The sequence below is a fragment of the Paramisgurnus dabryanus genome, chromosome 14 (assembly GCF_030506205.2).
Source record: "Paramisgurnus dabryanus chromosome 14, PD_genome_1.1, whole genome shotgun sequence".
Classification (NCBI taxonomy): domain Eukaryota; kingdom Metazoa; phylum Chordata; class Actinopteri; order Cypriniformes; family Cobitidae; genus Paramisgurnus; species Paramisgurnus dabryanus.
In genome coordinates, this window is record NC_133350.1 from 14,845,036 (window position 1) to 14,981,818 (window position 136,783).

At 39.4% G+C, this 136,783-nt stretch overlaps 2 protein-coding genes and 1 long non-coding RNA gene across 3 annotated transcripts; 1 reads left to right on the forward strand and 2 right to left on the reverse strand.

Moving 5' to 3' along the window:
• Positions 1-312: 312 nt before the first annotated feature.
• gli2b (GLI family zinc finger 2b) lies at positions 313-67,625 on the reverse strand. Its single transcript, XM_065259266.1, has 14 exons — positions 67,414-67,625; positions 58,082-58,201; positions 28,277-28,382; positions 21,106-21,302; positions 17,305-17,478; positions 13,732-13,933; positions 13,450-13,639; positions 12,024-12,134; positions 10,924-11,058; positions 7,186-7,335; positions 6,862-7,026; positions 5,760-6,029; positions 3,226-3,544; positions 313-3,138 (listed from the first exon to the last, which is right to left on the reverse strand). The coding sequence occupies exons 2-14, from the start codon at positions 58,188-58,190 to the stop codon at positions 1,058-1,060; spliced, it is 4,209 nt and encodes a 1,402-aa protein (XP_065115338.1). The 5' UTR covers positions 58,191-58,201; positions 67,414-67,625; the 3' UTR covers positions 313-1,057.
• Positions 67,626-72,256: 4,631 nt separating this feature from the next.
• On the reverse strand, positions 72,257-76,015 carry LOC135740658 (uncharacterized). Its single transcript, XR_010529232.1, has 3 exons — positions 75,772-76,015; positions 73,128-73,219; positions 72,257-72,319 (listed from the first exon to the last, which is right to left on the reverse strand). It is a non-coding gene; the product is annotated as an uncharacterized lncRNA (long non-coding RNA).
• A 55,984-nt stretch (positions 76,016-131,999) lies between these two features.
• On the forward strand, positions 132,000-133,897 carry LOC141280713 (uncharacterized). The gene is made up of 2 exons (XM_073811784.1): positions 132,000-133,438; positions 133,711-133,897. The coding sequence occupies exon 1, from the start codon at positions 132,013-132,015 to the stop codon at positions 132,757-132,759; it is 747 nt and encodes a 248-aa protein (XP_073667885.1). The 5' UTR covers positions 132,000-132,012; the 3' UTR covers positions 132,760-133,438; positions 133,711-133,897.
• The last annotated feature ends 2,886 nt before the right edge of the window (positions 133,898-136,783 follow it).

A 136,783-nucleotide genomic window follows, 5' to 3' on the forward strand; every position in this document is an offset into this window, starting at 1 on the left:
TTTCAAATATTTTTTCTCTTTCATTTTTTTTTTTTTAAAATATTTTCCCTCTTTCAAAATGTTTTTCTCTACCTATTTTTTCCCTTTTCAAAATTTTTCCCCTCTTTTAAATTTTTTCTCTTTCTATTTTTTTGCTTTCAAATTTTTTTCTTTCAGTTTTTTCTCTTTTAATTTAAAAAAAAAAAATAGAACAAAACATTTGAAGAGAAGACAAGAGAAAAAATCTTAGGACTTAGTCTTAGGAAGGAAGAACTTTTTTTGGTGCATTTTTTTGTGTTGTGCTTCCATACTGATGAGAGTCTGTGTGTGTGGAAAAATAAATCAAACAACACTGCAGTAGAAAAACAACAATACTGTATTTCAGTCAAATTTACAAATATTTACACAATTTCCATCTTAGAAATTAAGTCTGTGTAGAACAAGACAGTCTTGACATATTTCGGTGTAGCCTATTTTAAAAGTCCAGGAGTCTCAGTTCGGATGTTTGTCTTCAGGTTCTGTAATTTTAGCTCTTCAATAAAACAAAAGGAAGCTTTTATTACAAACCGCACCTTCCTTAAACTAAAAAAGTTTGAGGTTTCATCAGTGTATTATCTTTTAACATCTGTTCTGTTTAGTACAAACATGGATAAGAAGAAGAATATTACATTTCATTTACAGAATATACAAAAATCTCTTTGTATCCACTGAAGAGGACAGAAAGATAAAAGTCCTTTTCTGTTATTATAATGGATTTCCTCCATATGCTTATGCACAGCGAGGCACTTGATCCCACACTCATTTTTACTTCAAAAGTCATAAAAAAATACACAACTGTCTCATCAAATTCTCTGTCTGTCTGTATATATATTTATATATGTACCGTACATAAACTTGTCTAAGGCAAAGTATGGCTTCTTCAACAAAAACATACTGTAAGACACTACCAATCTAATATTATACAGAATAATACATCTTCAAAACCTATTTAAGAAATCTTTATGCAAAATTCGGTTCAAATGTTACAGCTCAGTTGCACAAAGTTGCGCAGGTATTGCGCTTGTTCTTTCTGTTTGTCCTATGACATCATGTTAAGGATCTTGCTCTCCTCTGCGAGTGTGGTAAGCATGGAGCTCATGTCTCCTATGGCCATGTTGCCAATTCCCGCTGGCACCGGGGGTAAAGTCACTGAGTTTCGGGGTGTGGTTAGGCGAGAGGAATTCTGGGATAGGCTGCGGAGGAGGGTGGGGCTTAAAGTTCCCGATATGAGACTGGAGTGATCGCCGTCATCCAGCATGACATCAAAGTCGATCTGTGGATGTTCTGCCCCATTCAAATTCACCGTGCTGGAGACGTGATTCGTTTCAGGAGAGCCCACCGCAGCCAAGGCTGTCATCGTAAGACTGCTGGAATCAAACATATGAATCTGTCCGGTGTACAACATGGCGCCGGTATCGCTGCCGTTAACACCCACGCTGGATGCTTTTTTTGGGCTGGGCTCTGAACTGCCATACGCTGGATTGAAGTTGGATTGTGGGTAACCGAGTTTCTGTGTTGGCCGGCTGTAAGGTTTGGGTTCTGTGGGCGGACGTGGCTGCAGAAGTCCAGGATTTCCATTCAGCCTGGGATTTTGCATCTGAATGCCATAGGTTTCCTGGTTGATATTCATTTGGAAATAAGTGTCACGATTATTCCGAAGTGCATGAGTCTGAACTTGGACACTGGCAGACTGTCCCGTCAGAGGTTTACTCGACATGTTTCTATGAGAGGGCTGTTGGTTGTTGATGTCATGCGAGTCCTGATGATAGCTGTGCTGGAAGTTCACTTGTTCTGTGTTAGCCTGATGCAGCGCTTGCCTTTGGGAATTAAACTCACTGTTTTGTATGTGGTTCTGCTGGGCGGTATGAGCGAGGTTCTGACTCATTAAACCGATCTGTTGGTTGGAGTTGAGGTTGTGAAAAGGGCTGAGGTTTTGTTTTTGTTGGAGTGCACTGAAGTTTTCCCGCCCTGTTCCTTGCTTGGCTTGGCTGGGAGACGAATCCACCGTCCCTGAACTGACCTCATTCCACTGGACGGGCATCTGGCTCTTCGGGGAACCCGTTAACGTCTGCTGAGAGCCGGGACTTATTTGACAGGATGCTGCTGTCGGTCGTGTTGCGTCACTCACGTTGACCCCCATCAACATCAGTCTTCTTTGGTAAGGACACTGCTGTTGCTGCGGGGAACCAAAGCCATGGGTGGCCTGTGTGGGATGACGGTGATATACTGCATCCTGGGCGGATCCTCCGTTCTGAGATGTGAGGTATTGAACGATATCATCCGGTAACATCACAGCGTCGTCCAGACCGTTCTGATTGACCATGTCACTCGCCACGGTTTCCATAGCGACATTCTCAGAGATGCTAGGAGGCCGAGGTGGATACAGGTGGCGGTTTACGTTACTCTCAGACTGGTTACGGGTCTGGAGCGCAAAGTGCCGGTTGGCTGCTGAAGGAAACGTACTGAGGTTCATGTTAGTCATGCTGTTGAAACGCTGGCCTAGAGAACGCTGTTCACCCACTCGTCTCACCGGGTCACTTGCCCTCCGTGGGATGTTACCTGGCACCTCATGGGGCAAAACACTGCGGTTAACGTAGCCGGTGTCACTACATCTTCTGGGAACTGAGGGGGGGTGGACCGGCAGCGAGGTCATTTCATGGGAATCCCCCAATAGAGCCATTCGAGTCTTGGGGCTCACGAGATCCATGTTGGGTAGAGGGGTGGGTGGAGCTCCGCCTGTAGCAGCGGCGTACTTAGCTTTGAGTCTGTAGTGTTGGGCAGGGGTGAGACTGAGCAGACTGGGGAGTTCTCCACAATGACTGGCTTCACTGGAGCGTCTGGACATGTCAGTGGAGATGGGATCGTAGGAGTCCGCAGAGCTGATGTTATTCAGACGCCCGCCAGGCTGTGAGGCCTGACTGGACCGCCGGCTGGAATAACAAGGAGAGATTCCTGAAGAACGGCGACTGAGAGTGTAGGCCGAACTAACGGTGCTGGCCAGACTGTCCCGACGCTCCACCAACTGACTCAGAACCGTCGTCTCACCGGGACAAAGATCACCCAGACGAGGACCGGAGATGTGAAGCCCTGAATCGCACAGACCGTTTTCCAATAGGGAACCTATGACAGAGAGAAGATGAATTTAGGCAACATCATTCTCACAAAACCTACAAATTGAGTATTGAGTCATGCAGTAGATTCACTCACTTGTATTAATGGGTGGTAGTTTGGTGCTGGGGGCAGAAGGAGTCGAGTTTGTCCATGAGCAGCAGTCTCTCACTGACTTCAGTTTCTCCTGTTTCAGATGTGAGAGTCTGTGAGCAGGACTCTTGCGCAGGTGAAGTCCCAGCACTCCTGTGGAGACGGTGGAATCAACTAGAGGCGCTTCATCCAAACCGCTCAGATCTCCCATACTGCCCCCGCCGTATCCCGTCGGCTCTACTCCACTGTCATAGTGGGCGGCACAGCCAAGTGGTGACGGTTCGCTGCTACATGATGACTGACCACCAGGGCTGGACTGATACATCTGAGAAATACACAAACGACATTTCGATTACCCATGATGCACCACTAAAAACACCAATGGTGAGGATGAGCCAACAAAACAGCCCGTAGAATCACTTTCAGTAGCATAATTGCAAATAATGAGCATACTGAGTCCCTCCCTTCCTCCTTCTCAAGACACATTTCATGTCTACCCCCCCCTTTAGATAGCTGGGTTAAGTGTTTGACAAATTGTTATTTCCTATGGCAACGTCTTTGTGCATTATGCATGTGGTCTGAAGTGAATGCACAAAGGGAAATCTCGCAACATAAATAAGGTCTTTGTTTCTATGTCGACTGACAGTTGATCCCTGAATGAGGCAAATGTATTCTGTCCTCACATGAACCACAGAACAGTTCTTGATCACAGCTTGAGCACTGACGCTATTTGTTCAGCACACAAAAACAGTCCCACTGATATAATATTAATCCACTAATGGCTTTTATCCTTGAGTGGCGCGCGGGTGTTAGATCTCAGTGATGGGGGATTGGGTTGGATTGTTAGGGGGGAAGCCCATGGGAAATTAAAGGCCCTTTGCACACCAACACATCTAAGACAATTACACAATATGGGGGTCCAAATCTTTGATGAAGTCATTTTTTACTTTAAGTTTTCGATACCCAACCAGCTTGATGAAGCAAAAATATATGAGAAATTATCTGGCTGTAAGCTTTTATGATATGAACTCTCAACACAGAAGAAAATGTACAAAAATGTGTGTGACTTTTACAGCACGCAGTTAAGAAACAAAACAAGATACATATGTTAGCATGCATTGAATGCACTTTATCATGCAGAAATGTGAAGTTGATATGACATGAACATTTACTGTCTTCAGAGTGAATTTTTTTTTCATGGCTACATTTTTGTCCATTAAGAAATAATTATCTTTTTAAATTATATTTATTTTTTGCTAACACATACATTAAGGTCTTATTTGTTAACATTACTTAACCACATTAATTGAACTCAATGTTAATTTCAATATTTCTAATACATTTTTAAAATCAAAAGTATCTGTTAGCATTAGTTAATACACAATGAACCAACATGAACAAAAAATAAACAATTGTATTGATATTAACTCACAAATTCTGTAAAAACATATTGCGCAGTTATTTAATGTTAGCTAATGCATTAACTTATGGTAACAAATACTGTACAATCATTTTGTAAAATGTTACTATTTCTTTTTAGAAATTTGAAGTAGTGATATTGCACTGGCCAATTTTTGGCTTTTTTAATGATTGGCATCTGCCGATAAATATGTCTGGTAAATATTTTTCGGTGACATAAAAAGCATTTATTTATAATATTATGCTTTTTTATTATGCTATTTTAGATTTGTCTCTGATTTACTGTAATTATATTTGTGTTATATCAGCCTCACATTACTTTCTCAATATTAGTAAAAAAATAAATGTAAGTAGCACCATAAAACAAAATAATAACATGATAACATAATAATAAACCTGTTTTGACAAAATTGTTAACAACGGATTTAACTCGTTTTGCAACAAAACTCTTCATATATATAATTTTAAGTTAACAACTGATATTGCCATGTAATTTGCCTTTATGAGTTGTGAAATACACAAAAAATGTTTTTCGAGAAATTTTTCATGTCCATGTCATTGTCACCCAAAAATAACATTGAGAAGAATGAAAAATAGAGATATTAGACCAAGATTTCCACGCTCACCTTAGTAACGTCTGTCCTTAATGAAAGTGTAGAGAAGAGAAATAGGACAGAGATGTAGGAAGAAGTTAAAAGACTCAAACAGACACATGCATTGTTAGGATGTTTGGATTAGCATAACATCTGATAGAAAGAAACAATTTCATCTTTATTTCATTAGCATTCAAATATATTTATATTTTATTCATAACTTTTTTATGCATTTCTAAACATTGTCTCAAATAGTTTTTTAGGTGAGAAACACAGCACTATACAGCACTTAAACCACTGTGTGTTAATCTGGTGTTAGTAGACCTCCAAACTCTAGGGGGCGATAGAGTTTCCTTCAAATGTCTGTATGCGTTATAATTCAGATAGAATTAAACATATAAACTCTGTAATTAAATCTTTTTATACGGCTCATATCTACTAATGTAACTCACTCAAGGTTACGTATAAAGTACGTATAAGTTATGTATTTTACATTTCAGGCCTTGTGTACACTCCACTGAATCTTACCATCGAGTTCTCCGTCTTTATAGATTTGACCTGCAGGTAGTCCTCCACGCTTCTGTTTGTGCCGTTGCCTTCAAGTTTCTCCTCTGCATGTTTAGTCCCCGCCTCATTCTCTCCGTTTTCCTTCGGCGGGTGCGGTCGTGACGGCAGGTCGCCGCGTTGTTTCTTGGTGACGTGAGCTTCCGGTCCGTGGACGGTTTTCACGTGTTTGCGGAGCGAGCTGGGATCCGTGTAACGCTTCGTGCAGCCTGGGATCTTACACACGTAGGGTTTCTGCGGAGATAAATATCAGTCGGTTTCACGCGGCCTTCAAATGTACGACTTTGAATTAGAGTTTTATCTTTTCCCGTTAAATCAGATTATCTTCAAATGCTTGGGACGAATACACAATTAGAGGAATAAATTACAGAGCGAGAGGCTGACACGCTGATGGCACGGATGCTAAGTATTCGTGATGCATTGCTGTTTACTAATAAAGTAGTGATAAACCCATCTTTCTCTCTCTCCTTTAGCTCATTACGGATCAGCCCGAAATGGAAAAGGAGGCAGGTTTCATTTTCTATCCGTGATCTGCAGGTGGTCTCCCCCTCCGTTGGGGACGGCCTTGATTCTCACTAATGTATGGTGGGTTGCTGTACTCATTAGCTTCAATGCTCATTATTCACATACAAACGCATTTGCTTGTAGGGCTTGTTAATGGGACAGCGTTGGGCGTCTAGGAAAGATCACTGCACATGATGAGGGAGCGCGCAAACAAATCTAATTTTGGCTTAAATTTGTTACCGTATGCTGAAAATGGCACATTTACATAGAATTAGGCGGTTAGCAGTTGCTTAAAAGGACGCTGAAGTAAACGATCTGATCCTCAATCTGTGTGAAGGCCGCTGTAGGAGAGACACACGCATACTGAGAGCATCTCCTGCACGCTGTGCTGTTTACAGATCTAATGCCAAAATCATAATCAAATACATGGACAAATATTATCATTTTGACCGTTTTTGAGCCGCTGGTCATTGTCTACTTTTGAACGGTTTGAACTTTCCACTTAAAAATTCCGACACTGATGAAGTGTATTTATTGGGAAGTGTGAATGCAGGATTTTTACCTCATTGGAGTGAGTACGGTTCTGGTGTTTGGCTCGGTCCGATGCGTTGGAGAAAGCTTTATTACAGCCCTCGTGCTCACATACATACGGTTTCTCTCCAGTATGTGAACGCAGGTGGGTTTTTAGATTTTCCAGACGTGAATAAGCCTTCGAACAGCCCTCGAACTGAAACACAGACACACACATCATCAGAAAAATATACACTCATCATAACAAGAAACTTAAAGGTGCCAAAGAATGCATTGTAATAATCTGTTAAATTGTTCTCTGATATCTACACAGAAGGTTTTGTAGATGTTGTGTGTTATATTCAGAGTAACTTACTGTACACTTGTGTGGTTTCTCTCCCGTATGTCTGCGCATATGAACCACCAGCATGTACTGGGCTTTAAAGGGCTTCTGTTCACGCGAGCATTCGTCCCAGCGGCACACAAACTCTTTCTTCTCACCGTGGATGTGTTCATTATTAATGTGCTGCAAACACACAAACATTCAGTTTCATTACACACAGAGATCTCCCGTCTTTAGAAGTCTCCGATGCCACCGGCGTCTCTAAGATTTAATTGTCATCTGTCACGCAAAAAACATCACACATCTGACGTCATGTGAACGCACGGCTGCATCTAACAAGTGTTTGAGAAAATAAACCGATTTAACTAAGAGCAAAGTGATCCATCACACATCTCTGTGTTCACTACATCTGTCAGAGGAGAAGAAGATGTGATGGTGTGTGAATCTGAGAGGATTTGTGTTTTTAAAACTGTCTGTGATGATAGACAATAATCACCTGACACATGTACTCAGATTCACATACTGTATATTCAAGTTATATTTGATCTATAGTGGCCTCAGAAAAATACTTTCAAATGTCAGACTGTAATGGCATTAGATAAAACAATATTACAGAGTCAATATTACAGATCATCCCAAGTGATGAAGAAGTACACTTCTCTAATGTACTTAAAGTGCTTTATTTTTGCACACTAATTTTGTACTTAATGTACTAAAAATCTTTTTAAGATAATCTTATCAGTTTCATTTTGAGACACCATGAATATAAACTAAAATTTGCTAAAAAAAATAATAAAAAAAATGTATTTAGGTACCACTTGGAGTACACTCTTTGTATAAAAAATGGGTTCAAGTTTACTACAAGTTGTAACTAAATAGATTTTTAATGCAAAGATAGTATGTTAAAAGTACACTTAGATGTTTTTTTTAGATTATCTTAAGAAGTAAAGTGTTGGGGATAACCCATTACAAGACACATGCATTACATAATAATTTACTTTTCTGAAGTAACAAGTAATGTAACGCATTACTTCTTAATTGTACACATTAATATTTTAGTTACTTTTTCAACAAAGTAATGCAAGTTACTTTTTAATTTGAATTAATTCGATTAAAAAAATTATCTACAGAATTAAACTAAATGTAATCACATTATTTACTCTATGCATACATGCCTGTGTGGGAACAGTTTGAGTCAGAAACTGAAATGGCAGACCAGAGCTCAACATTTTTGTGATAAAATATGCAATTTCTGAATGCAGAACTTTTCAGTCATAAAAACAGCTGCAAGGCCTGAAAGAGATCAAGCCTCAGCCAAGAAAAAGTAACGCAAAAGTAACTAAAATGTAACGTAAGCATTACTTTCCATGAAAAGTAACTAAGTAACGCAATAAGTTACTTTTTTGGGAGTAACTTCATTTTGTAATGCATTACTTTTAAAAGTAACTTTCCCCAACATTGAAGAAGTTGCAAAGAAGAATTTTAACTATATTAAGTACAAAATTAGTATGTGAAAATAGAGCACTTCATTATGGAGGTGTACTACAATTTTGACAAACACACAATACTTAATGTGAAATGGATTGTGTTATTAGTTTAGAACTTATTTTATGAAATGTTGGCTTGAAAAGTGTTCTTGTGTTGTCTTCATTATAATGACTTGCTTTGACATTTTATTATGTTCTGTCAGAATATGAGCTACTTCAAATACTGAGTGAATCAGTTCAACTGAATCACAGAGAAAACTCAGCCTAATCATACACGCACGCAAACACACACACACACACACAGACAGACGAATGCAGGCACACACAAACATGCATGCACACACACACACACACACACGCGCACGCACGCACGCACGCACACACACACAGAATGTGACCCTCTCTCTTTCTCTCAGTCTCTCTCTCTCTCTCTCTCTCTCTCTTTGCTTCACTGACTGTCTGGAATGCCACAGAAAGTTGTGTCACCCTACACAGAAGTGGTGCATGCTGGGATAGATCCACCCAACATATCAGACCATCTAACAGAAACCAGTCTGTTGAACGCACCCCCCAAGAAATATACAATGCAATAAGTAAGGGATAATCCACGGCCAGCCATGGATTAAGTAAGGGATAATGTAGAGGCAGCCGGTAGTTATCGGGAAATAAGCCCCGACAGTGTGATCAGGACCCGACGCGAAGCGGAGGGTCTTGTATCACACTGAAGGGGCTTATTTCCCGATAACTACCGGCTGACTCTACATTATCCCGCTTATTACACGGCTACTTGTCACATAAGAATAAAAACTGGACATGAATATGAATTTGAAACATTTTATTGGCATATTTGTTTTAAATTAACATTTTTATCCTTCCGCGAAACTTTGCACAGATGCATAAAATGATCGTAATACCTTATTAAGATCCTCTGCTTCATACTTGTCTGTCTCCATTTTTTCTCTTTTAGCCAGTCTTTGAGAAGTTTTAATGCCCATTCTGTATTTTTTTGTGTGTTGGCTTCGTAGCTGTCATGCTCTATTTTGTCAAGTTCAGTCTCAGTAAGCTGTCTGTGTCTTGTCGTGGTTGTCCAGTGTTTGTCACAAGATGGCACCAAACAGACAGTAATCTTTATTGATCTTTATTGGCGCGGAGCGATCTTACTCGTAAAAGTAGTACCGGCTATGCGTTATTATTTTGGAGCGGTTATTATTCGAAAAGAACGAACCTGCAAATGTCTCAACTGACCAATCAGAATCAAGCATTCCAGAGAGCCGTGTAATAAAGGGTTTTAATGCACGACGTAGAGGCGAAGAACCAAGTTTTGCCAAGTTAAAGCTGTAATTAATGTTTACAGTGTAATTTTAACCGACAGGAAAAAAATGACGGTCATCTTCTTAAGTTAAGGCTCGCACTCCGTCCGCTTTAAATAAAGTAGTGCCATTGTATTGCATTTATTTAAATTAATTATCATATTTATTTAAACTCATTAAATAATTTATGAATGACAGCCAACACTGACAGTGACAAGGCAATCTTTATTTGAACTAATCATTTATTTAAATGAATTATGTAAAGTGTGAAATAAAACCGACGTCTCTAACCACGATTACTATATAAGGACACATTACATTTATTGAAATGGATTAAATTAAATGAAAACAAAAATCAAACAGTTGGAAATCTCTCTCTCGCTCTCTCTGCAAGTGTAACTGTGTTACTATGGTTACCAATGTTTATAGTAGTGGATTAATTTCTAACTTTAATCAAACTGACTGGAACTACCTGTGCGTTAAACGGTTTTAATGCACACCTTCCAGCCAATCAGAATCGACTATTTAAACAGACCATGGTATAAAATAAAATACAGTTGGTGTCTGCCTATGATTTTTTTATTCTCTTTATACTGATTTTATATATGAGAAAAATATCCTAAATTCAATACATTCAGATCATGTGGCAGGACAGATTTGTGCTGTGCTCTTTAGGTCAAAGGTCAAGTCTTTCAGGACAGGTCAGAGGTCAGTGAGCCTGATTGAAACTGAGCCGGAAGATTTGGGTGCAGTGTTTTTACCTCAAATGTTACGTCTACACAACAGCTTCCCTATAATGTGTTACAGTGCATGTGCTTCATCAATTTAAGATCCTTCTGGATTCATGAACACCAGTGGGTCTCTAACAAACACAAACTGCTTGTATTTACTGATGTCTCGACCCTCACATTCACCTGTGTTACGTTCACCCCCCGGCCGTCTGTCAGGATATCCCATAACACAAACACACTTACGTGTACCAGCTGTTCTTGTGTGTCGTACTCTTTACTGCACCCGTCCCAGTGGCAGTTGGTCTCGTACACAACATCCGTCTCTTGTTTGCAGTCCTCCAGGTCTTCCTTCAGGTCCACTGCACTGCTCAGATGGTCCTGAGGGAAAACCGCAAAGTTACGGCATAATCGTTCTCTGGCGGTCCGGTGTTAGTAAACAAGGAAACGCTTCATTAGTTTTAACATCACCAGATCATTAAATCAGTACTACTTTGTTGAAAAATTATATAAATGCTTTGATTAAAAAGTGCCGGCGGTGGATGTAATATAATTTAGTAAATGTGTGTGTGTGTGTGTGTGTGGGTAGACGTGTGTGGTGTGTTAAGAGTTATCAGAGCGCTGTGGGTAACTCGCCGCAAACACACACACGAGCTCATCCACACGCGTGCAGGTTGCTGACTGCAGCATGTTTATCTGTGCCCTGTGAGCTATCTTCATCAATTCTGTTGGCCCCAAGACGACGGCAGTCTCCTTATTCCCCATGCATCAAGAGCCAACCTGCCTCACCGCCAAGAGCAGGCGCAGATTTGTCAAAAGATGAGCGGCGAGCGAGCGAGAAAATGTGGGGGGAAAAACTCTCAGGTGACAATAACGGCCGGCCAATATTTCATTAAAATGAAGTGCTCTGGCACAGTTTACACGGGCGAGAGAGAAACGCGGCGAGTGAACGCTCGTAAAGCTCTTATCAGCTGGAGTTTTTCTGTCGGTGTGCGTGTGAGAAGGGGGTCAGGGGACCGCGGATGCTCCCGAGGGCCGACCGGCCCGTCATTGATCAGGAGCCAGAGTTTCCCAGGGTTTTTTTCAGAATAACGGGACGCACGGGCGATTTAACTCTGCTGTTGTTGTAGAGCAGAATAGTTTTGTGTTGTACAGCTTCTTTGGTTTGTTTAATTGGGGAGGGCATAGGCAGCATTTGTTTTGTAATACTTCACATGCACTTAATATCCAGTGTAAGATGAATATTCTAAACTAATTATTTCGTAATATAAAAACATCTACATATTTTATACTTCATACTCAGTAGAGAGGAACACTATATGTTTTGGTGTGTTGTGATGTCTTACTGGAGAGCATGGTGACAGAGGTCTTGGCCCGTCCAACTCAGTCTTGACCTTTGACCTCTTGATGTTCAGAGGATTTACTGTGCTGCTGACTGCTGAGTCTCCACTGATGTTCTGAAGAGAGAGAGAGAAAGAGTTGTGTCATTGTGTGGTTTGTATTCACTGTGTGCTTCTGATGACTCAATGTGACAGCGGTGCACCACAGACGAACATGTTTCTGCTCTTATATGAGGTCAGATGGCTTTGGGTTTTGTGTGTTTGTTTGTGCTAGTATGTTGTTGTGTGTTAGTGTTGGTCTGTTTGGTTGTGTTGGTGTTAGTTGTTTAGGCTGTTCTGGTGTGTGATCTTGTGTTAGTGTGTGTTAATGGTCTTTGCGTTTGTTAGTTGTGTTGTTTTTGTGTGTGTTAATTGTATTGATGTGTGTGTCAGTTGTTTTGTTTTTGTGTTTGTTAATTGTGTTGATGTGTGTGTCAGTTGTGTTGTTTTCATGTGTGTTAATTGTGTCGATGTTTGTGTCAGTTCGTGTTGTTTTTGTGTATGTTAATTTTGTCGATGTGTGTGTCAGTTGTGTTGTTTTTGTGTGTGTTAATTGTATTGATGTGTGTGTCAGTTGTGTTGTTTTGTGTGTGTTAATTGTGTTAATGTCTGTGTTAGTTGTGTTGTTTTTTGTGTGTGTTAATTGTGTTGATGTATGTGTCAGTTGTGTTGTTTTTGTGTGTGTTAATGTCTGTGTTAGTTGTGTTGTTTTTGTGTGTGTTAATGTCTGTGTTAGTTGTGTTGTTTTTGTGTGTGTTAATGTCTGTGTTAGTTGTGTTGTTTTTGTGTGTGTTAATGTCTGTGTTAGTTGTGTTGTTTTTGTGTGTGTTAATTGTGTTGATGTATGTGTCAGTTGTGTTGTTTTTGTGTGTGTTAATATCTGTGTTAGTTGTGTTGTTTTTGTGTGTGTTAATGTCTGTGTTAGTTGTGTTGTTTTTTGTGTGTGTTAATTGTGTTGATGTATGTGTCAGTTGTGTTGTTTTTGTGTGTGTTAATGTCTGTGTTAGTTGTGTTGTTTTTGTGTGTGTTAATGTCTGTGTTAGTTGTGTTGTTTTTGTGTGTGTTAATTGTGTTAATGTCTGTGTTAGTTGTGTTGTTTTTTGTGTGTGTTAATTGTGTTGATGTCTGTGTTAGTTGTGTTTTTTTGTGTGTTAATTGTGTTGATGTCTGTGTTAGTTGTGTTGTTTTTGTGTGTGGTTGTTTTGTTGATGTGTATGTTAGTTGTGTTGTTTTTGTTTGTTGTGTTGATGTGTGTGTTAGTTGTGTTTGTGTGGATGTGTGTTTAGGTGTATTAGTTGTGTTGATGTGTGTGTTAGTTGTGTTGTTTTTGTGTGTTATTTGTGTTGATTTTAGTTGTGTTAGTTGTTTTGACTTTGGTAAGGTGTTGTGTTACCTTGGCGTCAGTGTCACCGGTGGTGGGCGTGGTCAGGGCGGAGAGTGTCAGTGGGTGTGGTCTGCTGGTGAAGGTGGGTGATGGTTGTATCAGTGGAGGTGTGTGACCGAACGCACTGAGTCCTCTCTGCTGAGACAACAGCTGCTGATACGCCACAGGATTAATGGAGTGAGGGAATGGAAACGATGGACTGAAAGAGAGAGAGAGAGGGAGAGACGGATGAAGAACACATCAAGTTAAATGATGATGATGATTAAAGCAGTGCTTGTATGTGAACAGTACCTGATACCGCTGACAGACAGATGACCGTAAGAGCTGCTGGCGGCTGAACTGGAGCGAGAGTTGTTGATGTAAGCCACCAGAGAGTTGGGTGAAGTGCGGATCATAGTCTGCAGGTCGATGCTGGCATCTGACAGTGGAGAAATCGACAACGCTCGCTTACGACTCAATCGAGGCGTCAGACGAGGACTGGGGAATCTTGAGACTGTAAACACACAAACACAACCGGCTTTATAAGACAGATCAAGAAATAATAAAGTTCTGCCCACCCCTTACGAAACAATATTATATGTAAATATATTAAATAAAATAATACGTTTTCATTTTGAAAATCTAGTGCTTATATTTTCTTATATTCATGAACCATGTATGGTCATATATTGATACATAATGTATAAAAATTTATTTAGCAATAGAGATCATTTTAAGAACTTACTGTGGGTTCACACCAAATGTGAGTTCAACGATTTGCGCGATTAGATTACATACAAAGTCAATGCAAAGACGCGATCAGACGCGGCCTCACGTAGGGCAATGCGAAGGACGCAATATGAGCGGTGCGTTTGCCGCAAAAACATGCGCTATTCGCCTCAAACGCGCCTTCGCGCAAGTTGAAAATATTCAACTCAAGTGAAAAATTCGCATGACACAAAGTTAAATCACGCGAGTAATCTAGAGCAAGTAACGCGCTGCTACGTGTTTGGTTTGATCATGCTAGCAGTTTTAAAGATATTAATAAAAGCAGTTTAAATGCTAAATCAAAACATTGCATAAACCATTAGACAAAACCTAGCATGTTACACTTGTGATGCCATGTAACAAGTTTGGTGTGAAATACGTTAAACAACCTTATGACGTATTTCATGTGAGTATATGTGCACCATACTGTATATGTTAACATATATTCCCCACTGTATGGGAAGTGGCAATTCCTTATGTATTATTCAGTATATTGTTATATATTATCACTGTATTATCATATTATCAATGTATTATTCTATATAATTACCAATATACTGAAACTTCTTCAATATATTGACCCTTCATATATAACAAAATAAGAGTTTCGTTACAAAACGAGATAACTCAATTTTAATAATTTTTTCAGAAATCTCGTTTTTTGTTGTGCATTTCAATTAATATCAACAAAACAAAATAATAACATGATAGCATAATAATAAACATGTTTTGATAAAAATGTTTTGTAACGAAACTCTTCATATATTTTCTTTCTGTAAAGGACTACCCAAACAAGTGCCAAACAGCACCATTTTCTGTCTTCCATCTTGTCAGAATGAGGTATTTACAAGACAAGCGCACAACAACAGAAACTACGATGTCATTCTTCCCATGAGAAAACACTGGATTTGATTCAGTCTATGACTTTCTGAAATAAACCAATTAAAGAATCATGCCGAAAAGTTTGGTAGTCTGGACATCATCTAAGCAATGTAATTATTTAAATCTCTGCTGTACCTCTGGGTCCTCCCAGCCACGCCCACCTCTGTTCCATTATAGCCACGCCCACCTCTGTTCTAATATAGCCCCACCCACCTCTGAGCTATTTCAGGTACCTTACACATGTGTGTGTGTGTGTGTGTGTGTGTGTGTGTGTTTGTATGATGGATGCTCTCACACGCGGTCTATGACACACAGCTCCACAGGACAGAGCTGAGCTTCATCAATAAAACTGAAGATTTATTCCTATCTACAGAAAACCTCATCTACTGAATCTGGATCAGTGTAACTTCACACAGAGATATACTACACATATAAATATATAGTGATATTTAAATTAAGGTGCTTTAGTAAATGATACACTGGTTATGTGAATTGTGTTAATCACCTTGAACTCATTGTGATCTGATATGAGATTATTCATATTTGTCAATAACTTACTGCAATTACACAAATAACAATAGCAATGCTTATTTAATGATGCTTATTTACACAACACACTTGGAATCTGATGGAAATGTGTTTGTATAATGTTGTGCGTGTGTGTGTGTATACTGTATGTATTAATGATGTGTCTGTCTTGTGCATGAGCGTGTAAGAATGTGTATGTGTGAATTGTGTGTTTGTGTGTTGTGCATGAGTGCGTAAAGAGAAAGCTAAAGATCTCTGCCGTCTTGTTATCATGAATGTGGATCACAATAATTTTAAGAAAATTTAAATCGGCTTTGTTTCTACACAACTCTACAGATGGTTGTGTTGTGTGTGTTTGCTTTCACATGAGAATTCTTGACACAACTGCAGTTAACTCAACAGGTGTTGAGCATTAGTGCCGCTGCTAATAGACCCTGTATGTGTGTGTTTGTGTGAGAATGTGTGTGTGTGATCAGGAGTCGAATCCAGAGGCTCTGGCAACCGGACGTTCATAATGATTTCATCACGTGCAATGCCAACACAAGCAGGATTACACAAATGGTGTGTATTGTGTTCCCAACAGACCACAGTACTAATAAATAACATCTCAGTTTTTCCGGCGTGAGGATCATTACTTCTAGTATGAGCTAATGGTTTGCTGTGATCTTCAGGCATTCATTGAGACCTCTAACACATCACACCAGAGAGAGAGAGACGATGCTAAAGAAATGAAAACAAACATAAAAACTCAAGCACTATGTAGACGAGTTATTGTAATCTTCACAAACTACAGCGGCCTCTGTGACATTAACACTCAATTGAGAAATAGTCTTTACAATGTGATGAATTTTCTCTCTGCTTGATCAATTCTCACGATCTGTCCCAGTAAGTGAGTCACGCTGTTTCCAGTCAGAGCCGGACACGCTCCACCGTCGGCTTCCAAAAACATCTGAGGAAAATCTGTCGGGTGTCGGATGGGCGCCGGACGGCACGCAGATCAAAGCCAGATGGAGTGACTTCAGTTAAATGAGCTATTCAACCCTGTTACTTTAGCGAAGACTGAGATCTGTGCACATACACGTCTGGACGTCACACTTTACACTCATAATAAAGAGTGAGAACGGATGAATGAAGTCCTAGCATGTGAGTCAAACTCAGTTCGTTTGTCAAGTGGGATTATTTGAAGAGACACGAGGGCAAATATTTGCTCTTTAGAGTCAAATCGAGTGTGTCTGTCCATTTAAAATAACACATTTCTGTGTTTCCAGGGGATATTAGTGACAGTGTTTTTACTGTGAATGATAAGTTTACTCATAGATCAGCATTATTCAAACAGAAAGGTGCCAAATATGTTACAGACATCAAACGAATGCTAGGATAATCCAGTCATTATTTTCGTCATGATTCAGTGCTTCTGTTCATATCCAGAACATTTCCAAATCTAATAAATCTAATTGTGTTTGCTTGACAAAAAAATCTTGTCTGACTGTAAGACAAATCGACTTTCACACTGACTGTGTTTCTATTTGTCTGTCTTAATAACATCTCTATTTTCTCAAATGAATCAATGTCTGTCATTCAAGCACTGAGCACTGTGTTAGCAACACAAAGGTCATTGATTTGAACCCCAGGAAACACATACTGTATACTGATTTAACCTATTACTTTGGTGTCAAATGCATGTAAATGTAAATGCATCTCGCTCACCATCCACAGGTGTGAAATATTCGGGCAGGTGGGCCGCGGCCGCCCCCTGCATCAGCAGCTCTCCGTATGGATTCCTGTGAGTGGTCATCAGATGATAATACTCTGCCGGGGTGGCACCAGGAGGTGGAGGGGGCAAACCGAACAGACCTCTTTCCTTCAGCTGCTCGTGGGTTACTATGTCAAACACAATCAGACACAGATCTCAAATCAGGGGATCTCCAGAAACACCATTAACATCTGCATCTAATAAAACACTCTCAAAAGTGTCAGAAGCAATCAGAGATTCAAAAAGACTTTTACACAGCTGCCGTACAGTAAATGAACAGACGTGCACAAAAAAAACCCTCAATGTACATTGTTGTGTTACTCTGACAAACCTCTGTACACAATTAAAAATAAAAGTGCTTTGTTATGCTAAAGAAGAACCATTTTTGGGCTAAACGGTTCCATAAAGAACCTTTAACATCTGAAGAAGCTTCTGTTTCACAAAAGGTTGTTTAGATTATTCATTCATCTTAAGTGTACCGCTGATATCTGTATCAGTAAACCTGACATCAGGTCAGTTTATTAACCTGTCACTCATGTGAAAGTGAAATCTGAACACTACAGTGGCTCTGAAACACAACATTGTACTTGTTTTGTTGAACTCATTAAGAAAAATCAAGAACCACAATCTTTGTACTTTTTTGTACAAAACTATTGTCAGCGACTGATGCACATCAATTCATCTGATATATGGGCAATTTCATGCAAATGTAAACCTTATCATGAAAAGTAAAGTTTTTACCCATACTAAGTTTAAGTTTTTAACCATACTGAAATCTCAGATGTCAATATTTGGTGGTTTAAATACTCATGCAAAGTTTTATTTTTGAAAACATTAAAAAAATATTTTCCATAGTTAAGTGAATGTATATTTGAGAATTGTCAAATCCATAACACATTTTTTCCTCATAAATGCGCATATAAACATTCAAATAAAATAAATATTAAATGAACTTTGAAGTCATCCTTTCTTCATTTGTTGGGCATTATTGCTTCTGGTTTGTGCATTTTATGTACAGTATACTGTTTCCCACAAACTTTTTGTCACATCCATAACGCATGCATATCCCTCATCTTAGATAGAAAACTCGTAAATAGTAAATATTTTTCTAATGTCTGGACTCTATCAACAGGGGCCAGTGGTTCAAAAAGTTTAATCGGGATCAAAATGATCCAGATTTGGAAGTCCCATGTTTTGCTCTCTAGGATCAGCTAAACCATCTCACTTTTGTCCTGGTTTTTCCAAAGCAAAATTTTATTGGATCACCTGATCCAGATACACACTTCTGGATCACTGGTGTCCTAAATGGAATCACATGTCAATGTTGACTATTAACTATGTTAAAAAAACAACAGGTAGTTTGGTCACTATGGGGCATTAAGTGTTTTTACTTGAAGAGACAATAAAACAACACAACTTTTCTTTAAAAGTTTTCCTGTACAGTGCTAAATCACAGATAAAGTTAAAGATAACTTTTGTTAAACTTAAATGTTAAATATTTTTTGTTTGCCGTATGGAGGGATTTATATGGACTTTTTTCTTTCTTAAATGATTAAAAGGTTTAAATGGTAGACCAATTGTCATGGTCTTGCCAGACCTTGGTGTTAGATTCGGGTCTGAGTTCATCTGGCAAGACCATGACAGTACTGAGTTCTATGTGGGGACACGTGGAGTCATATTGTGTGTGGCTTTCACGTGTTCCCAGTGTCTTGTCCCTGTCATGGTCTTGCCAGACCTTTGTGTTAGATTCGGGTCTGAGTTCATATGGCAAGACCATGACAGTACTGAGTTCTATGTGGGGACACGTGGAGTCATATTGTGTGTGGCTTTCACGTGTTCCCAGTGTCTTGTCCCTGTCATGGTCTTGCCAGACCTTTGTGTGAAGGTCTGATTTCATATGGCAAGATCATGGCAGTACTGTGTTTTGTGTGGGGACATGTGGAGTCATATTGTGTGTTGTGGCCACGTGTTCCCATTGTCTTGTCACTTTTACCCCACTCCCTTGTGTGCTCCCATTTTAATTATGTAATGATTTTCACCTGTTCCTCATTTGAGTGTTTGTCTTTATAATGCCCTCTCGTTCTCTGTCTTGTGCTCGTACGTTCGTTTGTGATACAGCGTTTGAGTTCACGTCTTCCGTGTTGCCTGTATCTCATTCCCAAAGCCTTTGTTATTTAGTGTGGTTTCTTTGTTAAGTTTAGTCTCATTATCGTATGTTACCCGTTTTGCCCCCTCGTGGGTGTTTTATGTTGTACGTTGTAAATAAATCTTCAGTTTATTTACGTTTGTCTGCACTTGGGTTCTTTTCCACCAAACCAGCCATGACAACAATGTTAATATAAATTTAATTTAAAGAAAAAAGGCAAAATTTCAATAAAAATTTATAAACATGACAGAAATGTTGTATTGTAGACTAACTGCATTGTAAGTTTTAGTAAACTTTTAAAAGTTTTATTACATTTTTGTTCCTGAAATCCACTCTTCTGTTTGAACAACACAAAGTGGTGACTTGATCCAAAACAAAACCTAGATTGGATTTTGTGATCCAATCCAAATTCAGAATACATTTTTGTTTTGTTTTGAACAACCTATTTTAAAATTTTGATCTAATTTGATATCCAAATGGATTACTTTTGAACAACTGTCCCCAGGGGTTTAGGAATATATAAATAGCTGGTTAAATATTGGTACTCAATGCATTCTCTGTGAATTTATTTTTTACGATTTTGACAGGAAATGCTCATCAAAATCTCTGTTAAACAAAGAAAACAATCCTTAAAAATTGTTTCTCCTTATATAAAGAAAGACAAAACTCAGTATCACTCTCTGCCAACTAACCCAAACACAAAAATGTTCTGCTGAGACTTTAATGTCTATATATATTTCCACTTAAAAAAGAAACAAATGTTAAAATAAGAGCCAACAGTACTGCTGGGCCTGTGTTTAAGTGCTGAGGTTTGACTAAAGGATCCTGAAAGCATTCAAGGCCACTTCTACCCATCCACACTCGCTTCAGCTGAAATATCTCATTCCTCTTTTCCCTGCGATCTTTTATGTCTTTATAGCTGTTGGGATCTCATGCACGCTGCTTGTTTAAGTTTAAAGGTGCGAACACATTACAGCTGACAGATTGTGAATGGTGATTTATATGTCACTCCTTCAGCTCGCCCCGACCTGTAATTGTAATTTAGCTCTGAAGAGAGACCTGTCATCCGACCGGGAACCAAATTCAGGAATTCCGCCTTGTCGGGTTTCTTTTATTAATTTCCAAAACGCCCTCCGGAGTCCAAATCACAGGCAGGAAAAGTTGAAAGTTGCACTGTTTAACAATTCACACATCAACATCTGCATGCATCTCATGTGTTTTGGTAGCCACCGAGAGAAGATTGTGACATTGGTTGTGTTTCAATAAAAATACAGCGATTAAAAGTTATAAAAACATCCACTTAAACATTAGATTTTAAAAGCTGTGTATCTTTTGCAGATAAAAACGAATAAAGCACGCCTGCCACAGCAGAAATCCTTCTTCTATCTGCCAAGTTCGAGGCCCGCCCATCTTGGGAATTTGGGTATCAAAATGATTTCTGAATTTCCCAGAGTTAAGCATACATGTGCAATTTTTATTTATATTAAATTATATTTAGGTTAATTCCGATAGTACATGAAGGCAGCATTAGTTACGCTTTATGAAATGTTTTAAATGTTTTATTTTGATATAGTTTAGCCATCGGGTTGGTTTTGAGTTTAATTCTCACCGTCGGCCGGACTCAGACCACGGGCCGCAGAGATCATGGACAGCGTTGGACTGCCGTGAGCCGATCGGAGATAATGCTCCACATGAGGAGAGACGTAAGAGTGAGGAGGAAGGAAGGTGGACTCGCCGCCGGCCCCCGGAGACAAACGGATCAGAGAGATGTCAGAAATCACCGGACTGCCCGCTAACCCTGGAGGCCTGGAGGAGAGAGATAAAGAATGCATTGACTGTCAATAATCCCTGTTAAAAAGCTCATAAAACATGAAGGTGAGGTCTAACATTCAGTTTGGGTGCTAATGATTGGTACAAAGTTTTGTTTGTAGATTTCACCATACTGTAAGTCTTATGGCAAAGATGTGACTGATCTGTACTGAAGGTTTGTTTGTCCTTGTCAGTAACCCCTAAAATTATTGAGCCGTGTTTAAAAACATCTGATAGACACGCCGATGACATGATCTAATGTTTGACTCAGCGTCTCTCGGTTAGAGGTTTCTTAGCTATGAGAGGTTTGCCATAAGTAATATTTTTGAGGTCTGGCATTGGGCTCAGACAGGCATCAGAGCGTGGATTCATCTGAGGTGTGATGGGGTAAAGCCAAAATTTTAAACGCAAACCAGACCGGCAACTCGATCTGCTCGTCTGCGCTCTCATTTTCCATCTGTCCAAAAAGAAAACGTCTGAGCTGCGAGCGATCGTCTTTCCTCAGACACATTGAGCTTTAACCTGCTGAGACTTCTAATGATTTCCAGACATTTATTCTGTCAAAAAAAATTGGACCTAAAAAACTCTGTGAAATTCTGTTGTTTTTAAAACAGACAAAAATGAGTCAAACGCTGAGATTTCCTGCTTCTCCTCAGTATTATAATACGGCACTCCTTCTTGAGATTTAAAAGATCACAACAACGTCTCAAACTGTGCCAAGATATCACAATAAAGTCACATATTTCTAACTCCTAAAACAACAATTAGCTCATCTGTTTTTATTTCTGCTGTGTAATTTCAATTTTAGGAGAAAGATCTGAGACAAAGCTGATCCTGTTCAAGTTCATGTGAGCTTTATTGTCATTCTGATAAATGTGGAGACATACAAAATAAATAGATGTCATGCTTCACAGGACCTGCTAAACAACATATAAAAAGTTCATAGAAGTGCGTCTGACAGGCTTATTTTCTCAGACTCTTTCATTTCACTGTAATGGTAATGAAAAGGTTGTTAGTCAGTAACTGAAAAGCCTTATTTTCACAAATGTCACTTTAGTCATTTGAGTGCTATTTAACAAATTTGACTGTGTTAAAAACTCATACGCAAGTTGCAATTCTTTTCCGTGCACTTTCCTGTAAAACTTATGTGGCATTTAATGGATTCTGCCAACAAACTGGAATAACTGGTGTATAAAGACCTTAAATAATGAACTGTTATGTGTTTATTACCTTAGAATGAGCAGTTTTTATCTACAAACACCGCAGGTCCCCTTACATGGAAGCCGCCATTTTGTGCCGCCAAGTTTCTACAGTAGCCTTAAATTGACAAACTGCTCTACAGAGTGCGTTTTGTCAATACTGTATTTTGTCTTACACAACAACATGTTGTTGTCTCTATGCGTTCGGGGAACGATGGACTGAGCCGTTGATTGCAATTTGCAATCTCACTGCTAAAATTTACACACTGCACCTTTAAATGACATAAAATGTTTGATTGTAATATGGGGGAAAAAGAGCTTAAAGTGTATCTCTGTGATATGTAACATCACAAACAATCTTACTCAAAATGTGTCAAATAAATAAATAAATAATCTTTGTCTTCAAAAAATAAAAACACGGCTGCTAAACAACAAGCATACACATACTGTATATCAGACACATGCATACTTAATAATCACCTCTATCCTTAGAGATCACATGGACTATGTGTAAAACATTCACTGTTTCAGACAAACCTCCACTACAAAAGAGAAAACACAGCCCGGGCGGCACTTAAATAAGTAATGTAATATTCAGATTTTAACATCTTTAGCCCGTGGATTCCTTCTCATTTTCATACCGATGGGAGAATCCAGTAAAAGCAAGCAAGAAAGAAAGACGGGCACTGAAACATCGCCCATTCGACACCAGGGGACTGTGGGACCTTTCACACCTTATACCCTCCCTAAAGAGACAGACGCTCTCAGGGTCCAGATTATAGCTCCCAGAATGCAATGGGGCAGCGCCGGCAATGAAGGATACGAGCCAGAATCTAGTAAATCTCAGTGGCCTGGGGCTTCAGACGCAGCGTGATTCAATGAGTCAGTCCATGTCCTTGGCTGCACTCGAAATCGCTCACTTTCCCTATATAGTGCACTATTAAGAGAAAGAATAAGAGCTGATCGACAGGCAAGAAGTGCTACTCGTGCATGGGAAAATAATAATCTATGCACATTTTAAAAATCAATTTAAATATTTTAATTGCATGTTTTTTAGTATCTTTTATCATTTTTTAAGTTTTAGTTTTTTAAATTTCTATTAAAACTAAATTGATATTTGTTTACTAAAAACAGCACAAAATGGATGACATCCAAGATGTGCAATTTAAAGGGAACAGAAAGCAATTTTGTGGACGGCATATTATTTACAAACATGATTTCGTGATTTCACCTTTAGATACAAATGTTACCAAATGTCTTTTATCTTTCTGCCACAGCAGTGACAAATTGTCCATAAATACACATAATTCCTGCTATTAATCCATCATAATATCGTCCAGAGTCATCACAACAATGCTGAAAGCCAGCGTATTTCCCAATTCATGGATGGCTGAGCGCAGACGGGTTATTGTTAAGCGCGAGAGAGCAGGTTTTGACTCCTGTGATGCGAGTATTGTTTCTGGTGCTCGTGTTGGTGGGGCGTCCGTGGCCAGCAGATGGGCAGAGCACCTGTTTGTGCAGCGTGCCAGGCGGTCAGGTGCCCACGTGTTGGCATCCTCTGAGCAGTTTTGGTGATAGAGATGTGTGTGTCTGATTTAAACCTCATTCACAACCAGCACATGAGCCATCATAAGTGAGATGTCTTTAACAGCTTAATTGTTTCTCCTAATCATCAAAAAGATGCTAAAGTCTTCAGCTTCTTAGATGTTTCTCCTCAACTCTCACTAGCTCACATTTCCAATTTTCCAAATATAAGGATGTGAATGTAAAGCACACACAGGTGTACATAATGTTTCAAATGCTTACATACATTCTGTAGACCCTCATGCACATATACACACAAATATTTAATTAGATATTTCCTGTGTGTGTAATATATGACTCAATGACATGATTGTGTCCCTATCTGGATGCTGATATTCTACCAAATCAAGCATAAGTCATCATTTCACCGTCTAGGTTAACTATAGACCTGATACAGTCTGGCTATGAGTAACCCACTTCTAGCCAAAATAAACTTAAATTTGGTTACGTGTGGTTTTTGCCAGAATAACTTGTCTGATATTTCACTATGTAAGCAAAGATAACAGTGATTACAAGCTGTTTGCTTTTTATTTATTTTTGGTTTATCGAAATTTATAAAATTTCACTGAAATTTTGCCTTGTTTTAGCCTAAATGTCTGGGATGTGTTTGGACGACTATTAGACATTTTTTAAACATGAACATATTGTCTGCAAGACAGCATAAAAACACATACAGTACAGAGCTGGTAGGATTTATCTCCAGTGAACACAAACTACTACACTGACTTTTGAAATAATCTGACATTTGATTATTATAAACACATCTTCAGTTCATTTTGACACAACTTAATCAAATTGATTTCCTATAATCAGTTTACAGTTGTATTGTAAGTTTTATTGATCCCAGAACGGTTTGCCTGTGTTTTCCTGCTCCGAAGCTTTCTGACAGTGAGCCGGATGAAGAACGATGCTGACAAGTGGGTGGTGCTTTCTTTATTCAGCGGTCTTCTCCTCCTCACCTCGTCCCCGAGCCCGAGAGAATTCCCACTGCGCTCGCGTCCTCGGCACAGATGAATCGCACCGGCCGCTGTCACTTCAGCTCCCGGGAAAAAAAACGCTACCTTTTCCGTCTCTCGCTTTGTCAAACGGACCAAAAAAATGAAGAGGAAAGAAAGAGATCCATAGGGGAAGCGTTCTGCGAGCGCTCCGCTGACAGCTCTGACAAAATAACCAGCACCCTCATTATTTTATATGCAAACAATGATAAAACGAACTGTACGGACATGTCATGTTAGACAATCAGCACGGAGACCCCTGACATGCCGCCCGGCGACTGTAACAAAGTGCCTCGGCTTGCCACGGGCGACACCGCACTTAATTTGCTGCACAATGTCCCTGTAATTAGATGAATTTGGCTCAGGCAGAGGAAAAGACAGCTAGATCAAGGTCTTGATGAATTAGGGGTCTACTGTCAAGATCAAATCACATTAATCAAAGCCAGCGAGTGTTCAGACAGCTAGTCTCCCCCCAACGCCGCTCTATGTGTGATGAATAGGCTAGCTGCTAGCGGGCAGACCAAATGTATCACCATCAAAATCTGTGAATTTAAATGTAAGAACAGTACTTCCAGAATTCCATCGATTTATTCTGCTCTTTTAAGATAAACCGAGCGACGAGACCCCGTTTCAAAAAAAGACGAGGGGTTGTTTTTAGGGGAAAAACAACAAAGTGTAACTTCGAAAACTAGCACGGCCCACTTTGCGTTTCAACAATGGCGCTGCCGATCCGTCTGAAAATTCACGTGGGACGCGTGAAACTCTGAAGGTCTGGAGGTTAACCTACATTACACCGATCGTCCACCTGAACCGGAGAAAGCCCCTCTGCCTCAAAGAATGGTGTGAATTAAGAAACAAAAAGACGATCTGCTGAACCCTTAAGAAAAACACAATATCGATCCCTATAGACGACAATGAGGTTAAATACAGGTCATATTATAAAGTCTCTCATACGTTTATTCGAGGGGTTTCAGAGGAGATCTTAAGATACTAAGAATATCTCAGGATGAACTTTAAAAAACAAGAACTTGATTAGCATCAATAAATGAGCTCTAATCTCAGGTGCTCCCACACCTCTTTCAACAACTTAACTTACAGTTACTTTCTATGTAGTGATCTCTTCTCTGTAAACTGTTCTGAGATCAATTTTGACCACAGTTGCTCTGGAGAAGAGCGCCTGCTCAGTACCTGAAAAATCTTTCTCCTGTAATTTTATTCTGTATTCATGCTAAATGTGCTATAGAAATAAACTGAAGTGTTAAAGAAGAATGATTCAGATTGTTTCAGGTCTCTTTAGTGAGTTTGAGATTTACCCACGCTTGACTTTGAGGTTCAGCTCTGGTGTAGACACAAAAGCCCTTTTCACACAAAGATTACGAAAATACACTGAAAATGCATCTGGGATTTGTGCGGGATCATTTGATTTTTGGTTCATTCACACTGCCAATGATTTTCCAGAATCTGTGCGTGGATTCACACACATCCCGTAAAGACACGTGATGTATTTTTTCCACAGCGTCTAAAGTTTGCAAATTATCCATGATTTCTCTCTTGAGAAACCACGCGCATGCATTTTTGTTTATGATAAGATGATAAGGAGCGTGTGATGCGCTGTTGGTGAATGATCTCTGATAAAGACGAGCTCCCTGATCTCTGCTTCAGTTCAGTTTGTAGATTTCTTGACGTGAATGTTGTTGATCTTTGTTTAAATTCCGGTGTCAAAGATCTGAACTATAACTTCTTGTTGCGATGACCCGCGCGTCCTTACTACGGCATGCCCCTTTAAGGAACACTTTCCGAGTTTGGCGGTTCCACATTTAGCATAGCTTAGCATAATCCATTGAATCTGATTAGACCATTAGGATCGTGCTCAAAAATAACCAAAAGAGTTTCAATAGTTTTCTCTTCTGAAGTTACATCGTGTACTAAGACTGAGGAAAATAAAAAAATATTCTAGGCCGAAATGGCTGGGAACTATACTCTCATTCTGGTGTAATTATCAAGGACTTTGCTGCCGTAACATGGCTGCAGCAGGCGCAATGATATTACGCAGCACCAGAAAATAGTACCCTTGGAAACTTTTAATAGCAGGGGATTATTTTTGGGCACTGCGTATATACCTGTAATTGCGCCTGATGTAACTTCAGAAGAGTCAAGTCTTAAAGGTTCTCTAAGCGAATCTGCGAGACGTTAGTTATTGTTGACTTTCGAAACTGTTTTCAAACAGACAGAGCGTAGCTAACTCCTCCCCCTCCCGCTCCCTTCCATGCTTTCATGAACGCGCCCAACCCCCACCCCCAAATCCTTTTTGTCGTTTATTGGCTGGAATACTTTGTTTTGTTTTGTGCTGGCTAGGTTTGGCCATTTGTTGATATTGCCGTTTGTGAAGCCTGGGCTGTCTACAAAGATCGCGTTTTTTTACAGTTTGATCAGCTGACAGGCAGCAAGCAGATAGTGAGGAGATGTTTCCGGTATGTAACAAAAAATATTTTATGGTCTAAAACGCTTCAATTCGCTTAGAGCACCTTTAAATAGCAAAAATATCGAAACTCTTTGGTCATTTTTGAACGCAATGCTAATGGTCTAATCAGATTTAATGGATTATGTTAAGCTATGCTAAAACCGGTACCGCCAGACCCGGAGATCAGCTGAATGGATAAAAGTCAAATGTATAACTCTAGGGGAGCTGGAAAATGAGCATATTTTCAAACAAAGTGAAGTGTCCCTTTAAAGCATTGTTTTTGCCTCTGTTAACACATCCTGTAAGGCTTTCCGTAAATGTTACGGCAACGTTACTAGATCCTCTTTACTGGAGCGATCCCAGAACATTTACGGGGACCAAAGTGCTGTGTGAATGAGGTTAAAGTGAGATGTTTGAATGTTTTCAAAATTATTAAATCAAGAACTACAGTGTACATGACTTCCTAAGATGATGTAGCTCAGATTCTCAATATAAAGCACAGTTTTGAATCTACCCCAGACCGTTCAGTCAAATCCAAACATAAGTTTCCAAAATCAAATCTGTGCTCGTTTTGGGTTTTTTTGGGTGTCTCTGATCAAACTGCATTTAAATGTAGCGTTTCTGTGTGCATTCTGACCGCAGGGATAAACAAAACAAAAGCTTACAGAGATTATATTTCTTTACAAACTAAACCCAGAGTCCGACCGATGGGAAACGTAACTGCAGGCTTACCCGTGTAAGGCGTGAAGCGCGTGGGGTTCGAAGTGGTATCTCCCCTCGTGGTGACGAACATCGACAGGGATCGGAGAATGGAAAGTCGGGAAAATGTGATGGGGGCCTGTAGACCAGAAAGAGAAAAAAAACTGAGAAAAAGCCAGACTTTCAAAAAGGGAATTTCAAAGGCAACAGTGCTACAATAAAGTAACATGAATTTCAGAGGGCGCTGAGCAGTTTCGTGTAAAATATTGGCACTATCACACAAGAGTGGATGAATAAATAAATAATCAAAGTACCATAAGAAATCCTACATCTCCAACATAAAAGATATCCAACTGGGCTTTTGACAAAGACCTGCAGCTAGATGCTCTTTGAACTCGTGCAGATGATGGACGTTACGAAGGAAAAACCATCCGGGACGCAAACCGGATCTGACAGCGGAGGGAGATGCTCGACATCGCCACGTTAACCAGAACATCTCCTTACTGCAGAGAGTCGACGCCGAAATCCCCAAACCGGTCCAAAACAAAGACGCCAGGATTATGTAAAATCTAATGAGGGTTGTGTGCAGAAGTGGGGTCTTTGAAATCAAATACAGCGACTTTAATAAGAAATGCCTGCTTGAATTCATTTTTTACAAGATGACCTTGCTTACAACTCAGCAGTTTACGGTTTGCTGTATATATTAACCGGCATTTCTTTTCATCATAACTCCTTCGGCTGGATCGGATTAAATGAATCCAGAGAGAATCAAAATCAGCACTTTCCTCTAATAAAGTCTCTGTTGGCTCGGGACGTCCCGTTAAAACCAAGGGCTTCATTAACTGTCGTGATAGCGGGAGACCGCAGTTGATCTTGGTGCGGGCGAGCGCTTTATAGTGCCACATGTGAAGAGATGTTTGATATCTTAATGTTTTAACTAGATTTACTTTCTAATTAGCTTTTCAATCCATTTTTCCTGCCAAATGAACTCTGGCTTTTGTCTTGTTTGTTATAAAGCAGAAATTTTGAAGACTCTGAAAAAAATGTTTTCTTCACAAGCACAAGTGATTTCAATGTTAAGTCAATGTAAAGACGCGTGTCTGGAGGCGAATGAGGCGTTTAGCGCGGCGCCAGTTGAAAAATTTGGATTTTGGCAAAAAAGTGATGCGTTAACCAATCAGGAGCTTGGTTTAGTAGTGACGTGATTACAGGAAGCGAGCGGAGTAGCAGAAGCCCCTCCCATGACGCGAATTTCAGAGTAATGAATGAATGAAGCGAGTAAACACAAAATGTTCAAGCAGCAAACTAGACGCGAATTTTACGCCTCAAACGTGGCTGGTGTGAACACACAGTAACAAACACTAATGAGGGGTGAAAGAGGAGATGAGGTTTGAGCTGATCTCTGGACTGTATTAACACAGCAGCAGTGGGTGAGGGTTGACCCACAGAGGTCAGAGGTCACAGGTCATCATCTACACCTGGTTCCTTCAGAGTATTGAGACTCCTAACAGAAACAGCGTGAGTCAGCAGATTCTCTCTCCTTCTCAATCACATTCAACCAGAATGACAGACAACTCTCTCTCTCTCTCTCTCTCTCTCTCTCTCTCTCTCTCTCTCTCTCATGGTCACTGGGATGTTTTTGGGATAGTGTTGAATGGTTATTGGGGTGAATTTTTACATGGATCTGGCAACCCTGGCTGTGCATTTGTGCAGATGTTTTGTTCGGATGTGCATTTGAACCCAAACACTGCCTGTCTAACCTATTGTTACTTTAAATGAAATCTGACTTTTTCCATGTTTAAGTGCTATGATTGGGTCCACAGTTTTTCTATCAACCTAGAAAATGTGAAAATATCAACCCAGTAACTTAGTTTTGGTAAACCATTCTCTACATGCATATGAAAAATTAGGTGGTTGAAATTTGTCTCCCCTTGTGATGTCAGAAGGAGCTCTTATTATAATAATACCACCCCTTAATCTGTACTATCCAACCACAGCAGAGCCATTTATTGCAGAGAAAAGCACAATTGAGATTTAATTGCAACAAACCACCATCATTGTTATCAGTGTTTAAATTTCATCAGCTCATTTGCATTTTAAAGGACACACCCAAAACGGTACATTTTTGCACACCTACAAACTGTCAATTTAAACATGCTATAATAAATTATTTATATGGTATTTTGAGCTAAAACTTCACATATGTACTCTGGGGACATCTTAAAAAAGTCTTGTGCCATGTCCCTTTAAAGCATTTGTTAAACTTATAAATGTAAATATAGTCTGCCACAAATGTACATATGTGAAAATGAACAGTTCACACACGATCCAATAAACAACAACATGGCAACAAACACTGACATTATCATTTAGATTACATGATTTTGTGTTTGTGTGTTGATGATGTTTGTTGGATCATTGTGAATTAGCCTTTATGATCAATATATATTTATTTGTCATTTATGTTTGGTCTTCACTTTCTTCTCTGTTAAAGTCATACAGGGATGACATGAGATAAATAATAACATATTTTTTTAGAAGATTCGTCTATTTCAGTGAACTTTCAGAGCCTGTTTGCTGTTGATCTAGTTACAAATTTAGCAAAACAACCCTTAAACATGTTTTTTAAGAGTTTCTTTATAAAATGTCATATAGTTTCTTCATAAATAAGCTACACATGGCCTGTTGTGTATCTATTGTTTCTATAAAATAAAACAGCTCCACCTAAAGCATCAAAGCATAAAAAAGCCTGTGTGACCGTGGGATTCATGTACCTCTTTATTGTGTTTGTCATGGAAACTGCCTTAGGTCGATTTAATTGATAAAACCCCAATAAAACACACCTGACATTTAAAGAGAGCATTAATGCCACACAGCTGTTAAAAACACAACACATTGGCTCAAGCATCTTCTGCAATTTTAACCCCACCGTTACAGCTCATGACTTCAAAGACGTTTCACTTTGACCTTTAGTAGTCACTGTATTACATAAGTTCACAAGAATCACGACAAGAAACTGCGGTCCTCTCCTGGTGCTTCTGTAAAGAGAGTATAATCGCAGTCTCCGATCCACGAGACGCGTCTTCATTCAGCGCCCAGCCGCAGTTAATGCTCCATTACTAATGCAGCGAGTGAATTATTGCAGGGGCCGATGGGAAGAAAGGTCGAGGACAAAGAGAAACAGAGAAGTGGGTCAGTGAAAAGTGACGGAGCGCGGCGAACCTCGAGCGCTGCTGGAATCCACCCGCGCCGAAGTCAAGGGCCGAGTCCGGTTATAACAAACTTTACGCTTTAATCAACAGAAGATCTCAAATAAAACAGGGGAAAAGATGCAAACTAGGCTAATTGGAGGGATGAAAAATACACAAACCCAAATTTCGCTGATTGTTTGCGACTGCGTAAACACTCGGCGCGTTTTTCTTACCAAAATGAGAGCGTAATGAGCGGTAAGCCACCCCCAGCCCCTGTCATTAAAACTACACGTTACACCGCGCTCTCATTCATCTGTGCTCGCCCTCAATTATCCACATTACCGCTGTTTTTTCCAGCGTCACATTTTTCATGTCAGTACAAACACCCTCCCGTTCGCGGGCCGCCCCCTCCTTCTCTCCGAAGAGGCTGGAGAAGGCCCCGGGCCCGTCGTCGGAGCAGCGGGCAGGTTTATTCGATCATGCCGACAGGCCCATTGTTCCCTCTCAACAGGAAGAACAAAAGAGAATCGCTCTGGAGAGTTCAAGAGTCACGTTTAACAGCTTCGGTGAGCTCTATCCCCTCAGGGCTGCACCGCGGCTGCAGAGTTAAGCCCCTCGCATCTATTAGTCTTTAGGTGATAACATTTGTTTCCACATTTGAGGGAACCGCGTGCCGCACTTTTTCAGTGTCACGAGCGAGCGGCTTTCGCGCACACCGGCTCCGACTTCCAGCCTGGCCGCTAACATCTGCACGCTCTCTGAGGAAACGACCTTTCCCGAGCATTTCTATAGGAGGGCCTGAATCACATAAACGTGGTCCCACTTAACTTTAAACGCATCTGTCCGATGTACTTCAGCTTTGAATATTTAGGGCAAACACACACACAACTCCTGTCTTTGTTATCCTCTGATCCCTGGATGTAAATGGTTTCATTTGACAGGAAGTACTCAACAACAATAATGGGCCTTTGAGTGCCCTGGGTCTTTGCGGCGCAATTAAAAAGCTTTCGGTGTTACTCACAGAATCAAGGGGGGAAATTAGACAGGAAATTCCTGTAGAATAAGCTGGCCTGAGGCCTAACCAAACATCACAATGCCAACTATTACACATCACACCAATGCATTCTGGGATTAAAGCCTCGTGTAGTTTTAGAAACGTCATTTAATTTATTAACTAGAGAAGTGAACAAGCCAACTAGACAGATAAACCAGTATACATCAACAAAACAAAAATGTTATCTTTATAAATCTCTTAGTAAGCCTGAAGGTAAAACAGGAGGAGAGAGATAGAGAGAGATGAGACGCATGTTGTTAGCATGCTGTTTGTGTAATCTAAGCACTTAATAAGAGTGCAGAAGTGTGCAAGAGTGATTACAGCAGACACCTCACTCTCTGATTTATCACCACTGCCTGTAATAGTGCTGCTTAACACACAGGTTTGTCCAGATTAAGTAATTACCTTAAAGCTGAAGTTTATTATCTTTAGGTCTGGCGCGATGATAAAAGGAGGCCTGTCGCAGAGACAGAGCGCGCAGAAGCCGGGACGCCGAATGAATAAGGGAGATAATTAAAATGCGATGCATTAAAGTGGGCGCAGTCGATGCACGCCGTTTCTTACATTCATATTAGCCCGTAAAACCCCTCCGATGGGGGCGAGGGATAACAGCTGGGCCAGAGCTGCAGGTGAACAAGTGCACATCTGTAAATGAAACAAGGACGCTGCTTATTTACAAAGCGTGCAGAATTACACCTGAAAACATCCATTGTGTTGGCGGGGTCACAGCTAACTTGACTTTCAATAAGTGTGCAATGTAAGCATGTAAGAAATAGGTGTGTGTGTGTGTTAAAGTAAGCATCTGAAACATGCATGGTCTTGATGAGAGGCAGAAAACATTTGTACATTTTAATGAGAGATTATTGCATTCCTGGTATTGTTGGCACCATGCATTTGTGTAAGCACTTTAAAAATAGTCCATTCTGAAGTCATGCTGTTTGGTTTGCGGTAACAGTAGGAGGTCAAGACAACATCAGTCAGCATGTGTCGTAGCGTCTCTGACAGATGGACTTGCTGGCAAAAAATAGCCAGAGTTACTTCCCATTTTACACCTCTGACAGTCACCAGACTCTTGAGGATCAGCGATGACGAGAGAAACTAAAATAGAGATCTGATCGATTGGCCCTGAACCACCGGAGCGGAGAGGACACAACGCTACAGGACGATGACCAGACGCTGTCACCGGTTAGCACACAATACTGCAAACAAACCTCTCACCCTGAGTATTAAACTTATTCATATCATTAAAGGTGTGATTTATGGCAAATACATTAGAGAAAAAAATTCTAAATAATTAAAAATTATACTTTCATTTACATTACATTACATTTATGCATTTGGCAGACGCTTTTATCCAAAGCAACTTACAGGGCATCTAATCTATACATTTTTTTTGTATGTGCATGTGTGCATAACTTTTTATGTTGCTTATGCAATGCTCTATTCAATGAACAACAGAAATGCCCAGGAACTTTTCAACATTTCAACAATTTAATAAAGAATTACAGGACTTTTAAATATATAAAAGGCTGAATGATAATATTGAAACTATAGCTGTTTTCTCAGGTCTCTGATAGCAGATTGTCATTGGTTGCTCTCTAAAACACAGCAAGACTGTGGCACTGACACGTGTATGTATTTTTGTGTCACATATTTGTTACTCAACTGTTTTGTCCTATTTTCAAATCATTCAGTTTAGGGTTAGATTTGGTGTTCGCGTTAGGATGTCACTTTAAGTATTGGTTTATAACTTTTTTCATGATTTATTTTTTATAATTTATGATTTTTAAACCATTGTCACCTGACATTAGGGTTAGAGTTTGGTTTGGGTAAGGATGTCATTTAATGTAAATCTAACCCTTAACCGAAGCGACAATGGTAAGAAAATAGGACAAAATAGTTGAGTAACAAATAACAGTGACACGTTCACAGAAATACGTGACATGTTCATGCAAAAAAGGCGGAAAAACGTGTCAGTGTCACGGAAAACACTCACAAAATTAGGTGACTGAAGGTACGCAATTTTGTGATAATGGGTTGGAATACAACATGCACAGTTTCTTTAATCTTCTAATTTAATAGTTTTGAAAGCTTTCCATCTGAACAAATTTGAAAAGATTTTATATTTGGGTTTATTTGATAAAGTTATGGAGCATCTAATAAAATATTTAAGTCACAAGTTTTGAGAAAAAACTAAATGAGAAACACCGGTTAGTCTCACACATGCAATATGTTTCTTCACAGAATATACTAAAGCAATGTTTTATTTCTGTTTTAGTTTACGTTTTCATTATTATTATAATATATCAATTACACATGTGTGCATTGTTCTAATTTCTCTCAGGAGTGTGTCATGTTGATCTAAACCGCTCACAAAGTCTAGCAACACATCTCAAACATCTGCTAATGTGGTTTAGACGGCTCTGCAGTAAACGTCTCTTTGACCCTCAGGATCATCAGCTGAATTCTAATGACCCTTTACCAAAACCAAACCAACATCTCCATACGCTCATTCAGAATACAGTCATTTATACTGTACATCTATACATCTGCAATGTGCATAAAACACATACTGTATAGACTAAACACAGCTGAGGATAGAAATCTGACTAAACTAAACTGCCAATAAAAGTGTTTAAAGAAAATCCTCTGATCTATATTGGCTTAATCTAGATGATCCTCTGGTGTCTTTTTAATCTATTAAAATAACTCCCATAAGAACAGAGAAATAAAAAGATTTGATTCTGTGTTAAATGAACAGACCAGAGGAGATTTGAATTGAAAGTCTTTAATTGAATCATTAACTCTCTCCAGTACTGATCAGTTATCATTGCTTAAGGCTGTATAATAAAGCTGTGTGTCTATGGACAGGCTGACCTTGTTTTACTGTGGCCTGCTTTGAGACACGCTGTAATAATGTCTGAAGCTCAAGGGGTATTCATGCATTTTTTTTAAACCACAAAATGCTTTTGTTGGGGAAAGTAGTGCAAGTTTCTATAGTGCATTTCATATTTCTACTGTATGTTAAAGAAACAGCTCATATCAAGCTAAGATGCGCTGGTTTAAACCGGTGTTCAGCTGGTCTCCAAAATCACTGAAACAGACAAAGCTCACTAGTTTGGCCAGTCTAAACACATTAAACTCAATGTTTCTGAGGACTGAACCTGAAGCTAAAGACAGACAGACAGTAAAAACAACGTTATGTTTTTTTAATACCATCAGATTACAAATAATCCGAGTGGGATTTCCCTATAGAGTTCATGTCATGTAACTGTAACTGCTTTGGCTCAGTCGGGGTGAAATTGTTCATGATCACGGCTGTAACTGTGGAGGTTCAGGGGGCAGAATGAAGGTTTTGATTATAAAATATCAGCATTAGGTTTTACCCCCCACATCTCATCCCGACATGAGCGGATCAACACTGGGACCGCAAACAGCGAGAGCCGGACCTCATCGGATTTTCTCCGGTTATTGACATTTTGTATCCACACTAATAAGAGAGCATGAGGGGTATCAGAGGTGATATGACCCTCATCCTTTCAAAGATTGTAATTAAACTCACATTTCTGTTAGATAAAGGCGTGTGTTCCTGATCAACGTCTTATTTCTACCTACAGAGATTGTGAGGCCTTTGAAATGAAAATCAAGATTCAACATAACAGCACTTGTTAGACTGAAAAAGCTACAACACCGATTGGTTTATAAATTGCAGCTTTTAAACAAAAACACACCTTTAGTTAAATCAGAGTATTAGATATTAATCTTTACAGAAAAACATCAATCACGTTGGTTTAGTGTTCCTGTACTGAGTGACATCATTCTCTGAGGCTCGTGCCGCTGGACATCTCAAGAGCTGCTGGATATTCTGATGAGCCACTCGAAGCGGTCATGGTCACAGCAAAGGAGTTCAGGTTTTGGGGGGTTAGGAAGCCTCATGTTGGAGCACAAAGACCCTCATTCACAAGCAAATTCGAGCAAAAGAATGACTGAAAACAATCTCACGACCCCCTCCAGCTCCACTCCGGAGAGTCTTTATGAGAGACAGTGACTCATGCATCAACACCAAAACTTCTAATTTGTTCATTTCAGCGTCACAATGATACTTTTTATCAAACATGTAATTAAGTTTCATTCACTCACATGAAGAGTGATTCTTTAGATTTCATCACGTCTGCTCAATACGCCCTCCAAAGTTCTCCATGGTAACATTTCCCCAAAGCATTGGGTTAACTTAAACCCTTCCATTAGTGTTTCAGTGTGTTTATGAGAGGAAAAGCCACAAGACTAAAGAACCTATATGTGGATATATGTGCATATATGAAACCTATATGCAGCTAATATGCACATATATGCAGCACATATACAGCATATATGCACATATATAATAATATATATGCACATATATGAAACCTATATGCAGCTACTATGCACATATATGCTGCACATATACAGCATATATGCCCATATATGATAATATATATGCTGCATATATGCAAAATTGAGGTGCATATATGTGCATATACAGGCCATAAATTATGTGAATTATTAAATAAAGTTATGATGTCTGCACATTTAAAACATTTACAAGATCTGTCTAGGACAAAATGGTTTAATTTAACAGCTACTGTTCAGTGTTATTTAACAGCGACAGTAGGGCAGATGGTAAAGTTGGGTGTTCGAATCCCAGCAGTGGCGTGTGGGATTGCATTTTTTTTTGTGATCGGAAGGTTGGAGGTTTGAATCCTGGCTCCTGCAGGTGCAGACTGTCATTGGTTGGACCTTTATTTATGTTTAATTTATTAGCAGCTACAGATTTTTAATAATTTTACCAATATATAGGTTAACATATATGTGCATATATGTACATATATGTACATATAATATAGGAAAACGGCCAATTTTATATATGTCACATATATGTAAAACTTATATCAAAACCTATATTGAAACATATATGTTTATATATGTTTTTTCCATGTGGGATATTTATGTTGAATCTAAAACTGGAGTGAATCAAGTGCCTATATGTTTAATAGTTTTTAGTAAAGATGACTGGATGGGTTAGTGTATTAAAGCACCTCATCATTTACCACACCTTCTCTAGGGCCAGATTTACTAACAGCTTGTGCCAGCACAAACCATCATTTTGACGTTAAGTAACGACTGTCGGGATTTACTAAAGACGTGCAGTGGATCATTAGCGCTGTAAAGGTGTGGTCTAGTTATTTTTGTGACTGACCTTATTGCATACATTTCTAGGAGTTTCCCTTTCAGATGCAAAATTTATGGAAGGAGATTATTTAAATGATTCACACAACCTGATTTACTAATGTTTGCGTGTGTAATATAACTGTTATTTGCAATAAATCATTTTGCTCTTGAAATGGCTGCAATTGTTGCTGATGAGAGAGACATCAGAGAGCTTGTGGTACAAGGCAGAGGAACATATTATTCAAAAATATTGTTTGCCAAGAAATGTTATTTTTTGTTTGCTGGAGGAAATAAAAGAGGAGAAATCACACAATACTACTGTAGCTGTTTAAAAACTTCTTGTAAACCTTCATCCTCCGATTCTTTTCAACGTATTATATCTTAATTAGCTGGGATTTTACCCCGAATTTTCCGCTGCAATGTTGGTGGTGCTGAACTCAAGCTCATCAGGTGTTAGTAGATCACTCGCACCTCATCAGCTCTGCTTATTTCTGACCCCTTAACTAATTTGCGCTGCTCTTAGTAGATTGCGTTGGTCAATTTGTGTTGTTTAATTTGTGTCTTTTTAGTAAATAACTTGCATGATATAGACCAGGGGTTCCCAAACTTTTTTTCCTGCGCACCCCCTTCTATGTCCCAACCGGGTTGGCGCACCCCCAATCCCCATTAAAAAAAAATCCAAAAAAGCTTTGTTTTCTCACCATAAATACTCATGTTTAATCATGCGCAAATAACCAAGGGTCGGTTGCACTAGCCGGACGTTAAGAAGTTGGGTGTAATAGTCCTACGTGGCTACTTAGCTACGCTCAGCGTAGATGATGCGCGCCCCCGTGTATGCGCTTAACCACTGTGATATTTAGACGCCATTCGAGTTTACTATGGTAAAAAACGTACACTTACTGCCGTCAGCTAATAGATGACATATGAGAGGTTTCCTCATGTTTACCAGTGCATCACGTGCAGACCCATCAAACACATTAACGAAAGCCTTTACTGTTCGCACAAAAGGTGTATAATAGTTTGCAGATTCATTATAACAGCTCAAGTTTCAAACAAAATTAAATGAAAGCTTTTAATAAGTTCTCTACAGTAAGTATTTATGTATTTTATTATATAATTCATTGGCGGTCTCTTTACCATGCATGAAAACACATTGCTCGGTTATCCTGTGCCCATGTCTCGTCAAATTTCATTATTTCTATTTTTGCCATAAAAAAGTCTCTCTCTCTTGGTCCCTCTCCTCCTTCGTGACTAACAACTTTATCATAAGACGTCCCACATGACAGTTTCCCTGATTTCAGTCAGTTAAGCATATTTATAATATATATGGAATGAATGAAACGAGTTGGCACGCATATAGCGGCTGCAGTGCATAACAGAAGAGCAGTGCGTAGAAAAAGACAGCAGCTGTCTTCTACGTTTCTATCAAAAACGAATAAATTATAGTTTTTTATTTAAAATAAAAGCGATTACAAAGGAAATGCTTACTGTTCATTTTTTTATTGTATGGAAAAATCCCACTTAAAGAAACAGACCGCCATTACATTTTTCCTCTCGCGCACCCCCTGGTGGCAGCTCGCGTACCCCTGGGGGTGCGCGTACAACACTTTGGGAATCCCTGATATAGACGGTTTCATTGGACGCACGTGCGCTGACGCGCTACATGTCTGGATCCGAACTTTACTCCCGGTTTCGTTTTTTTTTTTATGGTCTGACTAGTTGCTAAACTGATCTCTTGAACAAATGTCTCGTTAAAAATAACAAATATTTCGGTTTCCTAGGTAATCTATGTGTTGTTTTTTTGTTTGTTATATAAATAAACTACGTTTAAAGAACTTTGTTGTTATTTATTCTTAGCGGAGTTTACCGGAAGTTGCGTGCGGAACACGACAGACGCTTGTTTATGTTGTTACTGCTGAAACCGTCTATAACCACTCCCATCTGTGCTTTTTTGGAATTGCGCTCTCTCGCTAATTTGCCTGTTTAGTAAATCAGGCCTCTAATGTCTTATAATTTGTTAATGGTGTTAAAGATCATTTGACCCACGAAGAAACGTTCAAGCTTTTGATATTAAATAACTGCAAATCCTTACTGGCCCAAGTGATCTTCTGCACTCGTCTTGAGGTTCTTTGAAGGTTATAAATGTCTTCAGATTGGTGAATTATTTATGGGTTATGATCTTATAATATCAGAGATTGAAGAAAGTTTCTATTTGTCTTCATCAACAAACATTCATTTTGTCAAAGGAAAAAAATGAGAGCTTAGGGTTGGGAAACAAACTTTAACTTCTCTAAAGATCCTTATCAGCATTCCCTCCTGTTATGATGAAAGGTGGCATCTAATTTAATGTAATAGCAAATATTCAAGTAATAACTCATTTCTCCTGTCTCTTCATGAATGTATGGAGATGAATTGCAACATTTTGGTCAGATATTTCTTTCAGTGGTACATAAGGTCGTTTGGTTTATGCTAAAATCACATGTCAGAAAGATGGAAAACTGAGAAGGATGAAGCAGATTTTAAGGTTATGGGATCTCTCTGTCAGATCGTATAATGAAGGTGAATTTTCACCACACCGCTCAACTGCTTAAAATGACCTTCAGTGTTATTATTGCTTATATTTAAAGGTTAGGGATTTAAACAAAGGTGTGCTATTACTTTTAAGTAACCGTTTCAGCTGTTGTACACAAACTGTTGTCTTAAAGAGAGACCTGAGCCAAATCTACAGGTCAGATCACAGACAGCTTGACTTTCACATAAATTCTGCTATCTGGATCTAAGTGATGGGAATCACAGATATACACGTGTGATAAATGAATGTAAAAACAGTTGTGCATATCTGCTGTGTTTCTGACAGATCCTTGTCTTTGATTTTCTTCAGTCACAGCACCTGTGATGAGATGATGAGATGTTACACAAAGCATGAACTCTTTTTCTTCACTGTGATTCTTCTAAACACTTCTGACTTCAGCTCAGATCAAACTGAATAACAGACTTCCAGTTGTTAAATGCACATCTGAGCTAGAACTAAAGATACTGTACACAAATCCAAATTGGATTTTGATTGTTCAACACATCTACACTTACAGACTCACTATGTCACGAAATGTATTAGAGGACTCCTAGGCATTGGAGACTTTTACAAATATATAAAACACAGCTCAGAGATCAGAATATCTCAATATAGGATCAGAATATAGGATTGGGAATGTCCTTCACCCAAATCCCAGTGGTCGATGGGGTGTCTGAAGACTGGAGCTGATTTACACAAACAGAGAGCGTTAAACAGATCCATGAGAGAGTTGTTTTAATCCCTCGAAGTGCTCACAGATCTCTCTAACACATGTAAATGGAAAAAACTCTGTGGTGTTGTTTTTGGGCAAACTCTGTTTTGGGTGAGATTTATGTTTCCAGACGTCTCTCAAAGCTCACGATAACTCTTAACAAGCCTTTGATAGCTGAATCAACTGTTCCAGTGTAACGACTAATATCAGATTGACTTAATTGCAGTGTTTCAGTGCACACAGCTGCTCTTTACTCACGGCCGTATCGCATCAACCGACTGCAATGTGCAGCCAAACCCTGTGAGGTCATAATGACATCACTGCATGTTTACTGTAATATGCACCAACATGTGTTAGTTGTAAAATTAAAAGTGTGTAAAAGTTCCCAAATTTGGCTACCAAACTCTCTCTATCTCTCTCTCTCTCTCTCTCTCTCTCTCCTGGTTTTTAATTATTTTGGTGGATAACACTTCTTCAGAAATAGGATATGTATAATATATAAAAGTCTTGTGGGTTAAGTGCAATGTTTCATATCAGGCTCAACTTTTTCTCTGGGTCGTTCTTTCTCGACCGAGGCTTTTTTAATGACTGAACCGCGGTGCAAAAACAACTTCTTTCTTTTGACTAAAGGAAAAGGCGATTAAAAGCCCTTGTGTATCTAAAGTTGCAATCAGCACAGCCGTCTATAAATAGACTCAGAAATGAGCGGTATCTAATATATCTAATCTTTCTCTCTTTCTTGGGCCCCAAATGAATCTCAGATTAAAGGAGGCGAATCACAAAAAGTCATCAAGCTAAATGTTTACAAAATGTATGTAACCTGTAGAGTCATTAACTCTGCTGGAGAAAAGTGTTTCCATGTGGGCAAAACTGGAAATAATTAACATCTATGTTACATCGGCAAAAGCTTTCTCATTATGAACATATGACCCTGTACATGAGACCCAGAACAGAATAAAGAGTTTTTGTTCTGATGTGTGTGTGTGTGTATGCATGCGCTTATGTGTGTGCGTGTGTGTATGTGTCCATGTGCGTGTGCGTGTGTGCGTGCACATGTGTACATACACACAGTCAAAAGTAAGTGTTTATGTAAAGGTCACATACTAGAATAACAGTAAACACATAAAAAATATCATAAATGAAACTAAAAAAATTGTCACAACACAATTTTAAAGAAAGTCATGAATGTAGCCACCTAAAATAAAAATTTTCTTAGCATAATTGAAACTTTTCAGATCTCTATTCTGAGCTCTTATTGGCTGCTTTTTAGGGCCGTGCGATATTGAAGAAATATGCGATAGCATGCTCAATAATGCAATATGCGGTGCGATATTTCTTTCTCTATAATCAATAATAAAAAACGTATATAATCAACACCTTTCAGACATTTTAACAATGTAAACAGTCAAAAAAAAAAATATATATATCATGCACAGTTGCACATGCACGCATATCCCATCTAACATCCATGATGTGCCAGATATATTATCTGCATCGACCTGCATCGACTTTAACCATACATTATTTTTTAAAGTATAAAACAAAATCTCATTTACTGCAAACCACTGCAACATGCACAGTATAACGTCTGCGCTATTTTGTTCATTTCGGTATATTGTACAGACCTACTGCTTTTCCTTTAATTTTCTGTTCAATACAATTAATGTGTTTAATATATTATTTAATATCTTTTTGCACAAAACTTAAGCGCTGTTTAAATAACCCTAAACCTTTGACCAGAATGTGTGTATACAGTCTACATACACACTCATATATATATGCATGTTGCAGAATAAAGGTACATGAAGCACTAAAACATAAAAAACTAAACTTCACTTCCAGCTAAACTTCACTACTCTATCTGTTTTAAGTGCTGCATGTTTTTGTTTGACTGCAGCTGTAGTGCATTACTGTAAATAAACACAATAAAACTGCATCTGCCCTGAAGAGAAGCTCCTCACTGCATCCCAGCGAGAGACTCATTTACAATGAACAGAGAGAGAGAAAATTCCCTTCTCGGGAAGATTAGTGGACGCCCTGTTCCAGTCGGAGGTGGACGCGGTGCAGTTTCGGACACATTTTTCTCTGCCATGCCGTTGACCCCTGGGGTCTCCCGTGAGCTGCTGAGGAGTTACCAGGAGTCCTGCCGCCTGCCTTCGTCAATTATTCACTGTCGCCACTGCGACTTCATCCAGTTGATAAAGGAAACTGTCCTTATCGGTAACCAGCCTCTCTTAAAAAACTATTTACACGAACCGGCCCGCTACCATCCGTCCAGCCCCTCGTCTGCTCTTCGGTTTTGAATAATGCGGCCGCCTCTTCGACATAAAATGCAACATGAGAGAGTGATTTCAGATAAGGCATGTTTTTAAATGGTTATATTAATCAAAGTAGTTTTTCTAGAATGTCATTTTACTGGAGGTACAGGACAAAAGCTTTAAGAGAAACATCTGCGGGTTCAACACGGAGACGATGTGAAGTCATACTGCGTTTAGTTAAGACATACTCAATTACACCTTCAGCTTACCATACATCACCCGTCTAACGTTTAATTCACCCTCGTGCATGCAAGAATACACCTTTAAGTGGTGACTGTATTTACATTTGACCTCATATTGTTTGTGTGAGCTGTGTATGGTGAACGACTCTAAAGATGTTAAGTATCCCGCCTGCAGGATCCCTCAGGGCCGACCCGACTCAGCAGAAAACAGACTTCCAGCACGGCGACAGAGCTCAGCGTGACCATCAATCACCTCACAACACGACAAACTCACTTTCACCATGATGTATGTCGTGAGTCACCAATTCCAGTTAATCAAGTCATTACCCACAAGGCCCTGAGCAACCTCAGCTTTACAGCTTCATATAGCTTTCAGTGCTTCCTATATAAAAATGCATAGATTTTTATATTTATACAGTGAGGTCAAAAAGTCTGAGATCACATTGAACATTTTTTATTTTTGTGTCTTAAGGATTCTGAATGTTTTAAAACAAACACTGTGGCATAAAATGAAAAAGAAACATTTAAATTTGGCCTAATAAAATTGACCACATTTTCTACAAAAGATTTTATTTGTTGGTTTCCATTAAAATTTTCAAGATCATCTCCGATCCTACAGGAAAACATGATCATCTAGTTATTGGGCCCTATTTTAACGATCTGAAACGCAAGTGCGAAGCGCAACGCGCAAGTGAGTTTGTGGGCGGATCTTGGGCGCTGTTGCTATTTTCCCGGCGTGAGAAATAACTCTTGCGCCAGGCGCAAATCAATAAGGGGTTGGTCTGAAGTAGGTTCATTATTCATAGGTGTGGTTTGGGCGTAACGTCAAATAAACCAATCAGAACGCTAGCCAACATTCCCTTTAAACGCAAGGGCGCAAGTTCCATGGCGGGTTGCTATTATTATGACGGATTTACCAGGCGTACGCCAGGAGCGGTTCACAGCCGAGGAGACCGACGTCCTTGTACGGGGGAATCCCACGCTTGCCAGCATAAATCGGGCACGCCGTGTAACGGGAGGTGGATCTGCCTCAGGACTTGACGCCAGCAGAGGACATCGCTGCGTCCACCCTCACCGCTGAAAGGGTTTGGGGGCTTTGAAATCGGACCCAAGAAACGCAAGCAAGGTCCAACCCCAAAGTACTCTTACAAATCAAGTTCATATACATTAAGGTTTCTTATGAAAACATTTTAATTATTATTTACATAAAATAAACGTAATACAGCCACACAACAAAGTTATGAAAATATTTTAATCGTTATTTGCATGAGAATAAATAAAAACTATCACCACAATGCTCACCACTATGATTCCCCTTATCTCGTGTATTAATATTTTTAAGTCTAACAATTTATGATTTGCAAAAATAACTGTTGCATCTGTGTAGATTAGATAAGCAAAGTGTATGCGCGTTGTGCACCCTATACATTATGGTCAAGCATGCGCCCTTAAAATAGCATAATGAACAACGCGCAACGCGCCACTGACTTTAAACTTTTTTTTCTGGTCAGTGGCGCAATTGTTTTTTGAAACTGCAAAATAGCATCAGGGATGGTTTGCGCCGGAACACGCCTCTTTTTTTGCGCTGAACCACCCAGGGAGCGCAAGTTCATTCCCTAGTTTGCCGACGTGCTTCTGTGACGGGAAAAACCCGCTGTGCGCCGGGGCAAAATACGAATGATACATGCGTCACGGACAAAGTCAATTGCGCTGGGTGCAAGATAGAGCCCATTATGTTTATATCAGTCTGAACTAATTTATTCTAAATGCTAAGACATTCATTATGTTCGTTTTCACAGAAACTGTTATGAATGATTATCAAATAAAAAATTATTTGACACATGCAAAATAAAGCATTTAACCATCTCAGACTGTGTAATATTTTTTTCATGAAACCTTCCCCGCACTACACTGCAGGCAAATCTCACTTCTTCAACAAAAAAATAATTGCACTATTGAATAAATGAATAATAATCTATGTAGATATCTGCAATTCAGATTAATACAAAATACTACAAATGCTGCTAGTTATAAAAGCTGATGTTGCCATTGTTTATGATGTATGTGTGAATGGTTTTATAAAGGCAGTACACGTTGCGGTATGCAAACGAGTGCAGAGAACATTCGGACGGTACCGTTTGCCAAGGACGCCGTTCACAAAACAGCGCTCGTATCCTGAACATATTTATAACCTCCACACACGGCGAGAGCTTATACGAAGCGTCCAGTTAAATGCACCGTAGAGAAACCTGGTCGCATTTTAATTGAATACATGCATTGTTTTCCCTTTTAAATCAGGTGACTTCTGCTCGCCTTCATTATACGCAGTCACATTTCCATAGAGGTCTGTGAGAGCGGCCCCGGGCCCCTAACATAAAACAAATGACCAGCTCTCGTGATAAATGGTTCTATTAGCAATCCAGATTGTTAAAGTCAGATATAACGGAGCGGAGGGGCGAGGCGGCCCATTTATTTTCCCACTCCTCACACAAATAGCTTGTTTTTTATGTGTAAATAACATATTAAAAGTCTGCATTAGCCATGTTCTCTGATAGAGAAGAAACTGCTGGAGATAAATAATGCCAGACAGGGTATAAAACAGAGAGCGGTTTAATGGCGGAGGGCCACGGCGTCTTCGCGGTGGGCATGACTTAGGTGACAACATCACCGCAGCCCATTGTAAACTCCGCATTGACCATAAAGCCGTGAACGGGACCGTATATTAAAATCGTCCGCCGTCCCATACTCGAGGGAATGTGATCTCGGGTTCAAGGACCTCGTCTGCCAGATCCCGTACTGCATATTCACTTATCAGAGTCTGCGGGCCGGAATAATAAAGCGGATTAAAGCGATAAGTAATTGCTCTGTCGCAGAGCGCTGGCAAACAGCTGAGGCTCGACTGTGAAAGTGAATAAAGAGACGCTATTGGTTCACGTGACAGCTAAACACTGAACATGCTGAGAGTTTACCATTGAGACACACACTACTACAGAGTTTTAATACTATAATATTTTAGATATTTTAATGCTTACATTAAAGTTTGTGCAGCTTTTAAATATAATAAAAAACCTATAAAAACATCTTTAAATAAATAAACAAAACATACTGAGTCTACAGGGATGTGTTGAGGAAATTTAGCCACAGATTCATTTTAGACCTGGATGAGAGTTAACGTTATTAATTATTAACAAAATAAATAAGTCATTATGATATACATGCAATGTTACAGTAATAAAAACCTTGATTTCCCCCCTTACTTTAAAACAGAGGATTAGTTTGTGGTTCCATACTATTTTTATGAAAACTCAAAAACAATTAAACAAATACAAACTCACTTATATTAAAGAACGAAACCAACATTCTTTCATCATGGTCTTGTCAGGGTTGCCAGATCCACATAACAAAATCAGTCATTCAAAATTAGTCCAAAAGCATCCCAATGACTATTCACATCCCAAATACCAACAACTAATAAACCAAATCCTTAATTTCTAAAGGAAGAAAACATCAACTTGGAAACACCAGTAGCTCAATTTAGAACTCTGCTGAAAGGCAGAGGACCTGGCAACACTGCCTTGCTTTTAACTCTTTAAAAGCATTGACAAGTTATATCGTCAATTCAGAGAAAACATTTCCCTGCCAATGATGCTTTCCTGGTGAGTTTTTACAGTAATCTCTCACCCAATTTATAAAAAATCTGATCTCTAACAAAATTCCTTTACAAAAATGCAATTATTTTCAGCTTTTTGCTTAAAATGTGTTATTTTTAAATAAACCTACCTACCCACTCTCATGTAGATGCGTATAAATCGCACGAAGTGTAAAAATTGTGCAATACATACGGCAAATTCCACTTTGGGGTGCATATGACACGCCAGTCCTTCCCATTCACTTAAACGGCGCATCTTTTTTTGTCATTTTATTTATTGATTTCTCAATTTTTTCTATTTTTAAACCATTTTCGCTTGGGATTAGGGTTAGATTCCAGATTTGCTTAATGAGGTTATATAATATACAGGTTTCTCCAAGTTTTTCTCTATATTTAAGCCATGGTCGCTTGGAGTTGGGGTTAGAATTAGGGTTTGGGTTAGGATGTCATTTTTATATAACAAAAAGTTGTTCTAACCCTAAACCCAAGCAAAAATGGTAAAAAATAGCAAAAACATTGAGAAACCAATAAATAAAATGACAAGAAAAGATGCACCGTTTAAGTGAATGGGAAGGACTGGCGTGTCACCCCAAATTGGAATTTGCAGTATGTATTGCATGATTTTCAAACTTCATGCTATTTAGACGCAACTCCGTGAGACCGAGTTCAACCTACCCATATTTAAGAGGTTATAAAAACAGAACAAACAAAGTTTGAATGAAACTTTTTTTCCATTGTGTTTTTTTGTTTGAAATCCGAGGGTCTGTTTTTCCATTTGATATGTTTGTATGTTTATATATTTATAAAAGAACATTTTCCTGGAAGGCATTTTGTGAAACTTGTGAAAATCAAAGAAATGCTGGCAGGCAACTTTTTAAAAAAGGCTGGTGGGGAATGAGTTAAACAAGCTGATTGTGCTTTGAGAAAAAGCGCCTGATAAACCTGCAGCTCGCGTTGTATGAAGTGGATGTGGTCTGCGCTGTCTGATGGAGGTCTGTTATTTTTGAGGTCTGTTAAATTTGTTAACAAAGAATTTCATAATCGATTATTATCGATTTTATTGATTAGTTAGTGCAGCCCTAATGAAGTCAATTCATTTTTTCGTATGGCAGTGTTTCTTAAACTGGGGGACATGAGATGGTGCCAAGGGACTCAGTTTTATCTCATTTTATTACACGGCTCTCTGGAATGCTTGATTCTGATTGGTCAGTTGAGACATTTGCAGGTTCGTTCTTTTCGAATAATAACCGCTCCAAAATAATAACGCATAGCCGGTACTACTTTTACGAGTACGATCGCTCCGCGCCAATAAAGATTACTGTTTGTTTGGCGCCATCTTGTGACAAACACTGGACAACCACGACACGACACAGAGAGCTTACTGAGACTGAACTTGACAAAATAGAGCATGACAGCTACGAAGCCAACACACAAAAAAATACAGAATGGGCATTAAAACTTCTCAAAGACTGGCTAAAAGAGAAAAAATGGAGACAGACAAGTATGAAGCAGAGGATCTTAATAAGGTATTACGATCATTTTATGCATCTGTGCAAAGTTTCGCGGAAGGATAAAAATGTTAATTTAAAACAAATATGCCAATAAAATGTTTCAAATTCATATTCATGTCCAGTTTTTTTTCTTATGTGACAAGTAGCCGTGTAATAAGCGGGATAATGTAGAGTCAGCCGGTAGTTATCGGGAAATAAGCCCCTTCAGTGTGATACAAGACCCTCTGCTTCGCGTCGGGTCCTGATCACACTGTCGGGGCTTATTTCCCGATAACTACCGGCTGCCTCTACATTATCCCTTACTTATAAAAATATATATATTATAAATACTGTGTAAATAAATCTAAAAATAAGGCTAATTAACAACAGCAGTACATTTTAGCATTTAATATGTTTTGTTTAATTCAAATTCAAAGTTTGAGATTGTTTTATGTCATGAATTTTCTTTTTTGGGGGTGTGGGTGGCAATGGATGCAGCCTACACAAGTGTGGGGGGGGTACATGCCGAAAAGTTTGAGAACCACTGCCTTAAGGGCTTCCATATGTGACTGTTTCTCTCAAATACCTCTGATAATCCTTTAATAAAACACAACCATCTCAGCATCTCTGTCTCTCTTAAACAGAAATGGAGTCCAGGTGCTACTGAAACTGTTTCACTAAACAATTTGTGCTAAATACAGAAACACATGCATGCATGTGCACACACACATATACACACGCACACACACACACACACACATACACATGCACACACACAGCTGTGGGATGGTGGGAAACCCTGAGGGGTGATGGGGGTCTCTGATCCTCTAAACTTAAACAAACTCCCTGCTGAGCGACACCGCAGGGGCCGAATGCACCAGAGAACCTTTTAAAAAACATATGAGCTCAATGATCATTCAGAAAACTGAATCTCCTCATCTAATGTTGTTTTAATGAACATTAACTACGAGCAAATGCTTATGCTCGACATTTAGGACTAAAAACACAAAGTTTTAAGATAAGTAAGTTTCTCCGTTGGTCACTGTTTAATTAGGGCCCGAGCACACCGGGGTGTGAGGACCCTATTGTTCTTCAAGGAGTTATTATTAGGGCCCGAGCACCGAGGAGCAGGCCAGAATGGCCTGCACCGAATGGTGCGAAGCCCTATTGTTTTTGCTCGGATTTATTATTTTTTTTATTTTTTTTTTTTTTATTTTTTTTTTACGTTTCAGGGCAATTTGGGGGCCTTAACATACTCAAAAACTCTTGAAAATTGGCAGAGATGTCAGAGTCGTCGGCCATTAGGACCCGGCAAAGGCTGGAATTCGGGCGTGGTAAGGGCGCTCTGTAGCGCCCCCTGTAATGCAAAAACAAACATTGGGGCACAGATCGGGCAAAAATTTACGCACATGTACGAGATTTGGTACGCATATAGATCTCATCGACCCGAACAACTTTCGCCCTCTAACATTTAAGCTCCGCCCAACAGGAAGTCGGCTATTTTGGATTGTTTAAAAAATGCATGCATTGAACTTTTAAATACTCCTCCTAGAGGATGCATGCGATTGACACCAAACGTGGTGAACATGATGTCGAGACATTGGACTTGCTAAATTGCGAAGGGATTTTTGATATCTCGAACGGTGTTGCCATGGCGAGGCGACAAATTTATGGCGAATTCAGAGAAACAGGAAGTGTCTAATATCTAAGGCAAAAAATATCTTATTGTGATGCCATGCGGGGTGTTTGTTCGTCTGAAGATTCCGATCGCATCAATGTGCCTATTGTGACTCCCGGGTATAGCGCCACCACCAGGCGCCAGGAAGTGTGTCAGTCATAAAGCTGGATTTTTTTGACAGTTCCATGCGATGTTCTTTTAAATACTCCTCCTAGGATTTTCATGCGATTGACATGAGAATTGGTCAACATGATGCCAAGACATTGTAGATGATAAATTGCGAAGGGATTTTTGATACCTCAAACGCTGTTCCCATGGCAACCTGTCAAACTTTACTTTCATTTTGAAGGCATATTTAAACCTTACATCTGCGTGTGGTAAACTTTTAAATACTCCTCCTGAGGAAATAATGTGATTGACTCCAGAAGTGGTCAACATAATGCTGAGACATTGTAGATGATGAATTGTGAAGGGATTTTTGATATCTCAAACGCTGTTCCCATGGCAATGCGTCAAACTTTACTTTCATTTTAAAGGCATATTTAAGCCTTTCAGTTGATGCCGATGTTCTTTTAAATACTCCTTCTAGAATAATCATGCAATTGACACCAAAAGTGGTCAACATAATGCCGAGACATTGTAGATGATAAATTGCGAAGGGATTTTTGATATCTCGAACGCTGTTCCCATGGCAACCTGTCAAACTTTACTTTCATTTTAAAGGCATATTTAAGCCTTACAGTCCCATGCGATGTTCTTTTAAATACTCCTTCTAGGATTTTCATGCGATTGACACCAAAAGTGGTCAACATGAAGCCGAGAGATTGTAGATGATAAATTGCGAAAGGATTTTTGATATCTCAAACGCTGTTCCCATGGCAACGCGTCAAAGTTTACTTTCATTTTAAAGGCATATTTAAGCCTTTCAGCTGACACCGATGTTCTTTTAAATACTCCTTCTAGGATATTCATGCGGTTAACACCAGAAGTGGTCAACATGATGCTCAGACATTGTAGATGATAAATTGCGAAGGGATTTTTGATATCTCAAACGCTGTTCCCATGGCAACACGTCAAACTTTACTTTCATTTTGAAGGCATATTTAAGCCTTACAGTTGTATGCAGTTAACTTTTAAATACTCCTTCTAGAATAATCATGCAATTGACACCAAAAGTGGTCAACATGATGCCGAGACATTGTAGATGATAAATTGCGAAGGGATTTTTGATATCTCAAACGCTGTTCCCATGGCAACGCGTCAAACTTTACTTTCATCTTGAAGGCATATTTAAGCCTTACAGTTGTATGCAGTTAACTTTTAAATACTCCTTCTAGGATATTCATGCGGTTAACACCAGAAGTGGTCAACATGATGCCGAGACATTGTAACTGATAAATTGCGAAGGGATTTTTGATATCTCAAACGCTGTTCCCATGGCAATACCGCAAACTTTACTTTAATTTCTGGCATATTTAAGGGTCTTGACGTGCTTAGATTAACCTAAAAGTTGGCACACACATCAGAGTTATCGGCTGTTAAGTGTGCACAAAAAGGTCAGACATAGGCGTGTCTCTTAAGTGGCTCACTAGTGCCCCCGTTTGTTTAAAATGTGGGGTTTCTTTTACCTACAGTCCCCAAATGGGTCAGTAACAACATTAAATAGCCCAATGATATTTACCCACTTGATGCCCTTGCCCACCGTGCATCGTTTTCTCGGACGCACCGTGTAGCGGTAAAAAAACGTGCGAGGGCCCGCCATTGCTGCTTGCAGCTATATTTATTTTTATTATTTTTTTTTTTTTTTTTTTTTTTTTTTTTTTTAACACTTTTGGACTTTTTGGGGGCCTTAACATACTCGAAAACTCTTGAAAATTGGCACAGACGTCAGAGTCGTCCGTCATCGCAGAAATCCAAAGGCTGGAACACGGGCGTGGCACAGGGGCTCTGTAGCGCCCCCTGTAATGCAAAAAAAAACATTGATGCACAGATCGGGCAAAAATGTACGCACATGTACGAGACTTGGTACGCTTATAGATCTCATCGACCCGAACAACTTTCGCCCTCTAACATTTAAGCTCCGCCCAACAGGAAGTCGGCTATTTTGGATTGTTTAAAAAATGCATGCGTTGAACTTTTATATACTCCTCCCAGGGGATTCATGCGATTGACACCAAACGTGGTGAACATGATGTCGAGACATTGGACTTGCTAAATTGCGAAGGGATTTTTGATATCTCGAACGGTTCTGCCATGGCGAGGCGACAAAGTTGTGGCGAAATCAGAGAAACAGAAGTGTCTAATATCTAGGGCAAAAAATGTCTTATTGTGATGACACGCGGGGTGTTTGTTCGTCTGAAGATTCCGATCGCATCGATGTGCCTATTGTGACTCCCGGGTATAGCGCCACCACCAGGCGCCAGGAAGTGTGTCAGTCACAAAGCTGGATTTTTTTTGACAGTTCCATGCAATGTTCTTTTAAATACTCCTTCTAGGATTTTCATGAGATTGACACCAGAAGTGGTCAACATGATGCCGAGACATTGTAGATGATAAATTGCGGAGGGATTTTTGATATCTCAAACGCTGTTCCCATGGCAACGCGTCAAACTTTACTTTCATTTTAAAGGCATATTTAAGCCTTTCTGTTGCATGCAGGAAACTTTTAAATACTCCTTCTAGGATTTTCATGAGATTGACACCAAAAGTGGTCAACATGAAGCCGAGAAATTGTAGATGATAAATTGCGAAGGGATTTTTGATATCTCAAACGCTGTTCCCATGGCAACGCATCAAACTTTACTTTCATTTTAAAGGCATATTTAAGCCTTTTAGTTGACGCCAATGTTCCTTTAAATACTCCTTCTAGAATAATCATGCAATTGACACTAAAAGTGGTCAACATGATGTCGAGACATTGTAGATGATAAATTGCGAAGGGATTTTTGATATCTCAAACGCTGTTCCCATGGCAACGCGTCAAACTTTACTTTCATTTTAAAGGCTTATTTAAGCCTTTAAGTTGATGCCGATGTTCTTTTAAATACTCCTTCTAGAATATTCATGAGATTGACACCAGAAGTGGTCAACATGATGTCGAGACATTGTAGATGATAAATTGCGAAGGGATTTTTGATATCTCGAACGCTGTTCCCATGGCAACGCGCCAAACTTTACTTTCATTTTAAAGGCTTATTTAAGCCTTTCAGTTGACGCCGATATTCTTTTAAATACTCCTTCTAGAATATTAATGAGATTGACACCAAAAGCGGTCAACATGATGCCGAGACATAGTAGATGATAAATTGCGAAGGGATTTTTGATATCTCAAACGCTGTTCCCATGGCAACGCCCCAAACTTTACATTTATTTCAGGCATATTTAGGACTCTTGGCGTGCTTAGATTAACCTAAAAGTCGGTACAAACATCAGAGTTGTCGGCTGTTCAGAGTGGACAAATAGGTCAGACAAAGGCGTGTCTCTTTAGTGGCTCACTAGCGCCCCCGTTTGTCTAAAATGTGGGGTTTTTCTTTTACCTACAGTCCCCAAATGGCTCAGTAACAACATTAAATAGCCCACTGATGTTTACCCACTTGATGCCCTTGCCCGCCGTGCATCGTTTTCTCGGACGCATCGTGTAGCGGTAAAAAAACGTGCGAGGGCCCGCCATTGCTGCTTGCAGCTATATTTATTATTATTTTTCTCCGACTTCAGCGGGACTTTAGAGGGCCTAAACATACTCAAAAACTCATGAAATTTTGCACGGATGTCAAGAGTGATGAAAATTTACATGTGGTGTAGGCTTTGGAATTAGGCGTGGGAAAACGGCTCCATAGCGCCACCTACAAATTTTCAACGAAGCAGCCCTCGGACTGTGTTTAACATACAATTACGAAATTCGGTACGCTTCTGTAGCATGACAAGACCTACAAAAAAGTCTCTTGGAGCGAAGCCGTAAACCAAACAGGAAGTCAGCTATTCTGAGTTATTTTTGTGATTTGGGCGCAGTTTTTGTCATTTCCAGGCGTCATACTTTAACTAACTCCTCCTACAGTTTTCGTCGGATCATCTTCATATTTGGGGAGTGTCATCTTAAGGCCTTTGTGATGCTAAATTGCGAAGGATTTGACTCTACGTAAAAATTTGTGTCGGTTCTGGCCCGACAAAGTTTGATGTTTTCCGATGAAACAGGAAGTTGCTGGAACTCATGCATACAGTGTCCGATCTGTCCCAAATTTCACATGATTGCTAAGAGTCCTGACCTGAACACATCTACATAACAATTTTCATTTATAGCCATAGCGCCACCAGCTGGCAACCTGAAGGAACATGTTTTAGCGCCACTTTCAAATATTCAATGCAGCAGCCCTTGGACTGTGTTTAACTTACATGTACGAATTTCGGTATGCTCATGTATTATTACAAGCCCTACAAAAAAGTCTCTTGGAGCAACGCCCTACACCAAACAGGAAGTCAGCTATTTTGAATTATTTCTCAGATTTTGGCTCAGTTTTTCTCATTTCCAGCAGTCATACTTTAACTAACTCCTCCTACAGTTTTCGTCGGATCATCATCATATTTGGCGAGTCTCATCTTAAGGCCTTTGTGATGCTAAATTGCGAAGGATTTGATTCTATATTAAAATTTGTGTCGGTTCTGGCCCGACAAAGTTGGATGTTTCGCTATGAAACAGGTTGCTGGAACTCAGGCATACAGTGTCCGATCTGTCCCAAACTTCACATGATTGCTAAGAGTCCTGACCTGAACACATCTACATGTCAATAGTCACTTATGGTTATAGCGCCACCAGCTGGCAACAGGAAGTGACATGTTTACACTGATTATGCAATGTCCGATCTGTCCCAAACTTCACATGATTAATAAGAGTCCTGGACTTGAACACATCTACATGTCAATAGTCACTTATGGTTATAGCGCCACCAGCTGGCAACAGGAAGTGACATGTTTACACTGATTATGCAATGTCCGATCTTTCCCTAACTTCACATGATTAATAAGAGTCCTGGACTGAACACATCTACATGTCAATAGTCACTTATGGTTATAGCGCCACCAGCTGGCAACAGGAAGTGACATGTTTACACTGATTATGCAATGTCCGATCTTTCCCTAACTTCATATGATTAATAAGAGTCCTGGACTTAACACATCTACATGTCAATAGTCACTTATGGTCATAGCGCCACCAGCTGGCAACAGGAAGTGACATGTTTACACTGATTATGCAATGTCCGATCTTTCCCTAACTTCATATGATTAATAAGAGTCCTGAACTGAACACATCTTCATGTCAATAGTCACTTATAGTTATAGCGCCACCAGCTGGCAACAGGAAGTGACATGTTTACAATGATTATGCAATGTCTGATCTGTCCCAAACTTTACATAATTGACAAGAGTCCTGGACTGAACACATCTACATGCCAATAGTCACTTATGGCCATAGCGCCACCTGCTGGCAACAAGAAGTAACATGTTTTACACTGATTATTCAAAGTCAGATCTGCCCTACATTTTACATGATCAATAAGAGTCCTGGACTGAACACATCTACGTGCCAATATTTACATGTAGTCACTCATACTCTCATACACTTTTAAATGGTTCACCTATGTTTACATGCTTAAATGCCTATTTACTACTGTTCCCTTTAATTCTTATGCCACGGCGTGGCGGTGTCATGTGTGCGAGGGCCCTTCCATCACTGCTTGCAGTTTTAATATTTATTTTGCATCCCTCCAGACAGCAAAAAAATAAATATTGTTCTTATTGTAATCACAAATGTCCCAATTTCATGAAACTCTTTGATAAACAATTAATGGCCGCTTTAAATAATGGCAGGCCACCAAAGTCTTTCATTAATATGAAAAAATGCCAGAAAGTTTATTACCATTTCAAAGGTGGAGCTTCAGCAGCATCTCAGCGGCTCTCAGATGTCATCAAATAATTCATTACATTTAGACTCCAGAGGTCAGAAGACGCTCCTTCAGTCTCATTATAGACAACTTTTATCACTTGTCCACAGATATGTTTAAAACATTATCTCTCTCTCTCGCTCTCTCTCTCTCTCTCTCTCTCTCTCTCTCTCTCTCATACTCATATCATTTACAAACAGACCAGAGAGCAGATATTACACCAGCAAAAGTGGTCAAAAATGGACAACCTATCAACTATTTCTCCTGCAACAGAAAGCAAATTGAGACCTTTGCTTAATTCTCCTAAAAACACACCTCAGTAATCTCACAGGTGTCTAGAGTTTCAGATAAAATTTGTGCCAAACGGTCTTGACCCTTAGCCAAAGATCTCAAATCCGCTCAGTTTATCATCAGATTCTTATAAGATTAAATCATTTGAGCTGTGCTAAACCTCTTAAATCTAACTGTGTTTGTGTCTTTTTACCTCTGAAATGATGTGAGAAACATCTGAGACCGAGCTGACACTATATGAAATATATCTGACCTGAGCCATCCCCGTCTCATCTCACTGCCACAAGAGCTACAGTACTTTATTGTAAAAAAAAAAGATTGATTTTAGCTCCAAATAAGCTGGAAAGGCTCTCGGCACAGCGTTGATGGAGAAAACTTGTTCAGGATTTATGATCTTAAATTCAAGTTTCATCTAAACCTCTGCTATAATTTCTCCCCGCAGTTAAAATGTAATGTATTAATCATGTAAAAGTTAAAATCACACTTTATAAATAATGCCATTCATCTGTCTGCTCTCCACCGTGTGGCCTATTTTTCTGCTCCTTTCTTGAACAAATCATGGATTTCTATTTTCTTTACAATGGCAGGCCACCAAATTCTCTCATGAATCTGTAAAACCTCAAGATCACGAGTGATGATATTACCATTTCAAAGCTTAACGGAAGGACCACATCATCCACGGCTGCCATTTTAACTAATTTATAACGTTTATACTCTGGAGGTCTTTCAGCATCATTATTCTTCACTTTTATCAGCCTTCTAAAGATGTGTTTTAAACGTGCTTCTCTCTTTCTTTTTGTCTTTCCCTGTGTGTGTAACCTTGTATTCATTTCAGTGCAAACTATTTGCAGAACTGACGCTCTGTTCGTCCAATCAGCAGTGATCGTGTGTCACGACGCCTGCAGCACTACTTATGATGATGATGATGATGTGAGGAAGACTCATGTATCTAACACACACCGAGCAGTCACTCTGTATTAATGAAGGCCGCTTACAAAAAAATCATATTAGGATTCACCTCAGGCCTGATGGAGGTTCACCTCTGGCTCTGACGGGGATTCTGGTCGGTCTTATCAGGGACGACCGGCGCCGTGAGCATTTTCTCCCCGCATGCCATTTTATCTTACAAATGTATATTTCATGGACATTTTATGATACTTAGCTCATAGGGTGTTTAAACAACTGGCTGGTGTGATAAGTAAAATGAGAAAAATCTCCTAAAAATCCATGCAAGACAAAATACTTTTACTTAATAACCAAATAAAATATATATATTTTACTTTACCTCATGTGTAAAGCTGATTAAAAAAAACAAACAAACAATAGTGAAAATGACATAAACTTGTTGTCCAGTAGAATCTCTATAATAAGAGTCTCCTTGTTTATATATCAGTTGCCACAGATCAGCAAAACTTTTACAGCTAGTAAAAATATGACAACAGCAAACAAAACAACCTTCATCTATCCACTCTTATAGATGCATTAGATGCTTTCATTGATCTTGATTGAGCATCAGTAGAAATAAAAACATGATATCTCTGCACAGACTCGTACCTCTGGCCAAAGATGATGGTGATGGTTTTTTGGGCAGCTCGCTGAAGCCGTGTCCCTCCAGTGCAGACGTCTTACAGTCCTTCTTCTCAATGGGCACACTGGTTTCCATTCTGACCAATACTGAGAAAGAGAGAGAAAACATCAATGATCATAATACATTATAGGCACAAATCATTTAAACTATAGTCAGGTTAGACTGCAGTACTCGGACGAGCTGATAGATGGCGCAGTAGAGACCTCACATCAGTCTGAACACAAACACAGAGGCCTGTTTGTTACACTAGGGGTTAAACATTCAGTAAGTTCACTTAATGCAACACAAAGATGTTAAAAGTTTACATTTACAATTTATTAAAAGTAATTTGTTAATTTTTGAAGAACTTTTGTTGTCGCTTCTGTAAAACCCCACCATGACCATGATGCTGAATTGTGGTTGCCAAGTGTTTGTACACATAACATAGATGTGAGATAAAAGAGTTATGAAGATAATAAAAGTCTGTTTATTGTGATGGCTTAAGTAAGAAGCAAGTTTTTTTTTTACAGTGCTGTAAGCCGATTAAAGGAGGGACACACTTATGTGCATCTGTTTCCGCTTTCCTTTGCCAAGCCCAACATGTCCTCTATAGAGACGCTGGCATAACTTACCCCAAACTATTTAACACACTCACCTCTGAAAACAATTAATAAAAACACAGCAGACAAAACAATATTTTTGATATTTATCATGCAATCATCGATCCATAAAGTTATATTGTTGCACACCACCTCCAGTGTAAACCTCCTTGTATTTGACACACTGTCATACCTCATATCTTTAATAAGGTTTCTAAAACACACAGCATTTGTCCTTAACAGTTTACAGTTTGTCTAAAATGAAAGAAAAACACCTCTGAACATGGAGATGATGTGAGATGATCAGACGCCCCTGTGGAGCTCAGAGCCGTGTGCTCAAACTGAGAGCGCTGTGATGGGATAATACAGGTGTCAAAGACCAAACAGACAGATGGTCACAAAAGCAAACACTAACAACAGGCTCTCCCTTTTCACCTGACGCTGTTTATAATCTGATTCAGTTATGAGAGCCAAAGCCACTTACAGTAGCTATACATTATATCATGTGCTGTCTGAGAGTCAAAGTCATGAGTGTGCAATGCTACAGATTCAATACTGTATGACCTGAAAAATCATTGTCACTTTTCCCTTTAAACAAATCATAAGAAAATACATTTTCAAGAAAGATTAATATTAATAACTACTGCACTGAATATTAACAGCAATGACCAAACACAAAGCCTTCAGCTTTAAAATCACTGACTGTTTTTTTAACTGGCTCTTGAGGGTCCCGTGAAGGGTCCGGATCCGTCGACTGTGTGTGTTTATGAGCCGGCGGGCCCTTTGAAGGGTCTAACAGGTGTCAGGGGTTTCTGTCTGTCAATCCAGAGTCCCTGGTAAAGATGCAGTGTGTGAATGTGGCGTCCCCTGCGGCGTGTGAGAGCTCATTACCAGAGATCAGACAGACAAAAAAAACCCTCCAGCTCATTAATTACAGCCGCACTCATTCACACGCTGCTACTGAATGCAAGCGATCTGACCTGAGATCAGTCCGTTAGGGCCTTCTGAATGCCCTCATATTCATCTGGCAGGAGATTTTAAAGTAAATCAGAGGATCTGGGGATTATCACTTTTCAATATGCCACACAATTCACACTCTCTGCTATTATTCATGCAACAAACTCTTGGCAGACGTTCAGCATTAAGACGATAAATCTGAGCGCTAGAAAGAAAACACCATTAAATTTCTGTGAAGTGTCCAATTTTCAATCGATTCAAAGCTATTTAAATGCATGCATATTAAGATATTTAATAGTTTTATGTATAACTGCACTACCTTTCACATGCACGATATTAAACATTTAAGAAATGTTAATGAGATATTGTGATGAATAACAGATAGCGAATAGATGTCATTTACATTTCTAATCTTCCAATGCACAGCAGGTTCCTCAAAGGATCTTTATTCCTGAGTGATCGATGTCTTTAGATACACAAACAGCCATTCACAGGTCACAATAGAGACTTTAGGAGAAGATCATTGAGAAGAGAGCGCTCCTGATCTCACTGTGTTTAAATAAAGCACATGTTTGCTTAAACATCTCATCTGACGCTCATCTCCACACAGACAACCAGAGTTCAGAAATCAAAACCTGACCATGTTTGAAGATCTAACTTATATATGCATCCTTTGAAGGACCATTTCTGCATCTTGTGTGCACATTTACTGATGTGATGTGGACACACTTTTAAAAATAAAGGTGCTTCATGGTGCCATAGAAGAAACATTTTTGGTTGAATAGTTTCATAAAGAATCTTTAAGACCTGAAGAAGCTTTTAAGCACCTTTATTTTTAGGAATGCAGAATACAGTAAAGAAGGTACACAAAAAAACACTGCTATAATAAAGTCAAAACAGAGGTTTATGCACTTAACAATCAGATTAAAATGATCATTGCATTATATTAAAATGTTGCTAATTAACTTAACTGTGCTGTGATGATGGCATATTTTACCACCGTGATGGGAATGCACCACATGTGTGTGTTGGTTATTGAATGTGTATGTGGGCATATAGGTCTTATGTATATAATGCATCCATATATTTTGATATATAAAACGTAAACAAGGATCAAATATACTTTTTTTTAACAAACATGCATGTTCATAGGTGGGCGCCGATTTCTTTTTCCACCCGTGGGTACAACGTCAAGCAATGCTTAGGTTACTGAGCAATGGCAGACGCTCTGGAGCGCCCAATCGCTTTGAAAAGGAGAAAAGCGTGTTTTTCATGTGGTTTTAGATGCAAAATGTGAAGCACTTGAGTACTTGAGCCCCAAAGCACCCACGGTATCGGCACCTATGTGCGTGTTTATTGTAGCACTTCCATCCGTGAAAAACAGACGGTTCAAGTGAGGAACATTGGGATTAAAATGTTTCCCGCCGTGCTGAAAATGCGTCCTGACGGTGTACTGGTAGGCCAGATTGATACTGTTTCACAATCTTGAGTGACCAAGAGAGAATATCTTGTGTCATTGTTTCGCCCCAAAGCCAGCGGGTCATCATGTGGGTCATCCATTGACTCCCTCTGCAAATCGCGCACTAACTCTGAGTCTGCTGGCCGTTTGCGTTTACACAAACTTAAACCCATCTTGCTGGGCGAGATTGTACTTTATATTTTTCATAATTTGTGACATGCACACCACCACGGGTCACACTTCACCACCATGCACAGCTCTCACAGCCCTTACCTTAACACACAAAAATTAAAGTGTGTTTCTGGGTCAAAGTGTCTCACATATAGACAATGTGCAATAAAAATTCTGTGTTCAGAAAACTCTTGAGAGAAAAAGAAGGATCTTATTCCTAAAAACAAATCTGTCCAAGATCTACTGTCGTCTACAGAAATGAATGTTTTTGTATCGCAGGTGTTTTCAGGAGAGCGTTTGGCTCCTCTCACTGGATTACTCAACGTAACCTCCTATCCCACCGGCTGAATAATTACAACACGAGCCGTCGGCCAAACAAATGATTCTGACAGAACACTGAAAGGTCACATAGCAAAATCCCTAAGAGAGTACTGAGATCTCGCTCTCTTTGTAGTATTCAACCGCTGCCATCCTTCAAACTCCACAACTCTGCTGTGAAGTCTATTTGTTCTTATTTAAGCTTCATATATCTTGCAAGTGCACAAAAACAAAAGCAGATCTTCAACAGGAGAGTTGAAATTCATCACAGGAGAAAGTTTCCTTATGGAAGAGTTCAGTTTTTTATAGCTCACTTATTTATGTCTCATGTTCCTCCTTTAATTCAATTATGGGCGTACAGAGATTCATTTGGATAGCACAGCATCATTTGGTCATTTGGTAGAATCCGGGTTAGTTTATGCAGGTAAAGTTATGTCTGACTGTCAAATGTGCAGACTTTGGTATCTTGGTAAACTAGGCACAGTTTAAGACTTTGTTCAACTCTTTTTGAAACTCTTGAGAAGGAAACATGAGATTACTGAATTTTCTCACCATTTAATCTCATCGATCTCACTTGCGTATCATTGATTAACATTCAATTTTTTTTCAAATGTTTACTATACACAAAAATGAACATTCTGTCATCATTCACATGTTTGAAATCAACAAACAAATGTCCTATTTTAAGTTGAGTCTTTAACGTCTGACCTCAAGTGAGTCACACAGACTAGAAATGTAAGAATGTTGAGTAATGGATGGTGTGTGTTGTCATGTGTGATTTTAGGTGATAGTAGATCACACCCCTCCCTCCCTCCCCCGTGTTAAGTGTAATATCCTGTGGGTGATCTCCATTGGTGTGGCCAATGCCAAACAGATGTTGAGTTTCAGCCCTCACTGACGCTGAAGGATGGGAATCTTACAGGAGGATTCCTGCTGTCACCTGAAATCAGTCGACAAAATTATCACATCACGTACGTGCCGAGTGAAACTCCACCAGATAGACACAGCAGACGGTGGGCGACCTTCTCGCCTCTCAATGCAACTTTAAAACTGGGAGACATGACGGGTGTTTTTAACAGGACACTTTCATCCAGTGGCCAAATGGTGTTTTTAAGAGACACTTTTGCTTTAACACCAGGCCTGTAATGTAAACTTCCTCTCTGTGATGTTATGAAGAACCCAGGCACTTCTACAGTTAGTGTCTCTATATAAAGACAACTACAGAAGAAAGATCAAAGATGAGATCTCTTTCAGTTCTCCTAGAGAACAATGACATTTAAACATTTTCTCTCCTATGCAATTTTAGGAGAATCAAAGATGAAACACAACTGGAAACTAATATCCTGATATCGAGATATCCTGAGTTATGAACAAGTTTTAACTCTACAGAAAGTGAGATCTCATTTCTTTCTCCTAAACTGCAATGAGACAAAATAAATGGCAAACCACATTTGCTTCATGTGGTTAAAACTCAAGTAATTTCACTTTAAATGAAAGCTTAATAATACCTTAAACTTCCGAAATCAAAAACACCAAAAGTTTGAAATTAAGCTGTTTAATAATAAAATGTACTACAAACATTTCTCATCGTATTCTCCAATGCCAAATAAGTCAAGCTAAACTAATAGTAATTCCTCAAGGGAAGTTTTAAAGGGGACATTTCATAAGACTTTTTTAAGATGTCAAATAAATCGTCCTCAGAGTACATATGTGAAGTTTTAGCTCAAAATATCCCACAGAAAATGTATTATAATATTTTAAAATTGAACATTGTTAAAACTGAATGTGCCATTTTTGTGTGTGTCCTTTAAAATGCAAATGATCTGATCTATGCACAAAATTTCAGTGGCATGGTTGGATAGTGTAGATTAAGGGGAGGTATTATTATAATAAGATCCCCTTCTGACATCACAAGGGGAGCCACATTTCAATGAGCAATTTTTTCACATGTTTGCAGAGAATGGTTTACCAAAACTAAGTTACTGGGTTGATCTTTATCACATTTTCTAGGTTGATAGAAGCACTGGGGACCCATTTATAGCACTTAAACATGGAAAAAGTCAGATTTTCATCATATGTCCACTTTAAGACAAACAACTTAGAACATATGAGCAACTTTCTTAACATTAACATTCTCCTCCTAGTTGAATTCATTTAAAAACCACAAAATAAACCAGATGTATTCAATCCAGTTACAACTTAAAACCCATCTGATGACCATTAAGCACCGTGAGAGGAGGAACCGCTCGACTTTCAGGTGTTGACCTTTAACACTGCGTGATTGTTGAGGCCTAACATATGTGGAGTCCTTCCTTCAATCTGTCAATAAATATTCTGCAATTTGATTTCATTCGTCATCGTACAGACCTAACAGAGAACATACGCCAAGACGAGAGTCCCGGGCCGGTGCTTAAGAGCCCTCATGCAAACACAAAGATCTCACAGAGACCTGAGCTGCCTCCATAACACGTCTGTCTTCTCGAATAACTGAATGTCAATAATGTAAACATCTGCGCTGCATGTCCTGAGCTGTTAAACACGTTTGAACTGGAGCCGAGGCCACGAGCCAACCCTTGTGAAGCCGACCGGCGGGGATTTACTGCTATCAGCCATTTGTCTGAAACATGTACAAGTCTATCAGTGCTGAAAGAGAAGATCCGCACATCAACCCGACGCTCGCCGGGTATTAAAGGAATATCATCCGGTTACCGCATCCCTCCAGGAATTCATTAAGTCGCAAATCAAAGCCAGCCAAGAGGCGCTACGGATACCCATCACATTTCATAGCGAGGCGAACATCTCGTGCCCCTAGCGGCCCACGGATCTTTGATTTCAAAGCATCTTGTGGCGTGTGATGTCCTTTCAGGAGACCGAGACGATCTGATTTCATTCTCTGTAATTAGACGGTGCTTGATGCTTGATTGTCTCTGAGACTCTTGAAGGATCTTCATCAGGCAAAGTTGATTTAACCCGTTCAAATTCACCTCCTCGGTGCAGCGGGAGGTTACAGACGTATCTGTGTGAACTTGCTCGGCTTACTGCATGTTACTTTATAATGCGAATTTTGCAGTGCAAGTAGATTTCAAATTTAGATGGAGAAAGTGCTTAGAAGAGCGTTAACTTAAGACTTTATATCACACATTTAATTGTGCCCCAAAATTGTTTAATAATTTGAACATAATATTAAAAAAGGAAAATGAACAGAAGTGTAAATTAATGTAGAGCCACAACAAAAACTGAGAATTTTTTCATTCTGAATATTTAAATATGACTGAATGCTACAGCAAATATCAATTTAGCAATTTTTCTCTTTCTAAGATTCACCAAAGAAAAATCTACAAGCCTACTATAGCACAGAGTATAAAAATCACAAAACTGATGATCCACATCAGTCTCATAGTCTGACTGCGCAGACGCATGCGCAGCTACAACAGCAGCTAAACAAATGTGTCTTCAATCATGCATTTTAACTTTAAACATAAACCTTTGCTCCTGATGTCTAACAACAACTGAAGGCTGTGCATCACCAACATTTTACTGAAAATTTATCTGAGAAAATACAGACATGCCAACATGGGAAAATCATAAAATATGCAGACTAAAAACAACCCAGGCTACAATAAATATACTTTGATACTTTGAGAGCAATGTAAATTCAGCATAATAGGTCCTGAAGCAAAACCAGTTAAAAACCACTGAAAGAGTCAGAAAACCTGCATTGGTACTGAGTCGCTACTCAATATATTGATTTCTAGACATGATCTTTTCTTAAAAATAATCAAATATAAGCTAATGCTGTTTGATAAAAATCTTTGAGTAAATTCAGTCAGTGCTGTTAAAGAAACATCAGGAGTAAATAATGTTTTGTTGATAATCAGGCAGATATAACAATGAGAAGATAATAAAACTCCAGCAGTATCTTTTGTTTAAACTCTCTTCAGTATAAAACAACAGACGTTTTCAGGGGTCACTGACTCTATTCACACATCACAATGGACTGACTTCTAAAGGAGCTCGACTTCCCTCGGATTTCTCCACCTATTGACAGCGACTGACCTTATTTACTCCTGTGAGAAAACCTATTGTGTCGTGAAGTCTCAGCAAGACAAACGCAAATAAAAAGAGAGTTTCAGCGCTCTTATAGAGTCTTCAGACAAAAAAAACAAAGTTTATGCTCATCAATCATTTTTTAACTTCGTCTCATTTGTGAGGTGAAGTTTTGAGCACTTTTCCAAATAAAGTCACAGATGATGAAATACAGTGTGAGGAACATTCCACCGACTAAAGATTGTGATTTTTTTTCTCTTTAAATTATGATGTGGAACATGTCCTCCACAAATATGTGCATAATTCCCGACACATCTGTCTATTAATGACTGATCAAAATCATTTATTTCAAACTCGTTCACCTGGAAGCGACGGGACTTTATGATCCCGGTGTTCATCGGTAGTGATGTGTTGTGTGCTGAATAAAGCTCTTTCTCCATCGGTCTTGTCTTAACTTTTGAATCGTCTCTGCGGGAGTTTTATTCGCTCTAGGCTTTTCCAGCTCCTGTGCTCTCGAAGCCTCGGCTTCATTAAATTCTTCTCCGACGTGATGGATAAGAGAGAGGGGCTGACGGACACTAAAGAGGGGGACGCGTGAAAAAGGCTCTGGGGGAGATGAAAGGGGCCCCTGCGGCCCTGGGCCCCGGTGACCGTCAGCTCTGCCGGACCTGAATAAACCATGAATGGGCCTGACGTTCTTTCACATCTTTTCAAGCTCTTTACCCTGACTGCTGGAACTCTTCATCCAGCACAATGACAAATGCACTAAAACTGTTTTCTCATGCTAATGGAGGTGAATTCACTCCCACAAAACGCTTTTTGCTTTTTCCTCCAGGATTTAAATGGGCCAATTACAGCTTTTTTCATGTTATGGCTCCTCTATATCTCTGGGTTTTTCTACGTTTTTTCCCTCTGTATTCTCATGAAGTAAATGGCACGCATCATGTTGTAATGGTGACACAGATCACTGAAACGTATTGTTTTTCAGGACCGTAAACAGAAGAGAAGAAGCCCTGAGAGGGTTTGAGTTTGAAGAGCAAACATCAGGTCTTTTAACTCTGAACAGCTTGCGCGTCTTCAATCCTCTTTTCATTCATTGGCCCCTGTCTGCATATTGACATTCATAATATAGACCGTTTATCTGTTTATTTAAGACCATTTGAATACAATCATTTCTAAACAGAAAACAAATATTTGAAATAAGTCAATTCTGCAGTGCATTTCACATATTGAAGAATTGTTAGCCTGTATGAGTTTTAATTGCACATTTGTGTTTTTTGTGGCTAATAAAAATCTCTTATCAGTTAAAGGTAAAATATAAGAAATAACTTCCTCTTTATAAACTTTACATTGAAACTTAAGTGGCTTGGAAAATAACAAAGGCATGCACTAAGTCAGTTGGTTTAATAGAGTAGTTTGTGTTAAACTAACATGTTTAAAAGGATCTGGAGAAGTTGATGTGTGTAATGGGATTCCTCATCACTTCTTCCCCCATATGGATCAAATTGCACAGCAGAATGTTTGAAATTCCAGAGTCAGGAGTCAAACAAAAGTTCAAAAGTTTTTTTTTAACAGAAATACACTTTTCACACCTACATTTTGTGCTACTAGCATAAAAAAGGAACATGACTTTTTTATTAAAAATAAGATTCATAAAACTCAAATAGGAGGCATGTGAACGTTTTAAAACCAATAACATGTTGGAAAATTAAGCATTAGATACATAAACGCGTGTGCATGAATAATATGTGAATATAAAATCACTCACCAGTTCAATCTGCGCAAAACAAACTCTCGCAAAGACTTTCTTTACTGCAAACTCTGTCCGTGCATCCCGCGATCATCCATTAAAGTTTCAACTGAACTTTCTGACGCTCGAAGTGCGAGTCATTCACACAGTTCATCTGAATCATTCACGATCCATCAATGAATCAACGAACAAACTTTCTGTGAAAACATCCCGCAAAATCACGCGCAACAAAACCAACAGAGCAAAAGAGTTTGAACGCAGAAATCCCGAGCTGATCTGTTTTCAATGCTCTCTCTCTCTCTCTCTCTCTCTCTCTCTCTCTCTCTCTCTCTCTCTCTCTCTCTCTCTCTCTCTCTCTCCGGATGGGTCGGGCTTCTGAACTGAACAGACGAAAGTTTTAACACAAGGTCATCCTAAGAAATCACTTCTGAGTGAACTTCTAGATTAAACCATAGCCTAATTCTCACTCGTTTTAATTCTCTTTCTGAGGTAACTTTTTTATTCCTTATCTATAAGAATCAGCACACACGATATATCGATGCATTTCGCCCCAGATCTGCTGCTGTAAATCATCTTCATTCATCTCTGTGAGTCTAAAAACTATACAATAGAAACGGGTCAAAATAAATTCTCATATTCTTAAACACTCTTAATAAACTCAGTACAACTCTGACATAAGATATTATATTAAACTAAATTAAGTAATCAAATACCAAAAAAAAATTATACAAATCTAATTAAACACTGACGTCACATGAGCTTTTATTTCGTGCTCCTGCTGTTTACATGCAAAGTTAAAACGGAATGTAAGACATTTGTATTTTTACTTGTAATATTTTTAATTTGTAATCAAATTTATATGACCTACCTACCTACAATATTAGCTATACTAAAATTTGAAATAATATTAAATATATTTTTATATTATATTTTATTAAATATATCTGATATCAAACAAAACGAGGTTTACTTGCATAAAACGTGCTTTTCCATGGATGCCAATATAATCTTTATTTTTTAAATAGAAAATTATTAATAAAAGAATTAAAGCCTTATAAAGTTGTTACTGTTTGTTTATATATAGCTGATATTTCTGTCCTGTTCTGTTGGCAAGTGACTTTGTAGAGTTTTTTTTTTTTTTATGAAAGGCTGGTTAACATGAGCTGTCTATGGGACATCTAGTTCAAATTATTCAGCATTTTGTGTGTGTGTGTTAGGATAACTTCTGCCAAACTAAAAAGTCAGTATATCATCATAATTTTATATTAGCTGTTTGGTAAACAAAACGAATAACCAATAAAATGTAAGTAACATAATTTATGGTAACAGTATAATGAATTCAGACCTAGAAAGTAGGGGAAATTGTTTTTCATTAATGTTGGAGCAGAATGTTTTTCACAATGGGTTAACTACAATTTGGGATTGGAATTTTTGTGTTATCTTTGATTTTTTTCCCACTTCATTAAACAATTTGTTCATCATAATTAATTATTATAAATTTGACTGAAAGCATAGAATACTGTAGATCCTGTCTGTGACAACTTACCCCATACAGAAAATGATCTTAGGGCCAGTGTGTGTTAAACACATTGTTTATGTATCTTGTTTTTGTGTAAATAGTTTTAAATACTTTTTTATAGCCATAACTTTGAGGTTTGTGCAGAAACTGACTTTAAAAATAATTTTGCTGGACTAAAAGTGTGACTGCTGGCCCAATTTGCCCAACAACTGTGAGAATTAAAACAGTAATGGTCTATTTTTATTCTTTCTAAAGCTACTTACAATAAAGACAATTTATCAGTGATAAAACATTGGTAAAGATTTGAAATCCAGTTGACATCTCTGACCTTCTCAAGAGCCGTCATCATGTCATATGTTCATTATTATAATCCCTGAACAACCACAAGTCCTTCTAATGACCTTCATCTCAGATTCACTTACTGTATCACATCAACATCAGATGACTGCTTCATCTCTTCACTATTCACACGACTGACACTTTACAGGCATCTTAATCAATTGCGCCATCTACTGTTTTAAAGAAACATGACATTATGAAACAAAAAACTCATTAAATCTAAATGATGTTTTCAAAATAGTCTAAATAAGTTAAGGTAATTCACGTAGGTGGTTTAAACCAGTAGAAGTAGACCTAATGGTCTTAGTTTGTCACTAAATTCAACCAGAATAACCTGACAAAATACTGGTTAACTTGGACAAGTAAACCACTTAGGCAAATTTAAATGGTTGACCAAGAGATTTTATGTGTGCCCAAGTTTTGCATAAGTACTACTTCTTGCATAAAACTTGATTATTTATTATTAAATGATTGATAAATGTTTGCTGGAAGTTGGACAAAGCATCATGAAATGTTGAAATTTAAACTAAATATGATCCTGTAAAATCCAGACTAAAGTCTCATAATCTAATGATGAGATTTAGAGCAGATTTAGAGCATACTCAGTCAATATGAAAGATATCAAAATTATATATTCACAAAATGTTCTTTACATTATTTAGGATAATTTTAGAAAATATAACAGAAAATGGACTTTAGTTGGGTTTTCAAATGCATGGCCACAGATATCTAAACTATCTGAACCTCTTTTAGGCATTCGGCCTTTATTTTTCACAAGTAACTTTATCTTTGCCACACATGATGGATGACTTTTAACCTTTAATATCTGCACATTTCCCTGAGCGTCCCTCTTTTCTAGCTGTGTATTGATTCAAATGTGCTGAGCTCATAATAAAGACCTCATCCCACCTCTGCATGGCCCTCATGACTTTGTTTTGTATATCTAATTGACCGGCTTCACGGGATGTTTTATACCACACGTGTCCGTCTGAAAGCTCCGGGTGGGATTTATTATGACATCACGTTGAAAACACGAGATTAAGATGAAACACACATACATGAGTCTCAAAATCAGCCTTTCTCACAGTCTGTTTAGATTGTGCTGAAGATTATGGAGATTTCCAGTGGGAGATCTGGAAAGAAGAGCAGATTCCCAGCAACATCACGGTGCGGAGATGAGGTGGACCCTACATTTGGAGATAAGAACATGTTTCATTTAGGGCTAAACACAGAAGACGTATAAGCACATATACTGTAATCTTATTTTCTGTTTTATTATTGTACATCAATGTCAATGACTCAGTAAAAAGTTTAGGAAACTCATTAAATTGAGTCCTAATTTTGCCTCCAATGTCACACTTAATGTAATATAATTTTGAGACCCTGGCAGTCAAAAATACTGATTTCTTTTTTAATAAATACTTTGTATACCAAACTATTCACATCAACAAAACTGATAGCAAAGTAGTATAAACGTGAAGCTGATATATGCAATGGTTTTGGCATTAATAAGATATACTATAGAGCCCTCTGGTGGTCAAAAGATGTGAATAAAGGTCACATCTACACAAAATTAAAATCAGAATGTAAGGCCTTACATTAACTAAAATAAAGTTTGTTTTAGACACTGAACATTTCGCCCCAGTTTCACTTCCAAAAATACAGTCAGTAGAGACTTCTATGTACAGATAATACCTGAGATTTGTCAGTGTGAGACAGCTGTGCTCTCAGTGTCTCTGTAGGATCCCTGTGCTGCGTTGAATCGGGAGACATTAAGGACAAGATAAGTACCTGCTGGAAGTCCACTGAAATAATTCGTCAGTTCACATACAGTCATACATAACACTACATATCCCATAATGCAGTCATTTATTTAAAACACCACCTTTTAAGGATAACACAGGATAACAGTTTTGCTTTCTCCAAAGAGTAAAATTAAAAAGACAACACTACGTTTCAAAAACCCTAACTGTACAAAACTACAGATGAAACTTCTTTATTTTTTATTTTAGCTGGGTATGAAGAAATTCCTCTTCTACCTAGCCCCTAAGGTGACATTGAAGTAAAAAAATCTAAAGTTTAGTTTCATGTGCTCACGCGAAACCTTCATGCGCAGAATTTTTAGGAATTCCCCTCAATGAACCAATATACATGTACAGTATAAAGTTATCTATTAGACTGTGGATATATTCATATGTATTTCAATACCTTTTCATACCTTAAAGGAACACTATGTAGTTTCCATGTAAAAATGACTTACAGCTCCCCCATGTGGTTGAAAAGTGCAACAGTGCCTGGTATCAGACACTCTTCTGCAGGCAGGGGGAGGGGCGGGGCTGTGTGCTCTACCCTCCACCGCCACTTTCAGAGTGTGCTTGTAGCAGCTAGGAGGCTGCTCAGGTTGCATTAACAGTACAGTTTGTCCAGTTAAAAGTTGTTCTATCACTGAAATAATTTTAGAGACATTATTTAAAGGTAAAAAAACTACATAGTGTTGCTTTAAAGCTACACTGTGTAGTTTTTTTAGTTAATTCTTTTTTTAGTTAACCCACGTGTTCTTTAAAAAATGTCTCGTAAGTGTCTGCTATTTAGAATACATAAGGCGAGTCGCTCAGATGTATTTATTGCTGTCAGTAGTGATTGTCAGACTAGTGCACATGGATTTAGCAGTTATGGTGGCCCCCCTTCAAGCTTGAGGCCCTAGGCATTTGCCTACTCTGCCTATAGGTAGCGCTGGGTAATAAAGACACACAGGGTTGATGAGAGATCTTCCGCCCAGCTCATTGTTAGGGCTCACAGCTCCAGAGGAGGGAGATTAACCCCTGCGATTTTACTCAGCAGTTTTGTTTTTTTCCTTTGCTTTACCCCAAAACTAAATCCCCAGAAATTTCCCTGAGATACGGGCCAATGGGTTGAGATGGTGGAGTGTTACGACTTAAACATCACAGTTCTGGCAAAGCATGTTTAAAAAAATTACTTACAGTTTGATCATTTCACATTCTTACATGTTTGGCATTTTTGTACATTTAGTATTTTTCTGTGGCCAAATGTAGTGATGATGAAGTCCTACAGGGGGCGACACAACAACAAGAATTCAGTGCAGCAGATAACACAACTTCAGTGCGTTTTACTCCAATAGTGTTTATGAAATCACTAGCATACTTCAAATAATGCCCAATAGTTTTTGAATAATATGCAAAACAGTTTACAGTATGAAACAATTAACATTTCAAAAACTAGTGTCTCATTGTTACCACATGACTTCACTGTGTTGGATATTTATATTATATGATATATTTATGCATTTTTGCTTTAACCCAAATCAATTCACAGTGCATTATAGGCCACACAAGGCATCTTTAATCAGCATGTGTGTTCCCTGGGCACAATACACAATACTGAGCTATCAGGATACAGTTATCTTATCAGAAATAAACATGATAGTTTGGATCTTTGATTCTGTTTTGTGTCTTTACTCTAATAAAAGTATTGCATTGTGAATCTATACTGCACATCTGACACAATATTAAATATATGCATGCAGAAAATGTGTGTAAATGCACTGTACAGTATACATAAACTGCATACATAAAGTGGTCAGTACAGTAAGTATGCATGCACATCTAAAGATTTCCTATAAAAAGCACATATCTTATTAATTTATCCCAAACAGATCAAATTAAATATAGTTATACACGATATAGCTCATATTCTTAATGCATTCAATAATTCTCCTATAAGCAACTTTAAAACGTCTAAAACAAAGTTGATACTTAAACATTACTGAGATCTCCATCAAATCTGAGAAAGAGCAAACCAGCGAGCAATAAATATTTTCCTCAGTCTGTTGCTGTTTTGACTTTAGAAATCTCACCTTTGTGTTTCTTTCAAGCATTTGTCAGCTCATTCAGGGCTCCAGGGGGACAAAAAGAGCCTCTAAAGATCTTCCTGTCCATTTTACTGGTGCTGTGCAACAAATAAAGGTGATTGTCACGGGGTGTAAAACTGCCTTGATTTTAATGGGCACTTCAAACAGTACAAACATACTGCTTACAGCCTAGTATGCACTATAAACTACTATTACTATTAGTACTGTCAAACAGTTAAAGATAACCATTTCAAACATTACTAAACATTACATTATTGTGTTGCATGTTTAAATCTATGATTTTGTCTTTTTTAAAGTACTGAGTAAAGAATTATTGTGGTATTCTGATCAAATGTGTCATAGTTACAAACTGCACATTTAATAAAAGTGTTTTCATGAATAAAGAAGATATGAAGAGATTCAAGTGTGTGTATTGATCTTATTGGACACCAGGTGGCGCTAGAGATGCAGATCTTGATACTGAGAAAAGATTGACCTTGAATATCTAAAGTCTCAAATAAAAAAATCTTTTAGAGATCACGTTATAATTTGTTTATACACTGTACAAAATGCAGCGTTTTTATTAAATCAACATATATTTTTATGTTACTTTCACTTCAAAAATTAAGTAAAACTATTTCAACTTGATTTTATAAGTTATGTCAACTTTTTCACACCCAAAACTTTAGCTTTAATTGACTTGCAAAAACAAGTTGTTTTAATTTCATGCAAATGTTTTTCTTTGTAATAATGATCAATGTTATTTTATTATTATATTTGTAAAACAACAAATGTACTTAAGTCTAAAGACAAAGTATAATTTATAATCACTTTTACAAAAAGTTCAAAAGAAAATTCCAAAACTGTGAGTTAAGTTTTACTATTTAATTTTTACTCAATTCTCTACAGACAGAGACGCTTTAAAAAACCCAATTCGCCTGAGACCTGAATGAACCACACACAAATACACATACACAGATTTGGTCTGTTATCATGTTTATATATATATATATATATATATATATATATATATATATATATATATATATATATATATATATATATATATATATATATATATATATATATATATATATTATAATAATTATTATTTGTTAATTAATTTGAATTAAAAATGAATTGACTTTTTCCCATTTTTGTTAGAGTAAAAGTTTTAAGAAAGTTATCACAATGGCAAAATGGACATTCATTCATAAACATTCATTTAAAAAGTTAACAAAATTATTATAGACCTACTTTAACCTTACCCATAAAGAAAGATTTACTTTTTAATGAGGAATGGGGGGGTTGAACTTCTCCAGGGACATTTTTTAGTAATTTTGTTGAAAAAAAGTGTAGTGAAGTTGAACGCACACACGCGCGCACACACACAAACAGGGATCATTGTGGCCCTCTGGTCTGTTCAAGACCCCTACGACTAAACAAATTGAGGAGTGACCTCTTGCTCTGAAGCATTTACCCATGACAGGTGTATGAATCACAGCAACGTCCCACCCAACCCATTACAACCCTACAATACCACTATATAAAAACTAAATAAAGTCTTCGTCTGAACTGACAACATGCACTTGAGAAAATAAAATGAATTATGCAGTAATTCATGAAAAATGAAATAAAATGAATTATGCAGACTTATCCCATATCAATGCAAAGACTCAAAGTCAATGTAAAGTTTTTAGTTGCATTCAGGATCAGTTGTGTTGTGTTACTCTCAGTGTAGATGTTGTGTGAGTTTTGTGAAGTGTTTTCTGACATGAAGGGCCATGACCTCTGACCCTCTCTCTCATATCTGCCCCCCTCCACCCTCTGCACTTGAGGACCGCTGTATGATTTATTCTCCAGCTCTTACTGTGGCTCTGCCTTTGTGACCTCCACCCCCATTGTGTGTTTGTAGAGGAGGGGTGAACACGGCCGAACGTCGCCGCCGCTGCAATGCATGTGTGTTACACTGACTGACGCTCGCAGATTTCACGAAAGCATCTGGCTGCAGTCCTGCGCAGAACAGAGGAACGCTTCAGAACGTTTGATTTGTTATTTTTAATCTCTCTCTCTGTGTGTGTGTGTTTAACCCTTCACCTGCTGCTGGTCAGAAGTGAATTTTTCTCGACTCACTTCACATGAACTGTGTCAGACTGCACAAACCAATTGCACTCCCAGCATCAATGGCACAGAAAGTCAACGAAGCGTCGATTACAGAACATGTTTTCATTTCTGTCTCGCACTTACTCGGTCAGTCAGCGTTTACCCATCTGTCTCTCTCTTACTGACTCTCATGCAAACAAACAACATCTGAGCAAAACAGCTCCACCGCCAATCGCCTCGCCGGGTTTGGCCGAACGTCACGTATTAAACTCTTTCTGAAAGACGCACACTTTACTCCATTGATGTTTCAAACGCTCTTCAGTAATAGAGTCATGTTCGCTTGACTCGCGGCTATAACCGAGCGTTTCTTTTGTGTGAGCTGTGAAACGTTGACGGTGGAACGTGAGATGGAAGGAAAGAGAAAGGCGAGCGCGCTGGGACGTCCCGTACGCGGCTCCTCCAATTGTTCTCTGGTTCGGTGAGAGGGGCCTTAGAGACCTCAGGCCTGAAAAAAGCCGCTTTGCTAATCGAGACTCATCTCACTAACCTCACGGTCACCTCTTCTCCTCTTCATCCAAACGTCACACCTGCTCTCCTGTGAGGGCCTGGAGCCGCAGTGGGAATCGCTTTGATTGCATGGGAGAAGATTATCTGACCAAAAAAAGCAACAAGGTTTCCTGGGAGTGACACCCTTTAAACTAACCCTCCTTTATAATGTAGTCACTTCTTCAAAAACACACTGTACTAAACCTCCAATAAAACACTGGAAGATGAAAAGCGACTGTATATGGTTTGGGCTTTGGTTACATCAGTAAAACAAACTTTCTGTCATGTGGACCAAATTATCATACTATAAAAAATCATGAAGACAAGGTTTCTTTTATAATTATTATAGACAGGAATGTATATTAACAAAAGTCCACTATCAGAAACTAATGATCAAAGAATGGGTATATTGTTTGTAACAATAGTTAACAATAGATTGTATTGGTTGAAATAATTGATTATTTTATGCCAAAAATCATTAGGATATTAAGTAAAGATCATGTTCTATGAAGATATTTTGTCCATTTCATTCTGTAAGTATATCAAAAATGTATTTATCATAGTAATATGTGTTGTAACACTATAAACAATTTCTGTAGAAATGACAGTATTACTGGTATAACTGGCAACTAACTGCAGTAACTTACTGTAGATTTTACATTTATGTTATTTACTGGCAACAGTTTGTTCAAAGTTAAACGAACATGAAACATTTTCAGTCTTTATCTTCTACAGTAAGTTACTGTAGACGCATAATTACAGCTAATTTTTTTACAGTGAATGACTTCATTTGAACAACTGTAAATTTCTCAATATTTTGCACCCTCAGAGTTAGATTTTCAAATAGTTGTATCTCAACCAAATCCCAACAAATCATACATCAGTGGAAAACTTATTTATTCAGCTTTAATTTTAAAAAATTTACCTTTATGACTGGTTTTGTGGTGCAGGGTCACATATCTGTATCTATAAATAATATTAGGATCTTTTTAATGGGTACTGCTTTAGTTTTTGTCTGAGAGTGCAGTGAAACTTTGATTTCTGCCGGGTGGATTAAAAACGAGCGGAAATATCAAGTGGACTTGCATTAAAACAGGTCAGAAGGATTGAATCTCAAGGTGAAAACTCTCTGAGGGATTAAAATTGTTCAAATAAACGCCCATTTCTTCAGCTTGTTTTCAGTTGAGTATATTTTGATACTGTTGTGATGGGTAAACACTGATTTAACACAGTTTTCCCCTGAGGGATAGAAGTGAGAGATGAGCTGCTCACCTTTACTCCACATCTCACACAGGATCATCGCTCATCTCACCTGTGATTCAAATATACAGACAGGGAAAAATCTAATCCTACAGGAAAGTTGCTCTTTCTTTCTTTCTGCAGGTGACTTTCTTTTAAAGTATCAACTTTGTCTTTGGAGTTTCTCAAAAAAAAAAAAAAAAATGCTTGAGATAATGGAAATATATATGAATAAGACATTTGTTGAAATACAATAAAAGTATGTATGCACCTTTACGGAAAAAAAATATATTTTGTTATATATGAAGAGTCAATATATTGAAGAATTTTTTTAGTATATTGGGAATTATATAGGATAATACACTGATAATATGATAATACAGTGAATAATATATTACAATATACTGAATAATACATAAGGAAATGCCGATTTCCGTATAATGGGGAATATATGTTAACATATATGGTGCACATTACTCACATTTATATGTGAATATGTATTAGCAATATGTGAACACAATTCAAGGAAAATATGTATTTCAATATTTTATCATAGATCCAATATCCGCCATGTTATTCTGTTATCTTTTCTCCTTTTTTTCCCAAAACGCAATAAACGCCACTCCTCCTTTTCCACAGAATGCAATAAATCCACTACACAAATTACAGTGCACCATTCCACGTAAACAACAATGGTTTTTCTCATCTACTTGTACTTCGTGATCAACAAACAAACAAAAACAAATATTTTGATGGCATTGATAAACCTGTGATTGTTTTCTGTGATGGGAAAGAAACGTAAGCCATCAAAATCTAATAATTTACGCGAGAGGCACTCAGGAGACGGAAAAATGCCAGGTGCTTGTTCTCACACAACAGCATCAAGCTTCTGTCATGCTAACACATTGACCCCAGGGGATCTTATGAAAAACTTGACATAATTTTACTCAAAGTCAACGAAAATCAAGCAAGACCAAAACATTGTACAGCTGATCGCTGTGAAAAAATGTTAAACGACGACGTCCCAGAAGTATCAGTGTATACTACTAGTCAACTAAATAAATATAACATGGCAAAGATGAATGCACATTTATAGGCTATTGATTCAATAGATTTATAGCATTTTGAAAAAAAAAACTTATAAAAACTTAGAAAAAATAATCAGTTTTTATAATAAATCTTTGAAAATCAAGTTATGGATTTTAATTTTTAATGTTTTCATAACCTAAAGATGCTATGTGAAAGTTTGTAACAGAAAATTGTGTTTTTTATCTTGTCACTTTCTTAGAAAACACGTTTTTACTGAAATTTGTCAAAATGGATTTATTGCATTTGGGAACCAAACTTTTTTTTCTTATTGCTAAATATATATTTCATATGTTTATCAATGCCCATACATAGTTTCATGGATATATTGCAGAATATTGAAAAATATAATCACTAGATTCCGGTATATGAAAAAGTATTATTTCACATATCACATTATAGATATACACATATTTTAGTTTCGTAAGGACTAGCTGATTAACTGTATATAAAATGAATGTAAATTTAAGAAAAACATTAGAGATGCATGAGAGTTAAGCTGCTGACGTTTTCATTTGCTCTCCAGCAAACCTCATCGCTGTCCAAGAGAAACAACGGTGAAATAAAAGAGATCTCATATCTGACTGTTCTCACTCATAGATCAGCTTCAGATTCTCCAGACATCCAACATTTCCTCCATGACCTCACCATGGATCGTCTGTTTGTGTCTGAATCTCTTCATGAGAACATGTCTGCAGGATCTTCAGCTCTATCTGAGGAAATGAAGCGATGCCATCTGCAGACTTCTGAAATTGGAAAATGAGAACAGCAGACGCTTTGAATTCCTGACATCACCAAACATTCCTCACATCACAGTGGATGTGATAGTGTAGTGGATACAGGAGACACGACTCACGTCTGGATACCACAGAGAAAGATGAAAAGAGAAAATGGATGAGAGAAGCACCTATATAACAAACATCTGACCTGAAATATTTAAACCCAGCTCTAATCTTGAACTTATAGATTTGAGTCTTGATCTATTAAAGATTGTTCAGGATCTGTGCATCACATAAATCCACAACTCGAAACACCATAAAGAATCAGTTTCATGGCCTGGAGTCAGACATTAATGATGTTTCTGATGTCACATTCACACATGCACAAATGTTTAAAATCGTTCCACCTTCACGTGGAAATTTCATTACACAACCACTAACAATATAATCTTCAGTAAATTGTCAAGGTAAAATGATTCACTTCTTCATAATCTCAACAAACATCAGCGAATTAAACCTCATCACATTCCCATCCATCTTACCGCCGTGGAGCTCAAGTCCATGTACAAGTGTGTGTGCGTGCGTTACGGAGAGAAGAGGGCAACAGGTCACGTTGGGTAACCTGAGAGGTCTGACCCCGGGTACAGCCGAAAATAAGAGGAACCAGTCCTTTAAAAGCTTGCGTGTGTGTTCATAGAGAGCGGAGACAATATCCAGGACCCAGCTAGAGACATTTGCTATTGCTGATGTATTTAAGGGCTTCTAGTGTGAGATAGCACTACTGAGATTCCAGAGTCTCAATGAATTCCAGACGCCCGGCGCTCCGATCTTCCTGACCCGCTCCTGACATTACATCCACTTTACTTGCCACTAATGTTTGCATTCTCCGATGGGAACTGCCCTTCAGAAGAGCTTGTGAAGCAAACACATCTGAGCGCTTTGTTTGTTTGCATTTCTGTGGTCTGGGCATCCAGAAAAGAGTTGAAGGCCTTTAAAAGTCTCCAGCAGGATCATAGTTCATAGTTTTAGATTTTGAATGTGCAAACGCGCCTGTCATAATGTTGACACTGCGGTAACTGATCGTTTCCCTCGTAAAGCCTTTTAAAGCCCTGTGAGTCCAGCGGAGCTCATGTGATCGGCAGATAAGAACATGAGGAATTCCTGAAGCTCCTCTATAAACATGAATGTCTCCTCTCCTCGCTGCTTATTAGCTGTGTTTGCTGAGACAAGACATGATGAAATAGATTTACATTGAAGAAGAGAACAGAAAATGACTTGCACTGTTTTAACACAAAAACAACTAAATAGCAACAGCTTGACAACCACCCAGAACAATATCTCTGCACCTTTCTCTTATCTTCTCTCTTTTATCAGCTTTAGAGGATCTTCTCATGGCCTCATCTTGCACACACGGTTCCTCTGCTCGGGCAGCAGATCTGGACCTCACAGGTACACAGTCACAATGCAAAAAATGACTTTCTTAATTAGTAATTTTTTCTTGTTTTAAGTACAAATTCACTTAAATTTGATATTTTTTGTCTAAAACAACACTTTACTTGAAAGGGTGTTCATAAGACTGACATGACACCTTTATAATCATGACATGACACGTGTCATTAACATGAAGGAGATTTTATGCACATTTATAACAACTAAGTCATTAAGTGTCATTCACTCAATTATGTCATTTTTAATGCAAAGATGACATTATTTGAGATGTCTTTGTTATGACGACTTGACATAAACCAATGCATCATAACTTGTTATGACAACTTGACATTACCATAACAAAAAAGATCATTAATTTAATTTAATTAACGTTAAATTAACGTTTTTGCAGTGATATGGACCAAACACTGCATGGCTATACCCACCATTGTACTGTTTTTTAAATTAAGGTGAATCTGTCCCAAATGCAATATAATAGTTTTACCAATTTTAATTAGTAGCATATTATTATTATTATTATTATTGGATGATTGATTTTTTTTTCACTTAGAGGAAACTGAAAAAAAAAAATGAAATAAAGAATATTCATGATGCTGTCATAAAACTATTTGACAGAGTATTAACACTTAATATTTTAATGACAAGTTAAATTTGTATCACTGGTAAATAGTGGTCAGATAAAATTATTATGGCCTCATGACAGCCAATGTCAAAACCAACCACATGACAGTTTCATTTAAGGTTAACCCATAAAGCAAGGTAGTTTTTTATTTTGATAATTTATCTGCTATGTCATGTTTATGACATATTTATGACAAGTTATGATGTATGATGTTTTAGATATTTGTCCTTAAAAAAGGACAAATATTCTAAGTAAGAAAATCATTTTTGCCGTGCAGATTTAGGTCCAGATTTACTAACAGCTTGTGCAAGTGCAAACCATCATTTTGACGTTAAATAACAACTGTTGTGATTTACTAAAGACAAACAGAGGATCATAAAGGTGTGGTCTAGTTGTTTTTGTGACCGATCTTATTGCATATGCATTTCTAGGAGTTACCCTTTCAGACACAAAGTTTCTTTGGGAGGAGATTATTTAAGTGATTCACACAACATGATTTACTAATGTTTGTGCGTGTGATATTACTGGTATTTGTGCCATTATATAACACCGAAAAAAGCATGTCTTAAACCATTTTGTGCTTGAAATGGCTGCAATTATTGCTAAGAGGCATCACAGAGATCAGAAAGCTTGTGGTACAAGGCAGAGGACTGTTTTAACACATAACAGTTTATTTGGAATGCCAGAGGAACATATTATTCAAAAATATTGTTTGCCAAGTCATGTTATTTTTTATTTGCTAGAGGGAAAAAAGAGGAGTCACACAATGCCAGATGTTTCAAAACTTCTTGTAAACCTTTCTATGGCTTTGTTAACTGGGATTTTACCGCAAATTTTCCGCTGTAATGTCTGTGGTGCTGAACTCAAGCTCATCAGGTGTTAGTAGATCACTCACACCTCATCAGCTCTGCTTATTTCTGACCCTGAACTCATTTGCGCAGCTCTTAGTAGATTGCGTTGGTCATTGTGGAAATCAGCTGTTGTGTCTGTGCTATTTAATTTTTTTTTACTTTTTTAGTAAATGACTCACAGATATTACAACTCCCATCAGTACTTGGAATTTGCGCTCTTATGCTAATTTGCCCCGTTTAGTAAATCTGGCCCATAGTCTGGTGGATCATGTTTAATGACATTAAAAAGAACAGATTGAAAAATGAAGTGTAAACATTGTAAACAGGCCCTTATCTTTGCTGTATTTATGTGTGTTGATCTTTAGGTGTTGGCAGGAGACCTTCAGATGAAGTGATGATTCTTCATGTTTCTTCTGTATGTAAAGAAGTGTAATGTTCAGTTCTGAAACATGCTACAGATTTAAGAGCTATCGTAAAATAAGTCTCATGTAGCCAGACAACTGTTTATCACTGTAAAGTCTTGTTGAGTTTGTAGTTTATTCTGACCAAGAACAGCTTGCAGAAAATGTTGGAATGATGAGGTCTAATGTGCAGCTTTACAGAAAACATCATAAATAAACCCAATTAGTGGCATTCCACACATCTATAAATTAATCAAATTGGCTTAAAGTTTTTACAGAAAAAAATGAAGAAAAGTAACTTTCAGATCCAATTACAATGCACTTGTTAAAACCCTAGAGCATTTAAAAGAGGTTGTTATTGAAAGGATAATACTAAATGTTTTTCTAGGCATGGTTTTGATTATAAAGACCAATTAGCTGTAAACAGCCTTTGATTTGTCTATGGCTCTGTATTAAACCAGAAGAAAGATTATGTTAATGTTCATTACATGTGCTTGTACACGTGCATTGTGTTTTTCACCATGTGCACACAAAATCGCTCTTACATGCAAACTTACCTAAATTTAGTGCTGTATTTTACCGCCGTCATGTCTCTGAGATCAGTGCTGTGGAGAGACAATCTTTAATGCATTCATCTTAAAACAATTCCTCATCAATGGAAAACAAGTTCTCACTTGATGTGTTGTTTTTATACCTGTTTGGTGGAGCACAAACAAATAACCTTTTTCTTAATAATTTTACATCAGTTTAATGCTTTTAGGCCTTCAAGTATCAAAAAGCACAGTAAACACTGACAAATACAATAATCATGACTGCACTATATTGCAATAGTTTAATGTAAATCTGCTTCTCACACAGAGCTCTCAATCAACATCAGACGACTTGGACTCTCAATGTGCAATTCAATTTTTGTATGATCTATTCCTATAAATAAATTATATATTCCTCCTAAACCTTTCTGGAATGGTAGATATGAGATAAGTGCAGAAGGGTGCTTATCCCGTTGTTGTTATTTAAATGAGCACCCCTCGGTCATGCTGTGACTGTAGAGCCGTCGTCACTAATCGGCGTTCTTCATCTGAAGGGGTGTAGCAGCTGAATCTGTGACTGTTAGAGAGGCGCTGAGGGATTAAAGCGCTCTTCACTGCTTAATTCTGATTAACAAGAGACCTTCTGCTTTAAACCCCCCAAACACACCCACCAAAAACTCACGCTCGCGTCTCCTCCACCTGCAGGCCTCATGAAACTTGGGTTCAGGGATGCCCTCTTCCCAACGATTTTGGTTGGTACAGCACCCATATGGTGCTTATTAGACAAATGAGAGAACCGGGTAGGATGGGAGTTTTGAGGAGGGGTGAAGGAAAGATTGACAGCTTCACAAATATAAGCAGCTTTATATCATCTATTACACGCTATGAGTTTTAGAAACGACGGCCAACGGTAAGGAGTTGGTGAAAATTCATTTATTATTCTGGAGGGTCTGTGAAAAGATTAGTTCATCGAAACACCCTTAGTGTTCAAAACCTTTATGTATTTCTTTGTTATGAGGAACACAAATGAAATTTTGAGGAATGTTAATAAACAAACTTCCATAGTATTATTATTCCTACTATAGAAGTCAATGGTGCCCCAGATCTGCTTGGTTACATTGCTCAAAATATCTGCCTTTGTGTTCAGCAAAACACAGTAATTTATATTTTTCTAAACTTAAGGTTTAAGACTGAATTGTTATATGGATGATAAAGGAATAAAACATTTTAAATCTACTCTGGAAACTTTACACGGTTGAAGTCAATCTTTAAATCCTCTATCGGTCATTATACGTACACACAGGTCAGAGTTCAGTAAACTTGAACTTTGCCATTCGATGAAAGATGAAGCTGTGTGCACGTCCTTCACGGGTTTGAATGGATTTAAATGGAGCAGAAAGTCTATTGTGACTGCAGGTTCGCAGTGGCTGGTCTCTCAACAAGGTTTTACAGATATGAAGGGAGGCTGTTGAATCTGTTCCCGTTCTTTTTATTTTATTTTAATCATATGCATTGTTATGATGGTGATTTAAAGATCACCTCCTCCTCCTCTTCTTCTGTAGTAATGTCCTCAGGCCCATCACTACCTCTGTGTGCCCTTCATAATTACAGTCAGTCCTCCCATAAACATGCGATCCCTGGACTTTTGTATCTCAAGTGTCGTGACAGCGGAACAAAAGCACCTGAGATTTAACTGCAACAAAACTCTCTTTTGTCAAGGCCTGAATGAGTCTTTTGCCAATTGAAAATGCGATCACCTACACCACACTGATTCATCATAAATCATGCAATTCACGTCATTACTACTCTTCTGAAATACCACTTTTTTTGTTTGCCAGGGTGTTGCAACCATGTGAAGAGCTAAAATTTGTCAGGCAGTAAATTGGATCATATTGTTCATTTATCTGTTTAATTTTAAACTGACAGTCGAGCAGGGCAAGATCTGCTGTTAAAGGGATATATTTAACCAAAAATGAAACTTCTGTCATCATTTACTCACTCTCGTGTTGTTACAAACCTGTATAAATCCTGTATATCTAAAATATCTTCCTTTGCGTTCATCAGAACAAAGAAATTTATACAGGTTTGTGACAACATGAGATGAGACTGAGTAAATTACGACAGAATTTTCATTTTTTGGTGAACTATCACTTTAAACTGTTCATTTTCTAATCATCTTGCCTAGTATCTGTCATGGGAAAACTTTTATGGGATTTTTAAGTGGAATGTTCTTGGGTTTTGTTAAAAGCTTGAATAATTATGAGTTTGCATGTCGCTGTTTAATGCTTTTGTTTCATGCATTTGTCAAAATTATATCAGTATTTCAGCAAAAACATGAGCTGTATTTGACTACAATGTGTCCATGTCAAAAAAAAAAAAACACAACACAACAACAACAACCCTCAGGGGTCTTGTGAGAGATTTCAGGAGGGTCTCATGAGCTCAGCACATCAATGAGAGTCAGGGTCTATTTCTCTAAAAATAATACATTCTTGAGTTAGTATGACACAAAACATTAAAACATACCCAGCTAGCAATTAAAAGACCCAGCCCAGACGTCTAGGCTGAAACAAGGCAAAATCTGGGCTGTCAGTGAAGCTTTAATAGACATCTAATCATAGCCCAAAGTAAATGAAATCAATAAATGAAAGTAAACAGCTTGAATTCACTGTTGACTTTGCTTACATGATGAAATATTAGACATCTCACAAGTTATTTTGTCAAAAAACGCATGTAACCAAATTCAGGTTTATTTTGGCAAGAAGTGGGCCGGACTTTATCAGGTCTATAGTTAACCTAGACGATAAAATAACAGCTATTGCTTGCTGGGATACGATTTAAAGCATTCAAGAAATTTAATAAATTATTATAAAAAATAAAGGTCCAAGACTCTGTACTTAACATACCTTAAGAGCAAATGAAATCACCTCTTTTCATAGAATATAAATACAAAATAATGAAGTCATCACTCGATGCTCTGAGCTCATGCAGGTCTAAAGTTTTATATCTTATTGTTAAAGGGGATGTGAGTTCACAAGACTTTAAGATGTCAAATAAATCTTTGGTGTCTCCAGAGTTTTAGCTCAAAATATCATATATATAATTTATTATAAGAGGTTTAAATTGCCACTTTGTAAAATGTGCTGTTTTGGGGTTTGTCCTTTAAAATGCAAATGAGTGCCCTGGTTGGATAGTGCAATTTAAGGGGTGGTGTATTATAATAAGTTCCCCTTCTGACATCACAAGGGGAGCCAAATTTCAATGAGCTATTTTTTCACATGCTTGCAGAAAATGGTTTACCAAAACTAAGTTACTGGGTTGATCTTCATCACATTTTCTAGGAAACACTGGGGACCATATAACACTTCGAAAAATGACATGATATGTCCCTTTCAGAAACTGTTTCTACAGTATGTGAAGAAAATGAATGTGATTTTAAATACATGCTCTTACAGGATTTCTTGTGTTCACTACTAATAACAGTAAGTTGTGGACGACAACAGAAGAACTGAAAAGATTTGATGAGTCACAAGAGTGAATTGTTAAAATGACTCACTATACATCATTTGCATGTGTTGAACTTGTGTTTGACTCGTGTTTCACGATCTGCTGGTGTGAACACTCTTCACTGTTTTCTTCTTATTAGAGAACACGGTACACTTGGACATGGAGAAATATGAGGACACGCAAAATTCAAATTAAACATCTGACAAAAATTCTTTTTAAAAAATCAATATTGTTCATTTGGGTTTCTGTCAAACATGTTCATAGTATTTGTGATGATCTATTGAGGTTAATCTGAAGAACTTAAACACCTGTGAGAACTTAAACAAAACTTTATTAACAAACAGCAGTCATTAACTCTATCAGCATTTGAATGCAGATTCCACCTGCTTTAATATTTGTTTAAAGGCTTTAAGACATTTGCACACTTAAGTCTCCAGATAGTTTTTAGGCATCTGCTCAATGGTACAGAAGGCAATCCTGAATAAATGTAAAAGACCAACTTTAAAGCTCCCATAACACACACTGTTTCTGCTCATCTCATGTTAATCTTGAGTACATATAGAGTCATATTACAGCCTTCATATCTCAGAAGAGTCTTTAGTTTTATCACATTTATAAAAGAGAGATCAGCTCTAGCAAATGTTTCAGGAAAACACGAATCCTGGGAGGCTTCCAGCGAGAGGAACGAGTCACTAGCAAGCAACACACAAAACATTATCCCATTATCTCTGCATAACTTATGGTCCACTACATGTTCATGTCGTTTACATTATATACACTTACGCGCCGATTGCCAACAAAACACAGACATTTGATGCAGTTTTACTTACCGCCTGTGACTTATGACCCGGTTGGGACTTTTCAATGAAATCCAGAAACACACACGCAAAACTCCGCTGCTACTCTGGATAAACAAACTATATCCATTATTTCCATAAGGCTGGCTTACTTGAAAAAAGCTGATCAAGGCTTTCTTCTCCTTACATCTTAAAAAACACTTCTTATTTGAGTCTTTATATAAAACAAAGCTGTTGTGTGCAGTGATGTCTGTGACTTCTACTGGAAGGAACAACAATGCTAATGAGCGTCCTCACTCTCACTCTGATTGACACATGGGCGTGCTTTTATGGGGGAAGTGCCCATAAAAGGAATATGGGGTCACTGATACGTAACGATATCCTGGCTAACACCAGACCACTCTCATAAAGAATGAGACGTGGTCTGGGAACCACATGCTCATTTTCTTGTATTTGAGGCATGGTTTACGAATGCGCAGAGCTGTTAATTGGGCCCTACGAATGTCTATCAAATGCGTCTGTACGTAGCTCATAGCCAATCATTTCAATTATACCAGATGACGTACCATAAATTAACTTCACGTCTGCTGCCATGTTGGATAAACAAAACTGCTTCCGTGTGTTGCATAGACGTCATCATCTTCTAACTGCTCCCTCCCTGTTCTGTGATTGGTTCCCTATTTCAGGGGAAAAATTGGTCCATAGTTTCCATGCTAGACTTGCAGCGTGAATAAATTTGCGCACAAGGCAGCATGAGGAAACTCAGGCTAACGTAACGGTACCCATGTTCAAAAAAAACTTTGCATTTGTTAGCATAAGGATTACAACTCTTTAACTGTGTTTATAAGTCAATGGCAATAAACCCCCCATTTAAATTTATTCAAGCATTTCGACTGAACTACCTGGGTGAATTTATGAACACTCACATCTATAATAAATAATTATAATAATAATAATTCGTCACATTTATATAGCGCAGCACTCAAAGCGCTTTACATATGAAAGGGAGATTCTTCTCAACCACCACCAACATAAAGCCGATCTCTGGGAATCACTCGATTGGGTCTTAAAGGTCAAGACAGACTCAGTTGGGTCCAGCTGCAGTCCGGTTCTGATCACTGCAGACCAACAGCTTCAAGACAAATTGAATCTGGTTGATCCCATAAATCACCGTCTGTCTTTCTGCAAGTGTGTGAGCAAGCGTTCACCTCCCTTATGCCCACATATAAGTGTTTGCAGGAAATTGACTAAAGCTGTGAAAGTTATCGGAGCTCCCTTCATTCTTTCAACAAGGGTACAAGTTCACTGTGATGTTGCTTTTGATTACATGAAGGGATTTCTGCAGGAATTCACTGGTGTGGGGTGAAACGAACCCTTCTTTGAACTTTTGCCCAGCAGGTAAAATTTTACATTTATGATTTTTAATGAAACACACCATCATTACACACATCACTAATGAATAAAGTAAATAAAAGTTGCAGGTAACAAGAGATCATTCAATGACAGAAGTTTCTCAAGCTGAAACCTTCAAAGGCCTGACTTCACAAACTTGGCTGTAGTTTTTTTAATATTACATCTAAAAAACTTTTAATCTTTCTTTCTCCATAAACCGGTAGTGTCTCTAAGAAATGTTGAAACTTTTTAAGCTGAAAGTAACTTTGAAAAGCACCTCTGTTATTATTGCTTCCCTTTGATGAATTGCTCAGTGATTTTATCAACACAATCTCATGGCAATTCGTATGTATTTGACGAGATGGATAGTTCACCCAAAAATGAAAATTCTAGCATCATTTACTCACCCTCATATTGTTAAAAACCTGTATACATTTCTTTGTTCTGAAGAACACAAAGGAAGATATTTTAATTTGAGAAATATTTGTAACCAAACTATTCGTGGACCCCATTTACTTTTTATAGTATTCTTTATTCCTACTATGAAAGTGAATGGGGTTCATAAACGGTTGACCACACTTGTATATTTTTTGTACGATTTGCTTTCGCCCAACGACTTTGAGGTTTGGAGTGGGGTTTCACAGTTTTTTTATGATAATCGTACCTTTATGAAATCATATGGATTAGCCAACTCATAAAATACATACAAATTCCCGTGAGATCAAGATGGTATTCCTCACTTTTGATCACTTTGGATAAAAGCATGTGATAAATGCCTAGATGAAACGTAGCATCAATAATGTAACATGAATGAGTCTTGAGCCGATCCTCTTCACTAAAACATAATATCATTACTCACCGCTCTCTAATATGGGTTTAACCTAATTTCTATCTGATAATGAAAACAGCTAACGGACACAACAGAGAATTACAGCTTCAGCATTTCATCTCAATTCTCATTAGTCTCAGTAATAAAGTATTATTGTTTTTATTTTAATCAGCAAACATTAAAACAGGTCACTAAAACAAATGCAACACGTTCAATTTAAACAATATTTATTATTTTGCAAAATAAGTATTTTGACATGTAGTCTAATTGTCTTTAAAATGACACAATCTGACAGAAATCTTAATCAATATGTGTATGATTGTCAAAAATACTCATGTGAATAAAAATTTGATATTGATGAATCCATTATGGTTTTTTTTGTGTTTTGTGGCCACATTAATGACAGCTGGCATGTCTGATCCTCACAGTCAGATCACAAATGGCTTTAGATGAGCTCAGAAATCTGATTAGCCTCTGAATGAAGATCTGTTAACCTGATGGAGTCGATCAGACCAATGATCACTCATTCATACACAAATATTAAAATTAATCAAGTGGGCGTGTACACCAAGGCATTTATACTGGCAGCCGGCATATGTTTTCAATTGTTTCCAATGGAAGCACCACGCTTTTCAAAAACAGCAGCAGCTACCATTTATTTTCCACACTGTGTGCCGGCATTTTTTGTGACCTGACCAGTGGGCTTAACACTACAAATCGATACCCACCAAGCACCATCAACAAACAGTTTAGTAAGGGAGTAAGGGGAGATGGGGACAAGACTGCCTCAGCCATATCCCTGATTCTTGTCTAGACTTCATACTACTCCCTTACTCGACGCCCTCATCCTTAGAAACCTCAAAGGAGGGCAGAGCCAGAGATAACATTATGCAATACTTTTCTTTTACACTTAACTCTGTGTTTGGGAATTAATAGCCCGGTTTGGGTATTATTAGTCTTGTTTTATAGAGTTATGGCCTCGTTTAGTGGCCTTTTTTTTCTCAAAAGAAGAAAAAAAAATGTGGTCAATATATGTCAAGCATTTTTTTATGTTTCAAGAGATGTGGTGGACCAGACTGTAATAGGAAGGTTATTACATGAGCAGGGAGAAGTAAAGAAAAATGAGCAGGAACGTGATTTAGTGCCACTTTGTGATGGTAACACAAGGCGCTGCTCATTTGCTGAAGGTAATCTGGATGGGGTGTAGGAATATATGAAGGTTCTCTGAGTAGAAGCGACTTGTACCTGATACGCGCTTCAATCGGTAGCCAGTGGAGAGAGATGAAGAGTGGCGTTAGACAAGCCCTTTTGGGCTCTTGGAAGATGATCTAAGTTTCTGCGTTCTGAACTAATTGGAGTGGTTAAATAGACCGTACAGGATGGCCAGAAAGAAGAGCATTGCAGTAGTCTAGCCTAGAGATTACAAGGGCCTGAATCAGAAGTTGTGCAGCATGCTCTGTAAGATATGGCCGTATCTTCATGATATTGCGCAAAACGGCATGATCGCACTGTCTTTGCGATGTTATAATAGAAAGACAGTTTGTCATCAAAGACTACACTGAAAATGGTTGTGTTGCCAAGTTGAATGGATAGGTCATGCTGTAGTGTGGGTTGTGCCGGAAAAATAAGCAACTCTGTCTTAGCGAGGTTCAGCTAGAGGTGGTGTTTCTCCATCCAAGCCGAGATGTCTTCTAAGCAGGCTGTAATAGGAGCTGCTATGGTGGGATCATCAGGGTGAAATGAGAAGAAGATCTGTGTGCCATGTGCCTGTATAGCCCTTTTCACACAGATATTCCATAAGATACACGGGACAGGCATCCTGGAATTTTACGGGACCGCTTGATATTTTATTCATTCACACTGCCAAGTTTACACGGCATCTGATGGTCCCGGAAAGACACGTGACATGTTGAAAGTCCCGCCCTCTCTTCTACGCAGCGTCTGAAGTTTGCATATTATTTATTATTTCTCTCTCCAGAAACAACTCGCGTGCATTTTTGTTTATGATAAGACTACAAAGGAGCGCGTGAATGCACAGTTCTATTCTGGTGAATGATCTCAGCTTCAGAGTGTATATTTGACAAGCTCCCTGATTTCTGCTTTGATACAGTTTTCAGACATTTCTCATCGTGATTGTTTATATGCATTTAAAACCCGCATTTTGAGGAGCTGAACAATATATCTCGTTGGGATGACATGCGGGTATTTTCGTTTATTATAGCTCAAATGAGCACGTGAAGCGATATTCTTTTATGCTGCTGAATGATCTCCGTTTCAACGCAGTAAGTAACGAGCTAACTTACCTGATATCCGCTTCAGTCTAGTATGCTGACATTTCTCGTAGTGAATGTTGTAAATCCCTGATTTTAAAGAGTTGAACCAACTTCATGTTGCCATGACACGCGCGTCCTCACTACGGCACGTGCGTCATTGTTTATGCGTCTCATATATCATTTCCTGATAACTGCTTCAATCTAGTTTGCAACATTTCTCGTGGTGAATGTTTATATGCATGTTATCTCTCGTTGTAAGGAGCTGAACCATAACTTGTGTTGTGATGATGACGCGCGCATCCTCACTTCGACACGCCCTTTATGGCATTCTTGTTCACACAAAGGGTTACCCGCGTATCTTACTAGGTCCTCTTTCCGGCAACGATCCCAGAAGATTAACGGAACGAGTTTTTGTTCACACAGACGCTTGTCTGGCAATTTTACGGGTATTTTCTGGGACCAGAGGTCTGTGTGAATGAGGTTTATGATAGGTCCTAAGGATGTTGTCTAGATAGAAAAAAAAGTGGACCAAGCACTGTTCCCTGAGGAACCCCAGTGACCACCTGTTGAGCTGTGGACTGCACACCCTTTCATGACACCCTGAAGGATCTCTCTGAGAGATAAGATTTGAACCATTGGAGGGGAGTACCCATGATCCCTAGCGATAATAGGGTGGCAAGTAAGATTTGATGATTGACTGTGTCAAAGGCTGCCAATAGGTCAAGTAAAATCAAAACCGAGGATTTAAATTCTGCCTTAGCTGGCCGCAATGCTTCCATGACCGCTAACAGCGCAGTTTCTGTGGAGTGGTTGCATTTGAAGCCTGACTGCTTGTCATCAAGCAGGTCATTCTGAGATAGAAAGGAGGATACAAGTGTTTTCGCAATGAACACAAGTAGTGAGACGGGTCTGTAACTGTCAATAGGAGAGGGGTTCAATGTTACTTTTTTAAGCAGTGGTGTGACCAGGGCCTGCTTGAAAGGGGATGGAAATGTGCCAGTGAGGAGGGCGGTGTGGATGATATGTGCAAGTGCTGGGGTGAGCGTGTCTGAAATGGCCTGTAATAAATAGGAGGGAATAGGGTCAAGGGGGCAAGTGGTGGGGTGGGTTGAGAGAAGCTTAATAACTTTGCGGTCAGTCAGTGGAGAAAAGGAGGATGTTAATGTTACTTTTATTCAGACGTCCAATCACAGTGGAGGAGGGGCGGGACAAACACCACAACACCCAACCGGTGAATCGTACAACGACTGATAAACAAAACAGAAGTATCATAGTAACCAAAGCGCTTAGCTGAAAAAACACTAGCAAGCAGCCACAGTCAGTGTCCACCCCACCATTTTCAGCTGCGTTTCAACGCTTTGGTGTACATGCCCCCTAACAGTATAGAGTTCAGACTGGGAGATTTCGATGCGAGTTGTTTAAAACTGTACTTAGATCTACTGTATGTTTGCAAATGTTATTTTCAAAGCAAATCAAAGCTTGGACATTGAAACATTGTTGAGATCTCTTCTCAAACTGTATTTTGATTCTCAGGCACGAATTCTTACATACAGTATACAAGACTATAAAACAGCTCATTGCTCATCTTTATCTGTTGTTGACATGATGGTTATATTTGTGTAGATGTTGGAGTGGTTTCTCCCGTAACCCAGACCTCTCGGGGTCATAAACGTTCTGTATGCAGGACCTAAAACATCCTGAAGAAGTCAACATAGAGAGAGATGAGTTAAAGCTTTATCATCCGACACGACTCTCCGAACTCCCACAAGCCCAAAGGCGACTCTGCGAAAATAAACATTGTGCTATCCTCAAAAACTCCCTACATATCAAATATCTCAATATGAAAGGCTGAAAGCCGATTGACTTTCTAAGCTTCTATATGTCTTGTGTTTTTGGGAAGGGATTACAGGTAACCGTAGAAGTGGGTATGGCACATGGGTGACTAACCGGCTTTTACAACTCTTTGAAAGTTCAGCGTGCAGTAAAGTTAACAAGCAAGAAAGAAACTGTAAAGGATTCACTGCCATTAACAGAGGATTGTAGCATCAATAGGGGTCTGAAGTACACCAGCATTAACAGTGTGAGTTACTTCAATGACCTTTGTAATGAAGAAATTGAGGAGACATGATCTGAATCTATGACATCTATGACATGAAATAAAGGAAAATTTACTTTTTTTAAATACATTTTTTTTTTGTTACATCAGCACATAAGAATTAGCCAACACAATCTCATGGCAATTCGTACGTATTTTGCGAAGTGGCACCGTATTAATTCATATGACCACATTCATTTTAGTATTATTTGCTCTCGCCCCTGTACCTTGGGGTTAGGGGCGGAGTTAGTGGTGGAGTTTCATTACTGTTATTTATAATAATCGTATGTTTTTATATGATTTGCTTTGTACAAATTCATTCCATTATAATATACGTACAAATTTCTGTACTGTTAAAAATTACAAGGGAATTTTGTTCAAATCAACATATGTTTGTATGTTATTTTAGCTTAAAAAAATAAGTTAAACAATTTCAACTTGATATTATAAGTTATGTCGACTTAATACAAGCCAAAACCTAAAATATTAGGTTGTACTGAGTTGCAAAACCGAGTTGTTTTAACTTCATGCTGCAGATTTTTTTGCAGTGAAAATTAATATATCAAATACCACTGAACAACATTAAAAGAATCATTTATCAAAATGAACATTATTAACAATCCTGTTTGTGTATGACATTTGAGAGCAAATTTTTTTTAAGCTTAAAATGGATTGCTAAAGCAGTTTATGGTGAGTTTGATATTATGTCACTGTATATTATTTTTGTATACATAATGTTTCAAAAATGTTTTGTACCATAGAAAATATAACATCACACAGGTTTGTAAACAACATATCCGTTCTTCACAAATAAAATCCTTTAATGTTTCTTTAACGAGACCTCGGATAAACCAATGGGATCTCATGAGAATTCATATATCTGTATTTTTATGTGTATGTTTGAAAACATACTAAAACATTTAATATCGACACTTTTACAGGACTAATACATTATTTACATATTAACAAATTTGTACATATTCCTATTCATAAATATTAAAATCATGGGTGTTTCTTACTCATATTAAAGATATATTTTGATATAAAAGATGTTCATTTTATTCATTCGCTGTTATCCACATCTTAAAAAAATCATACGATTGCAAGTAATGATCCAAATTCAGCCCTTTATCCGGCGATCTTTATCCCAGTTCCCATCAGCCACCATAAACTTTAAATGCCGTATTTGTTATAAATTTAAATTCAAATATTGCGCCTCAAGATGATTTATGACACATTACTTTAAGACAGTGATATCAAACGTTCATTGGCTCTTGCATGTTACATCACAGATTTGAGACATTTCCGTATTTCAGGCGATGTATTTTTGAAATTTGAAATGCACGCCTTGACGGAGAGAAGCCAGATTAACGTTCTCTGGGATTAGTAACTTAAATATTTCTTTGTACTTCATAAACTCCAGAGGGAACCACGGCTGCAACATATCGTCATTTTAACTACTTTTGGTGCAGCTTTTGAAATTTTGCAATAAGTTATTGTGATGACACTTCTGTCTGTATGCTTTTTATTCCTAACAGTACATGATTTTTATAAACTGTTTTGGGGTAGGACTGTATTAGCGGCTTAAAATATCTTTTAAATGCTATAGGCTATTGTTACTACTAATGGTTGGTTCTACATTTTTATGTCTGTTACATACAACGATACAAGGGAAATTATACAGCAATCTTTATGGTATGATAGATTTGTAAATGTCTTACATTTTGTAGCTGTAAAAATGCTACGATTAAATGTTGCATATACGTCTACATTGTACCTTTCAGCATCTATTTAAACGTACAAAAATATCAGTTTTTTGTTTTTGAAAGTTACGTGTTAATACTATTATCAACAGTGTGATCAGGCTGGATAAACAGGTTCATTACCCAACATCCCAACCAGGCCAAAGCGGGTCGTAATACCCCAGCAATTTGCTAAACCGATGTCCTCTCAGGAGGAAAAATCTTGTCCTGGAGCGAACTACAAGGCAAAAGCAGGGATCTGATGTCCTGACCTCAGCATTGGAAACCCAGCTCCCCGCTGCCCACAACCACAGGGCCGGTCATTGTTTACCGGGCCTTCTCGCTCTCAATACAGCCACAGATACAGTTAAAAGCACCAGGCAGTGAATGTGATTAAATTTCTCTGTATCAATCATTCAAACACAAAGTGTTCGATTGTGTGCCTCCGAGTCGCGCACAATAGACAAAGCACCTCACAGTTGAACTGTTCGCCGTAGAAAAGGTGTCTGGTGTGCTGTTATTGTTAGCTGTTCTCTGGCCTGTGAAAGCAATCTGACATCAAAGAAAAGCCACGAAGGTAACACAACGCCCCATCGACGCTTGCATGTTGGCGCGCTGCGTATCGCAGCACATGCGAGAGGGTTCGCGCGTACCCGTGTCCTTCGCATGATGTAATGACGTCGGACATGAAAACGGTCCGGTCGGGGCCACAACAAACCTTTGTGCTTTAAGATCTCCAGCAGGATAAAATGACATCGTGGCTCTCTACACGGTGGGGACAATCGACGTTTACAGATGAGAAAGATACGGCAGCGGTACATTTTCTTTTCTCTGGCCAACACAAAGCCTCCGGTAGATATTTTAGACCGCTCGCTTACACAAGTAATCTTGATGTGTGAAAGAAAGGGTCCGGTGCTGCGACCCATGACCTCTGCTTATACCTGTGGGGTTGTGCAGTAACAGAAGCAGAGTTCAGGCAGTGGGAAACCACAGATCTGTGCGCTTAAACCCAATGCTTTGTTGTATTTAATCCACCGCAAGCTCAGCTGGGCTCAAAGTTTTGCTTCTTAACCGCAGAAATTGATAAGACTGAGCAATAACTAACATTGGTTTTAACTGACAAACCACAATGAAAGGAAAGACGGGCTATGTTCTTAAACCTAGTGAGCATTCCTGTCGAGCTTCTGCGAGACAACATTGAGATAAAAAGAGCAAATTAAAACTCCTTAAGTTTGAGGCTCAGAAGCAGAAATACACATCAGTTTCACAAGATCTTAATGTCAGAAACCAAACTTAGATTTGCCCAAAAAATCTCCAATAAAAAAATAATTTAGGCTATGTTTACACAACAATGTAGTGAAATTCAGAGAGTTTTTCCTTTGCGTTTATGAAAATTTCACGTACACACGACAATACGCTCAAAAAGATCCTTGTTTACACAGATCCACAAAAACAATTAAAAACGCTGTATAATGCGATCTAGGCCAGTAGATGATGATGTTACGTTTTAAAGAAACACCACACACTTGCGCACATAATAATTCATCTACAGACCAATACAAAATAATCAAGACGCCAAAAGCATCAAGCTGGAAGTGAAATTTTGTAAATGTGGTTGGAGAAGCATTAATAAAACACAATCCTATAGGCCGCCATTGTTGTTGTCATGAACTTGAGCATGCCTATAGACTGAATTAACACATGCAGATGATGTCACCGTTTTCACAGATTCGCATGTATGTAGTTTGCGCAGATACAAGAAGGTGTCGTTTTCAAACACTTGCACTTTGAAACATATCTTCAATTAAATTTAAGTGAGATCAACAAAAGTCTGAAGTATTTATGTCACAATGCATTATATAATAAACATTCATTTCATCCTCTGAGAGTTGATGTATTCCGAGTGAGATTAGAGGTTTTGTAGTGAGATGCATCTACGGCTTAAAGAAACTCAGTAGGAGGAGGAGATTAGCTTACAATGTGTGTGATATATGAAAGGGTGTGGATTCTAAATTACAGGTGTGACCCCAAAGTGCTCACATCAGTGGTGATTTATTGGGTTTGTCGGTCACTAGAAAGAGTTCAAATATGGGAGGTCTGAACTTCCTGTTATCTTTGACCTCAGCTGACCTCTCATGAAGTGAGTTTGTCTGCTGTGTTTCAAAAGCTCATGCATAACTCAAAGAAATCTCAAGACAGATTTAAAGAAGCTCTATAGGCAAAATGTTACAAATGACATTTTGTATTTGCATAATAATCATTGACACCGGAAACATTCACATAGCATTTCAGTATTCTGTAATGCTGTATTTTTTGGCCATTTTGAATTTCTTGATAAATAACTCAATGTGGTATTAGTTTAAAGAATTCATTGTATTCACAATCAACCAGTTTGTCACTAAGTTTCTTTAAGTATCAGGACAGAAGCTTTAAAACAGTGCAAACATTACATTAACAAACATGAACAATACCCAAACTTTTTTAAAGGGATCATTTCACAAGACTTTTTTAAGATATCAAACAAATCTTTGTTATACCCAGAGTACGTATATGAAATTTTAGCACAAAATACCCCACAGATAATTCATTATAAGATGTTAAAATTGACACTTTGTAGGTGTGAGCAAAAAGCCTTTTTTGGTTGTGTCCTTTAAAATGCAAATGAGCTGATCTCTGCACGAAATGGCAGTGCCGTGGTTGGATAGTTGCAGATTAAGGGGTGGTATTATTATAATAAGATCTCCTTCTGACATCACAAGGGGAGCCAAATATCAATAACTCATTTTTTCACATGCTTGCAGAGAATGGTTTACCAAAACTAGTTACTGGGTTGATCTTTTTCACATTTTCTAGATTAATAGATCACTGGATTATAGCATTTAAACATGAAAAAAATGATTTTCATCATGCAGTTAGGTCCATAAATATTTGGACAGAGGCACGTTTTGTGTTATTTGAGCTGTTTACCAAAATGTACCTAACTGTATGTCCCCTTTAAAGAATGTGTAAATCTAAATTTCTCTTGAACCTCTGTTTAAGGACAAGTTCGGTATTTTAGACTTAAAGCCCTGTTTTCAGATTGTTTATGGTGAAATAGAATGGTTTTGACTGAAATTTCGACATTTTCGGCTGCCCTGAGAATTTTCGCATGTTTGTGTTTCAGCTTTGGAAAAATAGGTCCACAAGTTAACAACGAATGCTAAAACAGCTGTTGGAAAGCATCTTTTGCAGCGATTTTTGTGTGAGCATATCAGTGAACACCCCTGACCACTCGGTGAGTTTCACGTCTTTGTAAACGAAAGTTTAATGCATTTTAGGAAGGATTGTTCCAGTGCACCATTAAACCCATTGTAGAGGTCTGAGCTGAAACACAAACACGCGAAAATTCTCAGGGCAGCCGAAAATGTCGAAATTTCAGTCAAAACCATTCTATTTGACCATAAACAATCTGAAAACAGGGCTTTAAGTCTAAAATACCGAACTTGTCCTTTAAATAAATTTTCGGTTAAAGTGTCCACTATGGCATATGTTTTGTCTCTGTTTTAATGCGGATTCATTCAATGCTACAAAGCAGACAATACTGAAAATTATTGCTGTATACTCTTCAGTTCATGCTTGTGTGATTGTGGTGGATAAATGTCTAATGTCTATTGTCAGGACTGATCGTTTTCAGCCAGGGTGCATCAAAAACAAGTTGTTTACAAGAAGCATAGTGGCGACTTACAAAAGTGACAATAATGAATGATCAAAATACATTTGAATGTTTTAGTCAAATGTCCTTTGTTAGAGTCGCCATGAAAATAAAATGAAAATAAAATGAAAAACTGTCATTTGTTTTGGAATATTGTGGTATTTTTTACAAATGACTTATCTGTGAGCTTCATTTTTTTTATTCATGTACCCTCATAATCTTTAATCAAAAACTCAAATCTTCTCCCCTCCTCGAAATGATCTCTGTTTACTTCTGGTCATATGGCATCACAGCAATTAGCAAATAGCAACACAACCCAACTTCAAACGATCCAATCAGATCTCAATGGACAAATTCAAATCCAGCCCTGCCTTATTTCATTTCAGAAGCCGGTTTCACTCGGATATACATCACCACGTGGAAACTAAGGCAATCGCTAAATCGGAAATTTAACAGCAAGGACAGTGTAAGTCGCTAGGCATGGTGCACATTTTCATGCATGACTGTAAATACGTACCAAACTGCACAAATCTACCTAACAAAGACAGGCAGGTTTTAATTTGTGTAAGTTTTTTGCATTGCAACTTTTAAAAATCCTGCATCAAAATAGACAAAAACCAAACGCCACTTGTGGATATTCCATCAAAAGAGAGCAAAATGTACCTGGAGCAATTCATTTTAGGTTAAACAAAAATGTAGGTATGTATGGCAACAAAGAATTGTCAATTATTTCTTATATAACAATATTATCTGAAAATGTTCCTACTGATAAAAAACCAAAACACAGCAAATGACAATGTACAGCCCTTCATCTGACTTACATGCAAGAATGGACAAATGACTACATAAAGATAAGACTGTAATGGCTTAAACTTAACAATTAATCAGATAAGAAGGGTTTATTTACTCTGGTTTAGCCTACTGTTGGAGGATAACTGCTATACATTAATCTTCCTCATTTTAGTGCCACCTCAGGCTTTCTCTGATGAGCATTCTGCACTATACACGTTGTTTTAAAGACATAAATACTGAATGCAAAATTCAACTTTAATTGCGTCCAGCAGTTGAAGTCAATTAGAAAAAAGACATGCATCTAAAAATTGATCTCTATTTATGTGTTTAATTAATTTTGCTCTTGTAGGTCCTTTCACGTGTTAATGCCGGTTTATGTATGTATGTGATATGTATGTGAATATGAAAGTGTTGCTCAGCACAGGTTTCTCACATTCATTACCATAATACTACTACAGTGTTTAAAATTGTGTACTGTAAACAAATGAAGGTTATGTAAACAGTGATGAGGGGTACGGCGGATGAGTGCAGGGGTCACAGGGGTTAAGAACCTGCTCACGCCCCTCCTGATTTGACTGAGATCCAGCTAAAAGCCTTTAATTCAGATTTAGCGCTTCAATCCTGCGGCACATTTCTGAATGATTTGACGGGTCAACAAGCAGTCCGTTGGCAATCTGTTCACTTTAATGTGTGTTTACATCATCTTACAGCACCGGTTATCTCAGACTGATCTAAACCTACTGTGGATTATTCAATGTGATTTAGTGCCGCACTCACTTCCAAAACATTTACTTGCCAAGTGTCTCAAACTCTTGCTCGCATATTTTACAAAGATTAAAGATATGAATTCCATTTTTCCAATCAATTTTGGATTGGTTATAGAGTATGTTAGATTGTATTTTTCAGCATGATCCAGCACAGATCATAGTCACATGATCACGTGTCTGTGAGTTTTTACCTCTCCAGAGAGTCTCTTCCCACCTGCAGAGAGCAATATCCTAAATCCATATTAGTGCCTCCCAAAAGCTTTGGCAAACAGATGGTTCTTCAAATCCCCTGGTTTCCTCTGAGATGAGACATGTGTTCATGAGACACGACCCTAAAAACACATTTCTCGTCCAGGCTGGATTTATGGTTTTACTTCAAAGCTGTGCAGATGAAAATGTCATTGCTCAGATGTCACTCTTTCATCGCCTGAGGAACTTAATCAAGCTTTCAATTATCTTTCATTTCAGTATCAGAACACTCTCAGATGTTTCTTGTAAATTCCTAAAATGAAAAAACACAAATGAAATTGTTGATATATTGTACCATACAGAGCTATAAAATTTGGATAACATACATCATCATTTGTGACCCTGGACCATAAAACCAGGTTGCACGAGTACATCTGTAGCAATAGCCAATAATACATTGTATGTAAAATTACAGTTTTTTAATGCCAAAAAATCCCTGTAAAGCCAATCTCAAAAATAGTTTGTAAACACATTATAAATGTAAGAAATATTGCTACAAACTATGTAAACTATGTAATACTGAATTTTGGAGTTTTTCACCATTTCTAAATTCAGGAGACCTAAAACGGTATCTCAATGATGCATTCGAGCATCCATTCAGGTTGTATCTTTATTTGAAAGTTGAGAGAGATGACAGGTTTTCCATGAGTGGGCGTTGTTTCAGCGTAGACAGTGGACACGCCTCCAGTATTTGAGAGCAGATATTTTAATAGTTGTATCTTTACATGACATACATCTCAATTTCAAATAATTGTCCCTTATGCCTGTTTTTGTGCTCCAGGGTCACATCTGGTCTTGAGAGAACATCATGAGAAATGTTTGAGTTCATCTGTAGACCTACAGATCTGAAGTTTGAGACATTGTTGAGAACTTGTGTTGAGAACACAATTTGGGAATCTGGGAAACAGAGGAGAAATTTCCTTCCTATCATATAGATATAGCTACCGATGCGTTATGATTTACCCCATTATGATGCAGTGCGGTCTGATTTTGCTTCGACTCAACACACCGTCATTTAATGCCGATAAAATATGATGCTATGCAATTTATTATGGTACAGATAAATAATAAAAGTATACCGCATCTACTAATAATTATACATAAATAAATCAGTTTTTTTACTGATGCAAAATCAGTAACGGTGCATTGTGATGCAAATGCTAATTTGTATCCAATGCACAGTTGTTAAACTGATGCATCGCATTGTTACCTTTTTATGCCGATGCACCGAGCGAATCAGGAAATCTTCCCATGCCTATACTATCCACTGTAGATGAAAAAATTGAGTCACTAGTAAGAGTTTATTTGTGGGAAAATCTCATCTGGGAGTCATGCAAATCTCAAAACATTACGGGGGCAGTTTCACGGACAGGGTTTAGATTAATATAGTACTAGGCCTTAGTTGTATTAGGACTTTTATGTAGTTTTTCCACACAAACCTTACAAAAAAGTATTACAGGTGTGAATCTTGAGACAAAACAACAGCACTGATATGTGTTAAGATGCATCAATGCAAGATGTTTTTAAATGAAGGCATGCATTTTAGTCTGGGACTAGGATAAACCCTGTCCATTAAACCAACCCCCAATTTTGATATAGATAATGTGAGGTTTTTACTGGTCACCTAAAGTTTAAATATTCGCCATATATTCATATTTTATGAGCTCTAAGATGTCCTGGTGGTGCCTCAAACTTGCACTTGAGTTTGAGTTTGGAGTCGCTCACGTTTCCCCCCTGAACACACACTTCAAGCGCTCAGTCTCACGTACAGATGCCATCAATCTGAGGCTTGGACTCGTTGTTTGCAGATATCTGAAACCATCGTGTCCCTCACACAAACTGAGAGCGGTCGTTTCACAGGTCATTCGTCAAAACAAAGTCTGCTTGACTCATTACGTGCGAGGCAGGGCTCTGTGTTTTAAAGTCAACTTACATTGCTTTTCTACAAACACTTGTGTCGGTTCTCCATTTGTCTGAAACGAATTCATGTGCAAATATTTATTGATACCTTTCTTCTATCACTTTATCTGATTAAATATCTTTACATCAAAGGCAGTTTACAGTCTCGCTAATATAAAAAATTGACACACATTTGTTCTCAAAATCAGAAGATCAGTACACAAAAGTGAAAAGTGATTTTGATATAGAGTTGTGCTGTCCTCTCATTGGTTGTGAGGTTAAACATCAGCAGCATCCAAGGCTGAATTTACACTGCAAATCTTGATGCCCAATTCCAATTTGTTACCTGTATCTGATTTTTTTGACGACCCACTTACATCATCTTTTAAAAGCAACTCCGATATCTGCATTTACACTAAACACTTGCCGAAACAATTCAAGGTAGACATACTCAGAGGTGTAAAAAGTACTCAAAAATGTTACTCAAGTGAAAGTACAAGTACTGACTGTAAATTTTACTCAATTAAAAGTAAAAGTATCTGGCGAGAATCATACTTGAGTAAAAGTAAAAAAGTACCACATTAAAATTGTACTTGAGTATTAAAAAAGTAAAAGTATCAGGAAGAGATTATTGTTTAAGCTTTTAACCTCTAAAAACATGTGAATGAAACACATACAAGGTTTTATCCTGCTTTACAGCTGTTTGTATTTAATTGCATTTATTTATACCACGGGTTTGTTGAATGCTTGATTCTGATTGGATGAGAAATGTTCCATGGGTGTTGATTATTTTTTAATAACCGCACACCTTACCTTTAAAATGTCTTAAAAATAGGCATCCGAGCAATGTTTGTGGTAACCGTGGTATAAGCGGAATAAATTGCTCCGGTACTTTGATTTATTCGAAAATAATGCACACCCGCGGTGTAACGCATTACCACCTAGGGTGTGCATTATTTTCTTATAATTCAACAGCCCGTCGTCAATTATTCCTTACTTATCAAACTACATTATAAGACTACCTAATTTTAGTATGCAACATGCTACTCAAAGTTGTAAAACCTCAAATTTAACTTAAGCAGCAGCTGATTTTCAAAATTCAAGCTCTATCAAGCCTCTCACAGGCAGCCGATGCAGTGTATTAGACCTTGTTCACACTGTCAGTCCAAATCCGATTTTGGGGTATATCTGATAGGAATCCAATCACATTTAGAATGTGTGAACGGCGAAAATACACATTAAATCCTTTTTTTCTAATCCGTTTCAGGCTACATCAAGTGGTAGTTTGAAATTGTTTTTCAAATCGCATTTCCGGAAATCCATTTCAGTCTGACCGCCCTGATCGCATTTGTGTAGCTTTTTGGTTATGTCATGCTGTTGCGTCACGTAAACACGTCAGACGTCGAGGCAGATTGCCGTGCCAATGTGATGTCATTGCCATAGAAACAGTGCAGATAATCTGGAAAACGGCAGAATGCTACAGGACGCACAGATCAGATCTGAACAGTTGTGATACACAATATGGACAGTGAATCTGTCAAATTGGATATGCACCAAAATCAGATTTGGACTGACAGTGTGAACAAGGTCTTAGTCTTGATAGAAAGGCTGCAAATAGCAGGGAACGTGTCACACGGGAACACACTTCATGTGTTGACGTTTTCAAAGAAGCGAAAAAATCTTCATCATTAGACCTGTTCGAGTCGTGACTCACTCGGATCTTTAACCCGGATCTTTAAATTAACTCATGAGTCGCGAGTTTCTAGTGTCATTAACCCGGATCAGTTGAGTCCTACTACAATTCAATGTAAAACCATAAACAGCGCCACCACACACACAAACCTCTTTCAACATTATTGATGAGACTTCGCTCGCACTGCAGATCCACTCGTAACCGGCTGATCTGCGCTAGAACTGACCCCAGATTCTCACTCAGAGAAGGAAACATTGCAAACTCGAGAGACCTGTGGATACGCGCGAGCCGCGAACTGACCCGAGATTCTCACTCAGAGCCGGAAACAATGCAGACTCGAGAGACATGCAAATCTGCTCTGACTCGAGAGTCTCTCAACTCGTAACCAGCTGATCCGTAAACGGCTGATCTGCGCTAACTGTCTCTCCGGCTCTGGGGGCTACATAAGCAGGACAGTTTTTTTCTATATTTTCTCTATATTATTATGCTATTGTTATTAGGCTTCTTTTTTAAATTGTCGATCATACACAACAAACCTAAAACCTATAAGCATGTTATTTCAGAAGTGAAAGGCTTTTGTTATGGATTTGCTTTTGAGGAGACTTCAGTCGCTCTATAGATCCACTAACCGGCTCCGGCTGATCCACGCGAATCAGCCGGTTAGTGGATCTGTAGAGCGAGTCTCATGTCCATGGTCTGCGATTCTGCAATGTTTCCGGCTCTGAGAATCTCGAGTCGCGTGGATCAGCCGGTTACAAGTGGATTTGTATTGAGTTTCCTTGGCAATTTAGCAATACTGACTCAAGTGACTCAAGTGACTCACACAACCCGGATCCTTAAAAGGAATCGAGTTTGCCAGGCCTATTCATCATCAGATGAACTGTTGGCCAATTCCTTAGAATTGTCCAAAGGATCCAGAATGAAATACATTTAAGTTAAACTGGCCATCAGCCCAATTCAATTGTTTTGGTAAGAGCAAGGGAAAATAGAATGAGGTGATCTCTAAAAAATTAGTACTTTTTGACTGTAAATAAAATTGTAAGGAGTAAAAAGTACTTTTTTTTCTTAAAAAATGTAATTAAGTAAAAGTAAAAGTACTGATTTTAAATTGTACTCAAGTAAAGTAAAAATCCCCAAAAAAATACTTAAGTACAGTAATCAAGTAAAATTACTCAAGTACTTTACACCTCTGGACATACTGACCTGGAACAGCTTAAACCACAGACGAAATGATTATAGAAGATTATAGAGCTTTATTTCTGTAACAAGCAAGACATAAAACTTCAACATTACTCCACTCGTCCTCCATTGCGCTGCTAAGAAGAGTCATGTGATCGCGTGTGGTGATATCATTTGCCAGCTTCACATTTTCAATGACATACGACACGTCTTGACATGGGAATATCCGATATGTCCCCTTACATTGCAGATGTGAATGCATGAATACAATCCGATTTATTTCCAAATATGAATGAGGCCTGAAACCGATAGGATAATAAAGTCTATGTGCTTTTACCTGCCTACACGTCAAGATCTGTGCCACATGAGGGAAAAAAATCTGAAATCAAGTCACTTCAAACATGCAATGTAAATGCGATGTACAAGATCAAGACGGCAACAGCTTGAAACTTTCTTTTGGGATCCTTGTGTGTTCCCCTGACATCTGAAAAGAAAAGTACAGGAGATGACATCTGACAGCTATTGTTTCATTAGTCAAGAGTGAAAATATTGAGCTGGGACCGATTCCAACATCAGACTGATTTTCTCTTTGTCTCCCATTATGATAATCTTAGATCTTGGCTTTAAAAGACGCTTGTCTAAGTCTGTAGAAATTCCCACTGGGATCTATGCAATTTCCCCACAGATACCTTTGAGATGTCCTGCCATGCATCAGGAGATGGGCACATTTTATACCCTCAGTATGCTGCATCTGTAGACGAATCTACTGCCCCGAATTAAAACCAGCGACAGCCACAATTTTCTAGAGAAACTACCGTGTTGATTTAGCTCAAGTTTATTTGAGTTTCACGTAATAAAGTGTGGTTTGATGACAGAGGGGTTTTCACATTCAATGTAGTTTAATCACATTTAAAATGGCCTTTTCTTAGGACTCCACAGACGTTATAATGGCACACTTGATGACGGCCTTCCCAGCCGAATTGCTGGGCCGTGCTGACAGGCGTAATGGGATGTGATTGAGTTCTTCAACAGGTTGTATTGGGTCAAGGCATCTGTTGTGGCCCTCCAGCTAAACTCAACTCTTCAATGCCACCTTTGTCTTTAACCAGAAGCATGAAGACGCAAAAGTTTCTATTGTGTTGTTTCTAGGTCAGCTGATGCATACATGATGAATACAAGATTAGCCTCAGAAAAACAATAATAAACGTTCGGACATTGTTTGCCATTCTCTGTGCCGATTGGCTCGGATGGGTGTTTGTTCTGCGATGCTGCACTAATAATGTCCACTCCAAAAGTTCCCTTCTTCACTAATTACATACTCATTACTAAAGGAAGTCTGGCCTGCATTCCTTAATACTCACTCGTGGGGTTTAAAGTACCCATGAAAATTTGGTATGATGTCATATTGTTTATATTGCCATCATGCGAAGCATTCAAAATCAGGACCCAGATTTAAAATCAGGCAAACCCGGCACCATAACACTTATTATTCAAAAATGAAAACTGGTTTAAAAAAATCCAACAATGAAGTGTATTATTATTACCATGAACTGCACAGACTCAACATGTTTATGTTAATATAATGTTGGCAGAAAAATGACAATTTAATAAGCAGACAAACAGGTGGTGTTGGTTATTTATGTATAAAATAGAATGCTTACACATGAATATAAATGAATATAAACACATAACACATTATATATTTAACATGATGATATGATTCACTTGTGTTTTTCTATTGATATCCCACAGATAAATGTGGTTTTTAATATCAAACTACACTAACCCTGATGTTTTGTGTTGAAAATCAAAGGCTGCCGTCTCATTGCCCTGTCAGTCATTGAGCTTCTAATAAAATTGATCAGCTGTTCAATGTTCAGTGATGATCAAGAGATAATTCATATGAGTTTTGAGGGAAACAAAGCAAATATTTCATGATTCAGCACTTAGTAAAACAAAATCATATGTACTTAGAATAGCAGACTTTGAAAAACACAGACCTATGTTTCAATTGCACTGTGAGACACCAGTTTAAGCATTTTAATAAAATATAGTGTTTTTAAAAAAAGATGTTGACTTCCCATATAATATTTGTTTTCCTACTATGGAAGTCAATGGTTACAATCAGCTGTGTGCTTACCATCATTTATCAAAATGTCAAAAAGGAAACAACATGAGGATGAGAAAATAAAAAAAAAATTTTAACATATATTTTATTTTTTTTGGGTGAACTATCCCTTTAATGAAGGTCATATATTAAACCATCAACTTAATATAAAATAATCTTTAATTATAATATAATCTCAATGCTGTCCAGTAAACAACTGGCATTTCATTTGCCATTTTTCTTACCTATTGTAAAGCATCTTAAAACACAGATATTGATAATAGTGTTTCCATAACCCTTTAAAATTGTGCAAATTGAAACATGTTCATATATATATCACAATAAAAGTTGAACACTCACATGAGGTGGCTTATCAGGCAATTTGGAAAAAGGGCAAAAATGCAATGGAAACAGATTTGTTTGCATTTACAGGTCACCTGACATGCACAAAAGTCACATGATCATTCTTTACATACTATAAGGAGTGTTTGACTTTATGGAGCGCTGCACAGACCGATTGGCGGCTTGCTTGAAGCAGTGCATGCTGGTTTTGTCCAATTTGACCTGGTGCTGAAAGCATGTGACATATGGTATCAAAGTACTGCGAGATCATTTCAAAAGCAGCCGGCTGGCTCAGACTAAACTGTTTTGGTATTTTTTTAATAATCTAGGCTTATGTTTCTTGCATACAGTATAAACAGCAACAAAAACATTCAATATAAAGGGTTTCTGGTTGCAACTTTTTATTAAAAGATTAGTTTTTTGACAAATCACCATCTAATTTACTTCATTTTTGATTTAAAAAAAGGAAATACGGCACGCACGTCACTACAGCAAGCAGCATGTGTCCGACCTGACAGCTCCGTTTTGAACTCCTTCCTCGAATGCAAGCAGATTGGTCTGCATGTACTTAAACACACCTACTGTAATCTCCCAGAAACGCCTCATTCATGGCTGCTCTCAAGTATAAAGGGCTTTCTTTTCATTAATGCTTGGACAGCGCGTCTTTATCAATTAAAACTATAGCTGTGATATACTTAAACCAACATTTGTTGCAATGATTTTTGGAAAGAGGAAAAAATGACTCTTAGATGTTTTAGTCAAATGACATTGGTTAATGAGAACACCGTCATTTCACAATTGTTTTATCAACATTTATAAAATATCACAAAAAATTGCATATCTGCGCTTCTGACCTGCATGTAGTTCTCATCATTGATCCGGAGGTTTTTCTGGATGCCACAGGTGTTCCTGACGTCTAATTCCTCACACCGGTGAGGTTCTGCAGGCCACCACCCTGAACGCCCTACCAGAGTAACCCGTCAACAACGCTACTTCTGAGAAAACACCAAAATACATCCACACTGACACATGCACTGTTTCTGTTAAAAATCAAGAGAAAGCAAAGTGAGTCTGATGTGAAATTGACATTTTCTGGGTCTGTGCGATAGAGAAAGCCACAGATGGCATCGGACTGTAAACACCTCGCCTAGCTGTGGAAGACACGCCGTGCCGTCTTGCTGTGACTGAGGCAACAAGTTTCACGATATGAGGACTGTTTAGTGGTGTATAACAAAACACTGACAACTAATCATTTGTCTGAACAATATCCAAAGCAAGATAAACTAACTAAATACAATTCACATCAACTTGGATTTACAAGTCATTTCAACTTAGCATTTTTACCTAGTTTACCTAGGAATATGTATTTTATTGTGCATGTTTTCATATCAGGACATATTCATAAATGGATTCAAGACAACATACAGACACTGCTAAAGATTAATACATACAGTTTAAAATCAGCTGATAAGAATTTAATGAATTAATTAAACAAATTAATATCTGCTTAAATGTTTGACAACAAAATGGCAAGACACATTTCACCAAGACACATTCTGTTTTAAGAGGTTTTTTTTACAAACTGTACCCCATCAATAAGTCACTAAACAACAGTTGTCCTGACGTACTGCTTTACAGATGTATAACTTATAATCAGGTGGTGTTTAATGCCAGTCTCAGGGTCTCAGGGATGAGTTTTAGGGCTGGTTGCCGCATGAACGAGTCTGTGACTGCACTGGGACTGATCTGAAGACAGCGGGGAGCTAAAGAGATGGTGTGTGTTTGTTGGATAACTGTGCTCAGGACTGCAGCAGCACGTTAAGATGACCTAAAGACCACACACACATTTACACACACACACACACACACACACATTCACAGCCTGGCTGTTGTGCTCCGCTTGGAAGACTTTCTGGACACGCATTGCACTCAATTTCCTTTCTTATGGCCACTTATTCATCGGATGAATGCTGATTTCTGCCGTGTGTTTGTGTCCTGGGAATGCATTGGCAGTGCTGGGTACCATCACATTGGTTTTAAGAAACGTGAATGATTCTCATTATGTTGTATTGTGGTTGTGTTCACAGGGGTTTTGTCTGGTCAGTGTCCTCAGATGGCATCAGATTTACTTGTGTTTCACTCGATGCAGGTGGACATTTGTGTATTTTTGCAAACTTTTATTACTATTATTGTTTTGATTTTACAAAACAAAGAGAAAAAACAAATGAAACTGAACCGAAATAAACTGGCCACACCCTATATGAGATTCCCTTTTTAAATGTAATTTAATTAGAAATGTCTTTGCAACAATGCACATTGTAAAAAGCCATCTACTGTACAGGATTTACATTAATATTACTTATGCAACACAACAGCTAAAGGGTCAAGTACTACAGAGAACTGAACATGTTGAGGTTGATCTCATAAGTTCATTTATATTAGTTGGCTGAAGACAAAAAATTGTGGGAAACTATGTGATCCTCATTATGATGCATGATATGGCAGGCTATAAATAGAATTAATCGATAGAATATTATAAAAAAAGAATAATATTTGAATGATTCTTTAAATTTTAATGAAAGTACAACTATGCAACTTTTGTTTTGTCACTTTTTGTCACAATTCAATTTCCAATAGTGCACAACAGAAACCATATCCGTTTAATTTGTTATATTAGATCCATTATTAGATTATTTAAGTGATGCTTTAATTAAAATTTTATACTTTTATGATGCAATGAGTTAAATGAAAGCATAGCATTACATTTCTTTGTTACTGTGCTGCGTTTGTAATCATATTCACATTACAGCGTCTTATTGCTTAATTGATTTCATATTCATGAGAATTTCATTTTCACATGGCTTTAAAAGAAAGATTAGCGTACAATGCAGCTCTTAAACCAAGAAGAGACAAATGAATATGCGAAAGTTCCTTTGAATCCCGCTAATGGGAAAATCATTTCATCCGTAAATTGATAAAGATTGAGGACAGATGCTGATACCCGTGAGCCGCCTTTTGTTTTATCCCAACAATGAGAATCAAGGGGACGATGCTGAATAGAATGGATGCACAATTCACATTTAAACGCATCTGTGCGCCCGGGGTCTCGCCGGGCCGTGCCAAGACTCTCGGTTTCACACTTCCACTGGTCTGTCAGCGCCAGCTTCTGCTGGGATTCGTCTGATAAATCGGCAGATAACAGGCGTGGCCGGTGGCCATTGTTTCGCGGGGGTAAAGTGTTTAAAATGAATTTACCCGGTCAGTGCGGGGAATACATTTCGCATTATGCTTGTCGCTGATGTACAAGGGGCCCGCTCCAAAAAATGGATCGTGTAGCATGCCAAACTCTGTAATCAGGGTTCCTCGCAGGGCTTGCGGTCTATACAAAGAACCACAGACAATCAGGTCTGTTAGCTATGCATGCCAATCTGTTACCGTGGTTAAGGGGCAACAGTCGGGGGGGACTGTGGCACGCAGGGGCAACAAGCACAAAAATACAATTACCCCTCGTGGACTGACACCTTCAATTCTCTTAGTTCTCGCTCTCACTCTCTAGAAAGAAGGTTTCTGTAATGTTCTTATGAATCACTAAACTGGTGTTGGTCATTTTGGACACGAGACAGGTGTGATTTCATACAAGACTGGCACTTTTATCTATATATGGGTTCCTATTTACAGCTCAGTGGTAAAGCATTGCGTTTGCATTGCAAAAGGTCATGGGTTTGAACCCAGGGAACACAAATACTGATAATAAAAACGTTTTAGCTTGTAATGCACTGTAGGTTGCTTTGAAAAAAAAGCATCTGCCAAATGCATAAATATAAAATATATGTGTTTAGTGCGTCATGTGAACCTAGGTGCATCATGCGTCTTGTCAAAATAAGTGTCTTAAAATGAATAATTTAAGTTAAGTTTAAATACTAAATACTTTTTCTCAAACAATTAAATTTTTAATGACACATCAAAAAGCAACAAGTCTAGCGTGATATAAATAAAGTTAACATGATGTTAGTGTGAAGGCATTTTAAACTATTTTCGGCCAGAAAGGTACCAAAAAAAGCTACGCTAAATTATTGTTAAAAACAGGCTAACTGAAGAGTACGTTTCACATGGACTGAAAAAATCTGTTTGTAATTATTTTCACACATTGCGAAACCTCATGAAGCAGGTCATAGGAGGCATGAATATTTTTAAAGCTAATTTCTCTTACATGCATATACGTCTCATTGTTCTAGCGGTAATTCACTGCCTTGAGGTCAGATCCAAAAGGCCACAGACTCCTCTCTCTCTCTCTCTTTCTCAAAAAAGACCCTGATTTGTAAACCCTTTCATTGGCTAACGGAGGAGCTTTACCGCGGTAAAGGCAAGAGGAGAGATGGTGAAGCAGCTCATAATGAACCACAGTGTGTGGAAGGGTCGTGGGAAACGCATGGCCACGCTGTTATTGTGATATTTCAACCAGGACTCGGGACTCGACCCTCCTAAAGACACATTGTGGTAACTGGCGTGCTAATGGGGGAGCCGTTCGCCCGCACGACAATAGATGCATCTCTACGCGGAGGATTCTCCCACACCGCCGGCCCTGCGCTATGCTGCGTATGGAGATGCCCAAAGGGGAGGTTGTATGAGGACGAGCTCATTTTAATGCAGTTAGTAGGTGAATGGGTTTTAATGGAAGAGGTACATCATTAGTGACCGTGCTTAAACTACGTCTCTATAGTGCCCTTTGACCTTCGCTTCCCTCCGTGAATGAAGGGACAAAGCTGTTTTGATATGCTGGGTGTATTTGGTCATGTGTGATGGGTTAATATATATTAAGTGATGTTTTCTATTACGATATGTATTTAAAGTTTAAAGTTCAGTACCTAACCTGAGGAGATCTTACTTCTATTAGACAGATTCTCACCAAGCAGATGATTAAACAGAAAAAAAAAATCCTTACCTGACAAATTTATGAAACACACCATCATAGAGACCTGGGTCAGTAAGCATCAACTTGCCAAATGATTATGAATAAACTAAACATCCCCACTAAGGTTTAAACACAACACTAAACACACATTTTCTGGAAAAGGAACAAAGGGAAACGTTCTCATTGTGTAAAGCAGCATAGTGGACTTATTCCTCGTCAAATGAAGACATGTCAAACAAAGTAAAGGCTTAAGTACGTGTTGTACGTTTCTGATGGCGTGTTAATGTGCAGCTATGTAATAATTGGGCAGGTCTGTTTGGGTCAAGTTGGACCGATCAAACCAAGCTTACATAGTTTGAAGCGCCTCAGGCAGGGAGGCAAGCGTGGATCACTGAAGTGTGGAAAAAAAGACATTTGCATTGTCCCATCCAATGACCTTTTGACCTGTTATGTCACTTCCCTTCTGTTAGACCGTCTCATTTCTCATGGCCACACCCGCTACGCTTTGCTCCACAATGTCCGATCTCGTATCTTTAGTTTACTTGACAAGTCCAAAAGTGATTGAGTGAAGCAGATCAGATCCAAGGCGTTTCCACCCCTGAGGGCAGCACAGATACCCAATGTGACATGGCTTACCGTCTCTCTCTCTCTCTCTCTCTCTCTCTCTCTCTCTCTCTCTCTCTCTCTCTCTCTCTCTCTCTCTCTGCTGTAGGGCAAAACTCAGTCAGGGTCACATTATGAAGAATAAAACGTCTTCTTTTCTATAATAAAATTCTCTGCTGTCCTCCACATCCTATATTTTTTGCATATTTCAGGGATTTACAAAAAAAGTTTATCTAAAAAAATAGTATGCTGTATGTAATAAATCATGATGTAGCTTTGGAAAATCCAGTAAATTAAATACTTTCAAAACAAATTGATCTATGTTGAATAATTCCTATTTTAACTATTTATTATTCACACAATTTGAGCATCTATGGCTATATTTATGGCGAGAATTGGTTGACAAGTTGATTCATACAAATGCTGGGGAGGCGTACAGTAATTTACAGTCCCTCCAGAAAAACGTGATTATGCAATTGCATGATTCAACGCATAATTAGCCAAAGGCCACATATTTATATAACTATGCAATTTTTGCAAGTTCCTGCAATTTCATCGCATACAATTTTATAAATATCCAGCATATTCCATCACATTTTTTAGTAAAACCACAAGAGCAAGGATTTTTGCTCGCAACAATCACAAAAAACAGCGTTTTTTTTCTGGAAGGACTGAATTTAGTATCTTAAATTCACCTAACTTGTAGATTTTTGGCCTGTAGGAGGAAACCGGAGCACCTGGAATAAACACATGCTGACACAGCCCAGCAAGCAATTTTGGCTAAAAACAAGGCTAAATTTGGGCTGTTAGTGAAAGTCTTATACTGTAGACGTCTACCATAGCCCAAGAATAGACGATACATATACGTTTAAAACAAATTAAAGAACACATCTAAACATCTGTTGACTTTGCTTAAATGATGGAATATCATACATGATTTGAATAAAGTTATTTTATTTTGGCAAAAAGGCATGTAACCAAATTCAAGGTTATTTAGGAAAGAAGTGGGTTACTCGCAGCCAGACTAAATTGGGTTTATAGTTAGCCGTCATTTCAATGTCTCGGTTTTTGCTTGCTGGAAGGGAAAACATGCAAACTCCACACAGAGAGGCCATCTGACCCATACCAGGGCTCAATCCGGTGACTTTCTTGCTGTGAGGCACCAGTGAAGCCACTGCGCTCAATTATGAACACAATAGACAAAAAGTTTCACAAATAAATGTTTAAACGCAATAAAAACTCTGCTGCGTGTTGTGCAAACACATTTATAGCTTTAAAAGTCTATTATTATGTGGTACATAGCGCTTTGCCCTAAAATACAATGTCCAATGTGTCTACATATGTGTGTGCGTGTCTTTTTCATTTGCCCCCAATCTACATTTTTCCTCCTGTTTTAAATATTTAACTTAATAATAAATGTATGCTTCATGTTTACAACACAAACGTTAAAGGTGCCGTTTTCTACTCATCACAACATGTCTTTTGCCCATCATGTGTGTGTGGTTCGTTATTTCAAAATATGTGTTCAGCGCATCATGTGAACCATCATGCGTCTTGTCAAAATAAGTGCCTGCTGCAGACGCGTCTAAAGGGTTTATGATAAAAGAGATGCTCGTGTTTGCCATATACGCGCTTAATCTCATATGTAATCAGAGTTTTGTGTTAAGTAAGTGTCTGGCTAATATTTTGTGAACATGAGCATCTCTTTTATTGTAAATGGTTTCAACCCGTGTGCAGCACTCAGAAGAGAAGTCACCGGCCACAATTGGCTGTAGTCCAAACCAGCCTTTCTCTGTAGTCCTTGAAAACTGAATTCTGTTAAAAACAATGTATCGCTTGGCATTGAACTCTGAGCTTTATACTGTTGCAGGCATTATTAATCTCTAACAGCAACATTACACACTAACAAAAGTATAAAAAAATGTATCTTTCAATGACACATCAATCTCATATAAGTCAAAGTCAAAATAAATACAAAATATCTATTACAAAATTCTTACACTAAATACTGATTTATTAAATCCACACCTGACGCTGAACTGAAGAAAGGTTCAGTAAATCTGTGTTTCGGTCTCTATCATCTGTGTCATGACATCAGCACAAAACCCTGAACAACTCCATGGGAAAACACAACGGATGGCCTTGTGTCCTCAGATGTGTCTGGTAAAGACAAAACAAAAACCTGCTGTCTGATGGGTAAAACTGAGATGATATGTCAGCCTGATCCAAATGCTCGAGCAAACAGAACTATGTTTGTAAACTTTACCGTATTCAACTGGGATAGGAGAAAATAACTTTAGGAATTACACATTATAACATTCATAGAGATTGTTTTTATATGATGCAAGAACATCTGGTTAAAGAAACTAAAGTTTTAATCTAATGCACTAAAGGAGAGTTATAAACATGCTATAAATATAAAATCAATTCACTTTTTTAAAATATCTTTGCAGACATTAGGCACTGTTTAGAAATATAATGGTAGCCTTAAGTAAAAAAAACAAGACTTTAAACCTATGTTCAGACATTTTTATAATGTTTTGATGTAGTTTAAGTACACAGTCACAATCTCACATCACATGTTAAATCAAACAATTCAACTATTTTTTCTCTTTTAACTATTCATAAAATTCTCCTTATCTCATATGATTTGTTTAAAATTTAAATACAACAATTTGGATAATGAATGCTATGATTTACATTTTTTTAAACATTCTTGATTTGAAGTTCCAAAATTTTGCCTGGACGGCTGGCATTTAATTTTTATTGGAAAACTCTGCTGTGTTATCAGACGAGGTCTGCACTGTTACGCTTTGACAGTAACTAACTTCCATTCAAAATCTCAATTGCAAATTTGAATTAATAAAAAAAAAATAATCTGTAAAATAACGCAGCCCTAAGTCAGAAGTATCTGGGATTGCATTTGCTACTCAGTTTTTCTGTTAAACATTCAGGTTTAATCCTTCAGAAAAGTGTCCTGGTTAGGGTTCTGACCCCGGCTGACCTCTTGGCCAATATGCTTTAATAAGCAGCACCTCTGGAGCCTGACCAAACAGGTCAAACATATGTCAAGGATAATTTGAGGTCAAATGCAGCTAACCTGATGTAATCTGCTTTGAGAAGCGGCAAGCGGTTGCTTTGTTTAACCATCTGATGAGTTTAAAGAAGATCTGCTGTTTAAAGGACCTTAATGCTGCATAAACTCTTTGTTGAGTACTCAAAACACTCGACAAACATGACCTTCCTTTGAAAAACAATAAATCACTCATACAAACAGATGATCTCTGACCAGCAAAGACATCAAAAACGTCCTTAAAACCCTTCCGGAAATCTCAGTTTAAAATCAACAAATTCAATTCTGCATATTACTCAAAATAGATTCGATTTTCTTAAACGCAACTCAGTTCCTTCAATGTTATCAAATTTTGGGAGAGTTATATTTTAAAGCCCTATAATATAATGGTGCAATATTGACTCCACAAGTGAATAATGAATCCACCTCTGTATCTCCAGCTGCACCTGTCTTACGCCCCTCATTCTGTTTGGTACCTTTGGTCCCGACTCTCACGCAGACTCAATCCAATCCATTCCACTTTTGGTCCAGGATTTTGAGTGACAGCTTGGCTTAATATGTCCTTTAGCCTTTATCTAAAGAGTCAGAGGTCAAAGGATTAACGTCTCAGGTCAAGTATAGCACCTGTGTGTCAATATAAAGCACACAAAAGGGGCAATCTGCAAGAAGAGATTTTTTGCTGGAATGCACTAATGGTAAAATAAAGCCAGGGGATGAAGTTTCTGTGTTTATGTCTTATCTCCAGCTTTAAAAAAAATTGACCCAAAATCAAAAAAATGCTTTACTCATTGGAAGAGAAAATGAGCTTTTATCCATAGAATGACACTGTTAATAAATCAAAAAGAGAAAAAGACTTATTTTTTTAAATTGTATTGAATACTTTTATTGTGCTTTTTGGTCAGTGTCATTCATTCATCTTCATGAGAGAGAAAGGCTGGAGTTGTCCATGATCTGCCTCTGTCAGGTCCCAATGCTAATAGCTCTTGTTTACTCCGGCTTTGCAGAGTTGTGTTATTTGTAGTTCAACTGTTGTTAATGAATGTGTAAATCCTTTAAAACTGCACAAATAATCAAAGGATTATTTACTGTAATTGTTTTAGGTTAAACCTAGTGTGTAGTTAACTAAATTATCCATCCATTGGCAGTGAGTGTTTAAGCTGTTTTTCTCTTTGGCCTAGAAACAGTGTAGACCCAGTAGACCTTGGTATGTTACTTGCATTTATTTTCTAAATGTCAACAAAAGACTATTGCTGAATGATGGCATTTCCATTAAATGATGATCTGCAAATGAAATGTAGTTTCTCTTCTCAAGATAAGTCATTCCAAACATCACTTCGACTGATATTGGTAGGTTTACTAACGGTACATTCACACGGGGTGAAAGCGTTAACGCATCTCATTTTCTTTTAATGTGCGATGTCATGCGTGGCCGAACTGAATTGTGGATCCGTCAACATTGCGTCACTGCTGTTGCTTGTGGCAGAAGGTGAAAATTTCTCAACTTTTTAAGGGCCGACGCGTGCGTCAGCCAATGAGATCGCCTTATGCAAATCACCTAGTGAAGCCCGCCAATTATGTTTATGCAAGAACACAGCATGTGTTGGGCCACTGTGATTGGCTATTGGCCAAGCTTCAGACAAGCCTTTCATCAAGCGTTAATGCTTTTGCCCAGCGTGAATGTTTCATAATATCACATCCACTGTACTATGCATTATTTTTAACTCAAGGAGACGTGAGAGTATTATCCAAACAATATTGGCAAGAAAAGCACCTTATATTTTGGAGCGGCAACGTATAGGTGTTTCTTAGACTTGATATTACATTATTTTTTCAAGCAAAAGAGATGTAGGAGTGTTAGACATTATTGGCAAGGATAGATTGGGAGGAGAAACATATAAACATATTGAGGTGTTTCTGGGAGGTTTTACACAGTATCATCTTTAAATAATAATTATGTGACTGACTTGCATCAGATGACCTGAAAATGCGAATAAACTGTTTCCATTGCAGTTTTGTGAAATACACCTTTCCCAAATTACCTGAAAAACAACCTCATGCAAGCATAAAAACTTTTACAATATATGGGAGTTTTTTGCGAAAGTGAGTTGTTTCCACCGGTCGTATTTTAAACTCGGAATGTCAATTTGCACAACTTAAAGGGTAATGGAAACGCATTGGTAAACCATTCTCTGCTTGTGAAAAAATAGGTAATTGAAATTAGGCTTCCCTTTGGCTGTTATTATAATAATACCACTTCTTAATCTGCACTATGCAAGCACGTCATGCCATAAAGCCATATAGTGGAGAGAGAGAGAGAGAGAGAGAAAGAGAGAGAGAGAGAGAATAATTGACAGCACAATTGAGTTTCAATTTCAACAAACCACCATTATGACGATCAGTGTTTGCGTTTCATCACCTCATTTGCATTTAAAAGGACACACACAAAGTGGCAATTTTAAGATGTTATAATAAATTATATATATGGTATTTTGAGCTAAAACTTCACATATGTACTCTGGGGACACAAAAGATTATTTTTACATCTTAAAACAGTATTGTGAAATGCCACTTCTTTTAGTTTATATCCCATTTCTCCTGTTTGTTGTTTAGAGAGGGAGTAAGGGAAGTCAACAATTTGTTTGTTTGTATAAGGGGGTGGGCACACCAAAGCTTTTACGCCTGCAGCCGGCGCATTTTTTCAATTGTTTTCAATGGAAGCTCTGCTTTACCAAATAAGCCAGCAGCTAGCGGTTTTCTTCCGCGCTGAAAACCGGCGCTCAACGTTTTTTTGCGCTCTGCGCAGAGAGTTGAAAAATATTCAACTTTGTTGAAAACTCCGCTCATTACTGTCAGTTCTCACACGGCCGTCCAATCACAGTGGAGGAGGGGTGGGACATTACCACAGCAACCAACCAAAGCGCTCAGCAGAAGAAAGCTGGCACTCAGCTGAAAAAACAGCTGGCATTCGGGTCCTCCGGGTGTTTTCAGCCACATTTAAAAGTTTTGGTGTGCACAACCCCTAATCGTTCTTTTGGTTAGAGGAAAGAAAGGGGTTTAAAATTAGGAAGACTGGCTGTCTTCTCTCTACCTTTATTTAGCCAGGCCCTTTGACCTAAAGAATAATAATAAAAATCACGTTAGGCTTTACTTCTGTGATCTGTGTGCCTTGGGACCTAGAGCCAGATGTCTTTCTCTCTCCTCACCAAAACCGTTACCCTACCTAAACCCTAGACCATGGGGGACTAAAAAAAAGTAATTGAGAAATCTTCTTAATGTTTGCTTTTGTAATTTTATTTCTATAGCACCTTTCTAGAATAAAACTGAAAGTTTCAAACAACAGGATAAGAAGTAAATAATGACAAAATGTCCATTAACAAGTGGCTTGTTCCTTTATGTGTACAGTGACTCCCTCTTAAAACGACCATAAACCCAGCGAGCATGACAAGGGTTACCTTGTGTACGTAGTTTAACTTAAAGAAACTTTCCCATCATTCTGTTGAAACGCTTACAATTAAGGTGGGGATACAAAATGCTGAATGTTCTCAGTGCCCAAACGCAAGCAGCCACGTCCATTCAGAGCTTTAAGAGGGTGTCTCTGAGGGGATAGAGGTTATCAGATACCACCGGCAGGGAAAGTGAAAACCATTCTGTTTGTATGTGAGCGAAGCACTTTTAGGGCTAAATGGATATGGCTTTAAAAGACCTAGATTACAGGAAAGCTGGCTTACGTGTTGGTTTTATCACTCGGCGTCTCTTAACTGTTGGCATCTGTTCTTTCTCGACCTGTGAGGCATTTCCTCGCTTCGACCTGTTGGATGGACATCGGTTTTCTGTCTCTGAGCTCCTTTACATCCACCTTTACAAAGGGAAACCAGGATGGTTCATCTCCTGAACGTCCTTACAAGCTAAATTTAACTTAAGTGTCCAGTCACTGTGAGCAGTGGCTTCAGCATTTAGGTTGGGAACACTGGGATCTCCGAACAAAACCGGCACATAACGTCCTTTCTGATGGTGGTTGTTTAAGGGAGGGTTTGTGGATCAGTAAGTAGCAGGGAGAAAAGCATGATTTTGAAAAGGGAGAAAGAGTAAAGGGTGTTCTCTGACTCGTAACTTTTGTTCGGTTTGGAAGAGGTCTAATGTTCTCCAAACTCTCCCATAACAATCAAAGAGGGAGCTTCCTTTCAAGGAACCGGGGCCTCCTTCTCCTCGTCAGTTGCCATCTACTTCGGTCCCACTTCTCTCTGCGAATAATGCCGGCCTTTGTAAATATCGGGCCACATATAGAATCTTTACCAACCCATGAGCTCGTAATTGACTAATAGTGGGGATCCCATGGGAGATGGGCGATTCCTGGAGGATGAATTAAATTACCAGTTAATTGATTCCTTTATTGATGTTTTTGTTAAAGAGGTGAAAGCTAAGACGCACAGAGATGTCAACAGTTGTAGACTTTGCTGCGATCTGACTGGGGTTTTTCACACAGTAAAGAGCCAAAACTGAAACCCTGAAATAGAGGGGAACACTTACAGATGGTAAATACGCCTCTAAACGTTATATAGCAGCACATGTAGCATTTACAAACAATTAACAGCCACAATGACTGAATGAAGGTTTTTACAACAACTAAAGCCACTTTTCCATCACTGTGCCAAACCGTTCTCGTTGTGTAACCGTTCCATTCTGTGCCAATCTGATGGAGTCGGTACGATTATAGTTTCTTTTATCATTCTGGGGCTGATAGTAGAGTCTATTGAAATGTAATCTGCTAGTTTTTTTATTTTAGTATAAATATGTTAGGCTTAAGAATAAATATAAACTGGTTTATCTGACGTCATGCATCGCTTCCAGATCAACCGCTCACAGATGGGTAATTCTCGCGAAATTAGACTTATGAAGTGTCATGAAACATTTTGATAAAAAAAGGAAATGCTATGCTATGGAAGCATGGTTACAAACATCTCTTCATGTACTATTTTGCACATGATTTCGAATGACATCATACAAACCAATTTTGTTGTTTTTTTCTACATTTAAGGGAAACATTTTCATTACCGCAACGTGTCCATGACTGGATTTGTGTTCTTTGACATGGAAATATTTATGATAAAAAAAACTAAAAAATAAAGCGCTTCAGTGCATGTTATACTATAAACATTTACAGTAAAGAAACATGTGCTATATGGTGATCATTGGTAAATGTAGAGACAATAATAAGGAATATAAGTGTCCAAGACCAATTTTTTTATCCTCCGCAACAATTTTCAATCATTGTTTATGCCCTCAAGGAACTAACATTTAAAAAAAATTGTTGGAAGGGACATAATTGACTGTGACACTCAAGATGGCTACCAGGTAAGCAGTTCTTATTTTTTCTCTCCAGATAAGAATTGAAATTTTGTTTGTTATACCTAGACAACTTTTTAGTTCTCATTACCGAAAGATGAGTTTGTAAATGCATATATTTAATGTAATATCATGTTGCGGTAATGATAATTTTTGATAATGATAATCTTAAAAATTTAAATAACTCTATAGGAAATATTTTTTAAATCCTCTAAAAATAATGGCTATAGTAAGTTCAGACCTTAATCTTATATGTGCAAAAAAAATTGACTTCAAGGGCTTTTTAAAAAAATCTGATGCTCAGCTGGACACCTTCTAAGTCTGAATTTCGTGAGAATTTCACAGATGCTATAGGGAAATAACAAAAAAGAAAATGCTAATATACACTCGTGTCATTATGTAAAACTACCGAAATTTTTTATTTCCATAACAAAATATGAGATGACCAGACATGGAGTTATGGGATGATCACTTATTGTTTTGTTTTTAGGACTACTTTTGACCTAATCTGTGTTTATTTCATTCAAATAATGCGCATTACCGGCTACGGAGAGAAACTTAGCCAGAAAACAAACGAGTGACCAATCCTGAGCGATGACATCACTACAGTACACAAATTCTATCAACACGATTCTCATGCTGGGCCGTGCACAGACCTTTTGAGGGGCATGTGCTGAAACTGAAAAAGGGCACCCCCTCCAAATAAATATCACTTAATAATCATCTTAATAGCTTTATATTTATTCGCTATTAATGATTGAAAAAAATCACTATTAATGAATGAAAAATGACATTTTATGATAGCTTGGCATTATACAGTGCTAACGATATCTGCCCTTGTAAGTTGGCTTTAACAATTTACATCCTGGGTGTTTGTCTGTATTAGGCCTATTTGTAGTCATGTGTTTGTGAAGTGCTCTTGTGAACTTGCTCTTATTTAATTGTAGAATATATACATTTTAATTTTTTCCTCTGCTTACATAAAGTTACATTAAAATATGTTTGAAGAAAAAAAAGGTATTCTGTTTGTTTTATAAGCTCATTTTTATTATTTGGTTAACATGTTTGTGTGATTGATATGTGATTGAGAAGAGGGGAAATAGGAGATTAAAGATCAAAATAGAAGATTATACTATACTATAGCCATACCATTAGCATATTCAACATGTATCTCTGCCTACCTGGCAAAAACTGTGCTGAGGACCAGGAACCTTGGTCTTTTGAAGGTGCAAATAACTGCATTACTAATAAATATACTAAATACTAAGTAGACTTAACTCTATGCAGTTGATTTCAGAATAAAAAGTTATGAACCAAATAATCATACAACAATCATACAACTCCCTTGACTAATTCAATGCATAAGATACATTCATATACAATAAATTATATCCAGATTGCATACTATAATGAGTGACAGGCAATATAATGTACATACTTGTATCCTTTACACGTTTTTCGTCTCTATCCAGTTTTCCCAACTGGGCATCTGATGTCTAAGACCTTTCTAATCTGATATGTTTTTGGTGTTAATGTAGGCTAGACATTTTAACGATTTGAACGATTGAGACGCGTCATGCAAAAAAAGCGGTAAAAACCCGACTGTGCATTCCGTATTGTTGTCACGGGTGCCCTTCACATGGGTGAACACTTGTTTAAAAACTGCTCGCGCTTTGTCAAAAACTCAATTTGGTCGCAGTTTGGAGCCCTTAGTGCCCCCTGATTGCCCACTCGACCAATCCCGTCTATGGATAATTCGGCTCTGCTCAAATTTATAAAACATGCGCCGTTATATACATACTAGTGTTTCTTTCGTAATGAGACAGCATTGTACTCAAACAACAAGATACTTATTTACCGTTGCAAGACGTTCAGCTGCCTCTGACTGCTGTGGAACTTCAGCTCGCTGCACTCAGGGGGCGGAGTTAAGATGTTTGACAGACAGTTTGAGCGGATCCAAAAATATTTAGTTTTTTAATAATTTTACTTGATAAATATATTTGTAAAACACACAGACAGAGGTAAATGTTTAACAATAGCATTAATTTATATATATAAAATAATAATAATAAAACACCTCCAAAAAAGGGCACTTCGGAGTGTAAGGACAAAAAGGGCATGTGTTCTGCACAGGTTGAGCCCTATCTGTGCACGTGCCTGTTCTCATGCTGGGAATTCCGGGCCAAGAGCGGTTTGTAATCGTGAAGTGACAAACCAGGCTCAAGTGGAAAATAACGGTAACCATTCCTAAAATTCAGCCTGACGATGGAAAAGCGTTAAACAATCTGTATTAACACCAGTGTTGAGGAGTAACTAACTAGTAGAACCCACAAGTAGAACCCATATTTCTTCAATCTTTCCAAGTTTTGGATCTGAGAATGTTGATGCCATGTCAAATTCAAGCTGTACTCGCATGAAGCGTAGAGATTTTCCTCGGTCTAACCTCTGTGTTTACTGTATTCTGACAGACAGACTTTATCACCATTGTTGTTTTTCTCACACCTCCCACGTCACTTTCTCAGCCTGTCTACAAATGTTGCTTTCTGTCTGCATTCATTTATTAGATTTGTTTGGGAAAAGTTTTGTTTGTTTTGACTGTCAATTGGCATCTTATTATGGTCACTCAAATATTGTTGCTTGAGCTTTATGTGAATTTAAACCTAGACAGAAAACAAAATCAAGCTTTCATAATTCTGTATTTGAGAAGTATAGATGATATGTTCTCATTAAAAATACAGCAAACTCCATTTCTTTTTTATTTCCTGTAATTAACATACTGTTTTATGTGAATTATATAGTGTTGAGTTTGGTTTGCCTTTCTGTGTGATGTGATGTCTGATAGAGACTCTGTGTCTTTAGTGTGATTGTCACACATCTTAAAGCATCACATAACAAATATGATTTACAATAACAACACTGATTATTAAGAGAGTTCATGAGCTGTCGGCATGACATCTTGAAAAGAACAGGTTAATGTTTTAAATGCTTTTGTTTGCTCAACATGTGTGTATGTCACGGGGTGACGATCTTTTAGGGCGGAACCAAAAGTTGAGGAAGTTTTGGTTCCGCCCGGATGTTTCCGTCCAGACCGGAAAACGGAAACACCGGACATCCGGCAGATTCACGGAGGCTGTAATCAGCCGATTGGGCACAGCTGCGCCTAGTTGAAGAGATCGCCGGGCAATTGGATGATTATAGTACAAAGAGGAGTATATAAAGCACAGTTAGAACACAGTTAGAGTGCTTAGTGTGTGCTGGGAAACGGAGCTGTGCTCGTTTTTGGACGTGGTGGCTGTCTGTGGTTCTCTCTCTCTCTTGTTGCAGTCTTGATTGTGGACCTGCTGGAGTGAACAGGAAAACCCTATGGGTCGAAAGGAACTTGTTTTGATCAATACTGAAAGAGTAAAGCAGGAAGAAAATTGACCTTCTGGTACAACGTAAACAAAGGCTATTCGCCGTGAGTATACCCTTTTTGTGTGGAGTAACTGGCAAAAGTTAACTTGTATAACTATTGGAAACCTCCAGGAGAAGGAGGGCGGCCCTACCCCTATAAGAGTGTGGTGGGCGAGCCGTGAGAAGTCCAACTTCAAACAGCCACCGCAACGAGAGTTATTGTGGTCGTTATTTCCCATCGCCTTATCGTAGCCCAAGCGCAGTGGAGGACACCGGGCGCTTCCCTTGTTGTGGTGCACTTCTAGTGTGGTGAGTGAGACTGTGTAATAAATCTTTTTCACGTTTGGAGTGGTGCTGTGTATTGCTGTGGGTTGCTGTGTGTCTTGTAGACGAAGCCCCGCATTATCCATTTTCTTCCACTGGGCAGAGGACGGAGAGGCCAACGACTACAGAAACCACTGTTACTATAAATAGTGTGCTGTTTGGGGTACGAAGGGACGCAGACGAAGAGCTGTCCGTGACCGTGAGTAAACCATTGGAAACATTCGTGTGTGAACTTACCTGTGTCTGTTTTGTCGCAGAGTCAGAGGCGAAAGGGTCCGCCGCCCCGTGGTCTCTACGAAAAGGGCGCCCCCGTCTAGGAATCGATCGGCCTATGGGCATTGGAGATAGGGCAGCGCTCGACCCGGTGAGGTGGTGTGTGACCTTCGCCCCTCTGTTGACCTACGGGGGAGAACCATACCTACCCAGGAAGCTGTAAACAGCAGAGCCGGTGAGAAATACTCGAAGTCTCAGTAACAGTGTCTTGGTGTTCTAGCGGCCACCTGTGGAGAGAGAACAGAACGAGAGTGAATCATTGAAGAGCAAACTGTGAACGTGCTACCTACCCAGAAAGCTGTAAACAGCAGAGCCGGTGAGAAGTACTCGAAGTCTCAGTAACAGTGTCTTCGTGTTCTAGCGGCCACCTGTGGAGAGAGAGCAGAACGAGAGTGAATCATTGAAGAGCAACCTGTGGACGTGATACCTACCCAGAAAGCTGTAAACAGCAGAGCCGGTGAGAAATACTCGAAGTCTCAGTAACAGTGTCTTTGTGTTCTAGCGGCCACCTGTGGAGAGAGAACAGAACGAGAGTGAATCATTGAAGAGCAAACTGTGAACGTGCTACCTACCCAGAAAGCTGTAAACCGCAGAGCCGGTGAGAAATACTCGAAGTCTCAGTAACAGTGTCTTCGTGTTCTAGCGGCCACCTGTGGAGAGAGAGCAGAACGAGAGTGAATCATTGAAGAGCAACCTGTGAACGTGATACCTACCCAGAAAGCTGTAGACAGCAGAGCCGGTGAGAAATACTCGAAGTCTCAGTAACAGTGTCTTTGTGTTCTAGCGGCCACCTGTGGAGAGAGAACAGAACGAGAGCGAATCATTGAAGAGCAAACTGTGAACGTGATACCTACCCAGAAAGCTGTAAGCAGCAGAGCCGGTGAGAATTACTTGAAGTCTCAGTAGCAGTGCCTTTGTGTTCTAGCGGCCACCTGTGGAGAGAGAACAGAACGAGAGTGAACTACTGAAGAGCAAACTGTGAACGTGATACTTACCCAGGGAGCTGTAAGCAGCAGAACCGGTGAGCAATACCGAAGTCCAAGTAACAGTGTCATTTGTGTTCTAGTGGCCGCCTGTGGAGAGCAAGGAGAAGCAATTAGGAAACAGACTGTGTAACGTGATACCCACCCAGAGAGCTGCAAGCAGCAGAGCCGGTGAGAGACACCTCAAGTGCAAGCTAACAGTGCTTTTGTGTGGCAGTGACTATCTGTGGGGCATAAGGAGAACGTGGACGGACGTACGACAGGGAACGTAAAGGCACGTGGGGCGAGGACCCCCTGCCGGCCCGAGGGAAGGTACACCGACAGTGGAGATCTTCCTTACCAGTCACACCAAAACTATTCTGCCTCCAGGACGGAAGAAAGGAGGGCGCCACGGTTAGCAGGGCCCAGGCCGGAGCCTGACGTTTCCCTTTTCCCCCAGCTTATGGTGGTTGGCACCCTTGCTGCCCTTGGCCTGTCTGCCGTGGCTGCAGTCTCCCTGGAGGGAGAAGAAGAGGCCTTTTAGTTTTAATTTCCCCTTTCCCCAAATTCCCCATTCTTTTAAATATTTAACTAAATAAAGCTTGTTTTAAATTTTACTTACCTGTTCCCGTGTTTGTCTGGTCATTGGGTTGGCTTTGGGGACCTCCTCGAGGTGGGAGTTGCAAAGGGGCGTGGCTTTAGTTTAGATCAGCCAGCCCCTGGTGGTGACAGATTTTGGCGTAGTCGGCAGGGCCCCACCTCGAGTTGAGTAACCAAGGTCGCCCAATGACTGACAACGCGGGGCCTGCAGCCCCACCCCGTGCCACGTCTATTATCATGGGAAGCCCATGGATCCAGAAATACGGAGGAGCGGAGTCGGAGGTACGACTGACCGAATGGAAGGCCCAATTAGAGTACTTGGCCGACTTGCAGGGCCTTAGCGCCGCGCAGCGGCTCCAGTTTGTGTTGAACTCCCTAGAGGGAGAAGCACGGCGAGAGGTACAAGCCGCCCCCGAAGCAATCCGAGCCACCGCCCAGACTGTGTTCCAGTTCCTCACTGAACAATATGGCGACCATACCCCCGTAGCTGTCCTCCGTTCACAATTTTTTAATTGTAAGCAAGGCCCCCGACAACCTATTAGAGCTTTTGCCCTCAGGCTGCGAGAGCAGTTCACTCGCCTGCAGGCCCGACGAGACCATGGGCTGGGAGACGGAGAGACCTTGTTACGCGATCAGTTCCTCCTGGGGATGAAAGAGGGCCCCGTGAGACAAAGTCTGAGGGTCCAGTTTCGACGGGACTCCGGGCTTACCTTTGAGGACCTAAAGAAGGAGGCGCTGGCCTTGGAAGGTGATGAGGTCGAAGTAAGTGAAACCCCTGTATGTGCAGCCGTAAGTGGGAACCCCGCAGCACCACCTGAACACGCAGATTGGAAGCAAGCCCTCAGAGTAGAATTGTTGAAAGATGTCCGAGAGCAGATGTCGGAACTATCTAAGACTCTTCTGGGAGAACTTCGTCAAGGTAGGGCGCAAGAGGAACCGAGGCCGGCACCCCGAGAGCGAGTCTACTCTGAGAGGGGCCGAGAGCCACCGGGGCGCCCGAACCGTTTTAACCGGCCCCGCTTTGAGTGGGATGACCAAGGGCGGCCGATCTGCAATCGTTGTGGAGAACCAGGGCATTATAGCCGTCAGTGTGGGCCTCGTAGGGCATCGGAAGGGGGTTTTTAGGACGGCCGGCCACAGTGGGTCGTGTGGCCGGGACCCCTCGAGGAGACCCGGAAAGACGTGAGAATTCAAGAGGCCAGATGGTGGGGCATAGCCCAATGGCGGAGGTGAAGGTATGTGGCAAGACAGTACAGTGCCTGGTAGATACAGGCTCCCAAGTGACATTGTTTGCCGAAAGTCTCTCGCAGGAAGTATTCGGGAAGCAGAGAACCCAAGGAGGAGAGGCCCCCTGGCTGACGTTGCGGGGCGCCAACGGCTTAGAGATTCCTTACATTGGCTATCGGCTGACGGACTTAGAAGTGCACGGGGTGTTAGTTCCCCAAAAAGGGGTGATTATCGTGGAAGACAGATGTTTGGGAGTCCACCGAGCCCTACTAGGGATGAACGTGCTCTCCGAGTGTTGGGAGGAGTTATTTCGGGCTAGGCCCGGCCCTAGGATCTCCCCTGTTGAGAGGCCCCTATGGGAGCGAGTGGTCGCCGACTGTCGTCGGGTCCAGATGACCCAGGTCCGTAGAGGCCGGGAAGAGGTAGGAAGAGTAATGTGTCGTTATGCTTTATCTATCCCCCCTAGGAGTGAGGCCATGGTGTGGGTGAGAGTGGCCCCCCGAGGAGTTGGCCCCGAAGAGTGGGTATTGGTTGAACCCCACGCTGATTGCCCCCAAGTGGAGGTAGCACGAGGCCTAGCGGCGGTCCACCGGGGGAGGGTCCCTGTAAAGGTTCGAAATGACCATCCCTACCCAGTACACTTACACCGACACCAGCGGCTGGCACGACTCACGGGGGTTGCACCCCATCAGGTGAGGGAAGAGAGAGATGTTAAGTTCCGTCAGGTGTGCCCCACTGTCATCGAGGTGGCCCTGACACAGATGGAAGCCCCTTCGAACAACGGGGAAAGGGACGTGCCGAGACACCTGGCAGGTGAGTCCCTGCAAGGGGAAAAGCTGGAACAGGCGCAGACACAAAGACTCCAAGCCCTCCTTCAGAAATGGCAGCATGTGTTTGCAAGACACGAGGAGGATTACGGATGCACTAAGGTGGTAGAACATCATATCCCGACTGGAGATGCAGGACCCAGCAGGGAGAGGTACCGGCCGATCCCACCCACTTTGTATACCGAGGTACGCTCACTATTGCAGGGTATGCTGGGGCGGGGCATCGTCCGGGAGAGCAGTAGCCCATGGGCAGCCCCTATCGTACTGGTGCAGAAGAAGTCGGGAGCTTGGAGGTTTTGTGTGGACTATCGTAAGCTCAACCTGGTGACTAAGAAAGACGCTTTTCCCCTACCCCGGATCGAAGACTCCCTTGCGGGTCTCACGCGGTCCGCATGGTACTCCACTCTGGATCTGGCCAGTGGGTATTGGCAGGTGCCAGTGGCCGAGGCCGATAGGGAGAAGACCGCTTTCACGACCCCGTTTGGACTATTCGAGTGGGAACGGATGCCCTTCGGGCTCTGCAACGCCCCAGCCACGTTCCAACGCCTGATGCAGCGCTGTTTGGGAGGTCAGTTAATGGAGTCAGTCTTGGTATATCTAGATGATGTAATTGTGTACTCCCCAGATTTCGATTCCCACCTCCGGCACCTCGAAGAGGTTTTCCAGGCAATGGAGAAATATGGGCTGAAGTTGCAACCCGATAAATGCCATCTGCTGAGGCGAGAGGTCCAGTTCCTGGGTCACGTGGTCAGCGCTGCTGGGGTGGCTGTAGACCCTGGGAAAGTCTCTGCAGTGAGAGATTGGAGTGCGCCCAAGACTGTGAGGCAGGTACGTTCATTTCTGGGGTTTGTGGGATACTACAGACGGTTCATCAAAGATTTTTCCAAGATCGCTAAGCCACTTAACCAGCTGCTGGTCGGTACAGGGCGGAACCGGGGACGGGGATCACCCCCGATTGACTGGGATGAGTCCTGTGAGGGGGCATTTCAGAGATTGAAACAGGAATTGTTACAGGCTCATATCTTAGCCTATGCAGATTTTACTCAACCATTTATCTTGTATACAGACGCTAGCAACCTGGGGTTGGGGGCGGTCTTGGCCCAACGACAAGCGGGAACAGAACGGGTGATTGCTTATGCAAGCCGAAGCCTCCACCCAGCTGAGAAGAACGATGCCAACTACAGCTCATTTAAACTGGAACTGCTGGCCCTGAAGTGGGCCCTGAGCGAGAAGTTTAAGGACTACCTCTGGGGTGCTAAGGTAACGGTAATTACAGACAATAACCCTTTGGTACATTTACAGACAGCGAAGTTGGGAGCTGTGGAGCAGCGCTGGGTGGCACAACTTGCAAATTTTGAGTATCAACTGCAGTATCGGCCTGGGCGAGAACACACGAACGCGGACGCCTTGTCCCGATTGCCAGAGGCGGGCCACCCCGGTTGCCGGGGAGGCAAGGAAGAAGAAAGCCAGAGGGAGGGCTACCTGATAGGGGCCGTGGAGGCCCCCGGAGGCCAGCAGGAGGCGGTACCGGAGAATTGGGGCTGGGACCCCTGTCGGTGGAAAGCGAGGCAGGCCCAGGATCAGGATGTGTGTCAGGTAAAGATGTGGGTGGAGCAGGGCCGACGGCCGACATCGTCTGAGAGGCTGACCCAAACAGAGACGGGAAAAAGACTGCTGGGACAGTGGGACAAGTTGGAACTACAGGAAGGGGTGCTTTGCCGGAAGGTTAGTGACCCAAAACTGGACGAAGAGGTGCGCCAGATCGTGGTGCCCGCCGATCAAGCAGCAGCCTTGGTGTCCGCCTACCATGATCAGCTGGGGCACCAGGGACAGGAACGGACAGTATCGCTGCTGCGCAGGTTTTTCTACTGGCCGGGGCTGGAAGCATCAGTACGCAGCTTGGTCCAAGCTTGCCCCAGGTGCATGTTGTTTAAATCTCGACGAGAGGCTCGAGCGCCAATGGTGCCCATACATGCCAAAGCCCCCCTCCACATCATGGCGATGGATTTCCTGACACTGGGCCGGCCACAGGACCGCTATCCGAACATCTTAGTAATCACCGACCTGTTTACAAAATACGCATGGGCAGTTCCCACCCTTGATCAGACGGCGAACACCACCGCAACGGCTCTATGGCGGCACGTCTTCCAAACGTTCGGATGTCCAGAGTTCCTGCACTCAGACCAAGGGGCAAATTTCGAATCAAGGGTGATCCGAGAATTATGCCAGCTGTATGGGTGCACGAAGACCCATACGACGTCGTATCACCCTCAAGGAAATGGCTGTTGTGAGAGGTTTAATCAGACCCTGTTGGGACTCCTAGGGACCCTGGACCAACGGAAGCAGAGCGATTGGGTGAGTGCTCTACCGAATCTTTTGCAAGCCTATAATAACAGCGTTCACAGTACGACGGGGTATGCCCCCACTTATCTGATGTTCGGCAGACATGTGCGGATGCCCACGGACCTGGTTTTGGGAGTGGCCGCTGGCCAAGAGGAAGGGAGCGTGACGGAATGGGCGGGGCGCCACCACCAACGGCTACACTTTGCTTACGAGCAGGTATCCCAGAAGATACGGGCTACAGGGGAAAAGAACAAGCGGCTGTACGACCGGACGGCCCGGGACGCCCCCTTGTTGCCAGGAGAGAGAGTCTTGGTACGAGACAATCGGCGGCAAGGTAAAGGCAAGCTGAGTGACCGTTGGGAGCCCATCCCGTACGTAGTCTGCAGGCAACAGAGGCCGGGACAGCCGGTGTATACCATCCGGCCGGAAGGAAAGGCCGGCCCGGAACGTGTGGTGCACCGCAACATGATTCGCCCTTGCCCAAATTATCCCGAGGTCGCGAAGGAGGTAGTGGCAGAACCGGCACCGACGGCCCCCTGGATGGAAGGATGGGCTGTGGTACCAGGCCTACCCGTGGCAGCACCACCCCCGGCCGCCCCAGGAGAGCCAGAGCTAGCACCTGAGCCAGTTGAACCCCCGGCCGCCCAGAGACAAGCAGAGCCGGTACCAGCGCCAGCCGAACCCCCGGCCGCCCAAGGACAACCTGAGGTTGTGCCCGAGCCCGCCGAACCTGACTCCCCTGTGAGGCGCTCCCAACGGGAGAATCGAGGCCGACCCCCTTCCCGTTACGGTGAGTGGACTACTCAACGGCATTCCAGGGACTGGAATGCATTGGCGGGGGAGGATGTCACGGGGTGACGATCTTTTAGGGCGGAACCAAAAGTTGAGGAAGTTTTGGTTCCGCCCGGATGTTTCCGTCCAGACCGGAAAACGGAAACACCGGACATCCGGCAGATTCACGGAGGCTGTAATCAGCCGATTGGGCACAGCTGCGCCTAGTTGAAGAGATCGCCGGGCAATTGGATGATTATAGTACAAAGAGGAGTATATAAAGCACAGTTAGAACACAGTTAGAGTGCTTAGTGTGTGCTGGGAAACGGAGCTGTGCTCGTTTTTGGACGTGGTGGCTGTCTGTGGTTCTCTCTCTCTCTTGTTGCAGTCTTGATTGTGGACCTGCTGGAGTGAACAGGAAAACCCTATGGGTCGAAAGGAACTTGTTTTGATCAATACTGAAAGAGTAAAGCAGGAAGAAAATTGACCTTCTGGTACAACGTAAACAAAGGCTATTCGCCGTGAGTATACCCTTTTTGTGTGGAGTAACTGGCAAAAGTTAACTTGTATAACTATTGGAAACCTCCAGGAGAAGGAGGGCGGCCCTACCCCTATAAGAGTGTGGTGGGCGAGCCGTGAGAAGTCCAACTTCAAACAGCCACCGCAACGAGAGTTATTGTGGTCGTTATTTCCCATCGCCTTATCGTAGCCCAAGCGCAGTGGAGGACACCGGGCGCTTCCCTTGTTGTGGTGCACTTCTAGTGTGGTGAGTGAGACTGTGTAATAAATCTTTTTCACGTTTGGAGTGGTGCTGTGTATTGCTGTGGGTTGCTGTGTGTCTTGTAGACGAAGCCCCGCATTATCCATTTTCTTCCACTGGGCAGAGGACGGAGAGGCCAACGACTACAGAAACCACTGTTACTATAAATAGTGTGCTGTTTGGGGTACGAAGGGACGCAGACGAAGAGCTGTCCGTGACCGTGAGTAAACCATTGGAAACATTCGTGTGTGAACTTACCTGTGTCTGTTTTGTCGCAGAGTCAGAGGCGAAAGGGTCCGCCGCCCCGTGGTCTCTACGAAAAGGGCGCCCCCGTCTAGGAATCGATCGGCCTATGGGCATTGGAGATAGGGCAGCGCTCGACCCGGTGAGGTGGTGTGTGACCTTCGCCCCTCTGTTGACCTACGGGGGAGAACCATACCTACCCAGGAAGCTGTAAACAGCAGAGCCGGTGAGAAATACTCGAAGTCTCAGTAACAGTGTCTTGGTGTTCTAGCGGCCACCTGTGGAGAGAGAACAGAACGAGAGTGAATCATTGAAGAGCAAACTGTGAACGTGCTACCTACCCAGAAAGCTGTAAACAGCAGAGCCGGTGAGAAGTACTCGAAGTCTCAGTAACAGTGTCTTCGTGTTCTAGCGGCCACCTGTGGAGAGAGAGCAGAACGAGAGTGAATCATTGAAGAGCAACCTGTGGACGTGATACCTACCCAGAAAGCTGTAAACAGCAGAGCCGGTGAGAAATACTCGAAGTCTCAGTAACAGTGTCTTTGTGTTCTAGCGGCCACCTGTGGAGAGAGAACAGAACGAGAGTGAATCATTGAAGAGCAAACTGTGAACGTGCTACCTACCCAGAAAGCTGTAAACCGCAGAGCCGGTGAGAAATACTCGAAGTCTCAGTAACAGTGTCTTCGTGTTCTAGCGGCCACCTGTGGAGAGAGAGCAGAACGAGAGTGAATCATTGAAGAGCAACCTGTGAACGTGATACCTACCCAGAAAGCTGTAGACAGCAGAGCCGGTGAGAAATACTCGAAGTCTCAGTAACAGTGTCTTTGTGTTCTAGCGGCCACCTGTGGAGAGAGAACAGAACGAGAGCGAATCATTGAAGAGCAAACTGTGAACGTGATACCTACCCAGAAAGCTGTAAGCAGCAGAGCCGGTGAGAATTACTTGAAGTCTCAGTAGCAGTGCCTTTGTGTTCTAGCGGCCACCTGTGGAGAGAGAACAGAACGAGAGTGAACTACTGAAGAGCAAACTGTGAACGTGATACTTACCCAGGGAGCTGTAAGCAGCAGAACCGGTGAGCAATACCGAAGTCCAAGTAACAGTGTCATTTGTGTTCTAGTGGCCGCCTGTGGAGAGCAAGGAGAAGCAATTAGGAAACAGACTGTGTAACGTGATACCCACCCAGAGAGCTGCAAGCAGCAGAGCCGGTGAGAGACACCTCAAGTGCAAGCTAACAGTGCTTTTGTGTGGCAGTGACTATCTGTGGGGCATAAGGAGAACGTGGACGGACGTACGACAGGGAACGTAAAGGCACGTGGGGCGAGGACCCCCTGCCGGCCCGAGGGAAGGTACACCGACAGTGGAGATCTTCCTTACCAGTCACACCAAAACTATTCTGCCTCCAGGACGGAAGAAGGAGGGCGCCACGGTTAGCAGGGCCCAGGCCGGAGCCTGACGTTTCCCTTTTCCCCCAGCTTATGGTGGTTGGCACCCTTGCTGCCCTTGGCCTGTCTGCCGTGGCTGCAGTCTCCCTGGAGGGAGAAGAAGAGGCCTTTTAGTTTTAATTTCCCCTTTCCCCAAATTCCCCATTCTTTTAAATATTTAACTAAATAAAGCTTGTTTTAAATTTTACTTACCTGTTCCCGTGTTTGTCTGGTCATTGGGTTGGCTTTGGGGACCTCCTCGAGGTGGGAGTTGCAAAGGGGCGTGGCTTTAGTTTAGATCAGCCAGCCCCTGGTGGTGACATGTACAGATAAAATTATTAAAATGAAAAATTACTTACTTAGAAATACTTTAATTAAGCTTCTTTGATACTATTTGCACTATAGTATATATAAGTTACTTTATAAACAAATTGAATGAAACATTTGCTGAGATGTTTCTGTGTGAATAGATGGTTTCGAAATCATATGGATTTATTAAAAGGATAGTTCACCTAAAAAAGTAAATGTGAAAATTTTGTCATTTACTCCCTCTCATGTTGTTACAAACCTGTATAAATGTCTTTGATCTGATGAACACGAATGAAGATATTTTGAGGAATGTTTCTAATCCATCAGTTTGTGAGCCTCGTTCACTTCCATAGTATAATTTTTTTCCTACTATGGATGTGTATGGGGCTCAAGAACAGTTTGGTTACAAAATATTTTCCTTCGTGTTCATCTGAACAAAGACATTTACAGGTTTGTAACAAAATATGACAGAATTTTCATTTTGGGGTGAACTATCCCTTTAATTGCCAATGCCAAGGTGGTGATACATTTAGAGATATCTAAACTTTTTTTGTTTAGTTTACAAGAGATTAGTTATTTTATAGATTCTGTTGTACAAGTATAACAGAATAAATAACATTACCTGTAACAATCAACATCTGTATGACTGAAGTAATTTACTTGCTTAACCTTAAATAAAACGCAACATTTCTCGTTTAAACCCACATAATACTCACACTGAAGAATTGACGTCACGTGAAGCCCTCTTTCACATGTTTTTTTCCCTCTTTCACAGGTGCGAGCCCGGTAAAACAAGGAAAAGCAAAGCAGCCATTTGCAAAGTTTAAATCTACATGTCACAAGCCAGGGGCCGGCTGCTACTGGTTAAGCCACGCCCCTTCTAAATTCCCACCTCGAGGAGGTCCCCAAAACCAACCCAATGACCAAACAACAACGAGGAACAGGTAAGTATAAAAACAATATTCTTTATTTGTTTAAATATTTAAAAGATTCGAGGGATTGGGGAAAGGGAAATTAAAACTAATGCCTGAATCTGTCCTCCAAGGGGCCACGAGCAAGGGAGTGTCCGGGGGGTGAAAGTTGCGTCGGGGAACGGGCTCCTGCCTCTGGTTCCCTCTGCCCGTGGCGCGCTCCTCTTCCTTCCTGGAGGCAGAATAAAATCACAATGAATATGGGTATGTACTGTTTCCCGTCCGTGTACCTGCGTGTAGTTCGCGGCACTCCGCCGTCTTCCCACGCAGCTCCTTGGTTGTCGACTCACTCTCCTTTCCTGTTCCTCTTTCTCTCCACAGGCTACCGCTGGGACCCGAAGACACAGTGGATCGTTCTCCCGAGAGTCTCCTCACCTCTCCACCGACTACCGCTGCTGGGTAAGTAT

Coding starts and splice junctions, on each gene's coding strand:
- gli2b (XM_065259266.1), bottom strand. CDS start 58,190: ATGGAAACCAGTGTGCCCATTGAGAAGAAGGACTGTAAGACGTCTGCA. Junction 21,303..28,276: donor GCGCTTCACGCCTTACACGG/GTAAGCCTGCAG, acceptor TCTCTCCTCCAG/GCCTCCAGGGTTAGCGGGCA. Junction 7,027..7,185: donor AGAAACCACACAAGTGTACA/GTAAGTTACTCT, acceptor TCTGTGTTTCAG/TTCGAGGGCTGTTCGAAGGC.
- LOC141280713 (XM_073811784.1), top strand. CDS start 132,013: ATGCCCACGGACCTGGTTTTGGGAGTGGCCGCTGGCCAAGAGGAAGGG.